Source organism: Ascaphus truei, chromosome 2 (assembly GCF_040206685.1).
Source record: "Ascaphus truei isolate aAscTru1 chromosome 2, aAscTru1.hap1, whole genome shotgun sequence".
NCBI classification, from domain to species: Eukaryota; Metazoa; Chordata; class Amphibia; order Anura; family Ascaphidae; genus Ascaphus; species Ascaphus truei.
In genome coordinates this window covers 368,597,708-368,741,886 of record NC_134484.1, presented here as the reverse complement: position 1 = coordinate 368,741,886, position 144,179 = coordinate 368,597,708, and positions in this window count along the sequence as shown.

The following is a 144,179-nucleotide window of genomic DNA, read 5'->3' as shown; positions in this document are numbered from 1 at the left end:
GTAGGTGGGGGTTTTGTATGCATTTGGGGGGGGGGGAGGTTGTATATATTTGGAGGTGGGTAGTTTTTTGCATTGGGGGTGGGAAGTTTTTTGGTATATATCTTGTGGGGGGAATTGTGTGTGGGGGGTCGGAATGAGTGAGCTTTGATGGAGGGAGAGGACAGAGGGGATGAGTGAGGAAAAGAGGGAGTAAGAGTGAGAAGCAGGGGAGAAAAATACATGCGAGGCGGGAGAGTGAGATGGGAAGGGAGAGAAATACATGGTTTCACGATTTCTGTTGGGGGCCCTGCTGACCTCACAGATCCCTCAGGAGGTGCCCCTCGGCATTAAGTCATGACACCCCTTCCTGACAGATCCAGGGCTTTCTTTCTTTTTAAATATTACACTGATGTCTCATTTGTTGCTTAAAGCATGTATTCATGATTGAATTCTTTCATTTTCATTTAATAATTTTCTCTTGCTCGTTGCCTATACCGACTGTACAAACATTATACAAGGCTTTATTCACTTCAGATAAAGGATAGAAATCCAATAATAGGACACACAAAGGTTGAAACTGGCAAGAAAAAGTATTGTGGAGAGAAGAAAAAGGAGGTTTTGTCTTCAGACTATAAAAAGTAAAGAACTCAAGATTCCTCTCGGAAGAAAGGTTTCAATCACAATTGGAATTGAAGGCAAAAAAATCTTTATTTTACACTATGTAACTTTCTTACCTCCAGTTCCACAATAAAGCCACATAAGCAACACGGTGACATTTTAAGTAATAAAAAGTAACCTTAAAAGCAGCACAAGAATATAGATTAGTACTAACGGTCTCATGCACTAAGCGCCGAAAAAGTGCAATCGCCAAGTGTTCCCTATAGGCATGATTTTGGCTATTTGCCCTCGCAGTATTCAGTAAGGGCCGAATCCATGCCGAATCCCTGCCGAATCCCTGCAAAAGCAAAACGCTGATGAGCGGTGATAAAAAAAGCCTGGCTCCCGATACCCTGGCGATAGGCCGTTTCTGCCGATATGTGTTTGCAGCAGAGAGAGACCCACCGCTCTCTCTGCGGAAACATCGGCACAATCTTTCTTTCTAAACAACTTTTACTCATAGTGTAGATGTGCAGGGGTTCTCCTGAGCTGAACCGCATTGGTTTCAGGTCCGGGGACCCCCTGCTTCCCGAGATACAGGCCCCTTTGTGAGGTGCCGGTATCCCTCTGCATTTAAATGTCCTTATCACGTGACCGCGGAATGTAAACAAAGCAGAGAGATACCGGCACCCCCTAAAGGGGCCTGTATCTCGGGAAGCAGGGGGTCCCCGGACCTAAAACTAAAGCGGTTCAGCTCCGGAGACCCTCTGCACATCTACACTATGAGTAAAACACAAATATAAAATAAACAATCATTCCTTACCATAGCGGCTATCCGCTATGGTAATTAAGCAGCCTTAATGTATTTTTAATAATATTGTGCTTGAGCAGGGGGTCCCCTGAGCTGAACCACATTGATTTGTGGCTCAGGGACCCCCTGCTTCCCGAGTTACATTCCCCGGTAAGGGGCATCGGGTGCCAGTGTCGCCGCCATCTTTATAGAGCCCACGTCGCGTCTTGGAGGCTATAAAGATGGCGGTGACACTGGAACCGATGCCCCAAACCGGGGCCTGTAACTCGGGAAGCCGGGGTTCCCTGAGCCACAAATCAATGCGGTTCAGCTCAGGAGACCCCCTGCTCCCGCACAATATTATTAAAATTACATTAATGCTGCTTCATTACCATAGCGGATAGCCGCTAAGGCAATGAAGGGGTTAAGGCATAATAGCATGTTTATTGGGGACAATTGCCCCCAATAAACATTGCAATACACAACATACACCCCTTGTGCCCCCAACAACCCCTATACCCCCATTACATAAATCTCATTTTTGGGATGCACAGCAATGATACTAGAAGCTGGCGGGGGCCCTCGGGTGTTCCCCGCAGGCCTGCTGAAACAATTCTGTGCCCCCCCCCCCAAAAAAAATACAACAACACAAATACTTAACAAAAAATACACCCCCCCCCCTAAAACATATAATACAGTAATGGGGAAAAATTTGTCCATTTAAAATACATAAAGAATAATAAATACATTAAATACATATTGCACACACCCATGTCCGGCTGCCACGATGAAGGCCATCCTCATCTTCATCCTGCCAATGCCCCCTCCGATGCTGCAAAACAGAAACAAGAATAAAAACATCCAAAGTAACCCCTGGCGGCACATATAAGAAACAACCCGGATATTACGGGAATATCTGTAAAGGAGCAATCACACAAAGTGGCGCTCTACGCGGATGATGTGATCCTGACATTATCAAATCCCCTTACCTCCCTGCCCAATGTCTTCTCAATTCTGGGGACCTTCAAACAAATCTCAGGGTTCAAAATTAATCAGGCCAAATCTGAAGCCCTCAATATTAATCTATCAAAGCCGGTGGAAAAATTAATTGGACTAAATTTCAACTTTAAGTGGCAACCCTCTATGCTTAAATATCTAGGGGTATATATCACTAAAGAGTACAAAGCTTTGTATAAAGCAAACTATCCCAGGTTGTTCCGGACTTTGCGAGAGGATCTCAGGCGGTGGGCGGAGTGTAGCATCTCGTGGATAGGTCGCATTCATAGCATAAAAATGAATCTCCTCCCACGGGTGCTGTACCTTTTCCAGGCCCTACCGATCCCCCTAGTCAAAGACGACATCCTTGCGTTACAGTCCCTAATAACAAAGTTTATCTGGGATAAGAAAAGCCCACGAATTAAAAAAGAAATCTTGAGGAGGCCGACCTTGAGAGGAGGGTTGGGGGTGCCATGCTTGTTCGCCTATCACGAAGCAGCCCAGCTGAGCCAGATTGTGCAATGGCATTTAGACCCAAGTCTCCGGAGGTGGGTGGAACTTGAAAAGGCGTGCTGCGCACCAATCGAAATTCACAATCTAATTTGGCTGGCCAAAAGGAATAGGTCCGCCATACGAACACCTCTGCAGGCAGTAGCCAGCTCCTTAAAAACATGGGAGGCGACCAAATTTAAATGCTTTCTTACATCCCCGAATTCCCTGATGACCCCGATTTGGGGGAACCCAGATTTTGCTCCTGGACTGGATAGCTCTAATTTCTCAAATTGGATTTGAGCAGGGTATCTCCGTTTAAAAGATCTGGAGAGTAGGCAACACATTAAGACATTTGATCACATAAAAGAAGAAAAAGCAATTCCTAATGCTGAATTATTCAGGTACCTCCAGATCAGAGCTTTCTACAATGAAGCTCCAATTCGGCCACGGAGAACAAATTTTGAGCAGCTCTGTTCAAGAGCCACGGACACGAGGGGACTAACCTCTAGAATGTACCGGGAGGTGGTCTGTCCGGAGCCGGATGACCGACCCAGACTTAGTTACATGAGACAATGGGAAACGGACCTAGGGGAGACATTAGAAGACGAGGACTGGGATAGGATCCTGCAGGCAGCAGCCAAAAGCTCTATCTGTACCACGTTAAAGGAGAACGCCTATAAAGTCCTGATGCGGTGGTACTACACTCCCACTAAATTATCTAAATTTGTCAAAGGCTACTCTCCGCTCTGCCCCAAACAGTGCGGAGACAGAGCGGACCTATGCCATATGCTGTGGTCTTGCACAAGGGTGGCGCCGATTTGGGCAGAAATTAGAGCCTGGCTTCAACGTTTACTGGAGGTGGAGATCCCCCTGGACCCATGGCTGTTCCTACTGGGCAGACGGGTCGAGGGACTATCTAACGCCTCGCATAAGCTAATTACACATTTGGCAACAGCCACCAGGTGCGAGATTGCAGCATTATGGAAGCAACCAACACTCCCAAACATCCCCAAGATTAGAAATAGAATTTGTTTTTTTTGCCGGATGGAACAGTTAACAAGTATGGTTAACGACACCGGCCAAAATTATCTAAAAGTCTGGTCGCCCTGGCTGGCACAGACGGACATCCCGGGTATAGATAGTGCCACAATATTGCAATGATAGCTGAGAAAGGCGTTCTCCGGTAACGAAAGGGATCCATGACAAGAGAGAGACAGTAGAACAGGGGGAGAGGGCGTGAAAGCGCCAGTCAACGGCCATAGCAAGAAACAGGGAAGAATCAAATAGATCCACAGAGCGCTGAGCAGAGGGGCTATACATATAAACCCGCGGAATTCCCGAGGAGCAGCACAATCACCAGGAGATCGGGGAGAATGGAAGCCCAAAATCTCTCTCTGCTTCTATGGGAGAGCCTTTATCGCACCCTCCCCCCCTCCCACCCCCCCCCCACCTACCTAGCCTACCCCGTAACCAGACCCCCTTGTTTGTCCTGTGAGTCTAGTATGTCTAGTTTTTGGTCGATTGTTAAAAAACAAAAAAGGGTGATATTTTTGATGCTAATGGGAAGTGATAACATGTATGTTTGAATGCACCCAATAAAATCAAAGTTAAAAAAAAAAAAAAAACATCCAAAGTAATGTCCCCTAACCCCTTAATCACCATAGCGGTTATTAACCGCTACAGTCATTAAGGGGTTAACCCACCCTCACCCACCACTCGGGAGGCCTACATAGGGATAATAGATTATTTGCCCATTATTAAACACATTAACTACTGTAGCATATTAAAATAAATAAAGTACTACTGACCTCATCAATAAGAAGCCCCCGTCGCCAGCAAAATCCTTGTCTTCCGTTGCCCACAAAATACATAGCCAATACATAGCCAATACATTGCAATTACATTCAGATATCAATTAACCCCTTAATCACCTTATCAGATAATAATCGCAAAGGTAATTAAGGGGTTAAGCCACCCTGGCCCGATACCCACCCTTCACTCATTCAATTGTACAGTGGCATTATCATGCAACTATATATATACACACATATATATATATATAAATATATACATATACATATACATATACATATACATATATATATATATATATATAAAGAGAGAGAGAGAGAGAGAGAGAGAGAGAGAGAGAGAGAGAGAGAGAGAGAGAGAGAGAGAGAGAGAGAGAGAGAGAGAGAGAGAGAGAGATAAACCAATGATGAACACATGATGTACCAATATACAAATAAATGTAGAAGGGTTATCAAAAACATGCTCTACTACAAATACCACTTCTCCATACAGACACAGTACAATAAAATCATATTTCCTTTAAAAATCCAATCTCATCTTCTAATCAAAATCCTCAAATGCCAATCAAAAGCCTCAAATGCCAATCAAAACATTGCATTTACATAGTATAAATGATGCAAAAAATCTATGCACCTTGTACACTCTGCCAACAAATGTTAACAATAACATATTCCAAACAAAATACCAATACATCCAAACAAGTATACTATTTAAACCATAAATCAAGTAGCATTCATTAATTAAATCACTAAACAATTTAAATTCCATCGATAACAATTAAACATTTAACTATTTCAATCGTTAAACAGAACATGTTATCCTCAGACAAAATATAAGTACCAAAAAGAATACAATATACAAAAGCAAGCCTCACCCTGACCTAAAGTACACCACAAAAGACCAAAAATTACATCTACTGTATCTAATTTTAAAATACATGACACACACATTTATGCATAGCAGCATAGCCAAAAACATTTTAAACACAGCAAAACAAGCTTTTCAAATAACATCATTTCTTACCCTGAATGTATATATCGATCTAGACATACATACATACATACAGTGGCAAGAAATGATATACTGCACCGACACACTTTATTCGAGCAAATACCCAGAATGTACCTGGCAGATACCTGGAATGCGCCACTCCTCACCTCTGACAAGCCCCGTTGCATTTGCCTTCCCAGCCTGGGTTCATGCCTGGCTGACGGGCGGCTGATCTGTTAAATGATAATGATTAGGATTTAATAGGCTGCAATGCTTCGCGTGTCTACCAGATGGCATAAATTCATGAATTGTAATGCAGTATATATATATATACTGTGCAGTATTGCAGCCAGCGGGAATAAAATGCTTCAATCCCTGCCTGGAAAATAACCCAATGCACTCGGGCAGAAAACAGTCATAAACCTCAATACACCCGGGTATACCCGAATTCGTGGGACTAGCCGAGCTCGAATAAAGTGTGTCGCCAGTGTACCAAAAAAAAAAAAAAACACTTTTTTTTGTTCACTTACCATTACCATTACCACTTTTGTTCACTTACCATTACTTGACCCACTCACCGTCTGCCATTGAACAGCTTACTCTCAAACCAATCCACGCACAAGAACCAATAAAATAATAAACCATAAAATAATAAACATTAAAATAAAAAAACAAATCAATCCCGGGTCTTCTATTTGTAATCCATCTTCATCTGTATTATTCCTTCTTGTATCTTCCGCTCTCTTCCGGGGTCTTCTTGTCTTCTTCGGCCACGCCCTGGCCTTCTTCTTGTGTAGGAGGTCCTTCCTCCTCGGCGTCTGCCTTCAAAATGAGACGACATAGGCTTTTAAAGGCCTATGACGTCACATTTTCATCATTTGGTTCCCACGGCCCTGATTGGGCCGTGAAAACCATGTGTTTTGGCCGATAAAAAAAAAATGATGACGTCATTTAAAGGCAATGAAAGCACAGCCAATCAGAATGGCTGTGCTTCAATTGCCTTTAAGATGACGTCATGAAAAGAAAGATCGCCACTGTATGTATGTATGTATGTATGTATGTATGTATGTATGTATGTATATATGTCTAGATCGATATATACATAAAGGGTAAGAAATGTCAATGTCTAGTATTAAACTGGATTGTCATTATTTAAACACTCTGTCCAGTAAAAAATTAGAGATAATACATTTATGTGTCCAGTATTACCTCTATGGACATTTTGATGTGCTTGGGGAGCATCGGGATTTCCTCTGAGCAGTGCTGTTGCTAGGCAGATTCCTCCACCTTATAGGCTGCTGTAATGGGAGACCAGGACTATCACACCAGGGATCAATTCGCCAGAGAGAAACACAGAGTTTATCAAATTAATTTATTGGAAAAATAAATTTCTACAACTATTTACAATAAATCAACACCCTCACTTACAACAAGGGAGCTGGAGGTACCTATACATCTGGGTGCAGGGACCTCCCTAAAGAGATTTCCCCTTTTCTTTCTTCCTCATTATCTGCTGCAGCTTCTCCCAGTTACTCACAGCTTCTTTTTCAGCTGCCTCTTTTAAAGAACTCTGAACTCTCAGCTAAAACTGAGCTGAGTTGATCTTATCTGATCTAGCTAGAGGTTTTACTCCCCCCAGGTGATTGCAATATGACCCAGTCCTTGATTGGTGGGGTGAAGTGAAACAACAACATAGTTACATGCAAAGAGTTACTTGGAAAGGTCACAGACCTCTCTGCAATAATTCCAGCTGAACATCCCACTAACCCCTGGTTCTTGAAGTGCTGGAACCTGGCTTACAATACAAATATATATACAAACATACACAAATATTATATCATGCTCAAGTAGACTAATATAAGGGTAGTAAATTAATACTAGCGTGCTCAGTCTGTAGGGACCAGGGTAATCCGGTCCAAAGTCCAGCAATCCCCATCCCGGTGAACCCTGGAAAGTGAAACAAAAGAATGGAACAGACAAGCACAGCCTGTTTTTATTTATTTATAAAAATGTTTTACCAGGAAGTAATACATTGAGAGTTACCTCTCGTTTTCAAGTATGTCCTGGGCATAGTTAATATGACAAATAATACATGGTTACAAATACAGTTACATAAATGAACAGGGTATACATATATACAATACATTGCATGCACAGTTAGAGAGGATGTATATTATAGGCTTATGTAACAGTTACAGACCAGATTAAAATGTGAGACAGCCTTAGTTTTGAAAGAACTTAAACTGGTGGTGGATGTGAGAGGCTCTGGTAGGTTGTTCCAGTTTTGGGGTGCACGGTAAGAGAAAGAGGAGCGTCCGGATACTTTGTTGAGCCTTGGGACCATGAACAGTCTTTTGGAGTCAGATCTCAGATGATAAGTGCTGCATGTGGTAGGGGTGAGGAGCTTGTTCAGATAGGTGGGTAGCTTGCCCAGAAAGTATTTGAAGGCAAAACAGGAAAGGTGAACTTTGTGCCTAGACTCGAGTGATGACCAATCTAGTTCTTTGAGCATTTCGTAGTGATGTGTGTTGTAGTTGCATTGGAGAACAAAACGACAAATTGAATTGTAGAGGGTGTCAAGTTTGCTAAGGTGGGATTGAGTTGCCGAGCCATATACTATGTCTCCATAGTGAATAATTGGCATTAGCATCTGCTGTGCAATACGTTTTCTGACCAGGAGACTTAGGGAGGATTTGTTCCTGTAAAGTACCCCTAGTTTGGCATAGGTCTTGGTTGTCAGGGTATCAATGTGCATCCCGAGTGTTAAGTGGGAGTCAAGCCATATGCCCAGGTATTTAAAACTAGTAACAGGAGTTAGGGTGGTGTTAGTGTTGGTTCTAATGTGGAGCTCAGTCGCTGGAAGCTTTAAAAATTTAGTCTTGGTCCCAAATACTATTGTTACAGTTTTGTCACTGTTTAAAAACAGTTTGTTTTGGGAAATCCAGTTTTCGAGTCTCAAAAAGTCAGACTGAACTATGTGTTGAAGGTCAGAGAGGCTATGGCTGTGTGCATATAGGATTGTGTCATCTGCATACATGTGTATTGAAGCTCCCTGACAAGCTGTGGGGAGATCATTGATGAACACAGAGAAAAGTAAAGGCCCCAGAACAGAGCCTTGCGGGACGCCACAGGTGATATCCAGGGGGTTGGAGTTAGAGCCAGAGATGGACACATGTTGGGATCTACCTGACAGGTAGGACTGAAACCAGTTTAAAGCATGCTTCCCTATTCCAGAGCTCTGGAGTTTGTTAAGCAGGATAGCATGATCAACAGTATCAAAAGTCTTTGCCAAATCTAGGAATACTGCACCAGTGAGTTGACCCCGTTCCATTCCACACTGGATTTCATTGCAAACTTTTAGCAGGGTAGTTACGGTAAAGTGTTTGGGGCGAAAGCCAGATTGGAATTGGCTAGGGAAATTTGTCTTGTTATAGTAATCGCTTAATTGGGAGTGGACACATTTTTCCATGACTTTGGATAGGATTGAGAGAAGGGAGATTGGCCTGTAGTTTGAGACAGTGTTTTTGTCCCCACTTTTGAAGATTGGGACAACTCTGGCAGCTTTCCAGGTCTTAGGGATATGGCCTGCAGACAGGATAGAGTTGACTATGGAAGCAATTGGTTTGGCAATTGCTGGGGCACCAAGCCTTAGGAACCTAGATTGTAGTAAGTCAGGTCCACATTGGCTGCTTAGTTTTGATTTAAGAAGCGCTTGTGTAATCTCCTCTTCGGATACTGGGCCAAATTGAAATTTGTGGGCAGTGTTGGGAGGGGGTGGGGCTATAGGGGTACTCGCAGGATGAGATTCAGGTTTGTGGTTTGGGCTGTGTTTCGCTAATAAGTTAGTAGCACACCCCACAAAGTAATTATTGAATGCATTTGCAATGTCGGTGGGGTTTGTCAGAGTAATATCACCCTTAGTGATGTTACTTGACTGTTGATGGTTAGGAGGCTGGAATATGTTGTTGATAACCTTCCAGAAGTTAGCTGGGTTTGATGTGTTCTGGTGGAGATTTTCAGAGTAATATTGTGCTTTTGCATGCCTTGTTTGCCTTGTGCACATGTTCCGCAGGCATCTGTAGTGATTTAGATCCTTGGTAGTGCCAGTTACTTTGTGGCTTTTCCACAAGGCATCCCTGAACTGGTACAGTGCTATAAGGTCAGTTGTAACCCCTGGAAGGTGGGCACCCCTTACTCTTATTCTGCGTAGTGAAGCATGGGTATCACAGAGTTTTAAGAACTCGGATTGGAAATAGTCGAGCGCAGAATCAGGGTCAGAAATTAAATCGATTCTGTGCCAAGGACAGTTGGTAAGGTCAGCCAGAAACTGTTGTGGGTTAAATTTTCTGAATGTTCTAGTGAGGAGAACTTTAGGGCTTGATTGGGGCGGTTTTATTTTCCTTACACAGCACACTATTGCATGTTCACTGAAAATGTCAGGAAGGATGCCAGAGGATTGGATTCTGCTGGGATTTGAGGAGAGTATCCAGTCAAGCAAGGAATGGTTGTGCGATTTCAGGTTTGTCCATGTGGGTTGGGAAATGAGTTGCGATAGGTTAAGTGATTTAATTTGTGTGTGGATTTTGTGGTTTTTAGGGTCAAGCCAATTGAATTTGAAATCCCCAAGAACTAGCAGCTCACTCTTCTCATTCAGAGAGGAAATGGAGCCAAGAAACTAGGTGATATCAGTCAGAGATTGTAGAGGGGCTTTTAGGGGGGCGGTAGATGCCAGCTAGCAAGATGGGCTTAGAAAAGGGGAGGCAGATTCTGCCAACTAGAATTTCAAAAGAGGTTGGGCTTGGGGGGCAATTTAACAGTGTAAATTGTAATGTGTCTGCAATATAAAATAACACCCCTCCTCTTCTCTTTGACCTATCTCTCCTAAAAATGGAGTATCCTTGAATAGCAATATGTGCATCAGGGGTTTTAGGGGTTAGCCATGTTTCTGTAAGAACGATGGCTTTTGGTTTATGCACAAGGCACCATGCTCTTAGTTCATCCAGTTTGGGCAGTAGACTCCGGATATTTATATCGGCGACAGATAGCCCTTTTTGGAATTTGAAGGGGGTATTCTCAGGGGTATGGGACAGAGTTGAAGTGGGAGGGCCTGGGTTAGATTCAATATCACCTGCTAAATAGAGTAATAGTATGAGTAGAAATTTGAGTAGTTGTTTGCAAGTTGTTACTTTATGATGTTTGCCATTTGAGTGTGCGGTGGTTGGTGTGCTCGTTTTCAGAGTTCTCCACCAACATTCAGTAGATAGTGCAAGGCTTTTGATTAATCCAGGGTGTATGTTGATGTTGGGTGTGGGCCAGGAGGGAGCTGTATGTAGTGGATAGAGAGAATAACATTTCAATGAGGCCATGAGAAAGAACAAAGTGGAGGTAAAAAGCAGGTTCATTATGCCAGATGTAGGTAGTGCTGCATGGAGCTGTTTTGATCCAAGTGTGTGTGTGCGCAGACTAAACAGCAGGAATCATAGTGTGATCAGAATAGCTCACTATTTGTTGCCATGTGTAGTAGGAAGCAGTCCTCTCTAGTCAAACTATAGTCAAACTATAGTCTAAACATTAAACACACTAATTAAGACAATAACTGCTCACTTACATGTGAGTAAAAACTTGATGGATGAGTGTAAGGAGCACAGGTACTGACACCTCTGTGGTGGGCAAGATCACCTGTGGGTATGATTCTCTTACTCCTCAGACTCTCCTCTCGGGTGTTCCGAAATCTCACGGGATTCCTCTTACATCACTTCTGGGTTGCGTGCAGTGTTTACACTGCTCATCTGATCTCCTCCTCTCCTAAGCGTCCTCCACAGCAGTGAGGGATCTGGATTCCTTAGGGAGTATGCGCTCCTCCAATACCATTAACCCTATGCATTTTAATCTTTAGGGGCTTCGTCAGGGATAGGTTACCTAGTTTCTCCTCACCATATATACAGCTCAACCCCATTATAGCGCGATCTGCTACAACGTGAATCCGCTTATAACGCAGTCTGAGCATGGCTCGCGATTTTAAAATCTCCATTTTACCGCACGAGGACTTACCGGCATCTAGATCTCTCTCTTAACTTCATAGGAGCCCACGTGCTCTCCTCGCTGCAGCTGTGGTGTTTAAACATTCAATTCAATGCTTTATTGACTAATGAACACATACTCACACCATTTGGGAATTGAACATTAGTACATTTTGTATAGTACACATGCAGGGATCAAACTCAGGGCCTTCCATATACTGATACCAATGCCTTACCTCTACACTATAGGCTTGGTTTGACAAGACATACCCTATAAATATATTGCCACAGTGCACAGTGTACTCTGTAAATGTTAAGTCTATTTCTAGATGTCTGTGACATCACACAGCCCCTGTGGTGTAGTGGTACAAACCTTAACTATTAACTATTAAAATAAATATAAAATGATCAATATAAAAATATAGTTACTCAATTATTTACGGCTATGGGGATGAGTTCTGGCCAATTTATATTTAGGACTGTGGGAGATTAACAACATATTGAAACACAATGTAGCGGCACACTAGTGCAAGCTACGGCGCCACTACATAGATGATATACTATTGATTTGGGAGTGTGACAAATTATCACTAGATTAATTTGTACAGCACCTTAATCACAATGATTTACATATTAAACTCATGTATGTTCACAGCATTATTTCAGTTGAATTTTTGGATTTGGTTATTTTTATTGATAATCACAAATTACATAGACGCACACACTTTAAGAAAGTAGATGCTAATACGTATTTAGACCCTACTAGCAACAACTATGTGTAAGGAATCCACTACTGGCTTTGACTGCAGCCTTGCAGACCTGTGCAGTTGCAAGCTTCCTCTGGCAATCTATGACACAGGTGCTGCCTCTCATTGCAGCTTCTGCCCTGTGCTCTTTCATTGGAGGAATACTCACACACCCTCCTCCTGTGATTGGATGTCCGCCCTTTATATTCTAGGCGTTGGCTCTGAACCAGCGCCGAGCATAACCTTTCCTACCTCTATGTTACTGTCTCTGCCACAAACCACCACCCCAGGCCTCTCTCCTAGTGTTCTTACCTTCCAAGTTCCTGAGTATCCAGAGGCCTGGTCCTGGACGTCTGTGCTGAAGCATTGTTGCCAGCACTGGCCTGCTGCTATCTCCTTGCAGTGGCCTACCCTGGACGTCTGTGCTGAAGCGTTGATGCCAGCACTGGTATCTGCTGCATTCCCTCCTAGCAGTGGCTACCCTTCCTTTCCTGCGGCCTGTTGCTATCTCCTTGCAGTGGCCTGCCCTGGACGTCTGTGCTGAAGCGTTGATGCCAGCACTGGCCTGCTGCTATCTCCTTGCAGTGGCCTACCCTGGACATCTGTGCTGTAGCGTTGTTGCTAGCACTGGTATCTGCTGCATTCCCTCCTAGCAGTGGCTACCCTTCCTTTCCTGCGGCCTGCTGCGATCCTCTTGCAGTGGCCTGCCTTGGATTTCTGCGCTGAAGCGTTGATTCTTCCCGACGCTGCCCTGCGGTGAACTTCGGCCAGCCTGCTGTCTCCTCCTGCTGAGATCGGCGTCATGGGCCGAGGCCGCTCCTCGCGCAGAAGCCACCCCCGCGCTCGCGCTCCTAAGCTGAAGCGGGGCACTCCTGACTTCCTGTTGCCGAACTCCTGCTTCATTAACGACGATGCTGCCTTCTCCAATCCTGACCCTGCGATGTACGACTACGAACTGCGCACTCCGGATCAGTCTGCGTGGACTAAGGTCGGTGATTATATAACCCCACCTCAGCCCCGCGGTCCGGTCCCGGTTTGTGGCGAGCATCGGCGTAACACTATGTAAACAAATCTGGAGATAGACAGCACCCAAAATAAACTTAAAGCTGGATCCAGGGTGCTCAAGGGAAAAGGGGACCCTTATTCTTCCAAAATATCAAGGAAAAAGAGGTGGGTTCCCAGTACTCACTAACCATACAAAGATTGTCAATAAGCTAGGAATATGCCAAAAAATAAATATTTAATCATGAAAGCACAAGAACAAAACTTAGGAACACTGTCATACACGTGAGCAGCAAACAACACAGGGGGAAGGAAGGACAAGGAAATACCAAAAGGGGGAAGGAACAAAGGGAAAAGGGAAAACAGAGGGGCAACGTTTCAGGTAATGATCCCTTCCTCAGGTCTGTTCCATAAGGTCAGGAGGACCAAAGGTACTTCCCTATACCCTGCGCCCCACGTGCAATGGTAAACCCAAATTAGATCAGCTAGCAATAATACTGTATGTAACAAATTGAATACTATGCCAAAGAAATGTCCAAAATCAACAGGAGATGTGTAATATGTACACAAAATGAATGCTAAAACAAAAGATGCAATATCAAAGAAATGTCCAAAATTAACAGGAGATGTGTAAACTTCACTTGTTCTGGATGAATCCAACTGCAATGTACTCAGATCAATCTGTCTTTAAATCCAACTACTGCTGCTAATGAGGGGCTGCTGCTAGAACTGCTCTGTAATCTGTCCTGAAGTACGCTTAGACTGATGACGTCACTGGTGGGCGTGCTTTGGTCTCGGCTGCCTCTATTGGTGTGGAGACAAACCCTGCATCACACATCTCAGAGAGAGTCCTAAACCCAAAAGTATTAGCTGGCTTCCCACAGGGTAATTTTAAATGTGGAAAGTGTGTAGCGGGCAAGTACATGGATACAGCGATTGAGTTTATTTTACCCTCAGGTTGTAGCCAAAAAATTAATGAATTCATTGATTTGATTTTGAAAAAAAAAAAAAAAATGAATGGGAAAATACTAAAATTATTAGAGAGTAGAGATGTCAGATGGTGCTATCTTTAATTCAACTAGTTTACACAACACCAGTGAAATATAACAGTGTTAAACCAACTGCCGATTGGCTGAAATAATGTAGTAGCAGAATGTAGAAAAAAGTCAAATGGTTCTATCTGTATGTACGCCAACCACTATGCCCAACATGATTGTAATGTAATGTTTTTAAACCAACTGGAAATTATTAACTAGTATACGAAAAGAGAGTAGATGGTGCTATCTGTATGCCAATCACTTTACCCAACACCAGTGTAATGTAATGGTGTTAATCCTACTGGAAGTTATCAGCTAGTGAAAATATGGTGCTACAGTATCTGTATGCCAACAACTTTACCCAACACCAGTGTAATGCACAGAAACAGTTTTAAAATAACTGGAAATAGTGCCTCGTAAATTAACAGAGTGTGGGTGGTGTTCTCTGTATGCCAATTACTTTACCCAACACTGGTGTATTATAAAATGTTAAAACAACTCATTCATGGCTAGTATACTATCAGAGAGTAGATGGTGCTATCTGTATGCCAAACACTACTCAACACTGATGTAATGTAACAGCTTTAAACCAATTGACACCTATTGACTGTACAGTATACAAAAAATAAAAAGTAGAACTATGTAGAGAAAATCATAGAAAAATATATTTTGATGACAGATAAGAACCACTTGGCCCACATAGTATTACCATTTCACTATCTGCTATAATACCTGATATCTATTTGATCCTTGGATTAAAAACATTTTCCATAAACACTGGCACATGTAATGGAGAAAAGCGATTTCCAACAGGTCTTGAAACCAATACCTACCATGACTTGTAGAAGGGCTAGGAACTTACAGGATAGGCTGGTACTGTAACAGAGTGCTCACCACAAACAAGGTGTGACCGCAAGGCCGAGGTCGGGATTTGATATTACACCAGCCCACTGGCGCATTGGCGCGTTTGGAGTGTAGATTGGTCGAGATAGCCGGGTTGGGGTAGGAGAGGTCAGGATGGTCAGTAATACTTGCCGAGGTCGGTGTTGGAGAGCGTGGGAGTTACTTAGCTGTGATCTGGATTGGAGAGAGGCGGTTCATCGTGGTACTTTGCTGAGGTCAGTATTGAAGAGGAGCGGATCGTCGAGGTACTTTGTCGAGGTCAGTATTGGAGAGGTGCGGATCGTCGTAGGTAGCCGGGGTCAGAAGAACAGAAGAGCGGAGTCCGGAGGAATAGCTAAGGTCAGGGGCAAAGATCAGGAAGCATGACAAGACTGTGGAGGCAAGACAGCAGTGAACACTTTGCACGTAGGAAGGTTTATGCTCAGCTGATGAACCAGTGGAACGACTGAGCATATAAGGCATACTGGGACCAATGAGGACGAGGCGAGAGGGGGCGCATCAGGAGTCCATACTGTGATTGGCTGAAGAGGTGCAGGAGGCAGGTGTGGGAAGGTTTACTGACGCGATTGGTGATGCAGTACCTGTACGTTTAGAGCGGACGTCCTGCACATATGTGGCACGCCGATCCCGCCCCCACGCGGGCGTAACCCAGAGGCGGGAACAGAGGAGTCTGCATTAAAACTTGCGCATGACGTATGTGTGCCGGTAGATGCTCAGGTGACGCCAACTGGAGGCGGGAGAAGCTGAGCACCTGATAGCAGGCCGAGGTAAGCTGGAAGCGCACCGAGGGTAGCGAGACTCACAGATCCTTACAGGTACATTGCCGAGAGCACCACACTAAAACAGGGTTGGGGGAGAGTGGGGGAGAGAAAACTCATGGGCACATACCCTGTGTGAACGATGCCAAGCATGTGCACACACAAGAGTTACCAAAAGTTTTTCGAACTCTAAATCATCTAATGTTTACCAGGTCAAGGACTTTATTACTGTCTTACTACAAGAGTAATATACTTGATCTCTTGCAAATGTGGTAAACAATATGTGGGGAAGACCCACAAACCACTTAAATAAAGGGTACTTGAACATGTAGGGTACAGAATAAATCAATTGGATACCCCAGTGGCTAGATATGTGACAGAAACACAAAATGGAGGCATTGAGTCACTTAATTTCTGTGGCATTGAACATGGGCCATGGGGACCCCGCAAGGCAATTGGGACAAAAGATTGATTCAGAAGGAATTTAGATGGATATACACATTGCAGACACTCAACCCAGATGGTCTGAATGACGGATACATTTTCTCATCATTCCTGTGAAATGTTATTTAGACACTTATCTCAATATGCATTCTATTCTCCTGTGCCACGGCCCATGTGACCGGGACATTTAAACAATGCAGGGGGATAACCCCCCCCCCCCCCCCTCCCGCTACCCACCCAGAAGAGAAAAAAGCCGATTCAAGCTCTAGGAAAGGCAATGCCGACTGACAAATGTAGCTCAATGGAGTAGTATAGAAATATACTGGGTAATGTCTATAGAGGTATACATGCAGATATATCCATGGTATGTTGGTAATAAGCCAATTAAAGTGATAATGGAGATAATACACAAACACAATGAGGGAGCAACGTAAAGCTCAAGCGGAACAACCGTATAGGTAACGGCAATAGAGGAAGGTGAAATACCTCTGTCACAACCGGATTGGGAAGTTTCTCCTCTCTGGTTATAGTCCTCAGTGGTGAGGAGTGTCAGCCACTCCGTGTGATCACCGTCTCCGATCCAGCAGGCTGTTAGCTCTACGTTCGGCTTGCATCGAGGGCAGGTGTGCAGACCACGGAATTGTATGACCTCAGTGTGTCGCTCCAATCAGGGGTAAATTACAGCGGAATAGCAGGAGATTGAGGGACAGGGAAATCAAGGAAAAATCTCAAAAACTTGCCATGGTGATGATAAAATTAAAAAATGTTTATTTACTTCATAATAAAAATACAAAACATGAGTACAAAAAAAACAAAAACTCCACCCACACATATCAAGTCAAAAATGAGCTTTCTAAAGGAGTACAAAGTGGTGACAAGGGAAATTATTATTTAACCTCTCCTTCATAATCGGAAACATTGTAATCAAGCAATGGCATGGACTGATATAATTGATGTTTGCTGGAGCATAGTCATATTGTAACTTATGTTATGTCACCAAACTGGGATAAGATGTTTTATACATTTTTAATGACTCTCTTGTTAGTTAAGGTAAACAACACAAAGAGTTAATCTGAATGTGTTACCAGAGAAAAGGACAAGTAATCTAAAGGTATCAACGGAGGCTCAAACAGTAAGAAAATCGCAATATTTTGTCATGGACTAATAATACAATATATAATATGGAGCAAACCAATTGATTGCAGATTGAATCACTGTAAAAAGAAGAAATATACTGAAAAATTTAGGATGAAACAGTGACAAATTAAGCACCATTATGAACTTATAAAAGCAACATATATACCATTATAGGTGATGATATGTGTAACTGAAGAGTACTGTTGCTAGAATAATGTTCCCATGTCGTAACTTGAATAGTTTGATGCAATACAAAATAAACGATCGTAACAGAGTATTAACATATAGATACAAAGCTAAAATAATGAAACAGGTTAACATTGTAACAAGAACATGTAGCAATAAAGTTAGAATCATCTAAATAAATGTCAAGGAGTAACAATTCTACATTCCAACAAAATATATCAAATGATATATCAAAGTCAATGATTTGGGGGAAATGGTTGTACACTGATAATAGATCATAATTTGTGCAAGGTATGTCCTAAAGTTAAATATATAATTAAAAAATAGGACAAAACCTGTAAAAATAAAGTACTTGATATACAATAAGTCTAAGCAACCAGCCAAAGAATGCAAATAGGAGTGTCTTCAAAGTGTATATTTAATTATTATGTATTTTTAGCATAAAGAGTGGAGATCTTTAAAGGAAATATTTAAGATCCCATTCGGAATTTATTCCTTCAGGGATCAGAGTATCTAGTGAGAAAATCCAATAAGCCTCTCTTTTATATAAAACATTAGTTCTATCACCACCTCTAGAGTGCATTCTACAGTAACATGTTCTATAACAACACATTTGAAATTCGTAAGCACCCCTGATTGACATAAAATGCTTTGAGACTGGATGTGACTGATCCTTTTTGAGCATACTGTAAGTCTCATATGATCCAAAATACAGATTTTAAAAGGTCTATTTGTTAGACCTACATATCTTTTATTAGACTCACATATTAACATGTATATTAAATACGCAGGTCACAAAAGATAGAATATTGAATGTTTTGGTTCCCTCCATATTGTCAAATGTCTACATGTTAAAGGGGAATGAAGCACAGCCATTCTGATAGTCTGGCTTCAGTCCCTTTCATGATGTCACATAAAAAAAAGGGGGCACGGTTTTCACAGCCAATCAGGGAGCGTGGGAACCATTTGCCGCCCAAATGTGACATCACAGGCCATATTTAAGGCTGTGACGTCTCATTTGAGCTCAAGAAGCCGCCAGGTCAACATCGTGAATTTAATATGGGGTTATTGGATTAACAGATGAAGATAAAGACAGAAGATAAAGAAAAACAAGAAAAAACAAAAACAAGAAATAATCAGAGAAAGAAGATGACGGAAGATTACAGAAAGAAGAATTTTGTTACCTGTCCTTGATCTTCATGGTGGGTGGCATTGGATTGTGTTTCGTGATGTCACGGTACGAGAGCTTGCTGATTCCCAAGAATTTGGAGGGCCAACACTTCTAAGGGTAAGATAAATATTGAATGTATGTACTTTTATTTTTACAAGTTTTTTTTTATTGGATTTTGCCCATTAACTTCAAATGTGTTAATCCATGCCTGTTAATGGAACAGATGAATACAGTGGGAGCCAATGCATTTTTTGGCAAATGCATTTCTTCTATTGTTTTATTTTCTATGTCTTTTTATTGTTTAGATTAAATTGATTTGAATTGTGATGACTTGTTTTTTTCTTTTTACAGATTGGTTAGCAATTTTATTTAATGATGTATTTTGGTGGCTACTGGTTCTAATTAATGGGTTGCCTAGTGGTTGTATGAATTGATTGTTGTGTTGGTTACTGCATTTAGGTATTAAATGTATTTTTTTGCTAGTGGTATGATTTATGTAATTGATTGCATAGTGGTTTTAATTATTTTATTGAATGACTAGTAGTTTTATTTCTTTAATTGATTGACTAGTGGTTTTATTTCTTTAATTGATTGGCTAGTGGTTTTATTTATTTAATTGCTTGGTTGGCTAGTGGTTTTAATTTTTGTTTATGGTGATTAGGTGCTTTTTGTATCTGTTTTATTCTTGTGTATTTTTGACATTCATGCTTTTGTGTTAGTGTGGCCATTGACTGCTATAGTAGCGTATCATGCCCATATTATATGGGTATGATGTACTACTATGCCACTCAATGGGTAGAGGTGGTTATAGTGGGTCCAGGTTGGGTGTTAGGCCTCCCGGGTGGGTAGGGGGGAAGGTGGGTTAACCCCTAAATTACTATAGCGGTTATTAACCGCTAAGGTGATTAAGGGGCTAGGAGCTATTAGATTGTATTTTTTTATGTTTTATTTTTGTTGCTGGCATCGGAGGACATGGCCCTGCAATATGCTGACGAGGATGTCCTTCATGTTTGCAGGAGTAAGTAGAAAGTTTTTTATGTACTTTATTTATGCTGGCTGGCTATGTTGTGTTTAATAATGAGCAAATAATCATTATCCATATCTGGATAATAGTTATTTTACACGTTACTGTACTCTATGTGTTTGGTGGGGGGGAGGAGATGTATTTATTGAAATGTGGGCCATGTTTTTGTTTTTTAAAATACAGGAATGGTACCACAGGCCAGTGGGGACCATACAAGGACCCCCATACGGCCATGGGGACCACCTGAGGACCCTCAGACACCTGCGGGGACCACCTGAGGACCCCTGCTGGGCCCCAAGACACCTGCTGGGACTACCAAGGGCCCACAGACACCCATGGGTTGCACCTCAGGGCCCACATACACCAATGGGGATGACCCGGGGACCCCCAGACACCAGCGGGAACCACCTGTGGACCCTGTTTGGGCCCACAGACACCCGTGGGGACCCCCTGGAGGCCCATGGAGCCTGAGGACACCCATGGGGACTACCCGGGGACCCCACCAGCCTGTGGTATTAATCCTGTGGGTAAAAAAAAAGTAATGGCTTTATGTGTGGGCACAGGGGGTGGGTTGTTTATGGTTGTTTATTAAATATTGTAATATAAAATATTAAATATTGTAATGTAATCTAATGTTTTTAGTGGTCTAGGTAACAAGTAGGGCTGTTGTGTGTATTGTTTTGTATTGTGGTTAGCGGTGGTGGGTGATGGTGTATTAGACCCAAGGATGGGTGTGTAGGCCTACTGGGTGGGTAGCGGGAGGGGTTAACCCCATCAATAACTTAGCGGTATTAACCGCTAAGGTAATGTAGTGGTTAAGTCCCCCTGCAAGGCCCCCGCAATGCCTAAACACCCACTGAAAATGTGCCCTCGTATTCTCTGACGTCTTAGCGTGAGAATACACCTGCTGCCAACTCGAGATGACTTCAACCTCCGGAGGATTTAGCCCACTCTTAAAGCACTGATGATCTGGGAAAACAAAATGGTGGACGAGCTTGGGAGAAGACAGTAATCGAGTCAGACAAGCTTTGTCAAAAACTGTTCTCTCGTTTATTAAAGGTTTACAGACAGTTTATATAGCAATCTTGAGCATAGAAAAAACACAGATATGAGAACATACTTCCCCTTTTAATTCACAGTCTGTCTATCTCAGCAAAATGACAGTTAGACAGTTTATGGTCTGGGAAAGGGGCTCAATACCGAGTTTGGAGGCCGTTAAAGGAAATGTCAGTATGTTGTGTAATGCATTCTTGTGTAACTTATGCCCAATATGGCTGAAGACAAGTTCCTGTTTTCTACAGGGCAAAATAAGTCTGAACAAGTACAGTTCGGCTAGCGATAAGTGGGTGAGAGGTCATTTTCTCAGATCTGCCTGGAAGGCACAATTACGTATGGCATATAGCATGTGGTTAGTTCCTGAGACTTAAATGTTAGTACAGAATAGTTATAGAAAAATGGTTATCTAGCAATCAAAAATGGAGTCCCCCCTTATATGCACATTTTCAATCCCCCCTTTTGTCATGACAATGACAATTTAACCTCTAGGATATGGGGGTCTCGTATTGGATTTGAATATTATCATAATCCATCAAAGGTATCTGGACTCTTGTGGCAGTAGGTCCAGAGTCATGTATCATATTTGGGAAACTGTGAATGGGGGCATTAACGTCCAGTGATGCATATGTGTGATCAATTGACTTACCAAAAGGCATAATCATTTTACATAAAGATAAGCACATGAATTTGCAGCATGAAAAAATAACAACTAATACTACGATTATGCTAGTGATTACTATCAGTCCCATAAGAAGTTTCCTTCCCAATTCTCCAATCCATGCACCTAACCCAAAAGTCCAATCAAACTGATCAACTCTCTCAGTAATGTCTGCAACAAGAGTTTTGATGTCAGCGACATGATTCTGCAATGACTTGGAGTAATCAGAGAGATTGAAACAACACATTCCCTGAAAATCTTGACATCCATGCTCATGTTTAAGCAAAAGATAATCAATTGCGGCGCGATTTTCCAAAATTGCTTTGCGTGTATCTTGTAAATCTATCATTAGTTCTTCTAGGGCCTGGGAAGTGTGATTTAACCCCTTGGCTACAGCGCATGCCAGTTTGGCGAGAGTTCTTGCTGTATACACAGCCAATCCAGGAACTCCAACAAGGGAAGCTGCTAGACTTACAATTTCAGTAGTTGATAATAAATTTACATGTGGATTGCAATCTTCAGTAAGTGAAATAGTGGATCGTTTAACTTTGGTTTGATGTAAGCCAGGTTCTACAGAAAACATCATTATCCCTAACCTGGTGAGAGCACATGGCCCCCCTGAGATGTTTCCTGGTATATACGTGTAGGTAGTATTACCACAAGAAAACAACCATCCAACGGGAAGTTTAACAGAATAAAGATGACTTGGTGTGCTTACTGTGTGATTGCAACTCATAGTGTTATTGACGCTAGTACATTTGTCATCAGTTCGACTACACAATATTCTGGTCATGTTGGTGGATGCTGAGGGCGTCAATTTTACTTGTTTACATTTACCTATCTTTTCAGGATTGCATGTCATTTGATAACATATGTCACCCTGTGTTATATTCTGGGTCGTAATTTGTGTCATGTTAAGCCATTTCTCACCAATACACTGGGGACAGTCACGACAATATTCATAAACAGAAAAATGCTGTCGCACATCATGATGTTCTGCCAAACTATCATTATTGCTTATGCTAAATACTTTTAACAAAATCTCTACCGGTGTGGGTACTGCTATTAGACAGCTTGTGAGTATGTTAGTTGTGCTGGTCATGTCGGCTAAACAGAAATGTGACATATTCAGTACCTCAACAGCTAAATGCTTCCAAATGTTAGTTTTGACTTCCGTTAGAAATGAAGCCATGCGTTTGGAGCGTGTGTAATGTTTTCCTGGCAAATTGTGAGAGTTAAACTGGACCTTTGGTACATGGGTTTCGCTTTCATCTTGTTCTTTGGAGATGAGAGAAGAGAGTTCACCTTCTCCAGAGAAAACATAACTTTCAGGTGGACTGTGGTTAGGGCAGGTAATAGTGGTACTCGTGATACTAGTGATACTGAGTCCATTAACGTAGATGTAGCAAAAAGCGCATATTATTATTGTCAATACGTTCAAGAGTAGACAAACGTGTATGCATCTGCGCCGATTCTTCTGAAATCGTGTCTCTGGTGTTTAACGAATCTCAAATCTCGGCTCTACTCTTTCGTTGACTTGATACGTGATGCGTGAATCCATGTAGACGAATCTTCAGTCAGCACGGCTGTACGAGTCACTGCGAGGATCGTGGTTGGAAGACCGTAGGGCGGTTCTGTTGTCCCTCCTTTGGCGGGCAGGCGCTTGACCACGACTTTGTCTCCGGGCTGGAAACGATGTGTCGGCTTATCTGAAGGGAGCGGAAGAGAAGAAGAAACATCACCATAGATGCCATTCAATTTCTGTATCAAGTGATGAACATAATTCTCTTGAATTTGCTCTAGGTCTCCAACTTCCTTTGGGCAATACGTACCATGAGCCCAGGGAGTTGGAAACGGCCTCCCCATTAAAATTTCAAAAGGTGACAATTTGGTAGTACTATTCGGGGTCATCCTAATTTCTGCAAGGACTGCGGGTAGGACATCTGGCCATCTTGAAAAGGTACCATTTGTTCCCTTACGCAGTTTATCCTTGATCATGCGATTGGTCCCCTCTACCTGACCTGAAGACTGTGGGTGGTAAGGTATGTGAAACTTCCAATCTATAGCGAGAGTCTTAGCAACTCCTTGAGTCACCTGGGATGTGAAATGTGTTCCTCGATCACTATTTATTTGAAGAGGACATCCCCATCGGGGAATGATTTCCTTACAAAGTATTTTTACAACAGTCTTTGCATTTTCGTTCGATGTAGGAAATGCCTCAACCCATTTGCTGAATTGATCTACCATTACCAGTAGGTATTTCAGCTTTCCCGCAGCTGTTGGCATCTGTGTGAAATCAATCTGTATTTGCTCCATTGGGCCACTAGGTGGCGATAGATGTTCATGTTTTGCGGGTCGTGTTCCTTGTGTGTTATTTCTGATGCATGTTAGACATCTGGCTAGTTGTGTCTCAACTACCTGATCAATGTCTCTAACTAGGAACAATTCCTTAATCTGATCACCTGTAGCTTTCTTTCCTTTATGCCCAATTCCATGGAAATGTGAGATTAGAATAGGGCTAGCTATTTTAGGAAAACCTATCACTGTGTCCTTAGTCCAAATCCCATTCTCATCCTTGCTCAAACCTTTTTCCTCCCATAGCTCTACATCTTTTTCTTCTGCAAGTTCTTGTGACATTTTAAGATCGTAGTCTGGGAGATGGCATGTCATTACCATATTGAGCTGTGTGTCAACAGTGGTGTGGTATGCTGGAAACATAATTTGTGATTGTGCAGCCTCTTTCGCATGAAAATCGGCCAACTCATTACCTTTGGCCTCATCTGTCTCTCCACCAGCATGTCCTTTACATTTAACAATAGCTAGTTTACTGGGTAGCAACATGGCTTCCAGTAACTGCTCTACCAATGTGGCATGTGATATTCCCTTACCATCAGCACTTACAAAACCACGATTTTTCCAGATTACTCCAAAATCGTGTACGACTCCGTATGCATAGCGAGAGTCTGTGTAAATGGTTACCGTATTCTGAGATGATGCTTTACATGCTTCGGTCAATGCTATTAATTCTGCTGCTTGAGCTGAAACAAACGGTAACGCTCCAGAACAGATTACTGTGTCTGGTAACCTAACTACTGCAAATCCCGTCAGATATACTCCATCTGAGGGCTTAGAGCATGACCCATCTACAAACAATACATCTCCCTCCTTAAGGGGCGTACTTTCTAAGTCGCTCCTTACTGATGTCGTGTTGTGTATGTTTTGTAGGCAGTCATGATCTTCAATTGCCTATGTCAGAGTTGTGTAGTAACAGATTAGACAGAATTTGAGCTGGACCAATGTGTGGTGGGTGATATTTGACAGTGAGATTTGAGGTAGATGTGAGGATGGTTTCATACCCTGTTCTACGCTGTGCGGTCATGTGCTGCGTAGTGAGGTTCTTGAGAACATGTAGTACCTGGTGTGATGTATGCAAGGTTAGTTTGTGTGACAGCACAATAGTTTGTACTGCTTCTACCAAAATAGCGCATGCAGCTACTTGTCGTAAACATGCTGGGAACCCTTGCACAATCTCCTGCAGTTTCTTAGAATAGAATGCCACCGGTCTATAGCCTGAGCCATGTTCTTGTGCTAGTACGCCAACAACCGCGGTACCTGTCTCGCTGCAAAACAAATGGAAAGGCAGGTTATAGTTCGGCAAGCCCAGAGCGGGGCTAGAACACAATGCAGTCTTAAGTTCAGTGAATGCAGTGATAATCTCTGGCGACCATTGCAGTGGGTCTGGCATATGCATCAATGTCAATTGTCTCAAGATATTATCCCAGTGGGAACAGTTCGGTATCCATTGGCGGCAATAGGTGATCATCCCCAGAAAAGACAACATAGCAGCTTTCGTCTTGGGTTTGGGGAGAGTGGCAATTACCTTGACTCGATCTGGCGAAAGGAGTCTCTGTCCTGGCTGTAGTATGAAGCCTAAATATTTGACAGTTTGTTGCACCAACTGTATCTTGTGTGGTGAGACCTTATGACCTGTAGCAGCGAGATGCTCCATCAGACTATGCGTATCCAGAGTGCACGCTTCCTCAGTTTGACTGCAGAGTAGTAAGTCATCCACATACTGCAGCAAAACAGAGTCACCGGGCGGACACCAGTCAGCAAGAGTCATGCGCACGATCAGGCTGTAAGCTGTGGCGGAATCGCAATATCCCTGTGGTAGACGAGACCACCTAAATTGTTCACCTTTATAGGTAAACGCAAACAAAGATCTTGTGTTAGGGTGCACCGGAATGGAAAAGTAAGCTGAGTTCAAGTCTATTACCGTGAAATAGATCGCTGTTGCTTGAATGGCTGTAATGATCGCTGTAACATCTGGTACTATAGGCGCTAATGGTTGCACTAATTGATTAACTGCGCGCAAATCTTGTGTAAAACGCCACTGCGAGCTGTTAGGTTTCGGTACTGGGTTAACTGGTGTGTTGTATGGTGAGACAGTTGGTTCTATCACTCCCTTTGCGAGTAACTCCTTAATAATAGGTTCTATACCTGCTTCCTTTTCTGCAGATAATGGGTACTGTTTGATGTAAACCAGACTTACTCCTGGCTTTAGTGTAGCCTCATATGGTGTACATGAGATGAGACCTGGGTCAGTGTGAGAAGTAGCCCATACCCGTGGGTCAATGTCCTGTAATGATAAAGGTATGTCAGTAGAAAAAAGATTCCATTCTATATCCCATATTTCGTCAATAGGTAAATACTTGTCCTGTAATACAAGCTGCTGTCCTTGAGCCCATATAAAGGCTCCTTTGTCTGATGCAATGTAGACAGTCGTTGGTGTGATCCATACACCTTCAATGCGAGCAGACACATCTGAGTGTGCTTCAGGGTCATGCATCTCTGCTTCTGGATCATAGATAATACATGAAACAGGATTAGCAAATGTCATGCGTGTGTAAGGCATATCACCATGGATGGCAAAATCTGACAATTTGGTCAGTTGTTCAACTAATCTATCTGGCATTGTTAACCCTCGGACTTTGAGTCTGCCAGTGTCATGCTGAAAAAGAGAAAGATCATAATTATTGGGGGAGAGATGTGGAGAACTTACAATAATCCCCCCCTTGTCATCAATGCGTATGTCAATTTGCATTTTGGCCATGAGATCACGTCCTAATAAATTCACTGGACATTGTGGAATAACCCTGAAAGGGTGCTTCCAGTGTTTGTCAGACCTAGGATTTAATTGAACTGACAAAATGGGAGTGTTGTAACATTTAGTGAGAGTACCCTCAATACCCATAGAGGACTCGTCTGCTTGCTGCATTGGGCCCTTGTAAGAATGTTTATTAAGACAAGAACGCGTTGCACCTGTGTCTACAAGAAAATCAGTTAATCTGCCATTGACGTACAATGATAGTAATGGTATATCTAACCATCCATTAGACACAGAAGCTTGTGGGCAGACGAGGGTTTCCGTCCTCGGGCATCCCTATTGGCCATATGGCATCTCTTGGTTCCATGCAACATTATATTGAGGGCTGGAAACATTTTGGCCCTGATAATTGTGATTCTGATGTGGCCTCTGAGTATTTTGCTGCATATTTCTGCTGCTATTCTGCTGGTATTGTGGTTGGTTCTGCTGACCATAGCCTTGATGCTGCCTGTTATTTCCCTGACTTTGATAATCCTGCTGCTGATTATTTTGTTGTTGGTTGTTACCCTGAGAAGGGGCCCAACATTCATTTCTCCAGTGTCCTTGTTTCCCACAGTTAAAACAAATGCCTGGTCTGCGCTGGTTATTCCCTTGGGCTCCCCTACCCCTTCCTTTATTCTGACCTCCCTTGCTCCTGTAATTATTTCCTCTAGCATTCACCAAGGGCCAAATACCACCTTCACCCACCCCCGCTGCCCACAATAAGCATCCACTGTTGGTTAATCCCTTCATTGCCGTGGCAGTTAGCCGCTAAGGTAATGAAGTTGCCTGTAAATGCATTTTTCATGCATCTGATTCATGCCGCGGGTCTCGTGTGGTGATATTAATGGGTATCAGCTCTGGAGTCTTCCGGCATCAATCCGATGAAGGAAAATTTCTTTTTTTTTTAAGTGTAGTCTCGCCGCTTTTCGGCAGCTTCTCAACACCTTCTTGCCAGCTTTTTGTGGCGGGACGATTTGGAAGGGAAATCTCCATTCTAGAGTGGTAATCAGCCTCGATAAGCTGATCGGGGCTACTAGAATTGAGCGAGTTTGAGATGTTGGCGATAAGCGGCAATAAGTGGCTTATCGCCACGCATTTGGCATTTTTTTTTTGCAAAATAAAACCCAGTTTTTTTTCCTCTTATCGCCAGCTTATCGGGGCTTACTGAATAGCAGTAGGCTTTTTTGGCGATAAGCTGGCGATTATGGGCTTATTGCTGCTTATAGCATGAGGCCCTAAATCTACTTTGCTCACTTTTAGCACTCCGCTAGTAAAGAGTAAGCCATTTAAGTTCACATTCTTTCATCGATGATCATTAGGTAGTAAATGAGACAAATATGTTCTGCAACTTCAATAAATGAAGTGTCCAGCAGATAATTTATTAAGTATGTAAGTTCTGTCTCCAGACAATATGTTTCTTTCAGTTCATTATTTATAATCATGCCTGCTTATTGAAAAATGTATTGTTCTAACTTTATTATGCCTACTCCAAGGTAGTTTTACACTTTTGTCTCTGGCCAATGGTTCTGCAGGAAGTTTGCCAGATTGTTAGACAATCAACAGGAAGACAGACCTGACTTTAAAAAACCTCTGTGCTCATTTCCTAGCCAAAAATCATCCATAAATGAATTATTCTTATAATACTGAATTGAATAAATATCCTGTGCTCCAATAATAAAATCCCCTATACAAATTACAAAATATACATCCTTACTAATACTGTACAGAGTTGGAGCAAATGTTGTCAAGGAAGAACACTTGAACTTTCCATGGCTTTACATTGTCTGCATAAATAGCTACAGTAAGGGTGACTTTTTTTAGATTCTAGTAAAATAGATTTGTACAATAAAGTAGCCCCTGGGGAATTTAATCATATTTCTGTATAGTCCATCCACTGGGCCTTCACTTATCATCACCAGCAAAGAAAAATATATGGAAAGGTGCGTGTTTAAGTTAGTAACACTATTGCCTGGCTTTAAGGAACTGATGATCTCAGATAAGAAAAGTTAGTTAACAAATGGGGTCTGTCTTGGTAGATTGGGGGTTTAGGCCTCCCTTTATAGTACTCTCATCTTCAGAATGGGCGTGGCATCAGAGGCTGCCCATCTTGGTTTAGATGAGGAATGTGATTTGCCAGACTGGGAGAAGAGAGTCCCTTCAGATCTTAGTAAATGGAATATTTTGGGGTATGTGTAATTATTTGGCTCGTTTACGTTTTGGGGATCTTATGTAATGTGATGCATGGTTCGTGCGTGGTTTTAAATTGTTCATTTTTTTGACATGGAGGTATGGCAATACTCCGTGGTTTATTAAACATTGCAAGAAGAAGGTAAAAAAAAAAAGCGTAACATATTTTGTAAATCGGATCATGTGGATTTAGAGGGCCTACAGTATGTGGATTTCTAAAAGCCAGCTGGAGTTCATCTGTCAGTTGCAGGTTTGGACATCTTTAACTCTAGCCTTTAGAATGGCTTTGGGTGGGCATTAGATTGGTGGAGGCAACAATATTACATTCGGTGCTATGCAAGGCTGCTTAGTAAGACACTTTAAATTGAGTTTAATGGCTTAACACATAAGTACAGGGATCATGGTGGGGAAGGTGATATGGTCATATTTGACTAGATTGGCTCAAAAGGATTCCTCTTTATTGTCGGCCTCAAGGGCCCACTTTAGCTGGGTCCACTTTACTGACTTGGCTGGTGGAAGTTGTGGGAGGAGTCATGGTATCTATCAGCTCAGGTAAATGTAGCCTAGACTGGCAAGCTTCCAGGTTCTGTTAAACCTACTTGTTATGATTAGTCAGTTATTGTTAAAGCTGTGGCCAGTTCCTCACCAACTGGATTAGTGTCTTTATTACAATTTGGGTCTCCAGGGAAAGATATGGAGCTTCCAGTATAATGGGCAATCCCCATTGGCTGGTCCAAATTGAAATAGCCCCTGGGAAACTTAAAAGGAATGGGCCAGTGGTTAGAGGGTTAAATCAGGGTGTCTTTTTGACTGTAAGGGTAGGACAAGGGAAGTTATGTATAGGACTAGGTTGATTAGAGGGGAGTTGAGGGCTGAAAACATGGTGGTCAATGGCAAGTGATTCACCTGTTTTCAGCAGCATCCCACGCACCCTCCTGTCATGGGAGACTCCTGTGGCGGGTAGGATCTCGGTGGCTGGAACAGCAGGAGCGTCGTAGGGGTCACAATCAGAGGGTCCGAGGCAGGCGGCAGACAGCGCAGTTGGATGACAAGCAGAGGTCCGAGGCAGGCGGCAGATAGCGCAGTCAGGTAACAAGCAGAGGTCGGGAACGAGGAGACTGGAACAGGACAGGCGGGGCAGGACAGGTCTGGGAGCAGGGACTGAGAACGGGGAGCAGGGACTGAGACTGGGGAGCAAGGAACAGACAGGGACAAGCCAGATTACCAGCAAGGTCCTTTACTAAGAACAGAATCAAATATAGACGGGTACAGGAACAGATCAGGATCAGAGACAGAGGCATGTGCAATAGGAGTCTGACTTGAAACAAAGGCAAGGGAAACAGACAGGAAGCAGAACTATAAGACAGAGAGAGGAGCAACAAGAAGACAGACAGAGGAACCCAGAGCAAACAGAAGGCAGCAGCACACCCGTGGACAAAGAAGCTATGGCTAGGCAGGAGGTCTAGGCGACCCTGACACCTCCCTTGTTTGTTCACTGTTGGTATCATTTTTATGTGTATTGTATGTTGAATTTCTATGTATTCCAATTGAAATTTATATTTAGAAAAAAGGGAGACATTTTTAAAAAGAAAACAAATTGGAAAAGTTACTAAGGAGTAAGAAAAAAGTTGAAAATTAAACAAAAGAAAGAATAAATAGGTAACTATTACCATGTTGATTTAAAAACAATGTTTTGGGATTAGCTGGCGTTGTGCTAATTAAACAATATGTCACAGCTGTGATTTTTTGGGGGGGGGCTTTGCTAGGCTGGCTAGTACGGCTTGCATTAAAGTCAGGTTGGGGATGTCCTATGAGTACAATGATGAAGTGAGGATGGGCTCTGGGCTTGGCAATCTCAACTTGCTTGCAGGGCTTTCTCCTCTTAGTTGTTTCAAGGGCCCATTTTGGCTGGTTTGACTAGAGGAAGTTCTAGGAAGGGTCACGGCATCCTTGGGCTAAGGTAATTGCAGATTAGACTGGCATTTACCCTCAAATTAGAGTAGTGTCTTTATTACCATTTAGGTCACTGAGGGATGACGTTCAAGTTTGGTATAATGGCCATTTAAAGCTGCAGTTCAAGCAATATCCTGCATGTGTGTTTTTTTAATAAATCAGTTCTGTAGTAAGAAAAAATACTTTTATCATTTTCTGTTTAAAAAAAACAACTTCGAAAGACCAATTTTCTTGTATTCTATTTTTAAAATCATGCTTGTTGCTATAGCAACCATTTACATTCCCCATATTTAAAGATGTCGCCAAACTTTGCCGATCAATAGACGGAGAACGAATTGACCAGTTCTTTAGGTAAGTAGAGATTGCCCGAATGAAACTAAAACGGGAGCTTGAACTGCAGCTTTAAAGTTATGTTTTTATTACAAGTAATCTACAAGGTTTTTCACTCATTTACAGCTATAATATATTTTGTAATATGAATCTTAGTGTGCACTGTATATAGAATTTTGCAGACACCATGAGTCTTGCCCTGAAGACCTTACAATCTAATTGTGGTGCCTCAAATACAAGGACATAAAGTAACTTGCTAAAGTCACAACTAGAGAGAGACCAGAATTCACAACTTTGAATATCTTGCTTAGGGGCTGATCCACAAACAACTTATCATGATGTTACAACACATTTATCGTACCGGTACTCCTTACGCCTAACCACGACGCTGATTAACGTTATGATGCCCTTGAATTAAGCAGTAAATGGCTCTGAGCTTGCAGGGATTGTGTATGTTGTTAAAATATCAACTGGTAACAGTTGTTTTTAGGGCTGTGACTCTTCCTCCCTGGGTTTAATCTCACCCCTTCCCACCTTTTAAGACTGGGGCCATGTGCGGAGGCTGGTCAGTGAACGGGTGCATACCTGGCCATGGTGGATGGGCTGTGGGGGGTGTGCCTGGGAGCGTGCTGAGGGACATCACGGAGCTGGTTCACCTTCATTGGCAAAACGCTCATGTGACCAGCTGGCCGGCACTTCAAAGTCCAGTTGCAGCCATGCCCCAGCTATCAGCTGCCTGCAGAACCTTTCCTCTCTCTGTCCCACACTGCCAAGCTTCCACTGCCGCACGCAACGGGGGTCCCTGACATCAGTGCACTAGAAGAAAGCTTGGCCCAGCTTCCTGTGCACCACGCTAATGTCAGAGAGCCCCATCGCGTTCCAGCAGTGGAAGCTCGTGGTGTGGGACAGAGAGAGGAAGGGTCCTGCAGGCAGCTGAGAGCCGGGGCCCGGCCACGAACTGCATCACGGCCTGGCCAGAGGTAAGGGAATTTTGCAGCGCCGACTAGCTGGGTCCCCCCCCCTCCCAGCCAGCGGACCCCCCACAGACACTGGGCTTGGCCTGACCCAAGGTAAGTCTGTATTTTTATATGAATTGGGGGCTTAGGGGAATTTTTATATATTTTGCTGGGCTTGGGGGAATTTGTATATGTATTGGGGGGCTTAGGGGAATGTTTATATGTATTGGGGGGCTTGGGGGTATTTGTATATGTATTGGGGGCTTTGGGGTATTTTTATATGTATTGGGGGCTTGCAGGTATTTTTATATGAATTGGAGGGCCTGGGGGAATTTGTATATGTATTGGGGGGATTGGGGGGATTTTTATATGTATTGAGGATCTTGGGGAATTTTTATATGTATTGGGTGCTTGGGGTATTTTTATATGAGTTGGGGTATTTTTTTATATGTATTGGGGAGGGTTTTATTTTATATGTATTGTTTTATTTATTTTTAATGGATTGGGCTTTTTTTAGATGTATTGGGATCTTTTGTGTGTGTATTGGGGTATTGGGGTCTTTTTAAAAATATATTGGGGTCTTTTTAAATGCATTGGGGTATTTTTTTAGATGCATTGGGGCCTTTGTTATATGTATTTGGGTGGGTGTGATGCTGTCACGCTGTTCTACCCGCAGACCAGACTAACCCCCAATACTGAGGTGGAAAGTGAGTAACCACACACCCGCAGTAGTGAGAGCGTGCCCAGAGTGTGGATTTGGTAGTGTGGTCAAGGCCAGGGGTACCAGGGTAGGTAGTGTACTTGCCAGATCCGGGCGTAGAGAAGGTGCAATAGTAGGGTCCGAAGCCAGTGGTCGAGGGCAACAGAGTTCCGGGTAGTAGAGGTCCAAGTGCCGAGTTCGAGGGGTCCGAGAGGTAAGCGATGTTGAATGGAAGACGATGTCGTAGAGCCAGAGAGAGTAGGAAGACAAGCCGGTTCGGTAACGAAGCTGAAACAGAGAGAGAGCTGGGCACAGTATGAAACAGCACTAGGCAGACAAACTATGCAGAACGAGGTTGGAGAGGAATCACAGGGGTAATAAAGTGAGGAGGACCAATGAGGGGAAGGAGCATAGCAGAGGCGTGCCCAGGAGCCCTTTGTGATAGGGCAGGGGTTAATGACCTGGTTTGCTGCAGGTGAATGGTAGGAGGACCTGAGCCTGTGAGCTGAGATGGCCGGGGGCGGAGTTACCCGGCCGGTGCAGTGCATAAATTAAATTGCGCGGCGCGCGCCCTTTTAGAGGAGCGACCGCGAGTCCAGCGTCGGCGGCATGCGTGCGAGCCGCGGGGGGCAGAGGAATGGGCCGTGGTGCCAAGCAGGGACGGAGGAGACCGCAGCCAGCGGTATAGGTAAGGAAGGGCAGCGCCAGGGGCGGCGTGTGCCCTGACTCCTGACAGACGGTAGGGGTATCTGGGGGACTTAATAATGAGAAATCCCAGCTATTTACCCTGAATCCATGTAACTTGGCCAGCTATGTAAGGCTTAATTAAGCCAAATATAATTTAATAACAGAGGGAGAACAGGGAATGTATAATGCACCATGTCTGTAAGAATGCATTTCAAAGCATGTATTCTGTCTTCCCTGTGACAATCCTTTCCCCAATAAACATTGTTCTGTGATGTGATTTGGGCTAGCTGTGTGTAATGCTAAGTCCTGTCTTTTACATAATTAACTTATGTCTGTATTTATGCCCGTGTTAGCAATTCCCCCCAGCTTAGGTACAGTAGTTGGCATTATGGGGTGATGGAATTAACATGCAAGAAAGTAAATGAGATATTCCACTGTTACTGTCATTTCTAGGGAGAAAGACTAAGTAATTCACTCAGTTGAAGCTCTCCATAGAAATAGATCAGAACAAAGATAGGGGATTAGTTAAATGAATCAGTTATCATGTCTGAGTCCCAGGCACTGTTTCTCTTGGCTGGCTGCCTTATGTTCAAGGATAGCCACCAAGGGGTAAATAAGGAACTCTGCTGATCAGAGTTTTAGTTATCCATCAGAAAGAAGTCAACCTCTGGGAAGGAGTGTGGAGTTGGACTGTGACCAGCTGGAGATCCCTGTCAGAGTAGCTGCTGTTTGTTCAGCAATCTGATATCCTGAAGCAGAGAAGCAGACAGGAGAAACCCATTTGTGCTCACAAGTGATCTTTTTATTTGCTATATACAGTGGAGGTTTCTTGTTGCCTTTTTCACGCACCATTACTTAAAACGTATATATATACTAGCTGAGAGACCCGGCGCTGCCCGGGACCAAAATCTCCCGCTCCTTCCTCTCTCCACCCCCCTCCCATCTCCCCCCTCGTTCCCCTTGTCTCTCTCCGCCTCCCCCCACCCATGCACCGCTGTGGTCCTTCCCCCCCACCTGCGCAGCTCCGGTAACCTCCCCCCCGCGCAGCACACAGTGCCACACACACCGTGAGACACACACAGTGCCACAGACACAAACCCAGTGAGACACACACACAAAGTGTCAGACACACACACACATATACCCTCACATACACACAGTCACACACATACCCACACAGTGTCAAACACATACACACACACAGTGTCACACATACACACACACACACACACACACACACAGTGTCACACACATACACACACACCCAGTGTCACACACATACACACATACTCACACACACACACACACACACAAATGTCCTCGGGCACCAACAACAACTGCAGTGAGGACCCGCCCGTTCCCCCCACCGGCAGACACCATCCACCTCTGTCCAGTCTCCGAGCTCCTACCGGTCCAGAAGGCGCCTCTCTCCTGTCCAGCTGGTCTGAGCGGTCGGTCATGGGTGTGGGGGTGGAGCATACAGCGAAGGCCGCCGACCGCAAGGCAACCCGGAATGGGTGCGAGCCGGTGTCGGGAGAATGCTGCTGGGCGCAAGGCAACCTGAAGCGGGCGCACGGCGACCCAGAGTGGGCGCGAGCCGGTGTCGGGAGGAGGCTGAAGTGCCCAATGAGCGGGAGCAGCCGCAGGCTGGAGCCGCAGCGTGCGTGCACCGCCAGGCCGCTGGACGATGGAGCACACATGCAACATGCATGTGACAGGGGGGCACCGGGGAAAGGGGTGGGGGGCAGGGTCCGGGGTGGACCGACATGGGGCAGTGGGGCAGGTGACACCCGGGGCCTATGGGGGTGCGCTACCCAGGGGGGGGCAGGTGGAGGTGAAACCTGGAGGCAGGGGGACTCAGCGGGAGACAGGGACACAGAGTGGTGTGACAGGGGGGAGGGAGGTTGGTGGTGGGGGAGAGGTGAGGCCTGGCGTCTAGGTGTGTCGGGTGGTATTGGTGTGACCGGAGGGAGTGGGCTTGGTGGTGGGGAGAGGTGAGGCCAAGTGGTGGGTGGTAGTTGTGTGACCGGGGGGAGGGGGGTTGTTTGTGGGGAGAGGTGAGGCCTGTGCCGAGGAGCGGCGGAGGTGTGTGTGTGTGGGGGGAGAGGTGAGGAGTGTGGGTTCACCGAGTTGTTCTTGTAGCAAGTAAGGTGCAACTGCAAGTGAGATGGTCCTGCTAAGTGAGGTTCCAAATCCAAGTGAGGGCAAGAGGTGCAATGTGGGGTGGGGTGAAGTGATGGGGGTGTGTCCGTGGCCAATGACACAGGGGGAACACAGGGCCAATCACACAGGGGGAAGAAATATGCACACAAACATTATTTCAGTCTTATAGATATAGATAGGTTATATGTATGGTTTTTGTTATACAGTATATATTGGGTAGGTGTTTTTTTGTATGTATTTGGGGGGGATGGGGAAGGTAGTATATTTTTTGGGGGGTGGGGATTTTTTTTGTATGTATTGGGGGTGGGAAGTTTTTTGGTATATATTTTGTGGGGGGAATTGTGTGAGGGGAGTGTAATTGACAGAGGGAAGGAAAGAGGGGGTGAGTGAGGAAAAGAGGGAGTAAGCTTGAGATGCAAGGGCAAGAAATACATGTGAGGCGGGGGCAGGGATTGGAGAGAGAGTGAGAGGTGAGCCAGAGATAAATATATGGGAAGAGAGAGGGGAAAAGAGGGGGCTTGTGAGGTGTGAAATGGGACTCGCAACACTGCTGACTGGGGGGGGGGGCTGGTTAGAACTGTAGTCCTTGCCCTGGGAAATCTGTCTGCTGCCCTGCTGGTATCAATGTGAGAACTACACTGTCCACTTCCTGCATTACAACTTATAGTCCTCCCAAGGAGGTGTTAGCCTCCACAGATGTATGTTTGCTTGATGATCCTTCAGGAAAGGTAAATAGACATATATTCAGTACTACAGTCTTGGAGTACTACAAAAAATATACTATTGCTATTGTGTGAAGAAAAAAACATTTATTTACAAGTTTAGATCGCTTGATTAAGTGTATGAATATGATTAAATAGCTCAAAAAAGTAAACTGAGGTGGGGAACCCTTTCCTGTCTGCCATTTCTGGACAGCATGATCAGCCCGTTTCTTCTTGACCTTATGCTTACAGTCTGCCAAGTGCTTCTTTAGCATATGCAAGTGCATTTATCCTGCTAGCGTATTGCACCAAATTTGTTTTTTCATACTGAGCTTGTTTGCAAGCACAGCTTCCCTAATATCCACTCTAAGCTATCAACCACCCCACTGATGAGTATTTCTAACTTTTCATCAGAGAATTTCACACTCCTTATTCTCCCTGCAGCCAATTTTGCAGCTGCAGCAGCCAAAGTGGATGTCTTCTGTGCCATCTTGACATTTATAGTGTTATTTTTAACTTGAGCATGGGAGTTACATTTAAGTAATGCAGGCTGGAACATACTGTACTTGGAACGCAAGTTAATTTGTACACAATGCGCATGTGCAGTGTATTGGTAAGTGCATCTCTGCCCTATGAATATCCACACTACTACATATAACGTAATAATGATAGTTTTGTTGACGTGCTGTCACGCTGTGCTGCCCGCTAGCCAGACTAACCCCCAGTACTGAGGTGAGAGTGAGTAACCACGCACCCGCAGTAGTGAGAGTGTGCCCGGAGTGTGGATTTGGTAGCGTGGCCAAGACCAGGGTTACAAGGAGTTAGACGTATTACTTGCCAAATCCGGGCGTAGAGAAGGTACCGTAGTGAAGTCCGAAGCCAAGGGTCGTGGGTAGAGAGATCAGAAACATAGGTGTCCGTGAGCCGAGTTCGAGGGGTCCGAGAGGTAAGCGAGGTCGAATGGAAGTCAGGGGCATAGAGCCAGAGAGGCAGGAAGACAAGCCGGTGGGTAACAAGATCTGAAACGTAAGAGGGAGCTAGGCACAGTATCCAACAGCACTAGGCAAACGAAACTATGTAGAGCGTGGTTGCATTGGAGCTACGGGTGTAATAAAGCACAGTGGCCCAATCAGAGGAGGAGGCAGGGCAGAAGTGAGCTGAAGAGCCTCCTGTGATAGGACAGGATGTGATGAGCTGTTTTGTTGCAGCTGATGGGCTGGAGGGTGTGAGCCAGGACCCAGAGTCATCCGGTGGGCGGAGCTAGCCACCGGTGCAGTGCATAAATTAACTTATGCGGCATGCGCCCTGTAAGTGGGGGCAGAGCACACCTATTGAGAGCAACGGTGGCGTGTGGAAGAGCCGCGGGGGAGCAAGGGGGGAGGGGTGACGTGATGCGTTCTCTGCTGCTAGAAGCAGGAGCGGAGGGAGATCCGCAGCCAAATGGTGAGGTAAGGAGGGGCAGCGCCGAGAGCTGCGTGTGCCCTGATTCCTTACAGTACCCCCCCCCCCTCGAGGATCGGCCTCAGGATGATCCATCCAAGGTTTGTGTGGGAACTTGAGGTGGAAGCGTCTGAGTAATGCTGGAGCGTGGATCTGATCCCGTGGAATCCAGGATCGCTCCTCCGGACCGTATCCCTTCCAATGCACCAGGAATTGTAGACGGCCCCTGGAGATGTCGGGGGGGATGTCCAGGATGGCTTGGACCTCGAACTTTGGCTGTCCCTATATGAAAATAGGTTTGGGCCTATGGCTGTTAGCCGGAAAGCGGGTACTGAATGCAGGGTTTATATGCTCGAGAATTTCAAAAGGTCCCAGGAACTTGGGGGCCAATTTTGGGGTAGGAGTCTTGAGGTGAATGTTCTTGGCTGAGAGCCACACCTTATCCCCTGGTTTGTATTCGGGTGCCTTCTGACGATGTCGATCGGCATGGAGTTTGTATCTCTGGGAGGCACCTATGAGGGCTGCCTGGATTTTCCTCCAAGAGTCCTGTTAGGAGGTAACCCGAGTGTCGGCTGCAGGAACCCTTGAGGGAATGTTGGACATGGGAAGATGGCCGGGATGAAAGCCATAATTCGCAAAAAATGGGGATTCTTGGGTAGACTCATGCTTGTGTGAATTGATCGCGAACTCGGCACAGGGTAGTAAGTCAGTCCAGTCGTCAAGAGTCTCAGACACAAAACATCTCAAGTACTGCTCCAGATTCTGGTTCATCCTCTCGATCTGCCCATTGGCTTGAGTGTGGTACCGGAGGAGAACGAGAGCGAGATACCGAGTTACTTGGACATAGCCCGTCAGATGAATTGTGAACCCCTGTCGGACACTATGGACGTGGGGATGCCATGAAGTCTGAACACCTCCCTGGAGAAGACGTCCGCCAGAACCGGGAAAGAGGGAAGAACCATGAGTGGGACGAAGTACGCCTGTTTAGTGAATCTGTCCACAATGACGAGAATAGTAGTCATTCCCTTGGAGGGCGGGAGTTCCACTATAAAATCCATGGATATGTGTGTCCATGGACGTTCGGGAATGGGTAACGGTAGCAGAAGGCCTGAAGGCCCGAAGGCCCGAAGGCTTGGGTCGGATACTTTGGGTTCATACTGAGCAGGATGCAGATAGTGAAGAGGAGCGCACAATCAGGTGGGAACAAGGAAAGGACCCAAGTAGTGTGACCTTTAAAATCCAACGCGTTTCGAACGCATGTGCGCCCTTTATCAAGGATAACAAACATTGAAATGCAATCTATTTTATACCCTTCTTACCTGGCGCCAAAAAAACACACATAATGAGTCGTGACGCGACGCACGCGACTCGCGCAATGCGTCAAAATCGCCAAATGCAGTAAGATGGTGGAAATGGCAGCAGGAGGGGTAAAGACCCTAAAGCATGTGAGGGCAATAAACAACGGAAGCCTAACAGTCAGAATATCTGAGGCAAAACATAATACAACACTAATGCTTATTGAATAGTCTACATATGCCCAAAAAGAAGGGGGAGGGTGGGGGAAAGGGGGGAAAAGGGGGGGGCAGGGAAGGGAAGGAGGATAAAAGAAGACAGAAAAGAAAACAAAAGAGAAAAGAAAAAAGAAAAGGACAAAAAGAGAAAAAGGAAAAAAAAAGGAGAAAAAGAGAGAGAAGGGAGGACACAAACATAATAAAATAAAAAAATCAACGTTGAACAAAAAACCTGAAGAACAAAAGGTTAAATCTAAATACAATTCTAACTATTAAAAATTGGTGATATATCTATATGACATAATAAAATATAATAATGACTGTATGCTGACATAATATAATCTAACAATAACTATTATATAATAAGTAGCACCAATAAAATGTCATGAATAATATGTAGACTGTATGAAGTATTGATACATTATAATGAACATAAAACAAGGCAAGAATATGATGAGTTGTACAAAAAATAATACTATAATCAAAAAGCATATTGAAATATTAAATAATATTGCTTGGTTCAAAGAAAATGGCTTAAATGCCATTCAATATTTAAACCAACAGGCAAGCGCTTCTTTAGAATAAAAATCCAATGCGCTTCCCTTTGGTTCAATAAATTGATGTGATCACCTCCTCTCGATCTATTACGAACCAACTCAATACCAAAAAATTAGAAGTTACTAACGCCCCCCTGTTGACGCTCAGAAAAGTGCTTGGACACTGGATGATTAAGGTCTCTTAATCTTATGAGTCTTAAATGCTCTATTTCTAACTTTTAGAGCTGTGATCATCCTCCCACATATCTTTTTCCACATCCACATGTAATAAGATATATTACAAATGGACTTTTGTAGTTTATAAAACTATTGATATAATATTTCTTAGTATAATTATCAACTTGTGTACTATGTGGTTGTGGAGAACTATCCATAAAGAAAGTGCAAGGTTTCATGTGTCGACACACACTACAAGATCCACATTTAAAGGAACCTTTGGTAGAAAAGGATATATTATTTTTATTATGGATAGTAATGTCACTCGGGGAAATATATGAACCGACAGTTCTCGCCCTACGATACACAAATTTAGGACCTGACCCAATATATTTATTCAAGACTGGGTCAATAGATAGAAGGTTCCAATGTTTAGAAATAATGGATTTTATATTACCACTTTGCTTATTATATTGAAAAATAAAAAGTGGACATTTATTATTCAATTTGTTTTGTCCTTTGTTAGTTTGTTTTTTTATATTGAGACCCCGTTCTCTATTAGTTTCAATGAATGTATTAGGGAGAGAGCATCCATTATCACAAGTGGGTAACAAAGATGATCTCTCTGTATTGAGTGCAATTTCAAAAGCATCAGTAATATCGTTCTTAGGGTAACCCCTAGCAAGAAAATGCTGGCTAAGTTCCTCAGACTGAGAAAGAAAACACTCCAAAGTCGAGCAATTCCTTCTCAGTCTGTGGAACTGTCCCTTTGGAATAGCCCGAATAACATGGGATGGGTGGCAACTGTCCACCCTCAAGAAAGTATTCCTTGAGTTTTGTTTTCTATAGATATCTGTTTGAATATTTTTGTCAATATCCACAAATAATTGTAGATCCAGAAATTCAATATGATGTGAGTGAAAATTAAGAGTGAATTTAAGATTAAGATTATTATTATTGATGTAATCAACAAAAGAGTGCAGTGTGACAACATCCCCTTTCCAAACAATAATTAAATCATCCACAAATCTTTTGTAAAAAATAATATTGTTACGAAAGGTGTTAGTGCAAGAAAAAATAAACTGATTCCCACACCCCATAAAAGATTTGCATATGAAGGAGCAAAACTAGTGCCCATGGCAGTGCCTATTAACTGTAAATAAAATTTGTGATTAAATGTGAAAAAATTGTGAGTGAGGAGAAAGAAAATTGCATCTAAAATAAATGCAGATTGAAAAATAGAAATTTCTGGTATTTCAATGAATTGGCGAACAGCCGCCACTCCTTGATCATGCTGTATAATTGAATAGAGAGATACCACATAAAATGTGACCCACAAGTATTGATCATCCCAAGTGACATACTTAAGTTGACCAAAGAGATCACCTGAATCCAGAATAAATGAGGGTAATCTTATAACAAAATGTTGAAGAAAATTGTTAACATATCTAGAAAGACCATCTCCCAAAGATCCAATACAAAAACCATATGGGATACCTGGCGCTTAATACAGTAGAAAATGTCCATACAGTGCAGTCCTTTAAATGTCCAAATGATGTTCCCAACCAAAATGATGATTGCAGTTGGATTAGTTAGTCCCCCCTAATAAAGGGTTAAAGAAAAAACACAAATTGCGCAGTATATCTGGACAGGTGCATACAGGACAGTACGACCACAGTGAACTAATTACAAGATAAACCTTGCAACTTTCAGCTGAGAGGATCTGTGCTTTAACCTCTTCCTTGCTGTGATCACGAATCCCACGCAAATCTTTTCAATCCTCCTCTTCTTTAGCATATGGATGCAGTAACACGTGCAATACTAGGATGCCGTCCGCAGCTTGCTAAGGTGTCCCTTTTGCTTGTTACAAATCAAGTACAGCTGTATGGCTCATCTCAGCAGCAACTCAGTGCCCAGGACTCTCTTTGCCCTCCCTGGTGTGTTCAGGCGCCAAAGATCCAATACTGGAGACAATTGGCCGACCAGGAGGGTCGACCAATGTCTTATGGATCTTTGGGAGATTGTGGAAGATAGGAACAATAGGGTGTGATGGAATAATAAACTGAACCTCATTATGGGAAAGAGCTTCTATTATAACACCAGAATCTACCAATTCAACAAGGGTTTCCAAGAAATGTGACGTGGGATCTGCGGGTAGCACAGAGTAGGATGAGACATCATCAAGTTGGCGTAATGCTTCCCTGACGTATCCATATCAGCTCTGCACCACCACAGCACCCCCCTTCTCAGCACTCTTTATTATCAATGAGGAATTAGTCTGAAGAGCCTTTAAGGCTACACACTCACCTTGACTCAAATTATCAAAATTAAATCAAGAAAAAGAAAACCCTTGGGCTAATAGACGAAGGTCCCTTATGACCAAATTTTCAACCATTGTTAAAAATTGACCTTTAATGTGAGTAGGGTAGAAGATAGAGCTCTTTTTTAGACCAGAATTCCATTAGAGAACGTAGGAACAACCGGTTCGCCAGACACCTGTTCAGATAAAAGATCATTCATATCCTGAAGTGTACAAAAATCGTTAAATGTATGCAGGACAGAAGACCCAGGAGAAATGGTGTCAGGTGGGGGAACATCACCCTCGGTAACGGGTGGTGTCCCCTCACCCAAGCCATCCACCTGAGTCAGACCCTCCACAGTATCATCAGATTCATCAAAGAATTTTTTCAAGGATAACTTGTGAACAAATTTAAACACATCAATTGTAGTGCCAAATAGATCAACGTTCATTTCATGGTAGGTGAAAACTTCAGGCCTTTATCCAGTAGGGACATTTCAATTGGAGAAAGAATAGTTCCTGAGATATTAATGATATTAGGAAAATCTCTCAAAATTTCTTCCTTTTTGGAGCAGACCTGCACCTGCCTCCCCCTTTTCCCTTTTCTGATTCTTTTATGTCCTTTTGAAATAAAGGAAAAGATTTTTGTTGCTGTCTTTCTTGTGAATGTTCATGTTGATGATAAGAATCAGTGGCGTGGGTGGGTCCAGAAGAGGATCCTGTTTTAGACTGATGACCCCAAAATGTACGACTTCCTCTGCCCCTTCCCCTAGAGGAAGAACCACGACCACGATTACCATCTTGATCATGTGTATTAACAAAGGATACAGAGTGAGAGGTGGAGGCAGTTTCTACGTCAGAGATATCAGAGTCCCCACTAGGATAATCCATGCCTCTTGTTTTCAAGATAGATTTATTAGGAGTAGATCTAAAATGTTGGAATTCTTCTTCTTAAAAGATCTATCTTGAACTGGCTTTACTCTTTGCCAATGGTAAATTTGATTTTTTTCATAATCACTTCTATATCTGTCGTATTTACTTAGTTTTTTTGACATAATATCACATTCAATATGCTTTACTGTATTAGAAAGTTATGTGATCAAATTCTCTAAAACCTTGTAAATCCTTGAACTTATATAGACTTTTGTGTAGATCTTTAATTTGTACATCCAACTGATCCTTTTCCTTAATCTTCTGTGCAACTATTAAGTCCATTAGACGAAATGAACAGTCATTCAGGGCTGCTACCCATTTACTCTCAAAGTCCGAATCCTGAAATCCAAAAGTGGGGGCCTTTTTGACACGTAGCCCCCTAGGTATTCTTTTGCATTTTGAATAATTCTCCAGACTTATGATATCCCACCAGAGATGATTTTTATGTAGCAATAATCTTTCCAACTTCTGGAAATGGACCTTGAGGTTATTGATGTCAGTAGAGTTAGAATCCACAATATTATCAAAGACACGTGATGCTTGTTTTTTTCTATGTGTGTCGTCACAGCAATTAAAGATATAAGCTCACGAAGTGTCAATGTCCTCTGAAATATCACCAATATCCTCCATAATAGATGCAATTGAACATTGTATAAAGGTGTCTGACCACAAAAATAGATTAAAACATGTAAGAAAAAAATTAATGAAAAAATGGGTCCTTCCCTTTCAAAATATAATCTGTAAACTCCAAAATTCAGTAAAGCATGTGCAGCTTGTACAATAACAGTGATAGCAAGGTGATTGGAAGTAGCAGGGTGCTCAAATGCCACGTATATAATCAATATGCCAGATCTGGCATCTTGCATACTGAGCAGGCACTGGTGAATTCCTGAACCTCTATTCTCATCTTGGGCCACCAGAAATTTCTTCCGATGAGATCCAGGGTTTTCTTAAAGCCGGGATGTCCAGCAGTTCTGGACGAATTACCCCACTCCAGGATTTTCCACTGGAATTGCGGTGATGCATATAGAGTACCCCCTGGGACCACTAGACCTCTGGAATGTGGGATTGAGCTTTGATGATTTTGTTCAGGACATAAAACGAGGTTGCCAAAATGATAAATTTGGATGGTAGGATGGTTTCAGGGATCTCTTCTGACCTCTCTTCTGGGGAGAATTGCCGAGACAGGGCATCTGCTTTCACATTCTTGGTGCCAGGTATATAGGATAAGACGTAATTGAACCTCGAGAAGAATAATGCCCACCGAGCCTGTCGGGACCCTAACCGGTGTGCTCCATCGATGTATAAAAGGTTCTTATGGTCCGTGAGGATGGAGATAGGTACCCTCTAGAAGATGACGCCATTCTAGAAGGGCCATCTTGATGGCCAAAAGCTCCCTGTTACCGACATAATAATTCTTCTCGGCCAGAGAATTTTTTTTTGAGAACAATCCACACGGATGTAGTTTGTCTTGAGGTACCCCTGATGAAGTGCGCATGCGCACAAAACGTGTAGGATCTTAGTGTATGAGCTTTTTACGCACTCACACAAGCCCTGTGGTCACGCGCAGTGTCCCTTAGCAGAAGGAAGAAGTTGCTCCTCCAAGACGCGCAACAGTGACGAGTGACCAATCCAGGAAGGGCGACAGCATCAGGGTGGTGTTTAGATTTGCCTGACGCCACCGGAGGACAGGCTGATATCCCTAAAGACTGCAGCACACTGCGATTTTACTCCCAAGTTTTTGTGAGTAGGATTTTGGTTTTACACCAACCGAACCAGTTTGCTTGTCAGTGTTCTTATTTTTAATTTTATATTCATCGTTTTATTAAATTAGCTCTTCTTTAGTCAGCCTTGCTTATTTGATTATATTGTTATTTGTTATTTGTTTTTATGTTGGTGTTTTTTAGTCATTTTGTAGCAGTTTGCACTATGATATGTTTTCTGTTTATTATCCACATATGATGTAACATCTGGCTGTGGAGAATCTACTTTTCTGGAAGTGCAAGTATTGAAGCCTTGTCTTAGTATTGTTAAGTTATGTTTTGAGTGTTTCACAATTGTTTCACACTATTGTTAATGTATCTTCAATTGATTATTATTTAGCTTCTAGCGCTAATCAAACCACACTTTTTCCCCTTGTCTTGAGGACCCATTCTTTGGGAGAGCACTGTACCAGCTCCTGAGTCTGAGGTGTCCACCTCGAGTGTGAAAGGGGGGGGAGGTATTTGGATGTCGCAGGATCAGTGATGAAACGAAGATACTTTTAACAGTTTCGAAAGCAGCTGAGGCTTCGGAGGACCAAACAGAGGGGTCGGCTTCTTTCTTGGTGAGAGCCGTAATTGAGGCCACTATGGTGGAAAAATTACAAATAAACTTTCTATAATCATTGGAAAAGCCGAGAAAGCATTGAATGGAATTTAGAGTCTTGGGCTGGGGCCATTCCAGTATTGCCTTCAGTTTTTCGGGATCCATACTGAACCCCTTGTCAGAGATGATATAGCCTAGGAAGGCTGTGGACCTCTGATGGAAGAGACACTTCTCTAGTTTGGCGTAGAGGTGATTGAGATGGAAATGGACGAGAACGAGCCTGGTGTGTAAAACATGCTCTTTGAGGGTCTTAGAAAAGATGAGAATGTCATCCAAGTAGATGATTACGAAGACGTTTAGCACGTCCCGGAAGACTTCATTCATAAAGTCCTGAAAGCGGCTGGGGCATTGCAAAGGCCAAAGGGCATGACCAGGTACTCATAGTGACCACTACGGGTGTTGAAGGCGGTCTTCCGCTCGTCCCCTTCTCGAATGCGGATGAGGTTGTAAGTCCCCCTGACATCACGCTTCAAAAAAATGGTGGCCCCTTGTAGCCTATCAAATAACTAAGCGATGAGTGGAAGAGGGTAGCGGTTTTTAACCGTTATGCGGTTGAGGCATCTGTAGTCGATGCAAGGTCTGAGCGTCCCATCTTTCTTTTTCATGAAGAACCCTGCATCGGCTGGGGAGGTGGGGTGCCGTATTAATCCTTTCTGTAGATTCTCCTGAATGTATTCCGCCATGGCTTCGGTCTCTGGTACAGACAGTAGATATGATTTGGATTTGAGAAGGATCGCACCTGGAACCAGATCGATGGGGCAGTAGTACAGGCGATGCAGAGGTAAAAGGTCGGAGTGAGTCTTACTGAACACGTAGACGTAGGAAGTCCGCGTATGCCTCCGGAAGGGAGGAGGGAAGAGAAGGAGGTATCTCTAAGCCGGCAAGAAGCGTAGTAGGACTGGGCTGCCCCGATGAGGTCTGCCATTGAATGGGTAACTGATCCATCCAATTGATGCGTGGATTGTGTCTCTGTAACCAGGGCAGACCGAGGATGACTTGGACCGTGGGGGAATGTAATACATCAAACGAGAGAAGCTCGCAATGACCATCCTTCGTGGACAATGTGAGCAGAGGGGTCTATAGCGAGATAAAGGCCGGTTGCAGAGGGCGTCTGTCAAAGGATCTAGGCCTATGGGGAACCTCTTCTCGATCAACGTTCTGGATGGCAAAATTCTGATCTATGATGTTTCCCCCGATCCCGAGTCGAGGAATGCTGAAGTGGTTATACGGCAATCTAGGCCCTCGAGAAGAATCGGTAACATGATCCTCTTGGGAAATTCTTCCTTGGAAAGGGGGCGAGAAGAGATGGTACCCAGGGAGAGTCCCACATTACTCTCTGGGTATGCTCGTTTCCCGGCCCCAGGGGGCAAGCGCTTACCAGATGTTCAGAAGATCGGCAATAAAAGCACAGGCCCTTGTTCCTATGGCGAGCTCTCACTGGACCCCGAAGTTGTTGGCTGCCCATCTGCATTGGTTCCGAAGTATCAGGGGGTGGTATGATAGCCGGGGTACTCCTGAAAAGCAAAGAAGGGGCTGGGAAGGATACAGGCATGACAAACCTGGGACGCTGACATTCATGACGTCTCTCCTGCCGGCTCTGGTCCACCCGTATACACTGGGAAATCAGATATCTAAGGTCTCAGGCCGAGGTTGAATCACGAGTTCATCCTTCACTGGATCAGACAGCCCCTGCGAGAATACAGCTACCAAAGCCTCCTCGTTCCGGCGAATCTCCGTCGCGATGGTCCGGAAAGCTAAGGCGAATTTCGCTACGGACCTACGCCCCTTGGTAAGGTACATCAATGAAGAGGCCGCCGTATCCGAGCGGGAGAGGATGTCGAACACCTGCTGGAATTCCCTTTTGAAGCAGGGGTAATCCCTGGTGAGTTCCGGCCATACGTTCCAGATGGGAGAGGCCCAGGCCAAAGTGCTTCCTGTCAGGAGAGAGAAAATATAGCACACCTTGGAGCGATCAGAAGTGAAGTGGCTAGGGGTCAGCTCGATTTGGATTTCACACTGGGTTAGGAAACCTCGACAGGCATGTGGATCCCCGGAATATGATTTAGGGGCAGGGATCTTAGGTTCTGAGGCGGTAGACCCGTCACGGGTGGGCAAGGAAAGGCGCGGGGTGCGTGGAACTCTGGGGGGGGGGGGGGTTCCTGGAGGGTAAGCCTGGAAAGTTGTTGCATGAGGGTGGCTACTTGATCTCAGAGAGCCTAGCAGTGTTGTGTCAGGGCTGTTAATATTTGATTCATGTCGAGGGGGGGGTCTGCGTCGGTTGGGCTCTGCATAATGTCACGCTGTGCTGCCCGCAGACCAGACTAACCCCCAGTACTGAGGTGGAGAGTGAGTAACCATGCACCCGCAGTAGTGAGAGGGTGTCCAGAGTGTGGATTTGGTAGCGTGGCCGAGACCAGGGGTACAAGGAGTTAGTCGTAGTACTTCCCAAATCCGGCCGTAGAGAAGGTACCGTAGTGAAGTCCGAAGCCAAGGGTCGGGGGTAGAGAGATCAGAATCGTAGGTGTCCATGAGCCGAGTTCGAGGGGTCCGAGAGGTAAGCGAGGTCGAATGGAAGTCAGGGTCGTAGAGCCAGAGAGGGTAGGAAGACAAGCCAGTGGGTAACAAGATCTGATATGTAAGAGTGAGCTAGGCACCGTATCCAACATCACTAGGCAAACAAAACTATGCAGAGCGAGGTTGCATTGGAGCTACGGTGGTAATAAAGCATAGTGGCGCAATCAGAGGAGGAGGCAGGGCAGAAGTGAGCTGAAGAGCCTCCTGTGATAGGACAGGAGGTGATGAGCTGTTTTGTTGCAGCTGATGGGCTGGAGGGTGTGAGCCAGGACCCAGAGTCATCCGGTGGGTGGAGATAGCCACCGGTGCAGTGCATAAATTAACTTATGCGGCGCGCGCCCTGTAAGTGGGGGCAGAGCACACCTATTGAGAGTGACGTCGGCGTGTGGAAGAGCCACGGGGGAGCGGGGAGGTGACGTGCTGCATTCTCCGCTGCGAGAAGCAGGAGCGGAGGGACCCGTGGCCAGATGGTGAGGTAAATAAAAATAATCAATCAAAAATAATTCATTACCATAGTCGCTAGCTGCTATGGTAATCAAGCTGCATTAATATAATTTGTATAAATAGTGTGCGGGAAAAGGGGGTCTCCTGAGATGAACCGCATTTATTTCAGCCTCAGGGACCCCCTGCTTCCCGAGTTACAGACCCAGATATGGGGTGCCGGTATCTCCTCTATTATGTAAATGCCCCACATTATGTGGAGCGGATGCTTTAAAAATGGCGGCAACACTGGCATCCGATGCCCCATACCGGGCCCCGCAACTCGGGAAGCAGGGGATACTTGAGCCATGAATCAAAGTGGTTCAGCTCAGGAGATAGCTTGCTCCTGCACACATATATTAATATACATTAAAGCAGCCGTTAAGGCAATGAAGGGGTTAGGGCCCAATAGCAGCTTTACTGGTGGTGATTTCCCCCAATAAACCTTGCAACATGTGCTATCCACCCACCCCCTGTGCTCCAACAACCCCTATACCCCCTAACATACATTACATTTATTTAAAGCATAGGAATGTTACTATAGCCTGGCATGGCCCTTGGGTGAGCCCTGCGGTGTTTGGGAGCCCTTGGGTGCTTCCTGCAGGTGTCTGGGGGTCCCCACTGGCCTGCTTTAGAAAAAATAAAAAACGGGAAATAAATATAAATAATAATAAATTATAATAAATAATAAATAATAAGAGCCAAAATTAGATAACAATTTACAGATGAAGAAAAAGAAAGAAGAAAAGGACTTTGGATTTTTTTTACCTGTGGCCCGTTCCTGTTTGGGATCGGGGATTGGTTCCAGAGCTTGCGGTAACCACGGGAATCGGAGGGCGAAGACATCTAAAGGTAAAGAAAGAAATAGAATGTATGTTATTTTTCTTTTACAGGATTTTTTTATTTTATTTTTTTGTGATTGCATTTTTATTTTCACACATTCATTCCAAATGTATTTATGTATGGCCCTTTACATATTGTGTATTTATTTCAAAGTATTGCCGTTGTCTTTTTTTGGCCACACGATTGGTACCACAGGCCAGCGGGGACCCCCAGACTCCTGCGGGGATCACCCAAGGGCCCTGGACTCCCACAGGGATCACCCGAGGGCACCGGACTCCCACAGGGATCACCCGGGGACACCCGTCGGCCTGTTGTATTAATTGTGTGGTGAAAAAACGTAAACAATGATTTTATTCATGGCTCCACTTCTTATGTGCCAGCCTTTAGCTGGTGCAAAAATCTGGCGTACTTTTAAAGTACGATTCACTTATCACTGCTTAGTGAATCGCGTTGACTGGCAAAAAAACAGAACGTTTGTCATTTTTTGCCTGATCAGACGCATTTATTTTCACTTTTTTGGGGGGCCGAAAAAATGCCTTTTACGGCCTATAAAACACTGTTATCACTGCTTAGTGAATCACGCAGCAGGCAGTATCGGTCTTTAAAGCCATTTACCGTACTTAAAAGCAGTTATCACTGCATAATGAATCGCCCCCATAGTGTCTTTACTCACTGAGCGGTGCCCCTTCCATGCATTCCTATGCATTCATTCCCTTGTATTAGTGATGTTATATTGGCTTAATGGAAATTAATGTGCAAGAGAATACTGTAGGTAGGCAGAAGCAAGTAAAGGCAAACATAAAACATTGTGGAATTTTATAGATGAAAGAATTATGACTGGAGAGGGATATGATTGGATTCAAGAATTCTCGAGATTCCACACTGGAAGCTATATGTCAACAGACATACAGTAAATGACTTTCAAAATGACTTTAGGAATATCAATTTCATGTTGAAACCCATAGCACTGATGTAAGAACTAAGAAGTCATTGGTGTTGCATTACCTGTATCAGATCGAAATTACTGGAATGCTCCAAGTAAGCGTTAATATAAGGGAAGACCAGTTTGGTGAAACATTATACTTGGACTGGTAAATATTGTGTCTCTAAACAATATTTTTCCCATTTCTTTATTTTAATATTAATGCGGTTTGCAAACATTGTATATTTGACACTGTTGCACTTTTACATGAATTGCATTGCAGTGCAAATATTGGCACTGGCAGCTTGATACTTAGCCTTGTGCATGTTTGCATTTTGTGTGTATATATATATACTGTATATGCTTTAAGTACATTTTAAGCCTTTATTGAACTCTGGTGTATGGTAGGGGCTATTGCTGCTTTTTTGTGTAGTGCAGAAGATTAAAATGGAATAGGAATATTCTCAATGAATACATAATTGCAGTATTACCCCTAAACCTTATGTTTAATTTATTTTACAGGAAAATGTTGAATATTTAAGTAAAATAATGGTACTAAGAGGAAGTTTAGGATGATAATGCTTGTAGAAGTTTGACCTTTCTGTGTATCAAAAAACTCAATTCCTTCCTCCTAAAACTTTCCTGCACCCAAAACCAGACCCTAAAAATCTGTCGTCATGTTTAAAAAAAATAAATAGAATAAAAAACACCAATAAAAGCAGAAACAGAAAAAAAACAGAAAAGCCTGGTTTTATCTGACTCTCATATGCTTCTAAATGTAGTTACAAAAAGAAGGAACAATATGTTTAATAAAAAAAAAAAAACCTTTAAGAATGAGAAAATAAATATAACAGGCAAAAATAAAAGTCTCCATTACGTACAATCCATATTGGAGTAGAAAATGTGCCGTCATCTAATATGCTGTGAAGATTTTTTCTCTGTGCTGGTTCTAATAGAACGAGACTGAAATATTTCTCAGGACAGCAAGATATCTTCAGTGCATATTGAATAGCGGCATACTGTATGTTGGATAATATTTGGGTAGGAAGCCATTAATGCTGCAGTGTTATATAGAGATGGACCATGATTTATTAACATTTTGGCTGCAAGAAAACAGCAGCTCAATTGAGGATGACCGAGGCCCAACCGCAGTTTCCGCCCAAAGCCTAGTACAATAATTTCCCATTAGCACAGCGGGTGTCCCTGCTTCTGAATGGGACTCCCGCTGCGTTAATCCTACCCTTCCTCTTCCTAGTCTGGAAGAGCTGCACGGAGAGAGCAGAAGAAAGCGGTCCCACACTCAGCACAGCACTTGCAGGAGATCGCGCTGATTTTATTTTTATTACGTAGAATTGAAGCAAGGGGTCTCCGGAGCTGAACCGCATACATTTCAGGTTCCGAGGACCCCCTGGTTCCTGAGGTACAGGCCTCCTTATCCAGTGCAAATTTAAATATCACGTGTCATGGCCAATGTGACCGGGACAGTTACACTTGCTGGAAATACCAGCACGCCATACCTGTACCTCAGGAAGCAGGGGTCCCCGGACCTGAAAATAATGCGGTTCAGCTCCAGTGACCCTCTGTTTCAATCCTATGTAATAAAAATACAATAAAAACAGTACAATCGCCTATAAGAGCTGTGCAGAGTGAGGGACCGCTTCCTTCTGCTCTCTCTGTGCATCTCTTCCAGACTGGTCCGACCCAGTAGGATTAATGCAACAGGAGTCCCATTCAGAAGCAGGGACCCTTTAGTTTTTATATATTGTATTGTTTCCCTGTATTGATGCACATATTATAATACTCTTAACCATTCAACAAAGAATCTCCAATTGCCATTGGTTCTTATTTCATTCTTGGTTTACCATATGCCCAGTCACTGGTGTTTTAAGTTTTGTTTCTAGAACTAATTTGTGTTATAGTTGGAAATGAATATTTTTGATTTTTGTTTTTTTAAACTTGACATAAGCAGGAACCTTTTTTTTTTTTTTTTTAACTTTTTTAACTTTAAACATTTTGAAAAGTTTTGCAAGATTTTTTTTTTTTGCAAACTCAAAAGTTCACATAGTTTAAATAATTTTTTTTTTAAAACCTAAATCTGAAGATGAATTTTTCTTGGCTTTTGATTCTAATTTCATTTAGATTCGAAAGTTGGTTTCGAAGTTTGATTCGAACTTCCAAACAAACTTCAAATTTTGCAAAGCTAGGATTTCAAACCCACAAACCAGATCATTTATATGCCTACAGTAGCTTATTGTCACTCCGGCTTATGGGGGAAGCAGAGCTGTAAAACAACCCGGACAAATTTAGCAACTTAAGGGCCAGATCCTCAGAACTCCATAAGCTAAGGGCTCATAACAGTCCTTTATCACCAACGTTATTTTCCTGGAGGTTAACGGCGATCCACAAAGCTAACTATATGAAAACAACAACATCTGTTAGGGCCCGCATTAGAATATGGCTAACGTGGCTGGAGTCAGCTAAGGCCGGGGTAAGAAACCCTGCACTTTCTGCCGGTACTGCATTAGCCATATTCTAATGAAGATGCCAAGAATACTGTACAGTACTGTATATTGCAATACAATATATACCTAGCATCTGACTTTAACAAAAATACATCATGCATGCTTTCATGGTTACTAAGATAGCCAAGGGGGCAAGCTCCCAAGCTTCCTTACTACCCATTGCATGACATAGAGGTACAACCTGGGTTATCCTCCCTTTTTACTCTACTTCAGTGGCCTGCCCGAGAACCTACCCCCAGTGACCCAACCGTCTAGCCCAACCCCTCCTACAGACAATTCAATATTTAAAAAATGCAATTGCACATTATATATATATATATATATATATATATATATATATATATATATATATATATATATATATATAAAAGAACAAAGAATCCCACTAACAAGCACTCAGATATATTAAAAAAATAAGACAATAGATGTCTGAAGTAATACAAAATAATTTTAACCAAACACATCTAACATAAAATCTAAAATAACAAGCGCATGGAACAGACTCGGAATGTCTCCAAGAATTCAATTAATATTAAAGGACATTACAATAAGGTTCTGCAGGTAGCAACTGACTAGAGCAGGGGTGCGATCTTTAGGGGGGACGTTTGCAGAGGCCCGCGCTCTTCCCCAAGGCATTAAAATTAAATGCCGGGTGATCGCGTGAGGCATCTGGAACCTAAACTTACCTTGCTTCAGCCGGCATCTGGAAGCGTCTCTATGGCAACGCGGCGTCATTTGGGGTCATGCGGTGTGATGTCACACACACGTTGCTGTAGCAACGCAGTGTCAAATGCCTGTGAGGTTCACATGACGTGATATCACATGACCCCGCGGGTCATTTGACGACACGCAGAGCAATGGGGGGGGGAGGGGAGAGGGGCGCAAGCACCGGAGGACAAGTGGCAGGGGAGTGCAGGAGCAAAAGTTTGTGCACCCCTGGACTATAGGAATACACCAAAATTAGAGATAACATTGGGGACAAAGAACCCAATGAAATCACGACTGGCAGGTCAGAGAGACAAATAGTCTGATGAGGTGAACTAACCACAGATAGTGACCACATATGAAAACACTAACCCTTCAGAAGTCCTGCAAATAATCAAAACCTGTATGTTAGTGGATTATAACACCTACCTAGGTTACATGGTGTATATAAAATCCTATCAAAGACAAATGTCTGGATGTAAACATGCCATTAAGGTCTAAAAGTTGTAACCACATGAAATACAGAGAAAATAAACGAAAGGGCTCACAGGATGATGAATATACAAGTCTCTTGATGTAAATTCCAAAATGGGGGAATAGGGTATAATGTTCTGTATAGAGCATCCAAATATAGCCTGAGTAGCTACTGTTTGTAAGTAGAGCAATACTCAGCCAAATGAGTGTGAAATATCCCTGGTGCTGATGAAATCGCTTCCTGAATGAAGGGCTGGTGCTGGTTCAGCAGAAAATAAGTCCTTAGTAGTAAGAAGTGTCCATATCAAAGAAAGGAGTTCCCGGTCTGACCCACTTAACGCATTTTGCCCCACTGGGCTTCTTCCCAGAGTGGGAAGAATATAAGTATATACAGTATACACAAAAAATCAAACATTGAAAAGGTTAATAAGAAACAATGGAGTGTCAGTGGGACAAGTAGAGCCCAGGTTGCCACAGTGGTACTCAATGGGTACCTAAAAAAAGATTGGACTTTCTCCATCCTAGTACGTGGCCACTATCTTCAGGGCAATAGACTTCCTGGAACCAATCCACTAAAAAGGGCTGATGCCCTTGCCCTACTGCGTTTGTATTAGCCCTTCGAATACCTTAGTTACCATGAATATATAAGTACTGTATCAGGCATGAATTCATGACCACTATGGCTTCTATGGGGTTAATACTGTACATAGGTCTTGGCTGATTTTTTGGCATAGGTATTAACTGAGTACTGAGGATCTGGGCCTAAGAGCGGTACTCAGAAAACAATCTGAAAACCTCCATGAATTTTACCTCTGGTATAAAGCAGCAATTTTCCTGTCAGAGTTAAAATCACATCTATTTAGACTTGTTATGCATTTCCCTCATCATATTGCTCAAGCGTGTAATGTATAAATTACTGTCTTGTTAAACTTCATATATCTACATCAGGTGCCAAGGCTATGATGGATGACCTGGCATGTGTTAAATAATCAAGACAACAAATGAAAAAAGAAAAAGACTAAACAAATCATGTAAAAAAAAAAAATCTACATTTTTAACTACAGTAGCATGACATATATGTGACATTTGTATTTTCTTTTTTTTTACTTAACTAAATCCTCACCTAATTTATTTTAACTGAAATCTTCAACTCGTTATTATTTTGTTAAGGTTATTTAGTTTGTACACATTATATACACATTAACAACATATTTTGGAATACTTTATTAAGAAGCAATTTAGCTTAAAGCAGAACAATGAATACCCTCAAAATATAGCACTTTTTTTCTCCTTGATGGAAACATTTTTTTTTTACTGCCCTGTGCCAACATGCATCTCTGTGCCAAGTGCCTTCTGTGGAAATGAGCTGTCCATTGATATAGAACAAAACATTTCTTTTGAGAATAGACCGTTTTAGAAATCAACAAACTATTACTTATTCAGGGAAATGCATTAGAACACAAACAAGAGACAATCACAGGATAACCGGAAAGGAAACACAGTTAAATGCGGCTCCCAGTGGATATGCTACAATTTTCTAAATGGCATAGTTCTAAAATGAGCTCTACTTAAGGCTTTAAAGATTCTATTGTGCTTCTGAGTCATTCTTTAGACTGACATTTCCTTTGCCGAATTACTTTTGCTTTGAAATGTATTGCAGACATCCATGGTAGTGAATGGGTTAATATTCCACTTCTGGAGAGCATGGCAAGGAAAGCAGGTAATGAGGCATGACAGAATACCCATCTGTATCTGAAGATATTTAGATTTATTATGTTCTGTTGCTGGCAAGTGGAGAATTGTATAAAACAACGGCAGTAAGTAAATAGAGTAAAGGACACAATGAATGGTGATCAAGCATATGCTGGAATCAGAAAGGAGGTGGATAATGTTTCAGAGAAGAAAATATGAAACAAGTAAATAGATAACGCAGCTTCATGGTTACTTTGTACAGTTTGAAGGTTATTCAGATGAATTAGTTATAGGCAATTTGAGTTATACTGTAATTTAAAGCAATTACCAATAATGCTATCCATGCTGTGCATGCTGAAGGGCAGTGATCTGAGCTCTGCTAAGAGTATCCATGCTTTAGGTACCCAGACAAAAATACTTGTCCGGTGGTCACAATTTGGCCACCGTTTTCTGTTTCCCTCTTGACTTCTACTGGTGAGCATGGCAGCCTTATTGTATTTTGATTTTATTAGCAGATTGAACATAGATGTTTCAGTAAATGGAACTACTTTATATATATTTAGTGAAAATGGCATCTCAATTGTCTCTCAACAGCTCAGGCAAATGTTGCTGATTCTGCAAAATTTTCAGTGGTGGTGAAAGTCCAATATACAGTATGCCTGTGTTGAGAACTTGTAAAAATTCTTCACACATATATATTTGTTGGAATTAATAGAGATCAAGTGATAATGATATTATTTTAAAAATGGGACTCTCTAGTTGTAAATTCAATGTCCAGTCAGATGCACATACTTGTGATACGAAGGACAGCCTGGGCCAACTAGGGAAAGTCAACTTGACCCTTGAGACATGTAATTACAGATGGTGGGGAGTGAGGTGGCTACTTAAGGGGTGTCAATCTGTGTCCTGCCTCTATCCTCCATGATTCCTCCCCAAAAGGTTGGAGCATGTGGCTCACAGAACTGGTCCTGCGGCCATGCTAGGAGTGTGTGCGAACGTGGTGTGATCAAACACATGAAAGCCTATATGAACGTCCATAGTGCGTGCAGGCACATGCACATGAGCATCGGCAAGACCGAGGCTGGAAGAAAGATTCTTTTGATTTTGCCACGCGACGGCGGGTTACGTACGTGGTCCAGACAATGAGAGCAAACAGCTCACGTGATGTCATGGCCACACCCCAAATTCCAATTGGAGTTGATCTTGGTCGCGTCTCCTCTTCCAAACCCCACATGCCACACATCGCCTCTGCAGCAGGCGCGGCGTGATGTCACTCGCTACACTGCGCGCTCTGCTGCGCACACACTCCTACAGTAGCATGGCCTCAGCCTTAGAGCCAATTATTTGGTGTGATGCATTATTTATGCAGCAGTTGCATTTGGAGGATCATCTGTGCAGACTCTGAAGGCATATTGGATCACTTGCTTTCTATTTTCACTATCATTGTTGACTTGTCAGTGTCATCTGACTGTTATTTCTATTTGTTTTTTTGCGCCTTCTTTCTCTTTCATATTGGATATAACATTAGGTATGTTTTAGAAGCACTCTGGTGGGCTGCGGCCATGCTAGAAGTGGTGTCACACCGCGCCTGCTGCAGACGCGATGTGTGGCCTGTGGGGTCTGGAAGAGGAGACGTGACCAAGATCAGCTCTAATTGGAATTTGGGGGTGTGGCCATGATGTCACGTGAGTGGTTCACCCTCATTGGCTGAACAGCACACGTGACCCGTCCGTCGCGTGGCAAAATCAAAAGATTTTGTCTCCTCCAGCCTCGCTCTTGTCGACGCTCACGTGCATGTGTGTGCGCGCACTATGGACGTTCGCATGGGCTTTCATGTGTTTAATCGTGCTGTGCGCGCAGTCGTGCCCATACATGCTCCTAGCATGGCCGCAGCCTACAACAGGCTGAGAGAGTTCAGACTAGTTACTGCTCAGATTGCAGCTGCTAACTAATCAGCCTTTTCCTCTGCTGCTACAATCCACTTCCAACTTGTCATGTGGTTACAATGCTGTACACTTAAAGGTGCTCATAAATTGAGGGTGCTGCTTTAACAAGTGTTTCACATAAATATTCCTTTATATTCATGGAAAGAGAGTGGGTTGAAGCCCTAAGAGAATTAAGGCAATTTCTTAAATGGCAAGCTGGGTGCTGATGCCACAATGTCCATAGAATGTAATGTAATGGCTACGTGAGGTTGTGAGCGGTACCACTAGTTTCAGCTAGCATGCAGTGGGGATATTGCAAGTTCTGTCTGGCAGTATTATTCATGCATTGGAGGGATTTTCAATGCAATTAGGAAAACTGAAGGCATTTATAGAGGCAAAGTGGATACAACATTGGACATGTTGTAGGAGCACTCTTGTGAATAAGGGAGAGATCAGTCTAATTACTGCTCTTAATGCAGCTGCTAACTACAGATGCAGCGGCCGTTATTCGAACATTTCGTGGGTTGGATCCCTTTGCTTAACGGGTGATGGAGCTTGATTTCTTGAGATATTCTCGCGTTACAGTAAGAAGCGAGATTAGTAGTGTTTTGACTAAGTGCAGAATATAGCTTCTTAGCGTTATCTGCAATACCGTCGAGAAACTGGTGGGCGATCGCGATCGTTGTCTTAAAGATGTACTGTAATTGCAATTCAACCTGTCTTTTATTGCTGTACAGTACTTCAAGTGTGTGTACTGATAATTGTAATTTGAAGAATAACGTTATGAACGTTATGTGTTAATACAGTATACATGGGAAAGAAGTCCTTTCTGAAGCTCCTTAGCCAAATATATAAAAATTCAACGTCGCCTCCCTCTTCTGCCGTACAGTATGTAAAATATAAACAAATCTACATAAGTACCAGCACTCACTGTCTAATGGCTAAATGATGAAACAGTTGTAATGCAGAATAAACATTTAATAATAAAACGAATCAGAAATAAATCAAATGTGTTTGCAGAAACCAGTATCATAAATGGGCATGTCACAAAGTGAGGGGTGGGGGTGGGGGGGAAAAGAAAAGGGGAAAAAACATGAAACACAATGAATATACACAAAAAACAGAGAACGGAAAGTATGCTGGGGGGCGACGTTTCGAGGGACTACCTCTTCATCTGGCCCATTCCCCCTCGTCCAAAAGGTACTTCCCTACTTCCCTAAGCCTCTTTTCCCCTATAACTGGTCAAATCAGACACCCCTGCCAAGGTTAGGCATTGACTTGAGTGGATTCTTGCTGCCCTGCTATTAGCTGTTTAGCTGTATTTAGCCTACACTGTATGTTTGCTATCTATTTTCAGGGGTGTCTGATTTGACCAGTTATAGGGGAAGGGAGGCTTAGGGAAGTACCTCTCGGTCCTTTTGGACCAGGGGGAATGGGCCAGATGAAGAGGTAGTCCCTCGAAACGTCGCCCCCCTAGCATACTTTCCGTTCTCCGTTTTTTGTGTATATTCCTTGTGTTTCATGTTTTTTCCCCTTTTCCTTCCCCCCCCCACCCCTCACTTTGTGACATGCCCATTTATGATACTGGTTTCTGCAAACACATTTGATTTATTTCTGGTTCGTTTTATTATTAAATGTTTTTTCTGCATTACAACTGTTTTCATCATTTAGCTATTACACAGTGAGTGCTGGTACTTACGTAGATTTGTTAGTACTATACAGGGGAATAAGGGTCCCCTTTTGTTCTGTGCACCCTTCAATTGCATATATTGATCACTATCAGAGTGCTGTCTATCGTCCCCTTTTACCCTTAGTATGTAAAATATGTTTTCCGCGAATGAGTGTTTCTCAAATTGGAACCTTGTTGAAACCGTAAAAACATGAACACACAAACAAGTATATTTAAAGAATGAACAATTTTTTATTTGACAGGATAATAAAGGGAAAAATAATAATAGAACAATACAACGTCGCCTCTTCTTCCGAATGCCAAATATGTATTCCGCGAATGGGTGTTTCTCAAATTGGAAACTTGTTGAAACGCATATGCGTGTCATCACATTTCTGCATATGCGTGTATGGCAAATTGGAAACTTGCGTGTCATCACATATCTACTAGACAGTAGTACAGCACTACTGCTGTTGGTGTATCTAAATAGTAGCAAACACTTATTTTCTAGCTTTATACTGTATTTTGTACATACTGTACTGTATTATGTACAGTATACAGTATCAATGACATTGTTATATATTTAAATGGCTTTAGAACTTTAGGTATAGTACTACTGTAAGTGTCCAGGCAGTAAAAACATGAACACACAAAAAAGTATATTTAAAGAATGAACATTTTTATTTGGACAGGATAAAAAAAAGGGAAAATAATAAAAGAACAATACACCTCTTCTTCAAAATGTACAATCTTGCCTTTTCCTTCTTCGCAATGGCTGATGCTTCTTGGACATCTGGGTCTGTAAAGAAAGAGACAGTATTCTATATTATCAATCACACCGTACATTATGGTTAAAAATGCCTACAGCTTCTATCAAGTTTTCAGCATGATCTACTGTATGCCAAGAGTCACTGATTAATTGTAATTGGCTACTCATACAGGACTTAATCAACCAGTGTGTATTAGTGCTGCTACAGTATACTAAGTGTCAGACTTTCAATTTAGTATTGCCACAACAATGTTACATTCTAGTGGGAAAATTGTTTCTGTGTATCCTCAGCTACCAGGCTAAAAGGAGCTACTGTACAGTAAAAGCACCATGACACCAGTATAGACCATAATTATTCTGAACTGTTTCTTCTGCTTTTTTGGGGGGGTGGAGGGTGGGGAGGAAACAAAGCATGCATGGCTTCGGCTACAGCACGTTACATATGGGCTAGGGGTTTATATTAGGTTTTGGGGGTTTGGGGGAAGGGACTTGACATGCGTGGATTGGAGCACTATGTCTTACCTGCCAGTATTGCCGGGAGAGTTTCCTGCACCAAGGAGGGATTTCTCCTGCACGTTCTCTTTGACCAGTTCCAGACATGCACATGCAAAACAGAAATAGAAAAAAGTATTAAACAATGATTAATTAATTTAAAACATTGACGGCGCATCTATAATTTAAAATACATTTATAACTAGTAGTCGTCAAACAAGTTAATGGACTTCCAGGGAACAGTCCTTGTATGCCTCAAAAGGGCATTGATGCTGTCTCTGATGGTTCTCACAAGATGACTGTTAAAATTAAAATAGCGCTTCACTTCTTCCATAATTGTTTTCCTTAAATTTTCAGGAAGACCCATCTTGAATTTATTGCCTTCAGAATTTACATTTTGGGTCCACTCGCAGTACATCTCAAAACTGATGTGGTGTTTAAAGATGAACTGGGCATATTTCTGAGGTAGACCACCACACCTGATCTTGTATTTCTCATGGGTGCTCGGGTGCAAGTCTTTCAGCATGATGTCTGGGACCAGTACAATCCTGGGTGCTGGAGCGGGTGTGCTTCTGGCAGTGGGTGGAGGTAGATGGTCTTGGAGGATGCGTTCCTCCTGTTGTAGCCTTACTAGGGTTGTCATCGTCTCCAACAGAAGTGTGTATCCTGGAGATGGAGATGGTGAGAGTGGGTGATCCCGTGGTGTGCTTAGTGTTGGAAGTGTGAAGGTCAAATTGATGGATTGAGAGGGTGCACGGGGGGGGCGGGTGGTATGCAGTTCCTCCATGGGAGAATAAGGCACCCAGGTCACCCTCCTGCGTCAGACATACAGGGGCAGGGACTACATGCAAAGAATTGAGCCCCACGATGCTCCTCTCAATCTTATTGAGACGAACACCCATGCACCTATTTATATTCTCGATGCATTCCAAAAGAAGATCCATCTTGGCCTCCATTCTGCTCCTGTACTGTATGGAGCGGTCAGTCATTTTGACACCACTAAAAACATCAAGCATGTGGGTTGCATCCAGATGGACATCAGCGTGGCTGGGTTTTGGAGGAGATGACCAGGGGACTTTGGCAAGTACTTTGGTGTGGCGGGGTGCTGGTAGAGGTGAGATGAGGACATGGTTGATGGCAGTGTGAAGTCTGGGTTATCTAATTTGGCTTCGGTGGGTGCAAGGGCACTTCTGGGCACAGCCAATTAATTTGATCATGGTCGTTTCTGATCATTTCTCGTTAGTACATCAAGGAGATTCAACAGGTTTGATGTACACAGCCATAGAACAAGTGAAACAACACTGGAGAGGGGGAGACAGAGAGAATGAACTTTTGAGGAGAGAATCCTTTTGGATTCACCGTTTAGGAAGTCTCAGCCCAGGGTGACTTAATATGGAGTTGGACATCTTGCCATTTCTGAAATAAATGTTTGTCTCTAACATTGATTTTGTCTCCCCTTTAGGAGCTTGTTCACAGTCATTCATCCAACTCCTTCAGTTCTATCCAAATAGCCTATTTCTGTGATTTTCTAGGTTTTAGTTCTATGTGTAATACTTCAAGATCATATTTATATCTTTCACCACTATAGGTTTTTAGGATTGTAGGATTTTATAATTAATTTGTTACATTTTACATTATGCTACTGCCTTACATATATTTTCTGATCATGTCTCAATTTGTCAATTTGTTAAAATTTGTATTGTGATATTGCCTCCCATTCCTTGCGATTTTGCCTCATTATGTGAGTTGATGTATTTATCAGCAATATTTGAGTACACTTAGAAATGATGTTAATCATCAATTACCAGTTTGAGTAGAATTATGAACTGCGGTTTTGTCCGTTTTGATCCTTTTATTGCACTACCATTTATACTGATATACTTACAATAGTATTCCCTTAATAGATCTATCCTTCATTTTTTGTATTTAACCCCATGTTAGCTGATGAGTGATGTTTTGTATTTAACCCCATGTTAGCTGATGAGTGATTTTAACCCTATGGTTGTTTATGAGTGAATACAATGGTATCATCCACCCCAGTAGCACTTTAAGAAATACTGTAGTATACACCTGATGATTAATCAGTTCACCAAGATATATAAGTATGCACTGTGTCATGAGACTCCACACACCTGACGAAGTCGACGGTAACACGTGACGAAACGCGTAGAGTGGGTTCCTCATCCAGAGCGGCGCATACAGCAGAGAAGTTGCAGGAAGATCCAGCCCTTACCGAGCCGCGAAACCGGAAGTGACGTCAGACGCCAGTGGGAACAGTGTAACAGCTGACCGGAGGCTGAGGCGGAGGAGTGGGGAATGCTGCGAGACGGTGAGCCTGGCTGGCTAAAGTCTTCCTACACTAATGCAGTGTGACATGCCTGTTTTTAATTGTTAGAATGTGAATACATTATTTTATTGTTATAAAATCTTTATACCTTGAGTGATCTGTGCTATGCCAGTTTCTTTCTCTCAATATTGGGGCACTTCATCCTGAGGACCTGATCCACTCTGATGAAACCTGATCCACTCTGATGAAAACTGCACCACCCATCTGCCATTGACTGTTTGAGTCAACCCTGCCTATTTGACTCTTACATCTTGTAAGTAGTCAATTCATTAGAGCCAAGTCATTTGGAGGCTTTTATTTCCACGTTGCCATTCTGCTGCACTTAAATGTTTTTTTTGTTTCTCCCCCATGCTCCCCATGGATTTTGTGTGTTTTGCTGTTACTATGGGGGAAGAGTGAAGACTACCCCTTCCAGTGGGTTCCAGAGCAGGGGGTGAAACTGTATTTACTTATTACTATCACTTTCTCACTTATTTAAGTTTTCAATTAGTCACTAATGAACAGTGTCCACTTTTTATTTGTTTGCGCCTGTGTTCACTTTACCACTATACATATGTACAAGAAAGTACACAACATTTTACAGATCCAACGCCAGTTACTTCTGGCCTCGGTTTAGCAAAAAACACTGTCAGTATCATGCCCAAGGTAGAGCAAAAAGTGGAAAGCGGAGTCCCCCAGTCACAACAGAGTAAGTATTTTTGTTTTCATTCTGTAATTACTGTATTACAGTACTTGTATGTGCTTGTTGCATGTCCAAATGCATATTTTTGTTTAGTTATTTTCTTTTTTGGGCCTAACAAATTGTTCTCTTTTCCTTTAATCTGTAGCAAATCGTCTTGCGTACAGTATTACAATGCATATTTGTGTTTAGTTATTTTCTTTTTATTTATTTTAGACTACTGTATACAAATACTGTACATGTATTTGTTTTGAATTATTTTTGGGCCTAACAAATTGTTCTCTTTTCCTTTAAACTGTAGGACATCAAAGCGTTTGGTGGACAAAATTAGCGAGGCTAATGATGAACGCTGAGCAGAAACAGTCAAGACTATTCTAGAGACGAGTCACAATATCACAGCATCTGAGACCAGCATCAGGTTAATGAGACGCCAATTGGGATAGAAATATGGTCATTTTGTTTTTCAAACTTTTAATTTTCATCCTTTTCCAAGCATACAGCAGTGTGAAGACATTTTTTGGCCCATGCTAGCTGAAGCTGCCACATGACTTAATTATTCTTATACACATTAAACATAGACTCAGGGGGGGTGGGGCACATTAGGGAGACACATGTGGGAAGGGGGGGTAACACCGAAGGGGGACAGAGGTAGGGTAGGGGGGATGGGTAGGGGGGGTTGACCTTTATTCCACACCTTCTGGCATCTCCCTGGGCCGTGCGGCTCATACTGTGCAACCCTGTGTTGGGCGATTCCTTCCACGTCACCTGGATGTTTTGGATCTGGGGCTCGTACCTACTACACTGTCTTCCGGAACGCGTTGAAGGAGAACTCACCTTCTATTATTACAGCCAAATGGTGGCATTGCTCACCCCTATAATGTCAGTCTGTGCAAGCCAGGGGAACCAGACTTTTTGGAAATTTGCGCCAGTATCGTTGACCAAACTTGTCAATTTCTCCATCTGGCAAACGAACCAAATTCTGTTCTGAATCTTTTCTAACGATGGGGTTGTGTTTTGCTTCCACAATGCTGCCGTCTCACACCTCACTGCCAAATGAGCGACCAATTTGTTTCCTGCCCTCGACAGGCCCTCCAGTGGCCTATTTAGGAGAAATAGCCAAGGATTTGGAGGAATTTCGAGGCCCAAGATCCTCTCCAGCCAACTCTGAACTTGTTCCCATATTGGGCACAGTCGAGGGCAAGACCACAGCATGTGCAGCAGGTCTCCGGGCTCTCCACATTGTCTAGGACACAAGGGGGAGTAACCCGTGACAAATTTCAATAACCTAACTGGAGTGAGATACCACCTCATTAACACCTTATATGAGTTCTCCTTCAACGTCGTATAGATCGAAGTTTTTGCTGTCGCCTATGTCGGTCCAGTTCTCGTCCTCTAATTTCTCCCCCAAGTCCCTCTCCCATTGGGTCATGTAGTCAAGACTTGGTTTGGGTCCAACCCGAGGATCGATTACTTCTCTATACAGTCTAGATGTAAGTCCCGAAGTGTTGTGCCCACGTGCACAGAGCGATTCGAAATCCGTCACTTTTGGACGGTTCTTGTATTTGGTGTAAAATGCCCGGATCCTGGAGGTATCTAAAAAAATTTGTGTTGGGGATGCCTTTATCGGCCTGAATTTGCATGAATGTTTGAATAGTGCTTATGCCTTCCAGATCCCTCAGCCTCCCGTACCCACTCTGTTTCCAGAGTATAAAGTGTCCCTCGTCCAGCCCCGTAGCAAAATCAGGGTTGCCGAATAGTGGTGTCATCACTTGGTTAAGGCACATTTAAATTTGGTGGCTTCCAAAACCGAGAGTGAGGTAGTCATTGAGGATAGCGGTCTCGAGATTTTCTTTAATCTAAGTTTTGGATAACAAATCAGGTTCTGAATGTCCAATGGGGCACACAGCTCACTCTCCAGCTCCACCCATCTACGCCTTTTTGGATCTGTGCGCCATTGGATAATTTGGCTCAATTGTGCCACTCTATAATACGAGAACAAGCAAGGTACCGCCAGTCCGCCTGCTGTTTTGGGTTTTATCTGTGTTGCTGCTGGTATCCTAGCTTTCTTATTGTTCCAGATAAATTTAAAGATCTGTGCCTGCAAGTCCCTTATGTCCACTCTATCTATGGGTATGGGGAGTGTCTGAAAAAGGTATAGGAGTCTGGGCAGAAGGTTCATTTTGACGCTATAAATTCTTCCAATCCAGGAGATACCGTATGTCGCCCAGTCCTTCAGCTCCCTTCTCAAGGATTGTAAGAGTTTGGGATAATTTGCTTTATATACTGCTGCGGCCAAATTTATTCGAGCATTTGCCCGTTCTTGGCCGCAGCAGTAGCCTGGCGCGCGCCCGAGAGTGACGGGCGCGCGCCGAAGCAGCGGAAGAGCGCCCTCCGATCGGGGCGCTCTCCCTACCGCTGCCGGGTCCGCCGGGTCCCCCGGAACCCCCTGCCGCTGTCCCGCGATCGCAGGACACCAGGGCTCCCTCGGGGAGCCCCTGGACGCGCGTGCAGGGGGCGCACGCTCCCGAAGACGCGTGACCGCGCGTCTATGACGCGCGGCACGCCGAGAGGCGGCCACTAGCAAGCCGGGAAATCTCCCGGCTTGCGGTACCGGCCACACTTTAATAAAGTGTGTCGGTAGTGTAATAATTTAACCTCCTTTGTGAGATTAACTCCCAGATATTTAATCATCTTGGGTCGCCAATTTAGATTGAAATTAATCTCTATTAGTTTTTCGGTGGTTTTAGGGAGGTTCAGGTTCAGCGCCTCCGATTTTGTTTGATTGATCTTGAACCCTGAGACCGAATTAAATTTATCCAGGAGGTTAAAGAGGTTGGGTAGGGAGACCAGTGGCTTTGCTAATGTCAGGATAACATCCTCCTGAGATTGGATTTGGATTCCTGTGATGTCTTTATTGCCGCGAATATGATTTGCTAGTGGTTCCATACATAAGGCGAACAACAGTGGCGAAAGCGGGCAGCCCTGCCTTGTACCACTTTTAATTTGCAGCTAGTCTGACGGGTACCCCTGATGGATCACCCACACTGTTGGGTTAGTGTACAGCGCTTTGATTGCCCATGCTACCTTGTCCCCCATTCCAAATGCTGCAAGCGTGGCATCCAGGTAAGGCCAATCAATTCTGTCAAAGACTTTTTCTGCGTTTAAGCTTACAGTTATTCCCTGGATCTTGTTGGCATTTATATAGTCTATGGTATCAATTACCCTTCTCGTGTTATCGGCCGCTTGTCGCCCTGCTATGAAGCCAACTTTATCTGGGTGAATCAGCCTTGGCAGAATTGAACTCAATCTATTGGCCAACAATTTAGAGTAAATTTTAATATCTGAGTTAATCAAAGATATCGGCTTATAGCTTGGACAATTAGTGGGGTCTTTGCCCTGCTTATGAATCACTGAGATGGACGCCTGCAACATCATGTCTGAGAAGGAGCTCCCCTTTAGAATATGGTTGAACATCCTCAGTAAGTGCGGGGACAGGATTCCTATATATTTTTTATAGTATAAGTTAGAAAAACCATCGGGGCCTGGAGCTTTTGCAGGTTTAAGGTTAGCAACTACTTCTTGTAGTTCTTCCGCTGTGAACTCCGTTCCAAGGAACTCCCGCTCCAACCTTGTTAATTTTGGCAGTTCTGCTTTGGCTAAAAATTCGCCTAAAGCTTTACTTGTCTTAGCGTTGTGTCTGACCTTCTGGCCATCATATAACCCCTCGTAGTAAGCTATAACCTCCTCAACTATGTGTTTGGGATTGGCTGTTAACTCTCCCGTTCTAGTCTTAATCGCATAAATTGTGTAGTTGTGTTGTTTATTGCGAATTTTCCTTGCTAGCATGGTATCTGGCTTGTTCGATTTTTCAAAAAATTTCCTCTTTGTCCAACTCAGTGCCTTCTCGGCCTGGGAAGTGAGGAGGAGGTTAAGTTCTATTCTTACGTCCTTCAACTCCTTCAATGTGTCAGCTCTGCCCAATTGGGCGTGCTGGGTAGAGAGCTCATGGAGCCTCTCCCTTAGTATCTTTGTTTTCGCGTCCCTTGTCTTTTTCTTACCTGCTGCTATGTTTATCAGGACCCCTCGCATAGTGGCCTTGTGAGCCTCCCACAGGATGATGTGGGATTCCACACTGCCGGTGTTAGTTTTAAAGAATTGTGAGATCTCCTCTTTAATTTGTTGCGCGGTCTCTGGGATCTTGAGTAGGGACTCATTTAATTTCCAATTTGCTCCCGGGCTAACCCGTTTGATCTGGGAGCAGCTCAGCTCAATTGGTGCATGATCTGACCATGAAATATCATGGATTCCTGAGTAGATGATCTGGGGGACCAATCTAGCTGACACCAGAAAATAATCGATCCTGCTGTAGCTGTCGTGCGGGTTTGAGTAGAATGTGTAACTTCGCTCCCCTGGGTGCTGTTCCCTCCAAATGTCCACCAGCTGATTGTCCCTGATCCCCTGTCGGTGTGCTGTGACCCCCTCTGCTCTGTCTCTATGTTTCGTCTGGGTCCTGTCCATGTGCGGGTCTAGTCGTTTATTAAGGTCCCCTTCGAGCACTATGCTACCCTCTGCGACCCTATTCAAGAGTGCAAAGAAAGAGCGAAAGAACTGTGGGTCGTTCTCGCACGGGGCATAGACCGAGGCCAAGGTCAGGCTACTGTTTTGTATTGTCCCTATCAGAATAAGATATCTGCCTTCAACATCTCTTTTAATTTGATCTATTTTGAATGGGAAACTATTATGTAGAAGTATAGCTACTCCCTTTTTTTCTCTCTTGCTGAGGCTAGATAAAACTGCCGATACTGGGCATCTAGATATCTAGGGTTATGTCTGGCTCTAAAGTGGGTTTCTTGTAGAAACAAAACATCAATCTTCTTTTTCTTGTATTCAGAAAAGGCAACTCTCCGCTTTTGCGTGGTTGTTAAAGCCTTTCACATTTTGAGATAGCCAGGTTACAGACATTGTGGTGTGTGTATAGAACTGCTTACCCCATTCTGTGTATTCATACGGGTGACCTTGCCGGGCGATGGTTGAGTTGCCGTTGGGCCGCACAGCTCCAGTCACTCCAATAATCGATCCATGTGGGTGGTCGGGACAGGAGGGGGGGAGAGAGACTCACAAAAACATACCAGGGAGACAACACAACATGTAGTGTAGACATCATCATAATCAGCATCAACAACAATAGTTCTGAGCTCTTGCTAGACCTTGCTGGTCTGAGCTCATGTGCCCGGCGACTCCGTGTCCTTGCATCCACCACTCCGTTCTTCCATGCAAGGCTCCAGTTCTGAAGGAGGTCCACATTCCCCGGGTCTTTCCCCACTGACCTCGATATTCCCTGATCAGTGTGGTCGAGGCCCATGCCTACTGCCAGGAGAGCGGAGCTACCTCCTAACCCCCTGCGCTATGGAGCATTATCGTAGTTAGAACTAAATACTCCTATATTGTATGCCATTGTGTAGTCCTTACACCCAGCTATCCTGGGAAACCCAACTTTATAACTTTATACCCTGTCCCCCAACTTATAACCTTGTATGGGTTAACTACCCTGCTGCTGTAACTATTTGGGCACTTGTTTGACCCTCTTTCCTCTGTTTTTTGTTTTCCCTTTTTTTTGTTTTTAATATTTCTGTTCCTCCCTTGTGTTTTCTTTCCTCCCCCTCCTTGTTTTCGCCTGCCTGTGTTCCCCCGAATCCCTTACTCTTCTTCCCCCTTCAACTTGTACCTCCTCCTCCCCTCGTCCTCCCCCCTCTCCGCACTTCCTTTCCCTCTCCACCTCCTGCTTTCTCCTCTTGCCCTTCTCCTCCCCTCCTTCCTACTCCTCGTCCTACCTCCCGCTTATTGTCCCCCGCACCTCTGCCCGGTCTCCACCCACTGGTTATGCTGCCTGATGCTCTGTGCCATATCAGTGCCTGAGCTTTATATCCCTCACCGCCGAACCTCTCTCCTGGGGCCCCCCCTCCAACCATCCCCTTGCTGCCCCTCCCCCCTCCTCTCCCCCCGTATCATTAGGTCGGGTCCTTCGGCCGAGGAATTTGCGTACCTCTGCCTCGGGACCCCGCTATTTCCCCTCTGCACTTCCTGGTTGATCTGCCGGTGACGTCATTTCCGGGCGCCCGGCCCCTGTCTCTGATGCCAGATCCTGTTGTCCTCGGATCGGGTAAGTGGGACCTCCCTCTCTCTCCTCTGCTCCCGCGACTCTGCCTCTGCATCCTCCCCCACCACCCACTTGCCTCTGCAGCAGTCCATTCGCGCCTTTTGCAGGGGCGCCATGTTAGCCCGCGAAGAGCTCCCGCTTCTTCCTCGGCACCACGATGCCTCTTCAAGCAGGTTCAGGAGGCGCCATCTTTTTGGCCATTGTCTCTATAGTGGAACAAGGTATTTCTTACATTTCTTTCAGAGGTCAAAAAGTGTTAACTTCACTGGAGGCAAAACATTGGTGGTAAAACAGCTTCAAACAGTAGTTGCAGGATTTAAACATAAACTTTGTCCCTGCACCCAGCACCCGTGGCATCCCAGGGGGCATCGTGCTCCTCGACCATCCAGGGGCACTGGGGGTACAACTAGGGGGCATTAGCCAAGCAGATTCACCATCCAAGTCTCAGGGTTTGTTTTTATTGTTGGCTTTCTTGTTCTCGGCCGCCCTGTTCACTCTTGTCCAGGTTGTTTCTCCTGTCGGGCGCTGCTCTGTTTGCGGCGGGAGCGTGTCCTATACTCCTAGGGTTTTTAGGAGCACTACCCCTTCATCTAGATGCCGCAGGCTGTGAGCTTTACCATCTTTAATAACGAGGAGTCCAAAGGGAAAGACCCACCTATAGCGTATGCCCCTCTCTCTCAGCACCTTTGTTAGGGGTTGTAGCGCACGCCTTTTATTGAGTGTAGTGGGGGATATGTCTTGATAGACAGACAGTTTCACTCCCTCGAACTGAAGTGTGGGGGATGCCCTGGTGATTTTGCTAATCTCCTCTTTTATTTTAAAATAGTGGATGCGCATGATGACGTCCCGCGGGGGGTTATTGGGAAGAGGTTTCGCCCGCAAGGCACGATGGCATCTGACCAGTTGGAGCTCTGAGGGGATTTATCTGGCAGCAGGGACTCCATCCACCTCCCCACAAAGTCCTCGACATCTAGGACCTCCTCAGGTATGCCTTGCAGCCGAAGATTGTTTCTTCTGTCCCGGTTTTCTCCATCTTCGTGCTTCTCTTCTAGTTTTAGCAACCTTTGTTTTATTTGGGCTAGTTCTTGCCCTGTGTGTTGGTGACACTCCATCGAGACGTCCATCTGCTGCTCCAGTTCATGAGTGCGTTCTCCTATCCCCTGTATATCTTTGCGCAACCCATCCATTTCACTATGGAAAAAGTCCTTTATTTCTTTTAAAAATTTTGTCATGTCCTTCCGTAGGACAGGCTGCATCTCCGCATCCTCCTCTGGGTCCCCCCTTCCTTGCATGGAGTCCGTGTCGGAACTCCCGCCCACTGACATGGCCATCTCGTCCCTGGTCTTTGCCTGCTCTGTATGCCAATAATAGGATCTCAGATCTAGGGACTTTCTCTTTGTGCTTTTTGTCGTGGCCCGAGTTGTTGGCATAGCCGCCGTTTCAACGCTTCATTGGGTATGTTTTGCGCCTTGTTAGGACGGGTGTTAGTGGTATTTATTTATTTAATTGCGCAGGGGATCGGCGGAGCCTTCAAATTAAGCTGCCATCTCCTGATCCGTCGCACATGCGCCTCCAGAAATATGGTCGTTTAAAGTAAGTGTCTTACTGTAGTAATGTACAGTATATTGCAATAGTATGCAGAGTGACACAACAGGGTTGATACTGCACTGTAATTACTGTGACAGTACAGCTAAAATGTTGTACAGTACTGTACTTTAGGTAACAGTGTGGTTTGCCTGTACAGTCCCTGTAAAATTCTTCCTTATCATTACAGAGCGTATCCTATGGTAAGGGAGGCCAACAAGATAAAAAGAGTGGACCAAGCACGGGCATGGATCGAAAATGGCGAGATCTTTTAGGATGTCATCTTTTCTGACGAGACAATTGTCGCTCTTGAGAGATTTGCCACTTTTGCATTCCGCAAAAAAGAACGGCTATCTCTGAAGCCGCGGCCCAAGAACCCACTGAAGATGCATGTGTTGGGTGCGATCTCTAGATGGGGACTAGGATGCATAATCATCTTTGAGGGTAAAATAATGCACAAAGCCTCATGCACCGTACAACTGTAGTGTATTCTGTACCCAAAAAAGTTCATCTTTTTCAGTTTTTTATTTTCTTGTTCCAGGAATCATGGATAAAGTATTTTTTCAACTAGGTTAAGACGCCACCGGAGTAAGTGTTCCAGTGTACAGTAACTGTTTCTCATTGTTTTAAACAGGTTTTATCTAATCAACTAATTCGACATTTTTTCCCCCTCCCATTCCAGATCACGAGATTTGAACCTGATAGAATTGGTCTGGCATGCGATGAAGAATCATATAAGGAATGTTTTTAAGGTATCCAACAAAGTGGAATTAAGACAAGGAATACTGAGTTTCTGGAACGACATATTCACCGTACAAAAATGCAATATTTATATTGACTACATTGCCACCGTTTTGCCCATACATTTAGAGCGTAATGGCAAGTAGTAAGGTACTGTACTGTACTGTAGTAAGGTAATTACAGTAAGTATAATAAAGGTAAGTATGGTACTGACGACCTGTTTCAATGTTAGCCTAATATTACTGAACGTTAACCATTTTATATCTGCGCTTACTCTCCACTTTGTACAGTATATATTATATAAAGTACATGCTTTATTTGTATTAGACATGTTTGTATTACCTATTATTTCTAATAATTAATTATAGTTTACAGGTACGGTTATTCGTTTTGTGTGCCTGTCAATAGAGTTATACAGTCAAGGCCTTCAATTCCCTAATCCTGCAACCATTTTTTTTCTTCAGCAGGCGATGAAGCACTACAGGAAGGGGGGGAGTCCAAGTTTATTGTACTGTGTGCATTATAACAGTCAATAGTTTGTCTGTATCACCACCCCCCCCCCTCTCTCAATGACAAAATAAATCCAGGCTCGTTTACACCGAGTGGTGTGACTCAACTAAATCACTTTGCAATTAACATTGGCTGTGAAGTCAGGCAGGGGGAGGTGTGGAGACCACATTCAATGTTTTGTCCTTGGCATTGGGAGGGTGAGGGGAGGGGGAAGGTGCAATGAAGTTACAGTAAGCTGTTTTTGGCTAAAGCTGTGATGTCAGTAGAATGATAAAAATTTTAAGTGTTTTAAAATGTATTAAAAGTTAGAACTCCCTGCAGAAAATGTTTCTGTGTGTGTGATATTTCCAAAAACAACTTGGAAGGTTTTGAATAGTATTCCCACTCCTTAAAAAAAAAAAAAGTGTAATGTATGCCACCTCCTCAAGAAATAAAAATGAAGTGATTTTATGAATGTCAAAATATTTTAAAAATGCATCAATCATGTTTTTCTCAAAATCAATAATTTTTATTGTTCACAACCCCAGTGTCCCGCCTGGGTGCTCCCCGAAATATGCGGAGCAGCTTGGAGAAATGGACATATCGATAGCAAAAGAACTTATGGAGGGAGGAGAGATCCTTTCTTAACAGGATCTAAAACAAAAACCCCACAAGCAGAACCTCTTAGTTTTCAGTTATCTACAAATTCTACATTTCCTACCAACGCTCTCTCAGAACACCAAATTCTTAACCCTTTAGAAATTCGAGAGGCTTTGTATGAAGGGCTGCTACAGGAGGGGCTTGATTTCGGGAATATATACTGTACGGAGACGGCATCTCACGCAACATCCCAACCTCCCAATTATATGCGAAAATGGGCTGAAGACCTTAATATAGAAATTGATCATGACGACTGGAGAGATATATGGGAATCAGCAGCTAAAACATCAATTTGTACAGTCACAAAAGAAAAAATATATAAAATGATATTTCAATGGTATCTAACCCCTAGTAGGCTGAGCCAGATCTTCCCAGGAACACCTGATCTTTGCTGGAGAGGATGTGGTATGAGAGGGGACATGGTTTACATTTGGTGAGACTGCCCACGCATTTATAAATTTTGGACCATGATTCGTAATCTGATATTTGAAAGCACAGAACTGAGGATCCCGATAGACCCGTTGACCTACCTATTAGCAAACCAGTGGATGAACTACAAACTCCGATAGGCAAACTAATTCCATTTATATTTACAGCAGCTCGCTGCTCTATAGTGGCGGCGTGGAAAGAGATAAACCACCCATCTAGATGTACAGTTATCCAAAGAATTAACAATGTCAAATTGATGGAAAGATTGTCAGCTCAACTAAATCACTCCCTAGACAAATTTGACAAGATTTGGGACCCATGGACCCTAGACTAAAAATTCCCTACAATAAAAATAGAAATAAGACCGTCCACAAAATATCGAAGGGGAAAAAAAAAAAAACATTAGAATAAAGCATTTAATAAATCCCTAACATTTCCCCATTTCCTGTTCACGCAGGTAGATTGGTTGTGTCCCACTCCCCAACCACCCTCCCTCCCCCCCCCATCCCTCCCCACCCCATCCCTCCCCACCTCTTGTTTTCCTCTTCCTTCTCTCTACTCTTCTCTTTTCTTCCTTGATTTTAGCTATCTCATAGGTATAGTAAACACACCACACGAGGAATACTCACAAGGGTTTTTATTGCACATCCACTATTACAAAACCATCCAAAATGTATTCTGTTAAGTGCTTTTCTGTGTTTTGTATGGAATGATCTTGTGTTTTGTGAAGATTACTGCTCAAAGTGTGGTTATCATATTATGCACAAAAAATAATAAAAACAGACTGAAACAAAAATAAAATCAATAATTTATTAAGCCCTTGTCGAGAAATAAAAAAGAAAAAAAAGAAAGATATGTCTTTTTTTTATGTTTTCAGACTTGCATCTAACATAACAGTGATGTCATTCTTGAGAAATCACAATGCAGTTCTTATTACAACTGTGCATGCGTGTGCAAACGGCAAAGACCTTTCTCAGCCCAGAATCAAAGGCTCAAGGATAATGTGCCTTTTTGTTTTTTAAATCACGTCTCATGGCCAGGCAGGGGGCGGTGTTGAGAACACATCCAATGCTTTTTCCTTAGCTTTGGCAGGATTAGGGTTGTGGGAAAAGGTGCAATGAAGTTACAGTAAGTCATCAATGGCTAAAGCTGTGATGACAGCAGAATGATAATCATTTGAAGTGTTTTAAAATGTATTAAAAGTTAGAACTCCCATGTGAACATCTAATCTAATTACTGTACAATACTGTAAAATATTAGCATGGCAAAGTTTTAAAAGCGTGAAGCTGGTAATACGGACGGACTGTATACAAGTAAAAAAGGCAACGTTTAAAAAAAGCGAAATTAGAGTTCCATTGAACTTCATCCCTACAGTATGTTTTGCTGCTCGATTTCAAACATTCCTTCCTGGAAAAAAAAATTGCAGGGTATGTTATTATTTCCGATATTGCACATGCGTCAACTTGCGCTACAGTATATGGTGCATGTCTACAAGCATACTGTACACTACTGTAGTGTCATTGGGAATTAAAGCTACTGTAATACTGTATTGTGTAACACTCTGTAGTACAGTACATTATTTTTACCTTCATTATAAACTTTGCCAACCAGGTGGAGATGAGCCAATGTCAGGGGTGTATTGTGCGTAGAAGCTGGGTACACTCATGTCATCTGCATTATAGTTGACAATTGACTGCTGAAGCCGGTAGTCAGACGCAGCTACAGTAGCGACATACTTTATTAAAGTAAATGCCGGCGGCATGCCGGGATCTACCCCAGCTGCCGCCAGTCAGAAACGCGCGCCGCCGCGTTTCCCCCACGCACCCCCCCTCCACATCGCGCGCAATTACCCCCCCAAAGACACCCCAAACCCGGCTTCTACTCTGCCCCTCTGCTTCCCCGCACCCCCGCTTACCTAGATTTGAACTCCAGGGGTGTCGGGGAAGCCTGGGGAAGCCGGGGAAGACGGGGAAGCCGGGCGCGCTTGTGACCGTGACGTCACAGTGCGCCGCCACGCGCCGCGGCTACCCGCTTCCCAGCCTCATACAGCCAGCGGCATTTGCTCGAATAAGAGCTGCCGCTGCTGTAAGTAGCAATCATTGTCGACAGGTGGGGTCAGGTAGCAAGGATTGTAATCAGGTGGGTTCCGTCAGCAAACATACTGGCAAAACCTGGTAGCACAGACCAATAACTCCTGCTATCTCCCTCAGGAGGGGCAGTGAAAAAAAAATAATCCTCATTAATTAAAGTTTGCCTTATCGAATGCTTCCACCCACGATGGTTAGGTGAAAATTTGAAAAAATCATAGTTCCAATAATATAATGATTGGATAGTGATAGTGATAGTATTTCCGCTAAAGTCGCCTTCTTATCCATTCCAGCATTAATTGCAGAAAATATTAGATATGCGTTACAGATGTTTGGTTTTGAATAAAGACTTGGCATGATGTTGAGTGTACAGGTTCGGCCTATTCATCAATTGTACGGGCATAATAATTGAGAATAATGTACCCAACATTGTGCTTAGATACTTAAATTATGAAAAGACTAAATTTGTTAACGTCTTCATCGTCTTCACGTGGAGGCGGACGTCGTCGCTGACCATCGCCATCGCTGGATCCGTGGATCTTATCCTTCTGAGTGGCGTTACTGGGTGTTAGAGCACCCGGCAGGTACTACAAGTGCACCAACTATAAACACGTTAGTGGGGGGCAGCGCTGTCTCACACATTTGTGAGGACCCCTTAGGACTTTGTGGAACTACATCTCCAGTATGTGGACACAGGTTTGGTGATTACTGTGGGGCACGGTCGTGCGTGACCGGTTGTGTGGTACTGTGTGTGTATATATATATATATACACAAATCATGAATATCTGGCACTCCTGTAGTGATATAATGACCTGGTGCTTATGTCATAAAAATAATAAAGCATACATTACCAGCAAAGGTAAGGAGACAACAGCACTCAGAAGGTATAAGCAGCTATAAACTGTATTAAAGAAACTTGCACATATATCCAATGTTTCGGTCCGCTGAACAGGACCTTCCTCAGGGACCCCCCCCCCCCCCGAGGAAGGTCCCGTTCAGCAGACCGAAACGTTGGATATATGTGCAAGTTTCTTTAATACAGTTTTTAGCTGCTTATACCTTCTGAGTGCTGTTGTCTCCTTACCTTTGCTGGTAATGTATGATATATATATATATATATATTCAGTGTTCTTTTGCATGTAGTAAAACTGTTATCCGTACCATCGTTTGTTTTAATGTATGGGGTTCCTGTAATGGGCTTTTCCCACATAGTAGGATGCCGTACAGGTGGAGGTACTACCGATTAATGACACAGATACAGCCCAGGCTCCCAGCAGCGAAGACTCAGGCCTCCTGTGAGACGCAGGTAAAGCAGCACATACACTGTATTCGCCATATCTCCCAGTGGGTGGGGGAACATGCACGACATATATAGAAGAAGAAAAAGAAAAGCGTCTGATCCTCGTGTGATATCAAAGTATAAAGGTTTAATAAAATAGAACTTCGACAAATTCAAACTCACAATCTTGCCAAAGTATAAAAGCGTGGTATGAGTTGATCTCATGTGCCAAAGTAGGAGGAGAAAAACGCCGTCTGGCCGCTCCGTTGTATGATGTAATCTCCTGGAACTCACTGCTGGTGTCACTGTGTTGGAATCCTCCAGCAACCGAGTTTGCAGAGTATTAGTTCCTCGTGTAGCATGTTCCTAGTGCCCAGGGGCAGTATCATCAGGTACTCGGCTCAAACTCCTCCTGCGTCTGTCAAATGGCTCTCAATCAGCCACCGTAGTTGAATCACACCACGTGACCCTACGCATTTCTTCTGTAACTGGATTTCAACCTTTCCGGTTCAGCTCACCACCCAGTTAGTTGTAAATAAAATCATTTATGTCACCTTATTTTATTGTATTGTTTAGCTCCCTTGTGGGCTTTTTATTATAATTTCTAATGCAATCCTTTTCTGTTTAAGAGGTCAACTGCAGGAATTATATAAACGGTCATGATAAATGTTTTTGATTGAAAAGGATTGCCCTTACATATATGGAAAATAAAGAACAGATCCTGCTCTCCTTCCAATTTGGGCTAAAATATACTAGTAACATGTTTACATTTAGAATCTAAGTCTGTGTAACAAGGAGTCATTTGGGTGCATCTTTTGATGAAAACATGATTCAAGCCTGACAACCTCGTCAAGGTAGACTCCGTTTAGCATTTACTAAACACTGAATATATGTAAATTCTTATTGTCCCATGAACTAAACTTTGTGATAATGCCCTGAAGGGGTTAAATAAATAAAGCCTATGCGTTTGTGGTTTAGTGCAATTAAAAGCAGTATCAGAGTTCCTTTATTATAAAGACAAACTGTGGGTGTACAAATACCCTACTGTGAAATATTAAACCGTACACATGTCTATTATTTCTGTCAGCCATAAACACTCACCTGCTCTTCACTGGAGCGTGTTATGTAGATTGACAATGAGGTTTATTATACCTTTATGCTAATTGAAGAATTGTATTAACAGTGTTGATCCCAGAAGAATCAAAAAAGGTTCCCTCTATTAATAGCACTCTATGGGGCCTATGCAGAGAGCAGCGCTGGAAATTATTGGCGAGGGAAATAAAATATACCTTTAATGGGGAGATTTTTTCTCCATATGCAGGAAGGTGAGAAATCTGCTATTTTTTTCATGAATGCGTGTGTCCAGTTGAAAATGGAGAGATGCGCGCTGCTAAAATGTCTTAGAAAAAATTCGCCGTTTTTTTTTTCTCCCCTATGGCCGCCGAGCTCCAACTTCTTGCCAACTTTAGTTGGCGGAGCTAATTGTTGAATTTCGCGCCATGTTTTTGGCGCGAACAGCCGCTAGATGGCGATCGTCCTTTTCTGAATAGGGACCTTTTAAAAACTGGCGAGATTTAGGTTCTCGCCAGCCGCGCGGCGAGATTTAAAAAAAAAAAAAAAAATGGCGCTTTTTTCTACACTCGAGATTACCTGCCTTTCTAAAGGCAGATTTTGCCAAAAAATGCCGCTTTTCCTGTTAGCGCTGCTCTCTGCATGAGGCCCTATGTTGGAGTTCAATAGGCGGACTACAGTGGTCCCACACATAATTACTGTGATTAGGTCTATTGACCTATAGGGACCAGGAAGATCAGGAAAAAATAATAAAGTTTTATTCAAATATTGGTTAAAAAACACATATATAAAATTCACACATTAAAATAACCCCATAATGAAGTGGCTAAACATGCAATCTAAAGATAAGTATTCTTTTCCATTCATACTGTAGGTTTAGATTTCTGTCTAAGCGTCTATTTTAAATTGATCCGAATATTATACAAGTCAGCAGAATAGTAATAGCGTAATACGCCTATATACAGTGAAGATTAATCTCAGAATAGGACCAATCTAATCCATCAATGCAGATTGTATGTCAAAATGCTTAGGTACTGTCCTCCATGTATCGCAGGTATAAGTATACTGGTATACAGCAGTGATATCTCAGCATAGTCTCACATATAAGTACCAGATATGTGTACTAGATATCTGCTCTTAATGCATAAAGTACTCCTGTATTATAGCCATGAATACTGTATGTCTGTATGTTCCGTAATATAGTAAGTCTTTGGTGGAAAAATGGTTTTAATAATACCATCTCATAAGTTGGAACCACTGTTACTAAATGTATATGTATACATGCTACAGGGTGGATTCCCTATGTGGATGTTATCAATATTCTCACATAAGGAAAACAGAGCACAACCGTCACAAAACAATGATAGATAGGACCACAGAGGGTCAACGGTAAGACGGAGGGCTCCGTCACTGATACAAGCCTGACAGTAGAGGTGTCTATCTGCTGCCTGAATCGAAAGACACCGCCACTTCTGATGACGTCACGAATGACGTCACATATCCCGACGATCGTTTCGCTTGGGCTGCACGCTTCTTAAGGGGGAGGACTCCTCAGGCTTGAATCAGTGACGGAGCCCTCCGTGTTACCGTTGACCCGCTGTGGTCCTCCAAGGAACTGCTCAGTAAGGCCGCGATTATAGTGGGCTTGCACGGACCAAGCACCTGGCATCATGCACACATATCGCGCATGCAAAACATTAACTAGGCTGGAGGTGATTGGGAGGCATCAGGGAGTCAGGGCGGAAGCATGGCAGTGATGTCACGTGAGCGGTTCGCCCTCATTGGCTGAACTGCGGCTGTGATGCGGCTGTTGAGCTGCAAAAACTATTTTCAGTTGTCTCCTCTGCAATCTGTTGTTCCGTAGCACTTGATCGTGTGCACTATGCACGCGTTCATTGGTCTCCATTAGTTTGTTCCGGCGTCGCGCCCACGCTCGCTGCCTCTTTTACATCAATATAGGGCCACAGTGTCCCTCTGTTCCCTTAGGGGATATATTATTCTCACCCCCGCCCCCCCCCCCCCTCCGGGACTCTGACCTGAAAAAGTTGATGAATAATAAGTTTGGAGTTGAATGCTTATTTTGGCTCTAGCTCCCAATTCTCTATGTAGATCTGCAGCGGCCGTTATTCAAACAAATCACGGTGCCGATTTCGTGTGCTCTGCTATTCTCCACGCAGCATGAACGCGGCCAATCGGCCCAGGCACTCGCTCTTATCGCGATTGCTTTGTTGAATTTCATGGATTCTGTTTCTTTGGGTGCAATGAAATGAATGAATTGCAATGTGTACAGTACTGTGCTACTGTACTACTGTGTCAATTTAAGGTGTTTAAAAACCAGAACTCTAAAATGCAATTTTCTGCACTCGCCACGCTCGAGTCCTAAGGCGGTAAGGTTGGAAGACATCCCGCGTCATGACATCGGTATTCCGATGTACACAACGCGTGATTTGTTTGAATAATGGCCGCTGCAGCTGAACATCCAAAACATTTGCTGTAGGGTAAAATATATTTTTACTATTATAATCATTCACATGACTTCTATCTCTCCGATTATGTTATAGTAAGTTTTCTGCTCAAACAGTTTCTCCCTTTTTCTTTAATCAATGCCATTCATATAGTGCTTATTGCTCAAAGGTACAGTGTGTGAACTTTCCTAGCATTAAAATAATTGTGCGGTTTATCAATAGTGTTACTCTGATAAATATGAGCGGAAGAATTCACCATTGTCCAGTTTCTCTGTCTGTTGTTGTCATAATTTACTTTGTTTCTCATAAATTTATTTTGTTTAACAGAAATAATCTGTGATTCTAATTTGTCAATTTTTTAGCTCTTGGAATAGAGGGGCCTATGCAGAGAGCAGCGCTATTTCAAAACTCGCCATTTTTTAGAGAAAATCGCGCAGAAAACAGCAGAAAATGGCGAGTTACGAAAAACGCGCCAATTTTTTTTTTCTATTTCTAAAACTCGCCTCGCGGCGAGAACCTCCATCTCGCCAGTTTTAAAAATATCCTTATGCAGAGAGGCGCGAACGGCATCTAGCGGCTGTTCGCGCCAATAAAATGGCGCGATTGTCTCCTTTTTGCCTTGCCAGGAAAAGTTGGCAAGAAGTTGCCGCTCGCGGCCATAGGAAAGGAAAAAAAAAGGCGCGAATTTTTTTTAACACATTTCTGCAGCGCGCATCTCGCCAATTTAAACTCGCCACACGCATTCATGTTAAACATAGCAGAATTCGCACATGGAGAATAAAACTCTCCAAAAAAGCTACTTTTTATTAAACTCGCCAATTTTAAAATTCGCTGCTCTCTGCATAGGCCCCAGAGACTCAACCAGAGATATTTCCAATGGTCTCTTAGGGGCTCATGCAGAGAGCATAGATAAGGAAATAGCGCCATCTTCTGGCGAAAAAACTAGCCAGAAATCCTTGAACTCGGGAGAAAATGGCGCGATTTTTAGAAGTGCCCAGAAAATTTTTCAGAGCTGTAAAACTCGCCAAACTCGTGGTGAGAACCTGAAACTCGCCATGCTAATATAGCGTGGTATTCCAGAAGCTCAGATTCACTGGAACACACCAATATGTGCATTAGTATGGCGAGTTTCAAATAGCCAGGAAAAGTTGGCAATTAGCAGTTTTTTGCCGATATGAGTTAACGACGTTCTCTGCATAACACCTTCACTAACGGCAAATCTGTGGCTATTTTACAGCCATTTTAAACTTTTTTAACGTTCCTCTCTGCATAAGCCCCTAAGTCTGTGATGTCTTTTTCTAGAATCTGCATGTTTTCTTCTCATTGTTTGACAATTGTTTTATTGAAACAATCATCTAGAATATTATCACACTCCATTTGAAAATCCACATCGTGGCTCTCAAATTGTTTTTTAATTATCCTCAGGCCTCTAGGGATCCTTTTATGTTTAATATAATTATGTAATGATATTAAATCATACCAGCATTTGATCTCTTGCATCAAGTTCTTCTCAAAATGATATCATAATTTGCTTGGGTGTTCTACATCAAAATCTGATATGACAGGCTCAATCTTACCCATTGCAGAAAAATCAATGGATCGTCTTCTTTGTCTCCTTCGTTCTATGACAGACATGGTTGATTTTATATTTTCCATTCTGTTAACCGACGCAGCCCACTCCAGAGGAAATGGTACTGATGTAGCTTTTTTAAAAAGGGTTATTGTGTGGGGCTCAGATAACAGAATGGAAACTGATATTATAAGGAAATTTCAGCTAGAAAATCATTAGCAATTTATGCCCCAAATGTGAAAAAACAGGGAACATTAAACACCCTCATACATAGAGATACACAGAAATACATGCAGCATGAAAACAATCTGGTACAAACCCAATTTTAATCAGTCCTTGTATCCTTGTATCTGGTATAAAAATCAGCCTTTGTAGTGGGAGAAAAGCCACTCGCAGGTTCCAAGTGATTCTGCCTCCAGATGGGAGCTCCTCCACTCCCAGAAAATTGGATTTAAGTCTGTGAGGGAAGAGCAAAACAGAAGAAACTAATAGTGCAGACTGCACAACAAAGTTTAATGATTACAGAAAAGACAAAAACGCACTGACAAGAATACAAAGGTAAAAAGCTTATCTGTGAGATGCTGTAGTTTCCCTCTCAGGTTGGCACACAAGTTCTCTTCTGCAGTCAGCTGTGGTGATGTCAGGAATTTGAATGGCTGCTTGTAAGGAATCATGAAACACGTCCGTTGCAACGTGTTCCCTCCTTACCTGTCATCTCTCAGACCTCAGACCAGCGTGTGCGTGCACCCCCGCTCTGCTTAAAGAGCGCACGCGCAAGCGCAGCTCTTCTAGAGTGCCACGGAGTTTAGCTCTGCCCCCTTGGATGCGCCACGCTTCTCTCATGCGCAGTGCGCACACGTGACGACTTGCACCGATCTCCAGCTGCGTGGCATCCTTGCCTCCGCGGAGGCCGCGCCTCCATTCTGCCTCCCTTGCTACTGGTTCCTTTGTGCTACAAATACCCTGCACTTCCTTTCCCACCTTGCTGAGCATAACTTGTTGTAGCCTTGAGCTCCTGCGTCTATTGTGCCTTGCTCCTTGTCCTGTGTTCTTTTGCAGTTTACCATTTCGTGTACTGACCCGGCTTGACTTTGGAACCCGTCTGGATATTGATCCCGGCTTACCCTCGACTCTGCGGACCTCTCCAACCCAGACCATGGCTGTACGACCTCCACAATTCTAACCTCTCCAACCCCAGACCACGGCTATACGGGCTTCCACGATTCTGACCGCTCCAACCCCAGACCACAGCTAACGGACTTGACTATTCTGACCTCTCTATTCCAAGACCTTGGCAAGTATCAACTAACCCACTCTCTCCAACCCAGACCCGGCTAAGTTTGACAATCTGCCTGCCAGGCATGCTTCCACTGTTGTGGGTGCGTGGTTTAACATTACAGTATGCTCAGCCCAACGAACATGGACCCCCCTGATGTGGGCCAAGCCCTGTCTTCGATCTCTGAGCATTTCCAATACCTGGATAATCATATTGCTTCCCTGACTCAAAACCTGGCCACGGTTTCTTTTAACCAATCACAATCCAGAATTATTAGACCTGCTACCCTGTATGTTTCTTCTCCTGAAGCTTCTCTTTTCCTCGAGCCACGTCTCCCCACTCCCAATCGATATGCGGGAGATGCCCATGGATGCCGAGGTTTCCTCAACCAATGTGCCATACAGTTCGAGTTAACCTCTTTCCGCTTTTCTTCTGATAGATCTAAGGTGGCATATATTATCGCTTTATTAACCAGACACGCATTGGCATGGGCATCCCCCCATGTGGGAGGAGAAACCGGAGATTATCCAAGACATCCCACTCTTCAAGAAGGAATTTAAGCAAGTCTTTGATACCCCTGGCCATAAGATTACTGCTGCTTCTTCTTTATTTCACTTTTCTCAGGCTCACAGACCAGTTGCAAAATACGCTCTGGAATTTCGGACCATCGCAGCAGAGCAGCTGGACCGATGAGGCATTATCTGCAGCTTTCTGGCAAGGTCTCTCTGAGACATTAAAGAATGAATTAGCTGCTCAAGAAAGACCCACGGTGCTCGAGGATCTTATTGCCATGTGTATTAGGGTGGATTAATGCCTTCATGAAAGGAGGCTTGAGCGCCATCACTCACGTTCTCTCACACCAACTGCTCTTGTTCCCAGTCTGTCTCCTTCTACTTTCCCAGCTCTTGAGGCTCCAGAACCAATGCAGTTAGGAAGTCACCATCTCTCCCCTTCAGAGAAACAACGTTGAAGAAGTGGAGGATTATGTCTTTACTGCGGACTGCCGAGTCACCTGGTGCTTCACTGTCCCACGAAGCCAGGAAATGCCAACACTCAATGAGGTATAAGGGGGTCTCATTGGGTACCATTTCTTCTTCAACTCCTATTAAGAGAGGTCTACCTACCAGGGTCATGCTGTCTATCTTCTTGAGGGTCCTGGCTTCCCAGTTCCTGCTTCTGCCTTCATCGAATCCGGGTCTGGGGGAAATTTTGTGGATCAAGATTTCGCTACCAAATATAAGATTCCTCTGATCAAGAAATCAAAACTGGTGCGTCTAGAGGCAATCGACGGACGTCCTCAGCCTTCATTTCATTGGAGACTCCTACTCTTACTCTCTCCAATAGTGACGTCACAGGGAAAATATCTCACTGGATGCTATTCATTCACCCTCTGTACAGGTAATTCTAGGCCTTCCTTGGCTCCAACAACACAATCCGCAAATAGACTGGACAGACAAGAGACCTATACAATGGGGTGTTTCCTCTGAAATTGCTCCTATATCCTCGGTACAACTTATCGCTGGCGTAGAGACCAGTACTCCTGCACAGCCTACACTTCCTGAAGTATATGCAGATTTCATTGATGTTTTTGATAAAGTTCGCTCTGAAACTCTACCTCCACATCACACTTATGACTGCCCCATAGAGCTTCTGCCTGGTGTCATCCTTCCTAAAGGTAGATCCTATCCTTTGTCCCTTCCTGAGACTAAGGCTATGTCTGAATATATTCAGGAGAACTTAAAGAGAGGGTTCATTAGAGTTTCTTCCTCCCCAGCCGGGGCTGGGTTCTTTTTTGTTAAGAAGAAAGATGATTCACTCCGTCCGACTATAGGGGTCTTAACAAAATAACCCTGAAGAATTGTTACCCCTTGCCACTCATCTCAGAATTGTTTGATCGTCTACAAGGTTCTTCCATTTTTTCTAAACTCGATCTTTGTGGGGCCTACCATCTCATACGCATTCGACAAGGGGACGAATGGAAAACGGCCTTCAATACGAGAGATGGCCATTACGAATATTTGGTCATGCCTTTCGGGCTCTGTAATGCCCCAGCTGTCTTTCAAGAATTCGTGATGTCCTCAACATTTTTGTAATTGTATACCTAGACGATATTCTTATTTTTTCTAAATCTTTATCCGAGCATATACAGCACACTAAGATAGTTATCTCCCGTCAACATGAGAATCATCTCTATGCCAAGATGGAGAAATGTCTTTTTAACCAAACATCCACTTCTTTTTTGGGATACATTATCTCTGATAAGAGCTTCTCCATGGATCCTGATAAACATAAGACAGTTGTAGATTGGCCCCAACCCATTTCTCTTAAGGCGATTCAGCGGTTTCTGGTCTTCGCCAATTACACAAGGATCTGTCTGATGTAAGTCGATCCGGTCTGTCCAACGAAGGCGCTGCCTCTACGTGGGGTTAACTCTAACTGGAGGATCTCACCATGCAAGTCTTTTACTGCGATGGTGGTCTGGTCCCAGACCACAGGCCGCAAGTCACCTCGTGGCGTCTGTTACTGTGTCCCTGACACTATGCAATACTGGGGAAGCATCCCAACCTATGGGCTTTCCCTTCAACACACACAATCTACAGGGAGTCGGGGCCTAGCTTGGACCTGGGGGGAACTTTGGCCTAGTCCAGTGGAGCACTGCTCCCTGGAAACTACCTTCTTCCTCTGCCTCCTGCTCCCAACTGGCGCATGTGGTGCTAGTGCGCCAAATGTATAAAACTCCCTACAGGAGATCCTGGAAGCCCTATTGGCAGCTGCGCGTCATGTGGTGTGCATGCCTAAGGATCATGGGACATGTAGTCCCTGTGCGGAGCCTGTCTCTAATGGCTGCCACAACGATACCCTTCTGCGCATGCGCTGGGTCTCGTGCATGTGCACTAACATTCAAGATGGCAGCCCCCACTGCCAGGTGCGTCGCGAAGCTCTGGCAACTCGGTCTCCCACCTGTAGGCCCTCCCTGATGGCTCCTACTTCCCTGCGTGTCCGCCCACACTCCGGCAGTAAACGCAAGCCTCTCAGCTGCAGCCGTAGCTTCCCCCTTACCCGCAGCCGCATCGAGGTAAGGGGAACCTGGCTACATGTAAAATAGAGAAATAAAACAAATCAGCGCACTGGGAATTGGTATCAACATATATATAATATAATTAAAAAAGAATACACAATAAACATCAATGTGCAAAAACAGTGTACAAGGTACTAAAACTCAAATTTAAAATATACATGATGGCTAAGGCCACGCTTATAGTGCCGGTGACGTCGACGTCTCCTGAAAACAAATGCATTGTCGCCGCCACCGCGTGCGCTTATAGTAAGAGCAACGGCGACGCGATTTTTTGCAGCCGGGAATATTTTATTTTTCAGGAGCTGTCGCCTCATGTGACAGCCCCTGAACCAATCAATGGCGTGGTCGCTCACGATGCCACCGCAAAGCAAAATACAACTTTCGCTAGTGGCGACGGTGACGTGTGACGTCACGCGTCGCGTTTCTGTCGCGGGCACTATACGCGCGGCCTAAGCCAGCATATGACAAAAAAATGGCACAAATCAAATAAACTTACAGTGTGAAGTTGACACCATAGTGGTGGTCTGAGACAGCGGGGAAAATAATGTATCCAGAGACCATCACCATCGGTGGATGGAAACTCGCGCTCCCTCAGATTTCGTCTCCCACTGCTACTGCTGCTACTGGATTGCGTAACCTTTCTGTGACCTTAATGTGTTTCGCACGTTGGTGCTTCGTAAGGGGGTCACGTCCAAAGTCTGTCTACTCTGTTATGCCCCTCTCATCCAATCAAATGAGATCGTAACCTGGAGAGTTACTAGCTCACCCAAATTAAGAGCTAATGAACAACGCTAATGAAAGGCAGTGAAATCAACACTTAGTAGCAATATAAAGTGTATTAGAAATGACTATATGCCATGTGTGATTTCACCGCCGTTGTTGTCACTACCTGTAATGCTACTAATTAACCTTTTTATCTTGTTTCATACTGTATGTTTTGTACAGTGGGGCAGGACCACCAAATATGCAGGAAAGTGCTTCTGTTTATACATCTTATCTATCAGTCTGGTGTATGGTATGTGGAAATGATGTGGAACCTGTAGGGAGTGAGGTGTCACCTTTGGAGAACTTGTATATTGACTTCCCTTGAAAGAATAGAAGAGTTAGTGATCCTTTCAAATATATTCTCCATTCTGTGTCTCCTCCAAGATCTTTCTCCCGTTATATCATAAATTAGTTTTTTTTCAAAGCCATCATCCTCTAGGAGTTGGTTGTAAAACAGAGAAACAGTCAGTTGTAAGAGTTGTAATAAAGTGATTAAAATATTGTTAAGGTTAGTTCACTTGTTTATCTTTATCTAGGGAGAAGACTACAGCCTTCATTGGAGATAGTGAAAGAAAAGAGTGTGGGGGAGGTTGTGTTGTCCGTGGAAATCCTGTAAAGATATACATTTATTGCTACAATTCTAGGGCATTTCTTAATAAGGTAATATCTCCCAGTTTTAATAAATGAATTCCTCTATGGATTAAATATCAATTAACTCTGTTAACTCAGACAAATACAATTTAGTAGCATGAGACCTAAGTTTAATATAACAGGTACTATCACTTAATTGTTATAATATATCTTTCACATACATCTGTTTTCAACATAACATTCACCCCCCCCTCATCCCCTTATCTGAGGCCTCGAATGATTATTATTTTTTAGACTTTAAATGATTTAATGCTATCAGCTCTCCCTTCATTACTTCAATGGACAATATTCTTCCGAAACAGCCTGATCAGCCACTTCGTTTGATATACTATATAGCCCCAAAAGACTTTATTCAATAAGTTCCACAATGCCCAACATTACTGCTAGATGCATGTTGCACATTTTTTTTAAACTGTGCTCATATGCATTTTGCATCATGAATTAATGTGCAAAATAGTGCAGTCTGCCTTTAAGAAATTGAAATGCAATAAGAAGAACTGTTCTGCTTATAAAATCCAGAAAAGTGCATTGTGCACGCAGGTGAAAGTTAGTGAACATAATTTATTTTCTTTATGCCATAGACAGGTCTTACTCAACAAAATGCAGAGAAAATTGAAAGGTAGAAAGAATGATAGCACCGCAGATGGCGTTTGACAGTTTCAATGGCTTCTACATCTGAAGGATAACAATAATATTTCAAGTACACAGGAGATGCTGGGTAGATATTTACAAAAAACACTTTACAATTTCCTTCAATTAGTGGCCAGGTGTGATACAGATAACTTCATTCGAATAGAGGCATTTAAGATGATGGTGGTCTTTTTGAGGTGGATTTTTTTCATTCTTCCACACTTGAGTTAAAGTAGTGCAAAAACAGAGTCACCAGAGAAAGGATACAGATGCAGCGGCCGTTATTCGAACAAATCTCGAAATGGATTTCGAGATCTCCCCGTGATCCACACAAGTTTTGTCGGGGAAGACAAATGGCCCATCAGATTAACAAAGCAGGGACGTGTGAGTCCTACCGGGGTCTGCCTCTCTGTAATAGACGCGCAGTAAGAAGCTGAATCAGTCACTCTTCTGCGCCTCTCACAGGTACCCCATAATGGGGCCTGTATCTCTGAAAGTAGGGGGTTTCTGGGCTTGAAATCAATGCGGTTCAGTTCTGGAGACCCCCTGCTACATTACTGTAATGTTTAAAATTAAATAAACCCGCCCGCGATCGCCTGTGAGAGGAGCACAGTTAGTGACTGATTTAGCCTCTTACTGCGCGTCTATTACAGAGAGGCAGACCCCGGTAGGACTCACACAGCAGGAACCCCTGCTATGTTAATCCGATGGGCCATTATGTCTGCAGGGGCAAAACTTGTGAATATATCGCAGCCTACACGCGGCACAGCGCAAAATGTACCCAGGTAAATGTTCAGATGGGCGCTGCATCTGTATGCATTTTAAACTAATGGGTGTCTTTTTCTTTGATAACAAAGTATGTTTGCAGAGGTTTTGCATCAGGTTTGCAGTCCTAATTTATTTTCTTTAAAACAAAAACTTCAAAGCATATAAATAACTAAATAAAAAGATAGTTTTAATAAACGTGAAAACTGTGCGTTTATTTAAAACACACACTATACAGTACATTTCGGTGTTCCTCTCAATAATTTATAAGTGCAAACACACCCCGTGCCAGTGACAGATTAAGTAAAACATTCTAATTGTACTAATCTGACTAATAAGTTAAATTAATAGAGATAATAATAATCATCATAAACATAATCATAATACTAGTACATATATTTGTTATACAACGCGTGAAAAAAAAGTGTGATCATTATAAAAGTGAATGTGCATGAAATGAAATGAAACACTGATACTGCTGCTCAAACACTTCTAGAACTGTTTCTTGAGTTCTTCAGATTTCAAACTTTTTCCAACATAGGGGAGTGGGGTGTCAAGCCAAAAAGAAGAAATAGAGACTCATAATAGTGTAATACATTCTTCAATTGGGAGGGAATTCTGTTGCCAAGTAGCTACTAGTACTCACATTTTTCTTAGGCCTGGGACCCGGTGCGCCCGGCGGCGCGGGTGGCCACACGCGAGTTCCCCACCAGCAGGGGAATCCTCCCGAGCCGGTCCCGGTCCCCCCTGGCTGCACAGCTTACTACACGCTGTGGCGCGTCAGCCGCTATGGGATACAAGAGAATGGTGATCCCTAGCGTTGATGCGTCACGTGGTGTGGCTGTAAGCCAATGGGGAGGGGAGGCTTCGGGAGGAGGAGAGGCTTCGGGGAGCGGGGAGGAATGTGGAGTGAAAGCAGCATGAGTGCCTGTCTGTGTGTGTGTCTGAGTGCCTGTCTGTGTGTGTGTCTGAGTGCATGCGTGCCTGTCTGTGTGTGTGTATGTGTGTGCCTGAGTGTGTGAGTGCCTGCCTCTGTCTGTGTGTGTGTATGAGTGCCTGCATGTGTATGTGCCTGTGCCTGTCTGTGTGTATGTGTGTGTGTGTGTGTTGCTTTACTTACCTTCAATCAGCAGCCCGAGCCGTGGAGGGGGGGGGGGGGAGAGTAGCGGGTCCCTCCGCTCAAGCCACGCCCCCCCTCCAGCTCAAGCCTCCCACTCCCGCCCACCTCCCGCTCCGGCTCCCACTCCCTACAGACCCCATATCGCGGTCTGTGTATGTCAGCGACCCGCCTGTCTGCAGTGGGAGCGGGGCTTTAGCCTTATTTTTAAAAAAGCAAATCTAATCTGTAGCCACTTCTTTGCTTTACATGGCTGTGGATCACAACCATAAATATTTCCTGACATTATGGGACCTTGAGTCTAATTATTAATTAGCGATAGATGACAAGACATTTGTAACACCTCTAGCCCCTCTTCCCCCCCTAATCGCAGAACAGGTCCCCTAAGATGTTCTGGGGTCTGGCTAGATGTCTCGGTGTGGTGCATACCTGCTGGCAACATGAGGGTCTGAGTCTCCCGCGATGACATGGGGGGTAACAGGAACAGGTTACTGGGGTGGATGCATTCGTCATTGTTCAATGGTGCAACGCCTCCATCTATAGTAAGCCCCAGGAATGCAGAGTGGAATCCTTACCACAGAGATTCCCCACAGGGATGAGAGATTCCAGTCTCACACACGGATTATCTTTAAAAGCAGCAGTCTCTTTATTCTCTTGAGAAAGTGTACCTGTTCCGGTTTGGGAGAGGTGATTCAGCGGGCACCACGAGGCAGGAAAAACGTAGCAAATGCTGGACTCTGCTGTAAAGTGTTCCTTTATTGAAGCATAGTTAAAAAGAGGGGGGAAGAGAGCATGCCCCTGCACCTCTTACGCGTTTCACCCAGACATCGCGTGCAGCCGGACGGCCACGGAGGACGGGAGCAGTCAGAGAAGCGGGGAAGTCCACAGACGATCGGGACTGATACTAACAGAAGGCGAAACATCACTCTGTACCCCTGAAGTAGCGTGAGTACTACTGGCACATCAGGTGCAGTTAAAGAGACACACGGCCCCTTACTACGGGTCTCACAACAACGGAGCGAGTACCCTACCCTCAGAGGCTCTGGACATTATTGGGAGTGCCCTAAAAAGTGTCTCCTTACCTTTGGCAGCTGGCCATAATACCATAAGTGGTCAAAAGGATATTATATAAGGAATTAATATAGACTTGTATAGATCCACGGATACCAACCCTTGATGAGTGTGAGAAGCTCTAAATTCTCAAACGCTTTTACTATAACTCACAAAGTGTGAGTATTTTACCTATTGTCATTTTTTATTTAATTTTATAATAAACTGTGTTACACTATGTATGTGTCCCACTTCTCTTCCAACATGTGATACTACATACGAGGATACGTTTCCTGCGGATGAGATGCTGCTGGTTGTTCCAGATTCTTCATAATTGTTCCAGATCCCAGAGTGGATACAAGGCCTGATTATATTTTACTCATTGTAAGTGCATATCTTACCCTCTGGCGGTGAAATTGTTAGAACGTATTACCCTAAGTTTGTTTTTCTTGTCTTCACTTGCGCCTAGGTCATTCTTGTTTGGATATCCTTCTGTTACCAGCCCGTGGAGCGGTAGACCTTTTGGCTGCAGACTAAAGCAGGGAAAGTTAGATTTTGAGGTAGTATACCCTCCAGTATATGTGGTAATTATATAATTTGTTATTCTTTTTGTGATTGCGCTTATTGTAATTTTCTGTTCTTTATAAATATATTCCTGCCTGTACTCATACTTTGTCTTCCCTTATGTAGGCAGTGCTACCAAACTTAATTCTTAAGTGCTCAAGGACTGCATCTCTGAGCCAGGTATCTCTCTGGTCCTCAATCTCCTGCATAATCGGCTCAGGAACTTATGGAAACTCATATCCATGAGATTGCCGGTATCTCGCCGCTATGGCTCTGTCTGCCCTACTTAACTTAATAAAGTTCCGGTTCCCAGCCTTTCCTGGCAGTACCCAGCTCTTTGGCTCCTCAGGCCCAATATCATCGTACAGAATAGATGAGCCTTTGGGGGTAATCACTTTTTGCATAATTTCTCTCCACCGGTTATCTAACTTGTCGGCAACCTCCTGTGGAGAATAGGTGCCTACGTCCCACAAGTGATCTACAGTATCTTTCTTTATTAGTACAAATCTGGTGCGGTCGATCCCCTCATGATACCCTGCGAATAATGGTGCCCACCATTTATCTCGGTGCTCATATGAGGATGACACACTTATACCTTCCTCAGACTCTGCTCTGGAGGATACACCGGATGTCGCTGCCTCTTGTAGAGTGCGAGCCTTTACGCCTCCCTCTAATGACATTCTTGTAGATCGTGGGGTTCATCTTAGGTGGTTTGGAACTTACGGGACCTGCTTTTGCAGTAGTCTGGGACCCTCGGGCCCTACCTCTATGAACAGGATTAAACACAGTGGGGTTAGGTACATACACAACACTTGACATTGGTATCTCCCCATCAGAACCATCATCACTTGTCACCCAATCCCGCCAATCAGTTGAAAACTTGGGCGTCTTATTCAGCTTACTCCCACTAGGACACGGTTGCATGACACGTGATGGGGCAGGGGCAGTGGCCGGGCAATGGCGCTAGGGGCGGTGACCATAGGATCGCCATAGTCCATTATAGTGTCTCCGAGTTGGGCGATGCCACGACCGGTAGGTGTTTTCTTACTGTCTCTTGCGGCAGCGCTTCGTGATCCCCGCTTGGCTACTTGGGCCTTAAACTCCTCGAATGCATGTTTCAACCCAGCTCTCTTTAGTGAAGCAATCAAAGCTTCAGGGCCTCTGAGCCAGTCTGACCCGGAAGTGACATCATCACTGGTCGTCGTGGAATCCCCATCCGCTCCTTGGTCTCACACGGGAAGTGCGTCGAGGACCGGAAGGGGCAGTGGTGGACCATCAGGGTCGTGGACAGGCAGGTGGGCCTCAAGCCCTTCTCTCTCCACAGGTTGCTCCTTCACCTGGCGGAAATAAGGGGGTGGTGGTGTCCTCTTACCGCTCCGCTTTCTTGCTATGCTCGTTGGTTCCTCTGGAGCCGTCTCGGATCCCATCTCCGCCGCACTGGGAGTCGCCATGGCCGTGGGACTTCTACGAGGTTCAGGCCGCACCAGCGCTCGCCGTCGGGGGGTCTCCGGACTCGTCCGCTCCATCTCAGGGGTAAGTGGAACTTCTTCTTTACAGCTGGGTTGTTCCGCCGGCCGGCGCATCACCACCGGTGACAGGCTGTCTCTCTCATCCGATGAGGACTGCAATGGCTCCTCCGCTGGAGAATTACCTCGAGTCCTTGCGGCACCACCAGTGGGTATAGGTACGAAACAGGCCCCCTCCGGTACCTCCATTGCGGTCGCGCTCTCCTCCGTCGGGACATCTCTTGGTGGCTGGGCCTGGGTCCCTACCGCATGGGTGACATATGGGACCAGAGCAGCCTTTGCCTCCGCCTCCTCTACCTCGATCAGCGTAGCTGGAGAGGCATCTCGCGGGGTCATTATTGTAGGGCATGGCTCGATAGGTCAGAGGTAGAACGTGCCACACTGTTGGCACCGTGCCGTAGTACTTGGGGCCAGTCCGGGTGACCTGCATTGGACACACAGGCACCGCAGATATTCTCAGCCATCAAATTCAACAAACAGGAGGCCTCCTGGAAGCTGATAAGTGGTTATGCTTAGGTCAGCCATCTTTTGCGTGGGGGTTGGTTCGCTCAGCTTGCTGGTTTCGCACTCAGCTCCTTCTCCAGTCAAGCAGAAGTGAAGTTCCTCAGCCTCACTTCCTGTCCCTCCTTCCGCTGGGGAGGACTGTTGGGATTGGTTCTCAGTGGTGGAAAATAGAGGAGTGGCACTATCTCTCTTGACGTGACGTGGCTTCGTCCATCAGCCAGTCACTGCACAGGTGGGTGTGGCTTCGGCTTTCGCGCCGCTCCCTTCTTTTGGCTGGGGATCTGGGTTTGGCGCCAAACCCCTGAACATCTCTCGCCACATTTCTCTTACAGCCTGCTTGCACGCAGCACGTGCGCGATCTAGGCTTGGCGGGAGTTGCCATTTTGGATCGGCTGCAACCCGCGTTGCAGTGAATGACGCAGCTGTCGCCATTTTAACCTTCTCTATGCTCCTCTTAGTACATGTATCTCTCGCCGCCATCTTTAGTGAGCCCTATAAGCCCACGATAGCGCTACTCTCAGTGTCTATGGTGTAACTCGTTCCTAGACACTTACTACACTTAATGGTGCTCTAACCAATGAATATAACGCATGGCATACCCCAGGCTAGGCAGAACTCTCTCTTTGTACAACGCACTCGCTGACGGTTCATTACAAGCACTCTGTGGTGTGTTTTCTTGATACTGGCTGGTGTACTTGGCATTCCTAAGTACTGGGCGTCAACCTACCTTTAGCCACTCATAGTGCAGACCCTATGCTGAATTCCCTGACCTTGTTAACAGGCTACCCCCACAGGAATCCTACACTATCTGCCTCAAGGCGACTAGAACAGCTATAGCCTCTTTATCCAAATTTACATAACCCTCCTAGGGCACCTAGGGTGTACTGTGCGAGACGACTGTCTCTGCTGACTACCCCTAGTCTGCAAAAATGCCCATCCTTCTGAAACGCTGAGCTCTGAAAGTGTACATGTTACTTTCAGCTCTGCTTCGCTGAAAACCTGTCCTGTTTATCTCAGCAGCGCCTCCAAATCTAGCCCCTCTTCCCCCTCCTAATCGCAGATTAGGTCCCCTAAGGTGTTCTGAGGTCTGGCTAGATGTCTCTGTGTGGTGCATACCTGCTGGCAACAGGAGGGCCTGAGTCTCCCGCGATTACATGGGGGATAACAGAAACAGGTTACTGGGGTGGATGCCTTCGTCTTTGTTCAATGCTGCAGCGCCTCCATCTATAGTAAGCCCCAGGAATGCAGAGTGGAATTCTTACCACAGAGATTCCCCACAGGGATGAGAGATTCCAGTCTCACACACAGATCATCTTTAAAAGCAGCAGTCTCTTTATTCTCTTGGGCAGCAGCAGCAGCCGACAGGTACAGTTGATGCACAGTCCACTAACTGTTCTCCCTTGTGATGTCCCTGCCGCCACTCTGGACCCAAAGAGCATCCAGAGGGGGGCTAGCTCTTCCCTCACCCCCTAAGCAGGATGAGAGGTATTTGGTCCACCTCACTAACTATGGCTATAGCAGCTCTACTCAGGAGCTGCTCACTCCTCTACTTCCTAACTCTTTCACTACTGTCAGACTGACTGAACAGAACACAACAGAACACTAAATAGGAAATGCACTGCTCTTTTATGATCTCAGCAGGCACCGCCCCTGTGTCTTTTGCTTTGACACAGGGTCAGGTGACCTACCTCCACCATTCAGGGCAAGTGCTTGAAGTGGGGGAAACTCATGATAACTCCTGGCAACCAGCCGTTACCAGGGATTATACCAGGAGGAGGATAGAACTATAGCCCCATTTCTTACCAGGGCTACACACCCTTTCCCTAACTCAGAGGGAAACAGCAGACAATAGTGTTACGGTTCTAATCTGTTAGGCTTACAAAAGGCCTAATCCTCCACTCCTGGGGAGCCTGGAGTGGCTGGTGCAGCTCCTCCACCCGTGAGGTTCCCAGTTTTGGCGGGATAGCCCCTCACGGGAAACGGTATATCTATTGGGTATATCCTGAATAATCACAACCACAACAAGGTATATGCAACACTCCCACAGACACAGTACAGACACAAAAATAACAGTGACAGTCCCCCTCACTGTATATTGGAGCACAATATCGATTGGACACCTACAGGTACATGGTGTCCGCCAAAGCAGCACCCAACGTAAATGTGAAAGCAGCGATACCCTCCCGCGTGTAATATTAGTGTACGTGGGTACCTTCTGGGTACTCGTGTACACCAGGGTATTTCTTAGATAGGCCACATCCGTGATCCCACGATGCAGGGCCTCCGACACAATACCCTCTCTCCTTGCTTCCGGTAGCATCACGCAGCCATTCCACCAGGCCTGGGGAATCCTCTGCTACGGTTCCGTCTGCTTCGCTGGCTCTCTCTTCCACACACTAAGGGCAGGTCCCTTACTAGTGGCCAACCCTACAATACTCCACTACGGTGTAGGGGAACTAGCTGGGGCCAAGGGGGAATGGGTCTGACCTAGTCCAGGGGGCTTGACTAGCTCCCTGGACACTACCTCTCCCTTTGCAGGCTCCGTCAGGATTGAGCATGCTACCTCCAGTCCACGGAGGAAATCCTGAACAGCCATTTCCTCCTCTTCCTGCAGCACCAACCTCAAGATTGCCGCTGCCTTACACACAGTCCATATGTATGTGGCTGTGCCAACATGGCCAACGCAACTCACACAAACCTCCCAAGTGACGGAACCATTGCCAGGGAGGAGGCAAGGGAGGGTACCCTGCTACACGTTAGTTAAGGATGTAATTTTTTAACATAGGATTGAAGCAGATGGTATCCTGAGCTGAACCCCATTAATTTCAGCTCTAGGGATCCTCTGCTTCTGGAAAAAAAACCTACCTGCATAGGAGGTGCCAGCAGCCACTTTTTTTTAACCCATAACACACTATGTATATCAGTTACATTCATTTTAAAATATGTATAATGCAATAACCACACTATTTAATATGGAGATTTATGCTCTATGAAATGTGAAAATATTAGAGTTGGGTAGAAGCCCAGTGTTCTGCCATCTTTGATTCTACCAATTTGGAGGCAGATTAGCTTTGTGCATTTGCAGGTAGTAAATAAGGAAGGTGAAACTAGGGGAGAGGCGAGAAAGCACAATACTGGGATAACAATCCCTACCCATTTGATTTCACTGCAAATCACGAAAAACAATAGCAAATTGTATGACAAAGCATTCAAACTCACGCCAGCGGTAACACGTTATAATGCGATAATGGGTGCAATAACTTCTTCTATATCTGTAGAAAACAAAATAGGGTAAATTTTCCCTACTTGGGAAACTTTACAGTTAGCAAAGATTTTGAACATCTCTAGTTAAAAATAAATAATAAATTGTCTTTTATTTATTGAAATACTGACTGATTGACGTCTAGTACTGTAGTAATGAAAGTCATCGGTACATAGCTCGCTTTGCTAGGTGGTTCTGCCATTGCTTGGTGAAATTCTGTCGATATCAGAGACTGATTATGAGCTAGTTTTCAAATATTTAGTGAGACTGCAAAATGTATTTAAAATATATATATATATATATTGCAGATACACTTGGCTTGGGACAATTTTGTACATGACATCAGAACTGAAGAGAATTAGCTTGACATGGTTATATTAATGTAGCATGCAATTTTTTCATTTTAACTAGAATGTATGCCAGATAAAGATAAGCTATGCCTGTTAGATTTCATATAAGCAAAACAGGAATAGCAAGATGCATTGTCACTATTCATGTCATGCTTATCTAATTACCAACTGTCTTCAAGGGGCCTATTCTACAGTATATCAGATGAATGTCAAAGAAGAAACAACAGAGGGATGGGGAGTTTAATATATGTTTTAAGGTACTTATTAAAAGTTAATTCTTACATTAGTTTGGTGTGCATATAAGTGAATTATTTTAGGGTGCACATCCATTTTGTGTTTCCCTTCCCCTTTTCTGACTGTCAAAGAATAATCCCCTAAGTCTCTGTTTAAATAAAATGCTTAATGACATAAAATGTCCATTCAGTCTTTACATAGAACATTTTAATAAAAAAAATCCAAGTCACTTAATTTTGTCTACAACAAGGGTTAACTAAGCCAAGAATAAACATCCGAAAATTAACTGCATTCCATCCATATAATTGGAACTTGTCAAGTAAAATATGACTTCATACACAAGTCTACTTCTCTATGGACACACACATTCTAAATGGGATTACTATTTAGAGTTTAGAAGTTACTGTATGCATGCAAATGCTACTTTCTAAAATAATTCCTGAATCTAAACTAAGGATATCCTTAACATAGACCTCCATGACTCATGCAATGAAAATGTCATTGATTTTAATTTCTGTGAGCTAGAAGATTTTATCAAAGATCTTTTGTACACATATTCATAATCTAACCAGCTATTACAGCACATAAAATGTGCTCTCATCATTGAGCTTCATAGTAGTTAGAGAAAGACAAAGAAATGCAGAGTGCAAACTACAAGACAGTGTGATTAGACTCTAAGGTGGTTGAACGGATAACATATTGGATAAAAGCAACAGTGTTCTAGTAAATAAAGTACATTCAGAGGAGGAAAATGTTATCAGTGGAGTACCTCAGGGATCTGTCCTTCGATATCTTTGGTAGTGACATTGCCAATGGTTTTGAAGGGAAAGTTTGCCTTTTGGCAGATGGCACAAAATATGCAACAGGATTACGACTCATGGGCGTGGGTTATTACAGTATATAATGATTAATAATTTAGGTAGACTGGTTAAGAGTGTGGCAATTGGAAGGCTGAATGCCGGTAATTGTCGTGTGGGAAAAAAGCAATTCCACCCCAAGCTTTTTAGCCTGACTCACTGAAGCAAGTTGCTTAATTACCAGCGGAGGTTTGCCTTTAAATATCAACAATTCTCCGCCTCCATTGCTAGTTGCAAGATCAAAATCCACCACCCACGCGACAACTACAATTTAATGCCAAAAAGTGCAAAACCATGCAATTGGGCCACACAAATCAAAAGGCAGAGTGCAGAACTAATGCCATTATAATGACCATATCTCTAGAAAGACATTAATAAATTAGAGATTGTGTTTGGCATGTGGCATAAAAGTTATCAGGAATGTCTAAAGTACCTCAATATGTATAGCTTGGAGGAGAGAATGGAGAAGAGGGTATAAAAGAAAGTTCAAATATATAAAGTCATTCAACAAATCCAGGAGGGAAGCATATTTCAGAGAAAGAGAAGTGCTAGAACAGGGGTGGAGCGCTAGATTTTCCTGTGGGGGCGCGGCGGTTGCAGAGGCACCGCACTCTTCCCCAAGGCATTTAAATGAAATGCCGGGGGATCGCGTGAGGCCTCTGTAACTCACTTACCAGGATTCAGATGCGTGTTGTGATGCGTCGCCATGACAATGCGGCGTCATTTTACGCTGCGGGAAAATGCGACGTAACATCACATGACCCGTCACCATGGCAAAGCGGCATCAAATGACACTGCGGGGTCACGACGTGATGTTACATGACCCTGTGGCGTCCTTTGACGCTGGAAAACAAGGTAAGGGGGCGCGAGCATGGGGGGGAGCAAGCAGAGTGGTTGCAGCTCCAATAGTTTGCACACACCTGTTCTAGAACAAGAAGTCCTGCTCTGAAACTGAAATGTGCCAGGGCATTGGCAAAGGTGCAGAAGTACTGGTTTATGGAAAGGGCGATGGATTTGTGGACTAGCCTCCCAACAGAGGTAGTAGAAGCTAACACAAAACGACTTGGGATAGACATACTGATATACTAAATATGAAAGTACGCCAGATTCCAAAAAGATCTGGGGTTTTACAATAGTGAATTAAATGGGCAAGCTGGGTGGGCCAAGAGTTTCTTATCTGCCATCTAATTCTATGTTTCTATGTACTGTAAATCTAGATAACCCAAGTGATTCAGAACGGCGCTAAGAAACACAGTGTTTATTGTAAATGTGATTCAAATAATAAGTGTTAAGTGTAAGGTGAAATAACAGAATTCTCAACCTTCAGAGGGAATTGTACGGATTCCCTATCGCAACAGTATACATCCTGGGTATGAAGGGAGCAATAAGTCAGGAACACCCCAAAAAAACAAGAGAAATATGATGGTGCAATAAAATCACACAAGGATGGTGGAACAAATCTTGGCTCATACGAATTGCCTACTTACAAGAAGTAAAAGAAAAACCAGCAAAAATCGGGGAACAAGGCAACAGGAACTCTGGAGGGCTCTCGCTCAAGATAAAACTCAGGAGAAAACATTCCTCAGCACAGCGATCTCATTCTCTATGCTGCTTTCCTTTTCCTTCAGGGCTTTTTTAGGGATGCACTTGATTGCAAAAACTTTACCGGTGGACTTCTGTTCGTCCAATACTACTTCTGAAAAGGCTCCCCTGTGTGTATATCTTCTCATAAGCAAGGGTCATTTAGTTCAATTCTTTGGCAAAAAGTATTTGAAGCCTACAGTCACGTCACTGTATGACCCATCTGTGGGTCCTAACACTGCTGCACCTGAGAGCGCTTTTTGCTTTTTGCTTTTTGCTTTTGACGATGATGATGATAGTGAAAATCTCACAAAGGGAAATGTTCCAGTATTTAAAAATGTATCTAAACATTTAATTATAAGTTTGCATTAATAAAAAATATAGTATGTTTAAATATTATTGTATTATTATATTATTACCAAATGCACTGTACAACATGTTTTCCTATATTCTTTTCTGTTCTTTGCAGTTATTGTTTATTTTGTCAGCTAGATTGTAAACTTTTCGGGACTGGGACTCTTATTCCCAAATGTTTACTTTGATGTATTATGTTTTTCCTATTTGTACTGCATTTCCCTGGAATATGTCTTGTATATTATCTCTGTGTAATATCTGGATTACAAGGTTGGAGAAATATAAATACCAATGCAAAAAAAATAAAATGACCTCATATGTATCTTTTGCTACTGTACATTAGTTCTTATTTGGGGGCTTCTTTGGAAGGAGACATGCTGCCATCTCTGGGAAATGAGTGCAGATGCAGCTGTAAATAAACTGCTTGCACAGCAGATTGTCATACCAGTAAATGCTAGTAAAACAAATGTGGAAAATTCTGATTCCAATGTTGCAAATGAAGGGGTTCAACTAAGTTCAGATGTGCAGTTGTTTGGATCAGAGTGCAGGGATATTTTAAAGAGATAGAAGCGATAAAAAAATATAAAGAGCTAGTAAGTAAACAGGCGACTTACAAATTAAATCCTTTATGGAGAAGGATTTAGGAGTGCTTGTAGAAAGCAGGCTATAATGTCAGGTAGTAGCTGCAAAGCCAAATATGATCTTATCTTTCTTTAAACTGGGAATGGATGGAAGGGAAGTAAGCATAATTATGCCACTGTATAAAGCATTCGTAAGACCACACCTTGAATATGGAGTACAGTTTTGTGGACCACGCCATAAAAAAGTTGTGTGTGCCGAGCACGCACATTTTTTTTTATAAAAATTTTTTTATTGGACACGTTCATAAGTTGCCGTACATACAGAAGTGTCATGAGCCCATGACACTTTGGCTTGATACAATCTTACAGTGACCAATAACATTTTCCCGTTTCCTTTAGGGGGAGGAAAGAAAAAAGAGGGGGGGGGGAGGAGGGGAGGGGGGGAGACAAACAAGGGGGGGGGCGCAGATGCTTCCCCAACACTCCCCCCTGGAGACAGGGGGGGTTCCAATGGTAACTGGCCGTTTTGGGTTTTATCTTTCTAACCAGGGGTCCCAAGTGTTCCAGAACTGAGGCATCTTCTTTTGAAGCATAGCCGTCAGCTTCTCCATTGTCATAACCTCATGAATTCTTCGAATTACTGTAGTTCTCGAGGGGGGCTTAATTTGTTTCCAGGCTGCTGCTATAGAGCATCTAGCCGCTGTCAGCATGGCTGTGATTAATCTGGACATTGGCGGCGGGAGGTCCTCAATGGGTTTGTTCAGCACCAGGGCCAGTGGATCCAGGGGAAGGGGAAGTCCCGTGACCTCGTGGATAAGCGTCTGGATCATGGTCCAGTACCTCTGAATCTCCGGACATGACCACCAAATGTGGGCCATGTCCCCCTTTTGACCGCATCCCCGCCAGCACAGGTCTGGTGTGCCGGGGTAGACTTGGCTCAGCCTAGCGGGGGTCAGGTACCACTGAAATATGATTTTGTAGATATTTTCTTTTATTGTTGTACAAATTGATGTTTTAGTGGCTTGCTCCCAAATCTCCTCCAGTCTTCTTGGTCTATTGGGAGGCCTAGTTCCTCTGACCATTTTTGCATGTAACGGTGCTTCGGGGGACTGGATGACGGCTCCATTCCTTTATATATCTCGGAGATCAGACCTTTTTGGTAGGTGTTTTTGGTACATAAAGATTCGAATCTGGTTAGCGGGGGGAATTTGGAGGTTGGGGATAGTGACAATAGGTAGTGACGGACTTGTAGGTACTTAAACAGGTGAAAACCCTGGATCGTGAATTTATCCCTTAGCGCCTGGTAAGTTGCGATCTTCTCCTTCTGCAGTAGATCGGCCACCATCCTAATAGAGCACGCACATTTTAAGTGAAACTTCTTCGTCTTTTGTCACAGAAATTGTGTTTGTGATGGTAATTTTTTTAATTAAAAATTTCAGTGACAAAACGCAAAGAAGTTTGACTTAGAACATGCATGCTCGGCACACATCCTGTTTCAGCTATTTGCACTTCTATATTTATACTAACTGTGAATTCCTCGTGTGTGAGTCCCTATGTGTGTCTGTGTGTGTGTGCACGTGAGTGTGCACGTGTGAGTGTGTGTGCGTGCGCGCGCGAGTGTGTGTGGGACTGCACTTTGTTTTTAAAAGTTTTTATTTTCCATTCATTTGAAAAAGTTTTCTTCAGGTCAGAGGACCCTGCAGCACAATGTTTAACAGCACATACCAGTAGCACATGCCAGCAGCAATGTGTGTTAGTGTGTCGGTGGGTGTCAGTGTGTGTGTGTCAGTGTCAGTGTGTCAGTGTGTGTGTCAGTGTGTCAGTGTGTGTGTGTGTCCGTGTGTGTCAGTGTGTGTGTCAGTGTGTGTGTGTGTCAGTGTCTGTTTGTGTGTCTGTGTGTGTCCGTCTGTGTGTGTCTGTGTGTGCATGTGTGTGTTTGGGGAGGGGGGGTGAGAATCCGAAGCAGGCTCTCCCTGTCGTACAGTCCGGAGAAGCCGGAGGTGAGTCGGGGGGGGGGGGGGGGGGGATGCGTAGGTAATATCAAAACTACTCCCTCTATAGGTATGGTAACCTGTGATGTGACTAATGGGTACATATAGTGAGGGTAGAAGTTTCTAAACTTAGGTCTCAGGCAGAGACACAGATGGGGGACCTCATTTTTATATAGTCTGTCAAGTTTATGTGTAGAACTTTATGTTTAAGTTTTTCTGGTCACCTGTAATATTTTGTAGTTAGGGAAAGTTAGGGGGGGAAAAAAATCAGATGTTTATTTGGTTTATTTCTAGCAATAGCCCAAAGCAAAGTTTTGAAGCTAGTCATCTGCCCTGAAAGAGGAGGATGCATGGTACTCCGGGAGGAGTCATTTTAAATAAAGGGTTTCGGAGCGGGGTTGGCCCATTCTCATCTGTAACAAATGTGAGCCCCTTCTGATGCCTTGGATAAGGAGGGTACTCCTCAGAGTGATAGGATATGTATCCAGGACAATGGAAGTATCTCTACCACAGGTCCTGTTGGGAAGGAGGCAAATCTAAAAGCAGGGAAAATGAATACCATGCAGATCCAGTACTAAGCATCCCAAGTCCAGAACCTCCCTAGGATAGTGGTGAGAGCTGCGTGGGGAAGAATAACCTAATGCAACTATATTATTTGCCACTCATTATTGTTGAAAAGAAGTTGTCCTTACATGTGGAACTAGAATCAAAGAAACAAACAAAGCTCTTGTTTATACCGATAAAGTTCCTGGCACCCTTCATTATCACCTTCTTAGCATACACGCCCGGGTGCCAGCACCCTGAGAAGATAAATAGAGACGCAGAGTATCACTGTAAATAAGACCCCTCGATGTAGCACTCCCTTTGAGCCGGGTTAAGGAGGGGTTACATAGTATATATACCAAATAAGTAAACATGGGAAGGATGTAGATCCAGGGAGAAATCTGATTGCCATTATGTACAGTGAGGATATAATGTATTTTAAATGTTTCCCTTTATGAGACATCAATGAATGATTTTTCACTGGGGTTTTACTTCCTCTGGATTCAAATACTGTAAATACAAATATAAGATAAGTATCTGTCGTCTAAATTTAGCATAAATTGAACTTGATGGGCATATGTCTTTTCTCAACCTCATCTACTATGTAACTATTTCCAGATTAAGGGGTTAATTCTATATACAGTGAAGTGGCAGCTTCAGCTATTTTCTGCTGAACAGCCCCATTAAAGTCCATTGGGATTTTCTGCTGGAAATTACTCTAACATCTACTGTAGAATAAGGCAATAAGGCATTTTTAGCAGTTTTATCTATAATAAGTGTAATGGTGTTTCCCCCACCCGGTGGGAGATTTGGCCATTACTGGTCGTGTGGTGCATGATACCTGCTGGTAACAGGAGGGCAGAGTTATCCGCCGATGGTAGTGTGGACACAGGACTAGGCTTCTGGGGTTCATACCCCACATATCTCATTGACAGTGTAGCGCCTCCATCTGCCAGGGGCTCCAGGAACTGAAGGTGATCTCCCACGGTAAAACTTATTACCTCTCCCCCCAGTAAGGTCACGCACCACACAGGAGGTATATGCAAACAGGAACAGGTTTATTAGTCTTCTGTACAGTTACAGGAACAAGGTAGGTTCTGCCCGATGCAGTCTCTTAGCTATTCACCGGATGATGGTCCCTGAACCGTCACTACAGGCCAAGGGCACCCGCAGCAATCCTAGCTCTTCCTCACCTCTGTAGCAGAGGCAGAGGTATGGTCAACACTCACTCTTCCCCAGAGGGACGAGGACTGAGAAGGCCCAATCTCAGCCTTTCCACTGTGTGACATGCCTTCATCAGTAGGGAAGGTACAACCTACACATTTAGAGCGGTCCTGCCTTTAAGTTCTGCCAGGAGGAGGGCACCAGGTCTGGCTCATGATTGGTCATGCCCAGGCCTGATGTCACCGCCTCCCGCTGTCACTCAAATGCAGCTCCTCGGAGGGGAAAACCCCCATATCAACTACTGGCAACCTTATTGTACCAGGGTTTACTGCCAGTCCAGGGGCAGAATAGTATCAGGTGACCTGGCTACAAAGGCTAACCATAATACAAGACTAGCATTATTCCTAACCCTACATTTGATAAATGTCACTGAAATTTAAAGGATATTTTTTTAAATAAAAATCCTGGCAATTTATTTAGTGAAGTGACATTTGTTCCTGAAAAATCAATTTTTTACAAAGCAAATTTGAACTATTTGTCATAACTAGATGTGTATTTTCTTAACTCACACTTAATTGTGCAGTTCCTGTTAAGAATGGAGGAAGCTAAAATGTGTCATTTGGTAGATACGAGAAACCTTCTTTAATCTTGGGTTTCTCTTGTGATATTTTTTTTTACAATTCTATTAATTAGTGGTGTTTTGGAGATCTAGGGAAATATCAGTGCTTGAAATATCAACAGAAATGTTGTTAACATTAAAATTATTATATTAACCTTGCTAATATTATTATGTTCAGCTGTATTTCTTTCTGGCTTTTTTTAATCAAGTATTTTACGAATATGTGTAACAGATTTCTAAACTTGAGTAAATTTGTGCCATGTTTTAAAATTGGTTATTGCTAATGACAGCAAAAGTAACAGACAAAAAAAGTGATGAAATAGATGTTTATAATCACATGACTTTAAAACAACTGCTTATGAGTTATATATGTGCATGATTACAGGAAGTAAGAGCAATATAAACTCTATTTAAACGGAGGTTAATAACTGGCTTGTGCTTTCAATATAAACTAATGTACTGTGGTTTAGCTTGAGCCTCTCTGCTACAATTACTGTACCATTGAGCAAGGTTTACACTGTTTGTTCTGCAACACATCCTTCTGTGGTTGCTGGCTATAAATGCAAATAAAATCAGGGAAGCATAACATTTTTACCATGTGGCACCGGATTTTTTTTTAAGCGTGTGCATACAATTAAGTGCAGAAATTACAACACTTGCATTATCAAGTAGATATTTTCAGCATGTCCATATATTCGAAAATGAGATTCTGGATTTGCTGTACTACACAGTCTGTAGTGCCACCAGGTGGTTAAACATCAATATTTTCTGTGAAGTCAACGTTTAAAGGGGTGAATGAAAATTATATAATTATTACATAGAATTATAGTCTTCTTCTTCTTGTTTCATTGACGTTGGTTAGCAGGCTTGGCATTATTTGATCAAAGGATGTAACCAAAAGTCTCCTTTGTCTTACAGATTTAGTTTGCACTATGTATATTTATTTTCCCATTTATTGCTATCCCAATGGGAGAAGCGCAGGGATTCACTTTCTGTTTTTTCACATATGTATTTCATGCTCCTTACACGGAGAAGCGTGGTGAATATATATTTGATTTACATTTTCTGTTGGGCCAAAATAAATCCTTAGCAGAACGCTGCTAGAAGGCACCAATATTAGGGTGTGAATAATGTATGTAGCCAATTCACAAGCAACAGTCCCTCCTTTTTCAAGGTATATAATTTCCCAGTATGGTCCTCTAAATTCACTTTTCACTCTACATGCTTACAGGTAAGTAGCTTCATGGTATATACCAGTTTTGAACTGCACTAAGTTACATAAGCTTATGCTTAGTGTATTAACCCCTTCAGGGTATATTTCACAGAACATTTGTATGCATTTAGCATAGGGACCTGCTATTGAGACTTACCTTGACCTTGGTTAGCAGGCTTGGTATTATTTGATCAAAAGATGTAACCAAAAGTCTCCTTTGTCATGTCTTATAGATTTACTGTAGTTTGCACTATGTATATTTATTTTCCCCATTCATTGCTATCCCAATGGGAGAAGCGCAGGGATTCACTTCCTGTTTTTTCACATATGTATGGTCAATTCTTTCACCAGCAGCATGCTCCTTACACGGAGAAGCGCAGTGAATGTATATTTGTTTTCCATTTGTTTGATGCTGAAGCCTATAAACCTTACATTCTTATTTTGGTGCCTGAGATGTAGAGAGAGATAAAAACTCAGATCCACAGAGTTTCGTTATTGACTTTAAAAGATGATAACTAAAGTTAACGTATTGTTAAGTGCTTTCCAGAATGTTCAGAGCTCACTAAAGCGTTGTTTAGTGCTTTTTTCAGCCTAAACGAGTCCTTCCATTGCTATAACGGCCCGTAGTGCTAAGAATACGTAAAAAAGGTGTTCTCTGTAACAAATGGATATTGAGGTAGACCCTCAATTACTAGTGCTGCAAAGCATATGACCCACTTATGAAAATAAATGCTGCATCCGGATCTATGATGATATTCTGTGTGGGGCTTTTAGCATTAACCCCTAGTTGGAACAAGATCTGGCTAGGAAAATAAGGGATGTCAGGGAAAGGTCCTGAGACCCTCCTAGACCCCTTAATGAATCTAGCAACATATGATCAATTGGACCTGGGGCAGCTCCCACAAATATAAATGAGATGTACTCACATCAGTCCATGACTGCTACCGGATCAGTGTGCTCCTTGCTGTGGGTAGATACAGGCAGAAAAATCACCCTTACCGGAGGAGGGAGGGCGAATCAGCAGGCACCACTGTGCAGGAAAAGATTGCAGATGGCTGGACTGGGCTAAAAATTCTTTATTAGGACATGGATTAAAAAACCATTTTTGAAAAAGCCCATGCTTGGGTGAAACGCGTTAGAGGCGCAGGGGATTGCCCCCCTCCTCCGGTAAGGGTGATTTTTCTTCTCTGTAACAAAGCCTATCCACAGAGCTCTGTATTAGTTAAAGATGTGTAGCCCCCTTTCCCCTGTGTCAGGGTGACTATGTGTACTGCTAATATCAGCGCGGCAAAAAGGAGGCCTAATCCTCCGCCACTGGGAGCCTGGGGTGTGTATATAAATATCTACTAAACAGCGCCTCCACCTGGGAAGGATCCTCACACAGTAGGATAGCCCCTCCCAAGACAATATGCCCAGTAATACACACACACAAAGTATGGGAAGAGTATTTACTGGGAGGTAATTAACAAGAACCATGAATAAACACAATATACATATACAATATGGCGCATACCGACCCGCAGAGTACTCCCACAGTACTTGGGTGCAGGGGCACCAGTGTCCCAGTGTACAGGCCACGAAGGCCTATCCCACCCCCAAGTGTGAGACAGCGCTGCCCCACAATGTGTTGGTGCACTTGTGGAAAATACCTGCCTGGAGCTCAAGCCCCGGGGTCGCTGAGTAAGGCCAATTAAACAGTCAGTCTGTTCCACTGAAGATCCACCTCCGCGTGTGCTGGCTTTCCGCATGGAGTGTACAACCAGCAGAAAGCCACCACCCTCCTTTTTCTTTTTACTTTATTTTTTTTATTTAAAGTTTTTTCTGGGGGAAAGGGATACAAAAAGGAAGATGGGGAGGGGTGGGAATTGAGACATTTAAAGAAAGTAAAAAATATCATAATGAAGGTACAGAAAGACAAAAAATCAAAACAATAGTGGTTAGGTACTGTGACAGGGTCATTGACTCAGTATATGTTAGTAGGAGATGGCAGTATGCATGCTTTCCAGTAGACGAGGGGTTAACCCAGCTTGTTAAGCAGTCCACAGGTGATTCAAATTAAGCTAGTTCACCTGCTTTAAAACAGGAAGAGGAAATGCCTCTGGGGCGGCAGTCTCTCTCTCTGAGGTGCAGAGAGAAGACAGAGGAGTGTTGACAGACACAAGCTGCTCAGATTGATCCTGTCCCAAGGGGGGAGAATAAAGCTCCCAGGTAAGGAGCCAACTGCTATTGCTGAACCTTGTTGGGCTGGACTAGGTTAGCTAGCCAGCCATGTAGTTAGCCTGCACTTTTGTTTAGTCAGTCCCCCGACCGGAGTTAGGCTTTTGTTTACGTTTCAATTTAAAGGTACAGTGTAACCATTGTTTTAGTTACCCTTTTTGGACAAATAAATCCACCAGCACTATTTCACCAGAAAAGTCGTGTTGTCTCCTCACTTACCACGACCATCCTGCCACACGTGGTGCCAGAAGTGGGATGTCGAACACCCTGTAAAAGGGGCGGAGCTACCGATTGCGACTGGTGGGACCTGTCCACACGGTAACTATCAGTATGGAGGACGTTGTAAAGGCCTTAGTGCACAGAACCGCTGTTCAGCAGGAAAGCACGGCTGCACAACGCGAGACGAACCGGATACTTGCAGCCCAGTTTGACATTATTGCAGACACACAGAAACAGCTGATTTAGTAGCTGACCCAGATTAAAATGGACTCGTCCAGTATGGCCCCGGCGCGGCCCGTCCAGGCGAATGTGTACCTGCAGAAAATGATGCCGCACGATGACGTCGAGTGATACCTCTGTTCCTTTTAGCGAATCGCTTCCCGGGAAAGTTGGGCCCGCTCCAAGTGGGCTGGGATTATCAAACCCTTTTTACTGGGGGAAGCCCAAAAAGCGTATTGTGACCTTGACGAAGAAGCCGCAGCAGACTATGACTGTTTGAAAAGCGAAATCCTTGCAAGGATTGGAGTGACTCCCGCAGTTTGTGCGCAGAGGTTCCATACGTGGAGATACCAGGAACAGAAGCCACCCAGGTCCCAGTTATGGGATTTGATTCACATAGCATCCAAGTGGCTGAAACCAGAGGAATATAGCCCGACACGGATCCTTGAGATGGTGGTGTTGGACCGCTTCATTCGAGCGTTACCCCAGGACCTTCAACAGTGGGTGGGGCAGGGAGATCCCCTCTCTTGTGATGCAATGGTAGGTGCAGTGGAGCAGTTTCTGGCTACCCGTGAACTGTCACGCCCCACTCGCACAAACCATAACCCACGTACCAACTCGAACAGTGGAGGCCATCGCTGGCACCAGGACCCACGACCGTTCGCACGATTTGAGCGGGTGGAAGAAAACCCGGATAGGGACAGAAGCTCTAAATCTCAGAAAGGGTTTCAAGAACGAACTGGGCCAATTGTTTGTTTTGAGTGTGGGGAGACGGGACATATTAAGGCCCACTGCCCACAGTTGTCTGAGCCAATGGAGTGTGCGTATGGCTCTGTGAAGTCTGAATTTTGTGGAGTGGTAGGTATGACCCGCATGGGAAATTGTACCCACAACTTCCTCATCACGGTGATTTTAAATGGTAAACCAGTCTCCGCCCTGGTGGACTCAGGGAGTAATATTAGCTTGTTTTTCCACGTGAGGGTGGAGAGAACTCTCCCAGCTAGGAAGCCGTAGCTGCTGCTGCTCTGGTCCCCCAGTCCTGCGAGGAGCTTTGCTGCTGGGACCAGCTGAGACCCCAACCCAGGATAAAGATAAACATTGCTGCGAGTTGGACACAGCCTGCTCCCCAGAACCGTGTTCCTGTTTGCTACTGGAGCTGCAACAGATAAGACTTTATTATTACACTTATTGGTTATACTTTGTGTTGCATATGTTTTGGGCATAACCAGATTAGCTGGCTGTCCAGTTAGTAAGGAAGGTCCTGGAGCTAGCACACTCTCACTTATTGGGGGGTCATCTGGGAGTAGAGAAGACACAGCAAAGAATCCTAAAAATATTTTACTGGCCAGGGATATATAATGCAGTAAAGAGATTCTGTGCGTCTTGTCCAGAATGTCAGTTGACAGCCCCCCGACCAAGTTTGAGGGCCCCATTGATCCCTATGCCTATTATTGAGATCCCATTTGAGAGGATCGCCATGGATATAGTGCGTCCCTTGGAGAAATCTGCCACGGGTCATCAATACATCCTAGTGATCCTAGACTATGCCACTCGCTATCCAGAGGCGTTGCCTTTACGTAATACTTTCTCCAAAGCTATAGCTAAGGAATTGTTACATGTATTCTCCCGACTCGGGATACCGAAGGAAATTCTGACAGGGTACCCCGTTTACATCTAAGCTTATGTGAGACTTATGTGTAGAGCTAAATATACAGTCCCTAAGAACCTCTGTTTACCATCTGCAAACGGACGGACTGGTAGAACGATTTAAAAAAACTCTGAAGATGATGTTGTGAAAGGTGGTTGCTAATGATGGGAAAAACTGGGACACCTTGTTGCCTTATCTCTTGTTTGCTATCCGAGAGGTGCCACAGGCCTCTACAGGGTTTTCCCCATTTGAACTCCTGTATGGGAGACGCCCAAGAGGGATTCTGGATAGCCTCAAAGAAGAGTGGGAGCAACAAGCTGTTCCAGGGAAAAATGTCGTCCAATTTGTGGAAGATTTGAAAGAACGTATTGCACATATTACCCCCATAGTCAGACAACGTTTAGAAGAGGCACAGAGGGCCCAACAGAACCTTTACAACAGACAGGCTACGGATCGCAACTTCCGACCAGGGGACAGAGTAATGGTGCTTGTTCCCACGGCCGAAAGCAAGCTGTTATCACATTGGCAGGGGCCATATGAGGTTCTAGAACAGGTCGGCCCGGTGAATTATAAAATCGACAGCCAGATCGGAGGAAGGTAGAGCAAATCTATCACATAAATCTATTAAAATCCTGGAAGGATAGAGAGGTATGTCTGACGGTATTAGCTAATAAATCCGGGAAAGGGGAGGAACCACTTGTTCGAATATCGGCAGAACTCACCACTGAACAATACAGAGAAGCTGTGGACTTGGTAAAAAGGAACAGGGATGTATTTTCCAGCATACCAGGGAAAACTAGGGTGATTTCCCATGATATCGTCACTAATCGTAGCCATTAAGATAAGACCTTATAGAATCCCAGAAGCCAGAAGAGGGGCTATTCAGTCAGAGGTAAAGAAGATGCTAGATTTAGGCGTAATTGAGGAGTCCCATAGTCAATAGTCCAGCCCTATTGTCTTGGTACCTAAGCCAGATGGGTCAATACGGTTCTGTAATGACTTTAGAAAAGTAAATGAAGTCTCGAAGTTTGATGCCTATCCTATGCCACGGGTAGACGAGTTAATTGAGAGGTTGGCGAGGGCTCGTTTTCTAACCACTTTAGATCTTACAAAGGGTTATTGGCAAATCCCCTTAACAAGTTCAGCAAAAGAGAAAACGGCCTTCTCCACACCTGATGGTCTTTTTCAGTATACTGTCTTACCCTTTGGTCTTCATGGGGCGCCTGCAACCTTCCAAAGGTTGATGAATAAATTGTTACACCCACACTCGAACTACGCCTCAGCGTACTTAGACGATGTTGTAATTCATAGTCCAGATTGGGACTCACATCTACAAAAGGTTGAGGCAGTGTTGAGAACCTTTCGGGTGGCGGGTCTTACAGCCAACCCAGCTAAATGTTCAGTCGGCCTAGCAGAAGCAAAATATCTTGGCTATGTTGTGGGAAGGGGGACAGTAAAACCCCAGCTCAATAAAGTTGAAGCCATTGAGAGTTGGCCCCGTCCCCTTAAAAAAAAACAGGTTAGGACATTTCTAGGCATTGTAGGTTACTACAGGCGATTTATACCCCATTTTGCAACCCGGGCAGCACAGCTTTCAGATCTAGTAAAGGCAAAGGCACCTGATGTTGTAAAATGGAACAGTAATGCGGAGACCGCATTTTTAGACCTACGTACAGCGCTCTGTAGTCACCCAGTCTTGGTAGCCCCGGATTTTAAAAAGGAGTTTTTTCTGCAAACGGACGCCTCCGAAGTAGGTCTCAGAGCAGTACTGTCCCAGTTTGTAGGAGAAGAGGAACACCCGGTCCTCTATTTAAGTCGCAAATTGTGTCCCCGCGAACAAAGATATGCCACAGTAGAAAAAGAGTGTTTGGCCGTAAAGTGGGCAACAGACACATTGAAGTATTACCTGTTAGGCAGGTCTTTTACGCTCATTACAGATCACGCACCCCTACAGTGGATGCATAGAAATAAAGAAAAGAACTCGAGAGTTACCCGTTGGTTTTTGTCGTTGCAACCTTTCAACTTCACGGTCCAACATCGGCCAGGCATACTGCACGGTAATGCTGATGCACTCTCTAGGGTGCACAGTCTCGGTGCACGGGCCGCTCCACTCGGTAACGTTACGCTGGGAAGGGGGATATGTGACAGGGTCATTGACTCAGTATATGTTAGTAGGAGATGGCAGTATGCATGCTTTCCAGTAGATGAGGGGTTAACCCAGCTTGTTAAGCAGTCCACAGGTGAATCAAATTAAGCTAGTTCACCTGCTTTAAAACAGGAAGAGGAAATGCCTCTGGGGCGGCAGTCTCTCTCTCTGAGGTGCAGAGAGAAGACAGAGGAGTGTTGACAGACCGACACAAGCTGCTCAGATTGATCCTGTCACAAGGGGGGAAAATAAAGCTCCCAGGTAAGGAGCCAACTGCTATTGCTGAACCTTGTTGGGCTGGACTAGGTTAGCTATCCAGCCAGGTAGTTAGCCTGCACTTTTGTTTAGTCAGTGCCCCGACCGGGGTTAGGCTTTTGTTTACATTTCAATTTAAAGGGACAGTGTACCCATTGTTTTAGTTACCCTTTTTGGACAAATAAATCCACCAGCACTATTTCACCAGAAAAGTCGTGTTGTCTCCTCACTTACCACGACATCCTGCCACAGTACATTTCAGAATCAACTCCCTGCCTACATACTTAAATGAAAGGTTGGTACTTTGTGCTTTCACGATCCCCCACTTTCTAGGACCAGTCATCCACAGTCTGATATTTACAATGAGGGTTCAACGGATATCTAAATTGTAAGCACTGGATGGTTAGAGCTTTGGGATCGCTTCTCATCATCCAAGGCTCCCACACCACCTCAAATTTTGCCAATTTATCATTTAGAATGGTTGTTAGTTTTTCTATCAAGAGGGTCCTTCACAGTCTTTTTTCTACTTTAACATAGTTGGGCATTTTTGTCACCAAGAGGCTGCTATACAACATCTGGTTGCTGTTAGGATATGTTTAATTAGCTTAAGTGTTGTTTTATTTTGGTTCAAAAATTTTTATTAGGCATTTGTACAATTACACATTTATACATACATATCTTTGCCTAATACAGGGGTTTTTTTTTTAAACATTGAAATGCCTCAACATGCCTCCGATCCCTTCTAGTGGATCGAGCAGGGCAGGTGAGAGATAGAGAAAAAGAAAAAGAGAGGGGAAGGGGAGAGCAGAAGGGGGGGGGGGTTCTCAGCCTCCTCCTCTGTCCGTCGGAGACCCGAACTTGCTACCTAGAATCTGGGTTTGCTCCTTTTTTTTAAATTATTATTATTATTATTATATGGGCGTTTCTATTCTGTTGGTTGAGTCAGCCATGGTTCCCAAACTTTATAAAAGGACGTTGTCGTTCTTTTCAGGAAGGCTGAGAGTTTTTCCATCAACATTACCTTATGGATTCTTTTCTTTACTGTTTGCTTGGGGGGGGGGGGGGTGAAACCTTTTTCCACGAGGCGGCCACCGCACATCTAGCCGCTTTAGGGATGAAGGAGATTAATTTTCTTATTGGGCGGTCAATGTTCTATATTGGCCTGGCCAATAAGTGGGTCAGCGGATCAATGGGTATTGTGAGGTCTGCGACCTCTTGTAGTATGGATTGTATGGTTAGCCAATACTTCTGTATTTCTGGGCATGACCACCAGATGTGGGCCATGTCACCCTTTTGTCCACAGCCTCTCCACCATAGATCGGAGGCCAGAGGGTAGATTTGTCTTAATCTGACTGGGTTAAGATACCAGTGAAACAGTATTTTATAGATGTTTTCCTTAATTGTGGTACATATGGAAGTTCCTGAGGCAGCTTCCCATATACTTTCCCAGTCCTCTCTGTCCATAACTATATTCAATTCAGCTGCCCATTTGAGCATATAGTCATGGGTGGGGGCGTCTGTCGCCTTCTCCAATTCTGCGTAAATTTGCGTTATGAGATCTTTTTGATGAGCTGTGTTTCTGCACAGCCTTTCAAAACTAGTGAGAGGGGGAAATTCCAATGTTGGGGATAGGTTTTGAATAAAGTGCCGAATCTGGAGATATTTGAACACATTTAGTTCTGCCATTTCATATTTGTTTTTTAATCTTTGGTAGCCAAGGAACTGCCCTAAACTCAGCAGGTCAGCGATTGCTCTGATATTTTTTGCTTTAAATTGTTCAAATTGTCTGGGTTCACAACCAGGAGGGAATTTAGGATTTTCGAAAATTGGAATGAGTTGGGAGTTAGTGGTTGTGAGTTTGTATTTAAATTTGGATTTCATCCAAATCTCCCACGTATGCCTCATCGGTCCTAGTTTAAATTTACTAGTTTTCGTGTCTCCCTTGTTCAGGGATCAAATGCATGCTGGTAGAGAAGGCGTGCCGGCGTATTGTGATTCTATATCTAACCAGCAATATTGGTCTGGATCGGCATTCCAAACTACAGACTGTTGTAGCTGGGTGGCGTGATAGTATCTAATAATGTCTGGGACTCCCAGGCCCCATCTCCCCCTTGACGCAAGTAAAACTGACCTGGCGGTCCTGGGTTTTTTACCCTGCCAAATAAAATGAAATATTTGTTTCTGAATATTTTTCAATTCTGAGCCAAGGATGTGGACCGGGAGGGTCTGGAAGTAATATAACAATCTGGGGAGTATGTTCATTTTTACCGAGATCATTCTCCCGATCCATGATACAGTGTTTGGTATTTTTCCCATTTATCTAGGTCATATTTGATTTTTCGAAATAGGGCCGGGTAGTTGTGTTGGTACAGGGACTGGTAGCTCTTTGATACGTTTACTCCCAAGTATTTGATATATGAGGAGCTCCATCGATAGTTAAAGTTTTGCTTAAGTAGTTTCACCTCTGGCTCTGGTAGGTTTAAGTTTAGTGCTTCAGATTTATCACTATTGATTTTGTACCCTGATATTTTACCGAAGTCTGTAAGTTCTTTTTGGAGATTAGGGAGGGATGTTTGAGGTTTGGAGAGTGTTAGTATAATATCGTCAGCGAACAGGGATATTTTGTATTGTTTAGGTCCAATTTCTATTCCCTGGATGTTCACATTGTCTCGAATTTTGGACGCCAGGGGTTCTATGGTCAGTGCGAAGAGAAGAGGGGATAGGGGGCATCCTTGTCTTGTGCCATTTTTAATTTTTAATATCTGCAGACTGCCCCCCTGGGAGTTTCACCATTGCCGATGGGTCTTGGTAAAGTCTACAGACACCCTCTAGATATGTGTCTTTGAAGCCAAATTTTCGTAGGGTGTTGTCTAGAAATAACCAGTCAATTCTATCGAACGCCTTCTCTGCATCTAGGCTTAGCAGCATTGCTTTGGTTCCTGTCAGGTGCACATGGTCTACTATATTGATTATCTTACGGGTGTTGTCTGAGGCTTGCCTGTCTGCGACAAACCCAACTTGGTCTGTATTTATAAGTCTTGGTAGGATAGGATTTAACCTATTCGCTAAAATTTTACTATATAGCTTGAGGTCGTTGTTCAGGAGGGAGATTGGGCGATAGCTTCCACATTGCATCGGGTCTCTTGCATCGTTATGTATAATAGCTAGGTTGGCTAGAGACATTGAGGTAGGGATTGGGTTCCCTTCCATAAAATGGTTGAACATTTTTAATAGATGTGTGGAAAGTATTGGTAGAAATCTCTTATAATAAACATTGGTGAACCCATCAGGGCCAGGGGATTTAGATAATTTCAGCACTTTTACCGCCTCCTACAGTTCCTCTTTTGATATCTCAGCATTAAGCACTACATTTTCCTCCTCTGTTAGTGTGGGAAGGTGGCAGTTGTCCAAGTATCTTTTTATAGATTCTGATGCTGTTGGTTCGAGGTGACTGTTTTTTGTTCTCAAATGATATAATTCGGTATAGAATTTAGTAAATTCTGCTGCTATTTTTTTGTCGCTATATTGTATTTCACCAGACCTATTTTTGATTGCCGTAATTTGAGATCTTTTCTGCACTCCCCTCAGTCTGCTCGCCAAGAGTCTGTCGGCCTTGTTACCCTTATCATGGTATTGTTGATTGGTCCACTTGAAGGCCTTTTCTACGTCTTCTAGCTGGGCTTGCTTGAGTTTTAGTCTAGCTGTGGTTAAAGTTTTATAGATTTCTTTTGATGGGTTGGTTTTATGAGATTGCTCTAGTGTGATAATGTTGTCTGTGAGTTCTTTGATCAGTTTTAGTTTAACCTTTTTCCTATGGGACGCAATAGAGATGAATTTACCTCTGATTGCTGCCTTATGGGCCTCCCAAAGGGTCGCTGGGGAAGTGAACAAATAGAAAAAATAAATAAGAGCGCACTGAAATATATACTTAATACAAAGTGTTAATTGTGATGTCAATTTAAATTAAAAAAAAACACCCCACCATGTGGAAAAGGTAAATAAATATATACCAATGTAGATGAGCGTCTGCTGCTGTGTAAAGGGTAGCCCAAGACCCTAGAATCTAGTAACAAAAAAACAAACAAAGCGCATAACACTCATCGTGAAAAATGTAATAAACTATGTTTATATACAAGGTGTTTCAAGGTTATGCGTACATCAAGGTAGATTAATCAAGAATAGAGCCACAGAGTGGCAGTTACCAGCGTCTGCAACAGGAACCATCAGAGCTTCACTCTCCTTTCCACCTACAGGTAGGTGAAATGCCAGATAATTGATGACTCTGCCACAGTCTCAATGTCCTGTAAATAGCGTCAATACGCTTAGTGGATCCTGGGGAGTGGTTGTCCTTTGCTCGCAAGTAGTACACAGGTTCCTCTGCAGACCTCACTGTGTTTCCCGATCAGTCAGGCAGCGTGACGGCGTGGTCCCGCGGGCCCTTCTGTGACGTCAGAGCGCCCGCTCTGCTTTGAGTAACAGCGTCTGCCAGTAATGATTCAGACCTCACTTGGCAACCACAGGATTAATCTCCAGGAATAGGAAGAGGGTTAGGGTGATAGGGGCGTGGTCTGACCAGGTAATTGGGCCAATATCTGATTTAAGGGCGGCCTCCAGAATATTCTTGGTTACCAGAAAGTAGTCTATGCGAGAATAGGTCTGGTGAGGCGTTGAGTAAAAGGTGTAGTCCCGCTGACCCTGGTGTTGGGATCTCCAGATATCCACCAATGAGAAATCATTGATTATTCCCCTAAACCTTTTCCCAGTTTGTTGGGAGTGGGCTGTGTGGGGGCGGCCCATTGCGGATGATTTGTCCTCGGCGGGATTTAGGACCATATTTAGGTCTCCGCCAATCAAAACCGACGACAGATATCCAGGGTCAACACCCTCGAGAACTGTTTTTAGAAATTCTGTTTGGTTCTCGTTGGGGGCGTATATATTGATCAGTGCAATCGCCGAGCCTGCTAGGGAGCCATATACCACTAAAAATCTACCCTCTGGATCCGCTGTTGTTTTGACATGATTGAATGGTGTTCCCTGTCGGATTAGAATAGCTACTCCCCTTTTCTTACTACTGAATGATGCGAAAAAGCTCATTGGGAACACTTTTTAAAATAAATTTGGGGGGTCTTGGGATGTAAAGTGGGTCTCCTGTAGGAATACGATATCACCTCCTGATCTTTTCATATCTTGGAGGGCCAATCTCCCTTTCCTGTTATTTTGGAGGACTTTTACATTGAGAGAGGTTATCTTAATGTGGCTGGGTTAGCCATTAGGTCTCTTTATTATATAAAACCATAGGACCTCTCCTTTCCCACTGGGGAGGTCGTGATTCAGTAGCTCAGGGCCTAGTTTATGCCCTAGCAAACATATAGGATGGACACACTTTTTGTTCAGGTCAGGTCTGGTGGGCCGAGGAGGCGGGAGAGGGGAGGGAGTAGAGGAGGATAGAGTAAAGATCTGCTGGGACAGGGTCAGCAGATGGAGAATAGTAGAAATGAGGTCTACCATAGACCTTAACAAGTTGTTGCCAGTCCTGTGGGCGACCGGCATCTGGGCTAAAAGGCCCTTCAGGGGTGGTTCCGGCATCAACGGCCGGTGGGTGTCAGAGGGGTCCAGACCCTCTAATAAATTTACTTAACACTCTTTCCCCTATCACATATATTACCATGCAGTTTCTTTAATGCTATCTCTTAAGAAGGGGGGAGGGGGGAGAGGGGGGGAGGGGGGGAGGGGGGGAGGGGAGGTGTTGGAGAGGGAGGGGGAGGCCCGGAAACCTTATTCTACTGCGAGATCTACAGTGGGACTTGTAGTGTATGGATCATTATTCACCGGTATAGCAATATTTGCAGCAAAAACTGAATACAGGCATACCCCGCTTTAAGTACACTCACTTTAAGTACACTCGCGAGTAAGTACATATCGTCCAATAGGCAAACGGCAGCTCACGCATGCGCCTGTCATCACGTCCTGAACAGCAATACCGGCTCCCTACCTGTACTGAAGCTGTGCGCAAGCGGGGAGACTATAGAGCCTGTTACAAATGCGTTATTTACATCAGTTATGCACGTATATAACGATTGCAGTACAGTACATGCATCAATAAGTGGGAAAAGGTAGTGCTTCACTTTAAGTACATTTTCGCTTTACATACATGCTCCGGTCCCATTGCGTACGTTAATGTGGGATATGCCTGTATAGCAACCTGGTAACTGGAATGATCATACTTATTCCATGGGTTAAACCTAACAACTTTAGTTGACTAGGGCAGCACTCTCTGGAGCGGAAACTGTACGTTACTACTAGTCTAACTACACTGTTTGAGAAGTCCCTTTGAGGAGATGAGGGGATGGGGGGGTAACCGGGCACCATAGCATTTGTACAGGGAGATTGGTGTGCTGTGTCTTGCAGTACAGTGTTGGAGGGGAGGCAGGGGTCAGATTCACATGGCAAACCTATTGAATCTAGCGAGAATGACACTTTTAAACACTTTGTCAATTGTTGAGTGCCTCTTTGGTCTATATGACAGGCATATAGTATTGTGGACATCCTTGATTGTGGGGGGAGGGGAAGTTGAAGGGAAGGGGGGGGAGAAGGGAAGGGGGGAGAAGGGAGGGGGGGAGAAGGAAGGGGGGGAGAAGGAAGGGGGGGAGAAGGGAGGGGGGGAGAAGGGAGGGGGGAATCAGATTCATGTTTCAAACCCTTGACTTTACATTTGGAGATCAGGCTAGCTAGGTGGGCTTAAACAATTTGTCAACTCTTGAGTTTGCCTTCAGCCTAGACTATAAACAAGTAATTTCGTGAACAACCTTGATGGTGGAGGGGGGAGGAGATGAGAGGGGGGAGAGAGGGGGGAGGGAGGGAGGAGAGAGGGGGAAGGGAAGGTGGAGAGAGGGGGGAGGAAGGGGGGAGAGAGGGGGAGGGAGGGGGGAAAGGGAGAGTCCGATTCACATTTCCAACCCTTGCATATATATTTGGCAGGATAAACAAGTTTGAAGCATTTGTCAACTGTTGAGTACTTTTTCAGCTGACATAACGGGCGGATGGTATTATGGGCAACCTTGATAATGGGGGTGTGGAGGAGGAGAAGAGAGGGGGGAGGGAGGGGGGAGGGAGGGGGGAGGGGGTGAGGGATGGAGGGGGGGAGAGGGACGGGGGAGGGGGAGAGGAAGGGGGGGAGGGAGGAAGGAGGGGAGGATGGGGAGGGAGGGGAGGATGGGGAAGGGGGGGAGGATGGGGAGGGGGGATGATGAGGGGGGGATGGGGAGGGGGGATGGGGAGGGGGGATGATGAGGGGGGGATGGGGAGGGGGGATGGGTAGGGGGGGGTGGGGAGGGAGAGATGGGGAGGGGGGGTGAGGAGGGGGGGGTCAAAGTCACATTTCAAGCCTTGGGGTATACATTTGGTGTACATTCTAGCATTATTGACGGGTGTTAAACATTTTGATAACCAGTGCGTGTGCCTTCAGCAGTAATGTATTCTGATTGTGGGGGTGAAGATGGGAAAGGGGGGGGTGTGGAAGGGGGGGTGCGTGGAAGGGGGTGTGCGTGGAAGGGTGGGGGGGAATGGGCTGGCAAATGATACATGGCAACTTAACACTATATATACATTCTTGAACGTGAACTATAAATTATAACTTAAATCACCTAGACCAACAAAAATATTTTGGCTGCACCTGGTAGCGGGCAGCTCAGCGTCCAAGGCTCCGATCATCTCTGATCATAGAAGTCGGAGGGCCCCGCGTGGTTCGGGGTCCAATGACCCGTTAACATATATGCGGGTCACTGGGGTTAAACTAGGAGTCTCCGCTCTCCCCCCCCTCCGTCGGAAGGGACATCATACCGGGAAGCTGGAACAATCGGAGGAAGGAGGGATGGAGATACAGAGTTGCGGCGGGACGGAAGAACGCAGGGACGGAGGGACGTAAGGATGGAGTCAGGCCCCCCCTCCAACCCTGAGAGTGGGAAGATCAGCGATCCTGAGGCCCAGGGCGGCCCCTCCGATGGTGTTGAACCTCGCGGTCGGCTCGGTTTCTCCGTTGATGAGCGGGACTTCTCAGGAACCATCGCGGGAACAGGTGACGTGTGGCTTCATGCGGGGGAGATATCCTGCTTTGGCATCAAGGGGAGGTAGGCAGCTAGTCCTCCGGCGGAGTTCAAACCCGATGAGGGTCCTTTAAGGTAAGTGGTGGCATTTTCCTTTTTGCAGATCGATGTATGAAGCTTGGGTGGTTACCGCAGCGGCCATTATTTATCTTTAGAGTGGTGGTCCGCAATTCATTCGGAGGTTCGAGGTGGGTCTCCTGCGGTTCCTTCCGAGGTCGGGTGGGTCGGTGACCATGATTGTGGCGGCGTTAAGCCCAGCGCCCGGGCGAAGGGAGCCATGTCCCCGGGGTATTTCAAAGACAGATATTTTCCATTTTTGTTGACCGTGAGTCTGAAAGGGAAACCCCATCGATACTTGATCCCCTTCTCACGGAGCAGGCTGGTCAGTGGCTTGAGCTCACATCTGCGGCCCATTGTTACCTTCGAGAGGTCATTATAAACCTGAAGGGTTTCATTTTGGAAGTTTATTTCGTCCAGGTCGCGGCAGGCCGTGATAATTTTTTCTTTTGTAGTGTAACTGTGCATTTTTATTATAATGTTGTGAAGGGAGTTTTGTGGCAGGCTATGAATAATACACACCAAATATAACTGGGTTGAACTGGACGAGACATAGATATGATAAAATATAATTTATTCCTTGAAAAAGGTGAACACACGAGATATACAAATAACAGACAAAATATGGACACTCACTTAAGATGGAATGATGAAACAGTCATATCTGGACTGGCAGTTCATACAGCAATCTTCATAATCATCAAGACATGAAAAGACAATAGCCATAGGCTGAGCCTAGTTCTTATACAATTATTTCCCATTGAACACAACCTAAACCCAGCCCCTCTCATAAATCAGTGGTGAGGTTGACAGTTTTCCTCAGAGTAAAACTCCTCCCACCCAAGGACGTTTAAAAACTGCTTTTCCTATCTACAGTAAATGACTTCATGACTTCAGTTCAGTCATACTTACTGGCACGCGAGCCATATTAATACATTCCGGCACGCATGACGCTCCCAATGAGACTAACTATTACCGTGTAATACTAAAATTAAGAGAGATATTAATATCTGTCTCTTAGTACCTGCCAGACATCAGGTGTCTGTAATCCTTAAGTGCGAATCAGTCCCACGAATACACATATGTAGCTTTTAGCACGTTCAGCCGAGGACATCTCATAATATTCTTATATTTAATAAGGTCACTCATTCTGATATCTCCTTGCGTAACCGCACCCCTGACCCCCATCAAGAAATCCTTTGAAGCAGGGACTCCTGTGTAGTGAACATTTGTCACCGGTGCTATATTTCACACCCAATGCCCCAGCCTGGGTCCTAGCTATCTCTACCAGCCAGATGTTGTAACATACACTAAATCCCCTCTGTACTTTTCACACCCAACTTCAATCAAGCCATTTGAAGCCCAGGTATTTCTGAAAAGACACCACGCATCCTAATGTATTTTCCTGAACTGCAGCTCATTAACCCCTTAAGCCCCAGTGTGTGTGTGGGGCAGACACTGGCCCAGAAACAATACATTTATACAGGGGAATAAACAGTTGGATGGTTGAAGCAAGGCAAAACCACATTACTGGACCCCAGTCCAGTTAACCCCTTGCTTCCAAGTTTAGAATAGAGGGTGGCCATATGGGGTGAAACCCCTTTAATCCCGGGCCAAATCCCCTCTCTCTTGACAAATGTCTCTTCTCCGCTTGGGGTCATCAGATTTAGGTCCCAGGGCACGATGGGCCCTGTCGATCTCGACCTCACTTTCCTCCAGCTTCCCGCAGACCGAGGTGAAGAGCTCCAGGAGATAGGGATAGAGGTGCTCTTGTAGAATTGATTCAGGGATGTTCCGGATGCGTATGTTTTGGTGCCGGTCCCGATTCTCCTTCTCCTCCATTCCTTCATTAAGGAGGGTAATCTCCTCTCCCAGGCGGACAATCTCCTTTTCTGCTTCACTCTGACGTTGCAGGGATTCAGTGTATTTGTTCTCTAGGGTAGTTGTCTTTTCAGTTAGCCCCGAGATTTTCTTTCTGATGTTGCTCACTGCTGTTCTGAGTTCCGTTTGGAAAGAAGATTGGAGTGTAGATGACATTCTTGTGAGCAGCTGCTCCAGGTATGATCGGGTAATAGGGTGTTCAGGGCTTGTCGGGGGGTTCTCTTTTGACTGTTTTTTTTTCCCTGTTTGTGCCGAAGTGCCTCGAGGCGCGGCGCCATCTTGAAGATCCATCGTGCTCTCTGTAGCCCATTGAGATGGTGAAAAGTATTTTGTCACTCCCTGATTGCCCGTTCTTTTTGTTTTGGACATTGCCTCTCGGTTAACCTTTCAGGGGAGTCCAGTAAAGTCCGGCAATTTTGGGGGGAAGTGTGATTTTTTTATATGAATTTGCCTGCAGGTCTCTGGAGCTCCTCTTTTACCCGCCCATGCCGAGTGACGTCACCGGAAGTCCCCCCGCTTAAGTGTTGTTTTAGGAATATCTTCTTGATCATTTTGGGGTTTATTAAGGAGGGCTTGACAAGGATTCAGAATTCTGAGGCCCATCACTTCAAGTATGAGGTCATAGGTTTTTTCCCATAGGGGTTCTATCTCTGGACATGTCCACCAAATTTGGTACATTATACCGTCCTCCCCACAGAGCCTCTAAAGCATAATGGCAATGTTGTTTTGTATATTTTATTTAACCGTGATGGGCAAAGGTACCACCTGTACAAGACTTTGTATCCATTTTCTTTGGTAATCACATTTATCGAGGCTGCACCCAGCTCATCCCAAATTTTTCCGAGTCCTCGATTTCCAAGACTTCGCCTATATCTGCCTCCCACTGTCTCATAAACTGGGTTTTTGAGTCTGCACTACTAGGTATTATGTGCTGATACATAAACAATATTAAACCCATTTGTAGTGGATGTGCCCTACAAATAGACTCAAAAAGGTAACCCTGAAAGAAGGGATTCCTGGGCTTTTGGAGCTAACAAAGTGTCTCAACTAATGATATCTAAATAGCTCCCCTTCAGGTGCCCCATAACTTTCTCTAAATGTATTACATTTTCTAATCTTCGTGTCCAGCAGGAAATCTCCCACTCTGGTTATACCCACTTTAATCCACCATTGGAAGCTTTGACCAGAGTAACCAGGTTTGAACTCTGGATTTCCAAATAGTGGGATCATGTTAGAGCATTTTGAAGTAAATTTGTGTTTAAATTAATTTCTATCCCACATGTTCAGAGAGTGGGAGATTAATGGGTTTTCCGTCACCTCATCGGTCTGGATAGAGCTGGAAGCCATAATAGAATCTTAGTGACAGTGAACCCGTATCTGTTGCCTCGATATCTACCCAAACCTGCTATCCTTCCTCCAGGTGCCACAGTGTCAACTGACTCACTTGTGCTGCTTTGTAGTATGAGTACAGGCAGGGTACCAAAAGGCCTCCTGAGCTGGAAATACGTATCATAATCTTATATCGGACCCTCCTTTTTTTCCCATTCCAGATACATTTTGTCATGTGTTGTTGGAGGGTTTGTGATATAATTTTTTTTATTGAATAGTTAGAGTTTGAAAGAGCTATAATATTTAGGTAGCAGATTCATTTTAACAGAGTTAATTCTTCCTATCTGAGATATTGGGAATTTAGACCATTGAACCAGACTATTTTTTAGTTTTCTAATGAGGCTGGCATAGTTGGCCTTGTATAATGTATTTCTTTTATTTGTCAAGTTGATTTCCAGATATTTCTGTGAGGATTTTTGCCATTTTAGATCAAAATTGGTGTCACTCAGTGTAAGAGATGTGTGCAGAGGTACGCAATGGAGACTGGTTTTAAGGTGAAATTAAATAAGGCTTTATTGCGCCTGTTGCTTTAAACACAGCAAACATGTGAAAATCAACAAACAAAATCTGTTCCTTGTTGGAGTATATTTACACTTGTAGTCCAGCGATTCACCAGCCCAAATCATACAGACATTTATATATATATATAGACAGACATAGATAATCAGTCTTATAAGAAAAGTCTTATCTGTCTCGTAGTTGTAGGGGGAAGTCTTCTCTCTTTCCTGGGTTGCTGCCTTTTCCTCGGGCTATATCAGCATTCAGGTGTAGAAGTCTTGTGAGCTCCAGACATCTGTGATCCCTCTGTCAGTCTCATCTGTGAGACTCAGGAACCTCTACTCTGTTTCCTTGGTCAGCCCAGTTGTGGACTAAGGAATCTCCCTTCCTGTCTCAAAGGCAGGCTTTTCTAACCAACCTCTAATCAGCCAGGTGGTGTTCGTTTATTGACTACCAGCAGTTAACCACCACACTGCTGGATTAGAGGCACCTTTTTGAACAGGGACAAATCCCCTGTTACACTCAGCTTGACAGTTTCCTTCAGGCCTCTGATTTAGAGCTATTACGTTTGAGGCCCGAGAGCTCCCCAAATTGAGTAACAATATTTTAAAGGTTAGAAAGGGACCTCAAAAGTTTTGTGATGGACAAAATTATGTCATCTGCGAAAAGAGCTATTTTGTGAGATTGGGAAATAATCTTAATTCCATGTATACATGAATCTTCTCTAATCATACTGGACAGGGGTTCTATATATAATGTGCATAGGAGGGGTGAAAGTGGGCATCCCTGCCTCGTGCCACTTTTTATTGGGATTGGGTCAGATGAAAACCCTGCGTTGTGAACCCTAGCCTCCTAGGATGTATAAAGACCCTTGATCGAATTAAGAAACTCTCCCTGGACTCCAAATTTAAACAGGACGGCACCCAGAAAATTTCAATCCACCCTATCAAATGCGTTCTATGCATCCAATGCAAGAACCATTGTAGGGGTTTCATTTTGGTTGGCTTTGTGGATCAAATTTAGCATTCGTCACGTATTATCAGACGCCTGACGTTGTGGTATAAAATTTACCTGATCTGGGTGGATTCATTTAGGGAGATGTTGGTTTAGTCTATTAGCTAGACCTTTAGTAAAAATCTTGATGTCCTAATTTAATAAAGAAATTAATCTGTAATTGTTGCATAATTGGGGATCTTTACCTTCTTTGTGGATAAGTATCAGGTTGACCTTAAGCATCTCTGGGGGATCGGGTCACCTTTAAGAAATTAATTACATAATCTTGTTATATGCTTCGCGATCAAATTCGTACATTTGTTATAGTAAAGGTTGGTGAACCCGTCCGGGGTTTTTGTTGGCTTTAATTTTTTAATTACCTCACATACCTCCTCCATTGTGATTTCTTTGTTTAGAGAGCTACAGGCTTCTTAATTTATTTTGGGGATTTTGCACCCAGATAGAATATGTTGTATTTCCCTTGTATGATCTACGCCTGGATTTGAATGCCATCATATAAATCTTTATAGTAACCTGGAATTCTGCTACAATTTGAGAAGGGTTGTATGTGAGAAGCCCTGATCTTTTCTTGATGGCAAAAATATTCTGAGACCTACTGTAGCTTGGTTTCTCAGTTTAGTGACTAACATTATATGAGGTTTTTATTACCTCTTTGAACGTGCGGAAGGCAGCGCGAGCAGGGCCGCCGACAGGTGGGAAGACCCGGGCTCAGCTGCCATTCCTGAAGTTGCCGCCAGGCCCCGGCTCTCCCCAGTTGCAGGTATGTCCCTCACTGTGTCCCATGCTGAGCTTCTGATGCTGGTGCACGCCAGGCCTCTCTGATGTCAGCGTGTGCCGGAAGAATGCTGGGCTCAGCTTCCGACGCACACCGGCATGTTAGGGAGGCCCGGCGCACACCAGCGTCAGAAGCATGGTGTGGGACAGAGTGAGGGAGAGGCCTGCAGCTGGGGAAATCCGGGGCCAGGCGGCAACTACAGGATCAGCAGCCGGACCCCCCTGCAGCCACCAGGGCCGGGCCAGATACCATCCCCAAGGTAAATGTGGAAAACGGGTGAATCATAGATTAACCCCTCAGGCGCTCAGAAAAAGCAAAGTCCTGTGTACATGAAATGATACAATATAGTAAAATAAGGTTTAACCCCACATGATTAAATGTAACCTTGTGTAATGTCTCCTCCAACAACTGGCTTACTAAAAGCACCAAATAGTTGAGATAAAGAGACTTACTATGAATCCAAAGGTTAATGGGGTAAACGATGCAGTACCTTTAGTTGAATCCTCTCTGAATGATGAGGCTGCTCCTACTTAACTGACCTGTCATGGCGCGTGGTAAGTAGAAGATGATTGTGGCACTTCACCGCCACGGATAATGAGCTGTATCTCTGCCGCCAACCCTATACCCGCTACCTAGCGGTGGGCGGTCAGGTGACCGGCGGCCGCGGCGAGACTTCCAGGTCCAATATAGGAACAGCTGTGCTTGCGCTTGATAAATGAAAGTGGTGCCTCACCGCCACGGATGATGTATGGTGTCTTCACCGCCAACCCCTCACCCGCTGGCTCGCGGTGGGCGGTCACATGACCGGCGGCCGCGACGAGACTTCCGGACAGGGAGCAGGAGCAGCTGGATTTCGATTGTATCGGCGACTCGGCGTGCTAGCTGCAATCTGTGGAGCATGTAGAATCCTCCCGAAGGGGGTGTTAGCGCTGCACAGCCGAAATAAAGGACTTGTTGAAGGCTGATGATAAGATTATGAAAAAACTTTATTGCACATAGTGCAAGCAGATCCTCTTGACAGATCTGCTTGCACTATGTGCAATAAAGTTTTTTCATAATCTTATCATCAGCCTTCAACAAGTCCTTTATTTCGGCTGTGCAGCGCTAACACCCCCTTCGGGAGGATTCTACATACATCCCCAAGGTAAGTCTGTATATTTATATGTATTTTATATGTATGGTGGGTGTATTTGTATATGTATTGGGGGGGTGTATTTTTATATGTATTGGTGGGGTGTATTTTATACGTATTGGTGGGGTGTATTTTATATGTATGGGTGTGTATTTTTATGTGTTATGGGGTGTGTATTTTTATATGTATTGGGGGTGTATTTTTATATGTATTGGGGGTGTATTTTTATATGTATACACATGTATTGGGGTGTGTATTTTTATATGAATTGGGGGGTGTATTTTTATATGTATGGGGGTGTATTTTTATACGTATGGAGGTGGGTGTATTTTTATATGTATTGTGGGGGGTGTATTTTTATATGTATTGTGGGTGTTTTATTTTTATATGTATTGGGGGTGTATTTTTATTTCTATTGGGGGGTGCATATTTTATATGTATTGGGGGTGTATTTTTTATATGTATTGGGGGGATGTATATTTTTTATATGTATGGGGTGTATTTTTTTTATATGTATGGGGGTGTTTTTTATATATGTATATGGGGGTGTATTTTTATATGTATTGGTGGGGTGCATTTTTATATGTTTGGGAGGTATATTTTTATATGTATTGGGGGGTATATTTTTATATGTATTGGGGGGTATATTTTTATAAATATTGGGGGGTTTATTTTTATATGTATTAAGGCCATTATATACATGGGCAAGATATCCTACACCAGTATGGAATAGGTGGTAAAATAATAACTAATACATATTACAGTACATGTGAATGCCTCAGTAGCCCAAGTCATTGAAAACCATGACTAGCTGACAACAAAGGGGTTAAATAACTACACTACCTACCCTCTTGTCTACTTCAACGGCTAGTTAAGCATTTATTTATTTATAACAACATTTATACAGCCCCCTTATCCAGGGCACTGCACATTAGCTAGTAAAACATAGGCGTGGTTACATATAGATTTGATTATAGAGTAATTGTTAAAATGTCATTGTGGTGGGTAGGGGTGGGAACATTATGTCAAGTCTATGGCAGTGTTTACTAACTCCAGTCCTCAGGGAACTCCAATAGGTCAGGTCTTAAGGATATCCCTGCTTCAGCACAGGTGGCTCAGTCAAAATGACTGAGCCACTGATTGACCCATCTGTGCTGGAGCAGGGATATCCTTAAGACCTGACCTGTTGGGGTTCCATGAGGACTGGAGTTGGGAAACATTGGTCTATGGGTTAGGTGTATTGAGAGCTTGTTTGGTTAGTGGGCAGGGTTTTTGGGTCAGGTCCCTGGATTTAGTCTTGTCAGTGGCATGGTAAAGAGTCTGATAGTGAAGACAGTGGAGGCAATTGAATTGATGAGGCGGGTTACATTGAAAGGTTTAGGAAGGGGTGAGGGTTGGGGAGATCATGGGTGTTGGGGATGGTGGGGTGCGGGAGGGGATGAGATAGGAGGTTAACGGGGTATCATGGAATGTGATGGAGAAGAGATGAGTTTTGAGTTGGCTTCTGAAGATAGTTAGGGAGAGAGCAGATTGAATGTGGTGGGGGAACTTGTGTAGGCAATGAATGGGCAACCTAAAAAAAAACAACCACAAAATAAAATATATTACAATTCAATAAAAACAAACATTTGCCCAAACAATTCATTGATTGTCAATGGGCTTATCTATTTCCTAAAAGGGGCATAGATAAACACATTGCCAGTCAATGGGCAACATAAAACAAATTACACATATACGGTCTGTCACTTCTGGTTTGACCCCAAGAAGCTGTCAGATCAACATCTCCTGCACCTGATGGAGAAGAAAGAAAGAAGAACTACTCACCGGGGACTCCTCTTCAAGCAACTGAGGATCATGGACTTCTATGCTGCTGAGGATCATTGCGTCGTGGGGCAAGAGTTGATGCCGCTATTGGATGAGAAGGATGAATCTTGATCCAAGCAAAGGTAAGAAACACATTGATTGTATTTTATTTAATTGTGTAATTTTTTTTTAGGATGTCGATTGGCTGGCAATGTGTTTATCTATGCCCCTTTGTAGCACATTGACAATTAATGCATATATTGGCAAATGTTTGTTTTTATTGAATTGTAATGTATTTTATTGTTGTGGGGTTTTTTTTTTTGGTTACCCATTCATTGCTATTGTGGCAATCCTTGATATATTGTGGGCATGGTGTACCACAGTTACAATCAATGGGTAGAGGGGGTGGGGATAAGGGTAATTGCCCTGGGGAGGGTGGTTAGGCCTCCCGCGTGAGTAGCAGGTGGGGTTAACCCCTTAATTACAATAGCAGTTAATAATAGCTAAGGTAATTAAGGGGTTAGTGGCCAGTAGATCATTTTTTTTTATTTTAATGTTGCTGCCAATGGAGTATGAGGAGGATGAAAATGAGGACGAGGGCAAACTTTATCCTGGCAGGGGTAAGTACAACTTTAATTTACTATTTGCTGGCTGGGAAATGTTGTATTTTTAATTGGCAAATGCGCTATTATCGAGATCTGGATAATAGAGATTTTGCCCATCACTGTACTGTATGTGCTGGGGGATGGGGGTTGTTTGAGATAGAGGGGGTGGGTAGTGGGGTGCCCATTAATTTCCATTGAGGTTATCTTTGCTCCCATTGAGGGCATAGGTAACCACACTGACAATCAATGTGTGTATTGGATAGTATTGGTTGTTGTATTGTATTTTAACATTTATTGGGACAAGAGGGGGTGGGAGAAGGGGGTAGTTGCCCTTGGATGGGTGGTTATGCACCTCGGGTTGGTAGCGGGATGGGTTAACCCCTTCATTACCATAGCAGTAGTATCTGCTAAAGTAATGAAATGGTTAATCCCTCCAGAAACCTTCCCTGTAGGCCTAATCACCCACCCTAGGGCAAATTTAATTCACCTACCCCAACAAACCAGGCACTCTGGTTTATCCCCTTCATTACCTTGGCGGCTAGCCACTAATGTAATGAAGCTATTTATTTTATTTTAATAACACAGTATTGAAGTAGGGGGTCTCTGGAGCTGAACTGCATTAATTTCAGCCCCGGGGACCTCTACTTCCCGAGTTATAGGCACTGGTATGTGGTTCCGGTATCTCCCTGCATTGTTTAAATCACTACGTCACATGACCAGGACATTTAAACTTTGCTGAGACGCCGGCACCCCATACCTTTCCTTTCGGGAATAGATTCCCTTACTGCGAATCTTTCGCAGTACGTGGACTTCTTTTTACAAACATATGTTACCCAATTGCCATCCTATCTTAAAGACACATCTTTGGTCCTTCTTGCCTTTCAGGACTTTGAGTGGAAGAGCACATACTGTACAAATGGATCACGTGTGACGTGCAGGCGCTCTACACACATATTCCACATGATAAGGGCCTGCAGGCAGTTAATTTTTTTCTGGAGGCAGATACCACTCTACATCATCTCAACACAGAATTTATCCTGAAATCTATTGATTTCATACTGACCCATAACTATTTTTTGTTCTTTATACAGGTTTGCGGAACTGCTATGGGTACAAGATTTGCCCCTAGTTTCGCAAACCTGTATATGGGTCAGTGGGAATTACAGAACATCTGGAATAATAACCCCTTTAGCCAACAGATTATTGTCTGGCGTCGCTATATAGACGATATCTTGTGCGTATGGGAGGGGGATGATGTGTCCATCTGCTCTTTCCTCTCTTATTTAAATGCCAACGATATGAATTTGGTATTTACACTTGTGTCCAATCCACTTAGCAATTAACAGCTTTGGACAATAAGAGTATTTCAACAAAGGTCTATTTCAAAGAAATCGATGCCAATAATTTATTAATGGCAAGCAGTAACCACAAAAAATCGTGGATTACGAATATTCCCAAGGGCCAATTCATTTGTATTAAACGAAATTGCAGTGGAGATCAAGATTTTGAGACACAATCCAAATTACTGTTTGACAAATTTTTGGAAATAGGTTATTCCAGCGCAAGTTTAACTAGAGATCTTGAGCTAGTCCGATCTATGGACAGACAATTGATGTTAGTACCAAAAACAAAGGAAATGATTAGTGACCAGAGGAATTTGTTAGAAGTACCTTTTATTACTACATATAATTCAATGAACAAAAAAATTGAAAGAATTATACAGAGACATTGGGCGATTTAAAGTACGGATCCAGTACTGAGTGACCACATTTCGGATGTTCCTAAATTCATATATACAGTAGAAGGGCCAAAAATTTTAAAAATTCACTAGCCCCCAGTGACGTGGGTCATGCCCACGCTAAGCCAATTTCTAAGACCTGGCTTGGTGATAAACCAACTGGAAACTTCCAATGTGGGAGGTGTTCTATATGTAAACATCTACACCCCGAGAGAAATACTTTCAAATCATTTACTACTGGTGAGAGTTTCGATATCGATTCTTTTATAAACTGTAACTCAACCTATGTGGTTTATATGATTAACTGTGAATGCGGCCTGCAATATATTGGCCGCACAAAAAGATGCTTAAAAACACGGATACAGGAGCATATTAGAAATATTAAAATTGGTTATGAGAAATATAGTCTTTCCCGTCACTTTGCACAGTACCACAATAGAGATCCCTCAAAATTATTATTCAAGGGTATTAAAGTGGTCCCCAGAGCTAGAAGGGGAGGCGACAGGATTAAAAGTCTCTCATACCAGGAAATATTCTGGATTTACCAAATGAACTCTTTGACCCCTAAGGGGTTAAATGAGGATATTGACATTTGGTCCTTATATTAGTCAGGCATCTTTTTATTACCCTTATGCTGATTGATCTGCTGTTTTCCCTGCACCTGTTTGCTTCTAATTTTGGCTTCTCTTTTTCAGAATTTCATCTATTTTTAAATTATGTATCGTTTATATGTATTTGGATACTGTATGATTTATATTTGAATGTAGCAAAGGGTGAGAAATGAATCTCTTGATGGTGCTTCTAAATCCAGGATTGTGCAATGTTGGCCACAATGCTTAGGAGACCGGGGTATATTAATTGTATATTAAACGTGTGGATGTGTGACAGGGTATATGGCTCACCATATGAAGCCTAACAAGGACAGAGCAATAATAACCACTTTACAAGTGAAACCACATGGAAGCCCCTATATAAAGAGACTCACAGTGCAATCACTATGTGGGTAAAACATATCCTGTATCATAGGCTGGAGCCCTGCACATACCCTATAGTCACAATAACCATAAATATAGTAGGTCACTCACATATAAACCCCTTCTGCTCCATGACAGCGTGCATCCGTTCCGTTTTGTAGGTATAGTATATGTAGAAAGATGGTGGAGCACTGCAAAAAAAAAAAAATAGGGCTGGAGGCAGATCCGTGAAAAATAAAAATGCTTTAATCCAAATGCATGGTAGCAACAGCTACATTAAAAGGGTCCTCTAACGCGTTTCGCGCTTTAGCAGCGCTTTATCAATGAATGTATACTGATTTTGTACAAAGAGTTCTGTTTCTTTTTAATGACACTGTTTATTGCAGTTTTTAAAGAGCAAGATGCTGCACCTTTAATTGATTGTGCAGTAATATGACACCTTATGTTTAATTGAGGGATGCTGGGTGTATATATATGTCCACACCCCCCTCCCATCTGCATATGTTCCCTGAAGAAGTAACCCTGAGTTACGAAACGCGTTGGAGGGTGTCATTGCTCATTTTTCTGTACCCCCGTGTTGGTTAGAGCACTTCTAGTGAATGTCCCCTGGATTCCTGTGAGAGCCAGTGCCGCTGTCCATATCCTGTGTGTGCCTTGTGTCGCTGCGTGCATCCTGCGCTGTCCCGTACCCAGTGAGCCACAGCAGGCGCCTCCCCGAAGTGGATGAGTGGTCCGTGACGTCATCATCAGGTGCTCCACGAGGAGAAGTGGTATGCGAGCAGCGTGCAGGTGTGCGGGCATTAACGGAGGCTGCTACACGCCGGATTGAGCCTTGTGCTCCGGGACTTTTTCACTAAGGACAGACTTACCTACTACCCTGAGAAGGAGTGACTTGGTTTCTACATGTGTAGAGAGACCGCCTGCCAGGCTTGATGACTACTGATCCATTACACCTTGGAAACAAGTAAAGAGTGTCGCTTGCAGCCGTCGACTGGTGTGGTATACCCTTTAACCCACTGCACACTTTTAATTGCTTTGATGTACGCAGAACTTATAATTTTTTGAGTAAAATTCACTTTTTAACTATACTTCATTATGTGCGTTGTGCGCCCTGTTCTTTTGTCTTTACCCCATACCAGGGCCTGTAACTAATTAAGCAGGGGGTCCCCAAGCTGGAATTATTGCGGTTCATCTCCAGAGACCCCGTGTTTCAATACTGTGTTATTAAAATAAAATAAAAACAGCACGATCGCCGTAAGAGCTGTGCAGGGAGATGCAGCTCTCTCTGTGTAGCTCTTACAGACTGCAGGTACATCACACGGGCAGAACTTAGAAAAAGACAGAGCTAAAGACAAAGCTAAGTGAAGCGATATTGGCATTTTCCTACTGAACGGTATCGGACATGCGATAACATCATAACAACTGAATATCGTGTTAACACAAATATGAGACCGATCGTTAGGTCATGCCAAACTATTCGATATGGCTGTGATTTTATTGAAGCTACCTGAATAGGCCCCTAAGCATCAAATTTATGGCAAAGTCACTGGGTCTTATTCTGTAAAGTGTTATAGTGCAGATGACGGGCTATCACATGAAAAGTCTGGTTGACTTTAATGGGTCTTTTTATGTGATATCACATCATCTGCACTATCACACCTTACAGAGTGTCTTTACTCACTGAGTAAAATTTCTCCTTACTGAACACAAACTTACTGTAGTGTACAGTATCTGTTACTTGTTGACATAGTACAGTGACCAATTTATTTGACATCAGTGTGTGTACATTGTGCTTCTTATATAGTGTTAATCTACATAACAGAGCTACAATTGTGCAAATTGTCATGGCGATTGAGTAACAAATATATAAGATACAGGAACCAAAAAAGAAAAAGCAATACTTTCCAGCAGGTAGAAATTATGAAAAAGAGAGGGAGAGCGTTCCCAAAGTGAAAAACAGAGCTAATTTATTAGCAGCATGGATACATAAAGCATACACAGGCAAAAAAGCCTCCACCTACGTGTTTCAAGCGTTAGCTCTTTATCAAGGTGATATATATGCTGTTCCCCACGCAGCATGAACGCGGCCAATCGCCCCAGGCACCCGCGCTTATCGCAGATGTTTTGCTTGAATTTCATGGATTCTGTTTCTTCGTTTTGCAGTAAAATGGATGAATTGTAATGTGCACAGTACTGTGCTACTGTGCTACTGTGTCAATTTCATGTTTTTAATAGCCAGAACACTAAAATTCATTTTTCTGCACTCGCCGCGCTCGCATCTTAGTGTGGAGAGGCTGGAATTCATCCCGCGGTTTCAAATCGGGATTCCGATGTACATGACGCGTGAAGTGTTCGAATAACGGCTGCTGCATCAGTTTGTGTATATATATATATATATCAAATAAAAAGATCACTTGTGAGCACATTCACATGTCTTCGACAGGTCTGCAACTCTGCCTATCACCATTATCAGTACAATAAACAAAAGATTCCCCAATGAATGCACTCAAATCACAGAGTGAGAAATGATGAGTTAGTTAAAAATACTCTTTAATCAAATATGTGTATAAAATATATTGTATAGAGGGATACGGTAAAAATGTCCAAGACCACTCCCTTACGACACACCAATTCCTAATTACAGATAATGTGTGAATCTTTGGAATAACCTCAAGAAGACACAAATCTCTGAAGTATCTAATAGCTAAAAAGCTATCAGTAGAGATAGTGCAGCTCCAAGGAAATGGGTATTGCAACAGGAGTTGCAATCCTTATTACTAAATAACTGGAGAGGCATGCTGTTGTTTAGCTCTCCATCAGATGTTTGGTGCGGTTCCAGCTTCAATTGAGACAGTGATCGTGTCTGCTAGTTCCGCATAGTGACGTCATGCCGTCAGGTCACCTGACGTACATTTCGCGCTAGAGGGCGCTTTCTCAACCTTTGAGTTCTATTATACTCACTATACATTAGATAGGAGGCTATAACTGTATACGGTCCTTGAACCGTGCCTCAGGGCTTTATTGTACACTTTGTGCTAGCCCTTTATAGGACCCTTTTTTGCAGGTTTTAGTTAATAAACCTATCAGTTGTCTATTACCATTTCAGGTTATTACACGGAACTGCACTGTGTTCGCATAGTGACTCTGCGTCTAAATATATATACCCAGAAGACACAACAGTCTCTATTTTATGGTTGCTATAATTGGGATATACTATATGCAGCTTATTTTACTTCTAAGGATTCAGTACTGGTATTAGGTATTATAAAACCTCTCCAGTTATTTAGTAATAAGAATTGCAACTCCTGTTGTACAGTAATACCCATTTCCTTAGAGCTGCACTATCTCTACTGATAGCTCTTTAGCTATTAGATACTTCAGAGATTTGTGTCTTCTTGAGGTTATTCCAAAGATTCTCACATTATCTGTAATTAGGAATTGGTGTGTCGTAAGGGAGTGGTCTTGGACATTTTTACCATATCCCTATATACAATATATTTTATACACATATTTGATTAAAGAGTATTTTTAACTAACTCATCATTTCTCACTCTGTGATTTGAGTGCACTCATTGGGGAATCTTTTATTTGTTTTGCTAATATTATCCTTATCCCTATTTGCACCTTATCATTAACGTGACTTTATATTGACTGTCACTGACTTTTTCTTTTTTACTCAAGCTGACGCGGGAGCTTCCATCTCTTTCCCCCATTCCTTTTGAAATATCACCATTATCACCTAGCATACAGTGCTTCCACTGCAGCAAGGGATTCTGGGAAATGACATGCAAACACGTGTGTGTGTGTGTGTGTGTGTGTGTGTGTGTGTGTGTGTGTGTGTGTGTGTGTGTGTTTGTGTGTGTGTGTGTGTGTGTGTGTGTGTGTGTGTGTGTGTGTGTGTGTGTGTGTGTGTGTGTGTGTGTGTGTGTGTGTGTGTGTGTTGTACACCTATGTTCCCACCCAGTCAGCACCTCACTCTGGTTCATTAAAATTATAGCTGTGCGGGTGTTCTCTTTACGTGTAGCACCAAAAAACAAAGAAATAAATGGTACAAAAAACAGTCATGTAAAGCTCCTGGTGGTGCTATAGGACAAAACATATGAAACACTAAACAGGAAAGATTCCCAGAAAAGCACTCAGGTTACCACAAAATATACAAATGTATTATCAGCTTAAAAACACAGATCCCCTCTATCATGTTAGACCAGGTTTTTAACACATTTATATGTTTGGGATCATTCAATAGGCAAAACAAGGCAGTGAAATAAAATGGGGTTTATTTAGATAAAACCTTGGAAATACAACAAAATATAGAAATATATACACATACTGGGGTCTAAGGTTTGGGATCTAGCCTTTCTGAGGTGCAGGGCGCCCACTTGCCAAGGCATACCCTGATCGGAACCTTGTTCCGGACATCCTGGACCAAGATTCAGCTGAAAGTTCTGACCTGGACCTGTTCCTGGAACTGCTTTCGACAAAAAATCCTGACCGCGACCGCTACGTTCTAAAATGAGAACTTGGTCCTCGCGTCTGACTTAGTCTCTGCAGGGCAGACCTTCCTATCTTCAAAACGAAGCCGGTTGCTCTGCTATTTGGAACAGAGTCACTTTAAAAAGCCCGCCCTAACTTCATCGACTCAAGCCACAAAATCGGCTGGTTCTCTGACTGAGGCTTCTCCTTCCTACCCTCTGCTGAGCTATGTTCAGCATGGAGGAAGGAGGAGCGACCAATCAGAGCATGGGAATTCCTTCCCGCCAGCCAATAGAAACAGGGGCTCGTCCCTTGGCTGATATCAGAAGAGGAGGCGTGCCAAGCCGGCCGAAAAGCCGGGTGAGCGGGAAATATGATTTAGCCAATGGGAGAAGCGCCTACGAGCTGTATCTCACCCAGCTAACTCATTGCCACCCGCTGGGCAAGTCCACCAAGTCTGGCAGATACAAAAGGTCATATATATTGAGTACTACTAAAAGTACAGCTTGCTATTATGGGTACATGATTGAAAACAAGAGAATATACCCTGTTTTCTTTTTGAACAAACTTTATTAGGAAGCAAAGAAAGGAACAAATAACCACACACACCACATCTTTATTATTTTATTTAATATCTTTCACTGTTTATCACTATTTGCACACCATGATATATATGTTTGCACATTAATAGTGCACTTTATTAAATTTGGGGATTCACGGTAGACACTACACAATTTCTCTAACACGAACGTTTATTACCTTCACTTATGTGTGTGGCTACCAAGATATATATGAATTATCCTAGGCATTATTGTCAAATCAGTCCCATTTACCTATAGATCTGATTTGATACGCTTATTTGAATATAGGTTTTAAGACAAATTGTGCAAAATAAAAGATACATTAGTGGAGGTGAATTTTTTCACCTCTTTTACTAAAATAAGAGGTTTAGTGCAAGCATTATAGGGATTACTTTTTCCTTTTTTCTAATATTATTCACGATCCCAGTATGCACCCCTCCCACAAATTATTATTTACAACCATTTAGCTGAGCAGAAGCTGCCACTTTATTTACTTAACAGATACAAAAGGTCGCCCCACAGGGTGCCCTTTGTTCTCTGGACTTGGCAATTCGCCATACCTCGCCCACCAAATGGTCTTCTCACCACTGAACATCCTCTGTTCTTTGAACTACGTACAGACATGCTGGCGTTGTCCTGGAACTAGATTCCATATTCCTCTTTCTGCCTTTACATCTTATGGGATTCATTTCTCCCCAGTTCAGTTGCCTGTTATTTCCCCTGTTCCAGCAGCTTGCTGCATGTGAAAGGGCAACATTTTGTTTACTTAGACATGTGTTACTTAGACATAATGTTTACTTAGACATATTCAGTGAGTTGCTATAGCAACCTCAGCCTTTCTCTCAGAATGGGCTAGTCTGCTCTCCCCCCTCTGCCTTGCTCACAGATGGTCTGGCCCCAGGCTATCTTGTTACCCAGAATACACTCACACTTCCTTTTCCACCTTCAACACTGGCTGAGTGAGTTCCCTTCTGTAATTTTGCTCTACTGGCAGGGCCTCATCCTTTTCACCTACCCTTACTACAAAGCACCCACAAAGAGACATTTTCCAACACAAACATCTCATCCACAAGTGCCTGTTTTTATTGCTGCTTTCCTTAATAAAGTGAAGAAAATATACAGAACTTGTTGTGGTTTGGAAAGAGGGCTGAGTTGAACCTATCTGGGCTATTCATACCAAGCATGACTCTGGCCTCAGAATAGGCTTCTATGCTGATGCCCTGGCGGACTGTATAGCGACTTATATTACCTGTCTAAAACATTATAAAGTATACCTTAATAAAGTTTACACATTGGGGATCCTTATACTTATAAGGGAAATGGATTTGGGATATTTGGACTCGAAATCCATGAGTCTGGGTTTGCCCTGGTTTAATTCACCCCACGTACCGGCGAATCGTGCCTGCTCGCTGGGGAGAATTAAAGGACTACCGTTAGCTTCAGCTCCCGAACTCCTGCAAACAAAATAATTGCATTACTACCCAAATATCCCCACTAAAACTGACACACAAGAAAACTCACAGTTCTAGTGTAACGGGTGCTCGCCACAAACAGGACAGAACCGCTAGGCTGAGGTGGCGATTTTAGTATACACCAACCTGCAGCTGCGAGTTTGAGTCCGGTGTGCAGATTCGTAGTCGTGTGGCTGGGTCAGGGTGGGAGAAGTAGAATAGTATTGATACTCGCCGTGGTCTAGGGTTGGAGAGGTAGAATGGTCAATGTGCATAGCTGAGATCCAGGAGTTGAGATGGTGGGAGTCCAGCTAAAAGCCGAGGTCGTAGATAGGAGAAGGCGGGGTTCCAGGTACAAGCCGAGGTCGAGGGTACTAAGAGACAAGACAGGTTAAGAAGGATTGCACTAGGCAAAGCAGGACAAGGCAGGCTGGGTTCTTGTGGGTAGCATTTCATTGCAGGTAAGAACTACTGTGCTTATCCGATTTGGAGCAGGGATCGGTGAGCATATAAAGGGCTGTAAGCCAATTAAGGGAAAGGCACAATGCTGAATGATATGATCGTCATCCTCCCACTCAATCGTCAGGAGGCAGAGTAAGCATTGCAGGTGTAGTAGATGGGATGGTATCCCGCTGCCAGTGTTAACTCTTTGTTAATTCCTTTTGTCTGACAACGGTAGCACGACGCCTATGCATAATCCTGTTAGCGTGAGGTGCGTCACCGGTTGGCGGGGCCTAAAACCGATCCTCACTTCTAGGCCCAAGGGAACATGAAAACAGAAAAAAGCAGGGGTCACTTTATTTCCTACATGTATTATCCCTGGTCCCTAGCTTATGGTGCTTATGTAGCTACCAGGGACCCCACAGTTTCAGGGGTTAACCTTTATTATGTAGCCTGGTTACCTCCCACCGTCACACCCTCAAATACTGAATACCTCCTACACAATATATGTTCATGTAAACACCCTATCTGTAGGTGTACCTCTAAATCATGTGATGTAGATATCTAATTGAGATCTCAATACAAGAAGGGAATGAAAAATATATCCATATATAATCTAGACCGGATGGTCAAAAAAAAATCTAATGCTGGTAAAGTAATGGTTGATCAGTAACTGCCAGACACTATGGGGATTATTCTAGTATCTCTGAATTTGTCATTGCCAAATCGCATGACACTCCTGAGGAAGCCACGCACCCTTTTTTTGGCGAAACGCGTAGAGTGGTAGCCGCCCTCAGAGGAGAGAGGAGAGATTTGGGAGCAGATACTCACACAACCGCGACCGGAAGTGACGTATCGGGACTGAGCGGAAGTGACGCATCGGAGCGAGTAAGGCAGGACCATCCACCCGAGAGGGAGCTCCAAGTTAAGACCCTTACAGTGCCTGCAAACACCTACGAATGGGAGCAGAACAACCCACTTAAGAGGGAGCCCACGAGGGGAAAAGGCCTGGAAGACGGCGTTCACCGCCGGAGGTGCAGAGTCCCAGAGAGTGGTGGTCCACACAGAGTCACACCGGAGGAGGCGGGTGAGCCTGAAGTTAACAACTTTCTCTCCTTGATCACAATGATTGTGACATATGCTTAAACCACTTGTTTTTATTGTAAGTGTTCATTTTTAACCCCATAAAGTCGAGTTTTTTATTGTACTGGTCTGCACTATGGTTATCATTTCTTTTGCATACACATTGCTGCTGAGCTGAGAGTTGGAGACTCCACTTACCTGGTTGAGAAATCCTTCTAGCAGAGACGATTGTGTGTCAAAACCGCTTGATTTTGACTTACATCTTGTAAGTAGTCAACACATATGAGCCAAGACAGAACACAGAATTTATACACTAATTTCAAAACTGTCTGCACTTAGATTGTTTTTTGTATTTTGTTCTATTTCCCTTCATGCTCCCCCTGGATTACAACTGGAAATCGCATGTTTTGGCATGTTCACAAGAAGCAGAATAAAATGTGTAAAAAAACGGTATTCTCTATTGCAAATCAAATTTCTAAACTGCTTCTATAAAAAGTGACAAATCACCCGATTTGTACTTGCTTTAAAAGAAAAACATCCGGAAGATGGTGCAAACTACCTCCAGAGACAGATTTAGGGCTTTTGCGAGGAGGGGGACTATTTTGACCGACTTTTAATAGCCGGCCAATCAGATCAACAACATTCTCATATAAATAAGAAAAAGAAAGCCAGACAAACAAATATAAACAAAAACCAGTAATAAGTGCACTGTAAATAAAAAGTGCCCTAAATAAGGAGGTTGAGTATAAAAGAATCCAAAATTGGGGATACTGAGCAGAGTACCCCGCCTGATGCCAACTGGGAGGCAAACTCTGAGACCATCCCAGTGGACTCTGCATATATGTACTGTGCCTGGATCCGGGAGCACACCAGCACCTGGAACATAGCCACAATGTTTATAGGGACCTCTCCTTCCAAACACTGCTTTCTATTCTTATAAATGGCTAGCTTAGTCAATGCCAGGAGCATACTGATGAGATACTTAGGCTTATTTTCCCGGGACACTGGGTGTCCCAAAAAAAAAAAGGCGAGGGGAAAAGTGTAGCCAGAACTGCAGGAGAAGGCCTGAAGTCTGGAGAGGCTAAAATAAATATGTACACAGACTCCCTTTCGCCACAAAAGAGGCAGGTGGTGAGGGAGTCCGTAAAGTGGGCCAAGTGCTCTCCCGTTCTTGGTTCACCATGGAGGACTCTCCAACTCAGTTCCCTCTCACCCACGTTTGCTGGTATTTCTTACCTTCACATAGTATCGGGGCGGGCGAAGAGGGCGAGGTAGTGCACTGTGTGAAGCATGAGAGAGTACAACCCTTTCCTCGAGCATGGCGCTGAAACATGTCAAGGACAAGTCCTCTAACCTGCTGAGGTTGGGGATGAGAGGAGCCTGAGGGAGTTGCTGTGGGACCTACCAGAAAGCCGGAACACTTGGACCAATTGATCGAGCGGAAGAGATCACTGTATAGACCTTTTGCTCCATATCAAATAGGTCCTCGGCCATGAGGAGCAGGTCATCAGCATAAGCTGATGACACTACCCGCATGTCAGGCTCCTACAGCAACAGCCCCATGAGCCACTGTCTAAATTGGCAGAGGAAGGGCTCGATAGTCAGTGTGTACAGTTGCCTGGAGAGGGGGCATTCTTGATGTATTCCCGACCAGGTGCCAAAGGTGCTGTCAGGGACCAATTAATATTCACCAGACACTCTGCAGTGCTGTAGAAGGTTTGGAGAAGGCCCATTGTGGGCCAAAGCCGAATGCCTGAAGGGTCTGTATGAGGTATCAGTGATCCACCCTGCCAAATGCCTTCTCCTGATCTAAGGACAGGAAAGTCAGTGACCGACCAGTCCTCTGCACACTGTTCAGCAGGTCCTTGACATGAAAGATATTATCATGAATGGTCCAGTCCGGAACAGTATAGGACTGATCAGGGTGAATCACCTCTGCCAGAAAGGACTTGAGCCTCAGTGAGAGCACTTTGGTTATGATCTTATAGTCTGTGCTGAGCATCAAAACCAGTTGCCAGTTAGAGATTTGGCTGAGATCCAACTTCTTCAGCAGTAGAGACAGTACTGCTCGCCAACATGAAAGGGGCTTCTCATCAGACTTGAGGGCTTCTGCCAGGATCTCAGTGAAATCAAGTCCCAGTTTCTCCCAGAAAAACTGGAAGAACTCTACAGTCAGCCTGTCTAGCCCTGGCGCTTTTCTGCGGGACATGAGATGGAGGGTTTAAGAGAGCTCGGTCAGAGTCAATGGTAACTTGAGACGCTCCCTTCCACACACACTGACTGTGGGAA